At 37.2% G+C, this 144,179-nt stretch overlaps 2 pseudogenes; one reads left to right on the plus strand and one right to left on the minus strand.

The window, feature by feature from the left end:
• Nucleotides 1–25,175: 25,175 nt before the first annotated feature.
• LOC112826323 (small ribosomal subunit protein eS24 pseudogene) lies at nucleotides 25,176–117,564 on the minus strand (annotated as a pseudogene).
• An 11,926-nt stretch (nucleotides 117,565–129,490) lies between these two features.
• LOC112826324 (heme-binding protein 1 pseudogene) overlaps nucleotides 129,491–144,179 on the plus strand; it is a 25,097-nt pseudogene continuing 10,408 nt past the window's right edge.

The following is a 144,179-nucleotide window of genomic DNA, read 5'->3' on the forward strand; positions in this document are numbered from 1 at the left end:
TGTGTGTGTGTGTGTGTGTGTGTATAATGGAATATTATGCAGCCATCAAAAGGAATGAAATCTTGCCATTTGCAACGATGTGGATAGAACTGGAGGGTATTATGCTGAGTGAAATAAGTCAATCAGAGAAAGACATGTTTCATATGACCTCACTGATATGAGGAATTCTTAATCTCAGGAAACATACTGAGGGTAGCTGGAGTGGTGGGGGGTGGGAGGGATGGGGTGGCTGGGTGATAGACATTGGGGAGGGTATTTGCTATGTTGAGCGCTGTGAATTGTGTAAGGCTGATGAATTACAGACCTCTACCTCTGAAACAAATAATACATTCTATGTTAAAAAAAAAAAAAAGAAGATTGTAGGAAAGGAAAAATGAAGGGGGGGAAATCGGAGGGGGAAATGAACCAGAAGAGACTATGGACTCTGAGAAACAAACTGAGGGTTCTAGTGGGGAGGGGCTTGGGGGGATGCTTTAGCCTGGTGATGGGTATTAAAGAGGGCATGTATTGAATGGAGCACTGGGTGTTATACACAAACAATGAATCATGGAACACTACATCAAAAACTAATGATGTAATGTATGGTGATTAACATAACAAAATAAAAAAATGTTAAAAAAATGGTTGTGCTGGCTATCATTCTTACTCATTTATAGCTTCCTACATCATTTACATTATTTACTTAGTAAAAACAACAACAAACCCTGCTATGTATTTGAGTTGGTGAATTTTGACATAACCATTTATGAATCTTTTAGTCATTGGAATATTTCTAACTTAATTTTAAAAGTAACTTAATTTTACTCTGACTTATCTCTTTTTCATTGAATTTGATTTGGGATTTAAAAAAATATTTTCATATCTGGTTGACTTTACTAGGATTTGCTAGGTAATTCTCTTTTTTTCCCTTCATTTCTCTATTAGTCAACTTTTGGTGTATTTTCATTTAATTGAATCTTAACTCTCTTTTAAACAAGATTTATTACCTTGAAGGGTAGAGATCTAGATATTTTAAATTTATTATTGTCACTGTTATGTTGGAACAAGCCCTCCCATATTACTTTTTTATGGATCATGTTTCTGCATTGATTTTCCTTTCCTGATTTTTCCTGCTTTTTACATTTTATTTTTTTATTTAAGTATTATAAGATGGAAATATATATCACATCCCTATTCCTTTAGTGTCTACTTAAAAAATTTATATTTATTTTGCTATCAGTATCTAGATATAATTTCTACAATAAAAAAGACCTACATGTTTCCATTTCTCTTCCTCCCCACCCCTCTCCTCTTCAAACTGAACATATTTTGAATATTAAGAGTTATTCCTATTTTATTTCATTTGTATTTATATAGAGAGCATACATTTTTAATGATTTCTTGGTGCCTTGAATTTTTTTAAGCCCATGTCTTCGTCTTTCTTGAAATCAGTTCTGATAAAGATGGGATGTATTTTAAGTTTCTTTCATAGAGAGTTTATGGATGGGAGTCACTCTAAGTTTTTACATATTTAAAAATTTCTATAATTTTCTACCAAAAATGCTAATTTGGACGGTTATAGAATTCTATGCTCATATTCCATTCCAGAGTTTTAAAGATGTTCCTTCTCTTTCTTTAGTATTAATTGCTGCTGAATGAGAGGATCATGACTCCAAATCTGATCCTAATATATCTCTGATGTTCAAAATACTCACTATGGCATGTTTAGGTTTGGTTCATTTTCTTTATGGTTTTGGTAGTCATTCAGTGAAAAAACTCATACATCTTCTGGTCTGGATTCCACCCCTCCCCCTGCCCTTATATTTTTAATTATATCCCCCAGCACCTTCTCTTTCTATTGCTTCCACCTTTGACTTCACTTAGATAGCTGTTTTAGATTCTGGTGGTATCCTTCTTGTCTCTCATCTTTCATATACTTTTTTTAAAGATTTATTTATTTGAGAGAGAGAGAGAAAGAGAGAGAGCATGGGGGAGGGGCAGAGGGAGGGAGAGAGAGAAAGTCTTAAGCAGACTCCCATGTTGAGCAGAGAGCCCGATGCAGGGCTCCATCTCACAACCCTGAGAGCATGACCTGAACCAAAACCAAGAGTTAGACGCTTAGCTGAGTCACACAGGCACCTGCTCCTTTTTCTTTTTTACTTCACTTTATCTAGGTGCTTCATGTTTCCTTTTTATTTTATTTTGTTTTATGTTATGTTATGTTATGTTATGTTATGTTATGTTATGTTAGTCCCCATACAGTACATCATTGTTTTTGATGTAGTGTTCCATGATTCATTGTTTGCATATAACACCCAGTGCTCCATGCAATACATGCCCTCCTTAATACCCATCACTGGGCTAACCCATCCCCCCAAACCCTGCCCTCTAAAACCCTCAGTTTGTTTCTCAGCATCCATCATCTCTCATGGTTCATCTCTCCCTCCAATTTCCTTCCCTTCATTTTTCCCTTTCTTCTCCTAATGTCCTCCATGCATTCCTTATGTTCTACAAATAAATGAAACCATATGATAATTGACTTCTCTGCTTGACTTCTTTCACTTAGCATCATCTCCTCCAGTCCCATCCATGTTGATGTGAAAGTCGGGTATTCATCCTTTCTGATGGCTGAGTAATACTCCATTGTATATATGGACCACATCTTCTTTATCCATTCATCTGTTGAAGGGCATCTCAGCTCTTTCCACAGTTTGGCTGTTGCAGACATTGCTGCTATGAACATTGGGGTGCATATGGCCCTTCTTTTCACTACATCTGTGTCTTTGGGGTAAATACCCAGGAGTGCAATTGCTGGGTCATAGGGTAGCTCTATTTTTAATTTTTTTAAGGAACCTCCACATTGTATTCCAAAGTGGCTGTACCAACTTGCATTCTCACCAACAGTGTAGGAGGATTCCCCTTTCTCCACAACCTCTCCAACATTTATTGTCTCTTGCCTTGTCAATTTTTGCCATTCTAACTGGTGTAAGGTGATATCTCAATGTGGTTTTGATTTGAATTTCCCAATGGCTAATGATGATGAACATTTTTCATTGTGTCTGTTAGCCATCTGTATGTCTTCTTTTGAAAAGTGTCTGTTCATGTCTTCTGCCCATTTTTTGACTTATTGGTTTTTTGGGTGTAGAGTTTGAGAAGTTCTTTGTATATCTTGGATATCAGCCCTTTATCTGTAGTGACATTTGCAAATATCTTCTCCCATTCTGTGGGTTACCTCTTTGTCTTATTGACTGTTTCCTTTGCTGTGCAGAAGCTTTTTTATTTTGATGAAGACCCAAAAGTTCATTTTTGCTTTTGTTTCACTAGTCTTTGGAGATGTATCTTGAAAGAAGTTGACGTGGCCAATGTCAGAGAGGTTACTGCCTATGTTCTCCTCTAGGATTTTGATGGATTCCTGTTTCACATTCAGGTCTTTCATCCATTTTGCGTTTCTTTGTGTATCGTGTTAGAGAATGGTTGAGTTTCATTCTTCTGTACGTAGCTGTCCAATTTTCCCAGCACCATTTACTGAAAAGACTGTCTTTTTTCTATTGTGTTTTTCCTGCTTTGTTGAAAATTATTTGACCATAGAATTGAGGGTCCCTATCTGGGCTCTCTATTCTCTTCCATTGGTCTATATGTCTGTTTTTGTGCCAGTACCATGCTGCCTTGGTGATCATGGCTTTGTAATACAGCTTGAAATCAGGCAACATGATGCCCCCAGCTTTGTTTTTCTTTTTCAACATTTTCTTGGTGATTCGGGGTCTTTTCTGATTCCATACAAATTTTAGGATTGTTTGTTCCAGCACTTTGAAAAATGTCATTGGAATTTTGTTCTGGATGGCATTGAAGATTGCTCTGGGTAGCATAGACATTTTAACAATATTTATTCTTCCAAACCATGTTTTTCCATCTTTTTGTGTCTTCTTCAATTTCTTTCATGAGTATTCTGTAGTTCCTATATATCCTTTACCTCTTTGGTTAGGTTTACTCTGAGGTATCTTATGGTTTTTGGTGCTATTGTAAATGGAATCAATTCTCTAATTTCTCTTTTTACAGTTGCATTGTTAGTGTATAGAAAGCAACTGATTTCTGTGCATTGATTTTGTATCCTGCCACATTACTGAATTGCTGTATGAGTTCTAGTAATTTGGGGGTGGAGTCTTTTGGGTTTTCCACATGAAGGATCATGTCATCTGTGAAGAGAGAGTGTTTGACTTCTTCTTTGCCAATTTGTATACATTTTATTTCCTTTTGTTGCCTGATTGCTGTTGCTAGGACTTCTAGTACTATGTTGAACAATAGCAGTGAGAGTGGGCATCCTTGATGTGTTTCTGATCTGAAGAGAAAGGCTCTCAGCTTTTCCCCATTGAGGATGATGTTCAATGCGGGTTTTTCATAGGTGGATTTTATGAACTTGAGGAATGTTCCCTCTATCCCTATGCTCTGAAGTGTTTTAATCAGGAAAGGATGCTGTATTTTGTCAAATGCTTTTTCTGCGTCAATTGAGGGGCCCATAGGTTCTTCTCCCTTTTATTAATGTGTTCTATCACATTGATTGATTTGCAAATGTTGAACCACCCTTGAATCCCAGGAATAAATCCTACTTGGTCGTGGTGAATGATCCTTTTAATGAATTGTTGGATCCTACTAGCTAGGATTTTGTTGAGAATTTTGCAATCCATATTCATCAGGGATATCAGTCTGAAATTCTTTTTTGTTGGGGTCTTTGCCTGGTTTGGGGTGGGGATTAAGGTAATGCTGGCCTCATAGGATGAGTCTGGAAGCTTTCCTTCCGTTTCTGTTTTTTGAAACAGCTTCAGGAGAATACGTTTTATTTCTTCTTTGAATGTTTGGTAGAATTCCCCAGGGAATCCATCAGGCCCCGGACTCTTGTTTTTTGGAAGGTTTCTGATCACTGCTTCAATCTCGTTACTGGTTATTGGCCTATTCAGGTTGTCAATTTCTTCCTGTTTCAGTCTTGGCAGTTTATAGGTTTCTAGGAAGGCATCCATTTCTTACAGGCTGCTTAATTTATTGGCATAAAGTTGTTGATAATAATTTCTAATAATTGTTTCTATTTCCTTGGTGTTAGTTGTGATCTTTCCCCTTTCATTCATAATTTATTAATTTGGGTCCTTTCTCTTTTGGATAAGTCTGGCCAGAGGTTTATCGATGTTATTAATTCTTTCAAAGAACCAGCTTCTAGTTTCATTGATCTGATCTGCTGCTTTTCTGGTCTCTAATTCCTTGATCTCTGCTCGAATCTTAATTATTTCTCTTCTAATGCATGGCTTAGGCATCGTTTGTGCTTTTTCTCTAGTTCTTTAAGGTGTAAAGTTCGTTGGTAAATTCGATATTTTTCTGTTTTTTGAGTGAAGCTTGGAAGGCTATGTATTTCCCCCTTAGGACTGCCTTTGCAGTATCCCATAGGTTTTGGATTGATGTGTTTTTGTTCTTATTGGTTTCCATGAATCATTTAAGTTCTTTGATTTCCTGCTTGACCCAAACATTCTTGAGCAGAGTGGTCTTTAGCTTCCAAGTGTTTGAATTTCTGCCAATTTTTTTCTTGTGATCTAGTTCTAGTTTTAAAACATTATGGTCTGAGAATATGCAGGGAATAATCTCAGTTTTTTGGTATCGGTTGAGACCTGATTTTTGACCCAGTATGTGTCTATTCTGGAGAAAGTTCCATGTGCACTTGAGAAGAATGAGTATTCTGTTGTTTTAGGGTGGAATGCTCTCTATATATCTATGAGGTCCATCTGGTCCAGTGTATCATTCAAAGCTCTTGTTTCTTTGTTAATTTTCTACTTAGATGATCCGTCTACTCCTGAGTGTGGAGTATTGAGGTCTCCTACAATTAATGTATTGTTATCAATATGACTCTTCATTTTGGTTAACAGTTGGCTTATGTAGATGGCTGCTCCCATGTTGGGAGCATAGATATTTATAAATTGTTAGGTCTTCCTGTTGGATAGACCCTTTAAGAATGATATCGTGTCCTTCTCTGTCTCTAATTGCAGTTTAGCTTAAAATATAATTTGTTTGATGTTAGAATAGCTATTCCAGCTTTCTTTTGAGGTCCGTTGGCATGGAAGCTGGATCTCCATCCCTTCACTTTCAGTCTGGATGTATCTTTAAGTTCAGAATGAGTCTCTTGTAGACCGCATATGGATGGGTCCTGTCTTTTTATCCAATCTGCAACCCTGTGCCGTTTTATGGGAGCAGTTAGGCCGTTCACACTGAGAGTGATTTTTGAAAGATATGAATTTATTTTCATCATGTTGCCTGTGAAGTCCTTGTTTCAATAGATGGTCTCTGTAAATTTCTGTTTTATATCACTCTTGGGGTCTTTCTCCTTTTATAGAACCCCTTTAATATTTCTTGCAGGGCTGGCTTAGCGGTCACATATTCTTTCAGTTTCTGCTTGTCTTGGAAGCTCTGTATCTCTCCATCCATTCTAAATGACAGCCTTGCCAGATAAAGTATTCTTGGCTACATGTTCTTCTCGTTTAGTACCCTGAATATGTCTTGCCAGGCCTTTCTGGCTTGCCAGGTCTCTGTGGATAGGTCTGATGTTATTCTGATGTTCCTCCCTCTGTACGTAAGGAATCTTTTCCCTCTAACTGCCCTTAAGATGGTTTCCTTGTTTCTAAGATTTGCAAGTTTTACTATTACATGCTGGGGTGTTGGCCTGTTTTCCTTGATCTTGGGAGGGGTCCTCTCTGCCTCTAGGACACGAATGTTTGTTTCATTCCCCAGATTAGGGAAGTTCTCAGCTACAATTTGCTCAAATATATCTTCTAGTTCTCTGCCTCTCTCTACCCCCTCAGGGATCCCAATAATTCTGACATTGGAATGCTTCATGGTGTCAATTATTTCTCTGATTCTGTTTTCATGGATTTTGAGTTGTTTCTCCCAGCCTCCTCTTTTTCCTTCTTTTCTATCAATTGGTCTTTTAGATCACTAATTCATTCTTCTGCCTTGTTTACCCTAGCTGTTAGATTATCTAGATTAGATTGGATCTCATTGATAGCATATTTAAGTTCTGCCATTTCAGCTTTCATTTCTGCCTTTAGGGGACTCTATGTTGCCATTAATTGATTTCTCCATTCTAGCCATTGTCTTCACAATTGCTACCCTGAATTCCATTTCCAACATCTTGGTTATATCTGAATCCATTTGTAAATCTGTGGCAGAAGTCACAGTCTCTGAGTCTTTCCTATTTTGGGTGTTCCTCCTCCTAGTCATCCTGTTGAGGGGTGGTTCAGGACCACAACCCAAGCAAGATGCATCTGTTTTATAGGGACCTTAGGGTTGTTGGCCTCTTGTTCTCCCAGCCTGTCTTCGGTGGGATAGGCCTGCTGTGCTGTTACTCAGGCAACCCTGTTTGGGCAGAGTTGCCCTGCCCCCTGTGGCTGGGGAATGAGCTCAGTGAAAACCGGTTTTGGGGGGCTTTTGTTTTCTGGTGACTTTCCCTGGTGGGTTTCCCTGTCTCTTCCGAGAGTCAGAGCAGAAGAGACTGTTTCCAACCCTCTGTCTCAGAACAGAGAGATCGCAGTCTGTTCTTCATTGAGCTCTCCAGGCCACACTATCTCTGTTTCTGTCTGTCCTGCTATAAACTGCTGCGTCTTGGGTTGTGCACCCCTCAGCAGCACTCCCAGTCCTCGCCTGCAGGTCAGAGCATGTCTCTGCCCTTTGTGCTTCTAAAACCACCATCTGCCCCCAGTTCACATGTGCAGCCCTGCTGCTCCAGGTTTCAGTCGAGAAACCTGGAGCCCAAAAGCCCTTTCCCCGCTGCTACCGGTCTGCGAGTCTGTGCCCCGTCCCCAGCGCGGGAGGTTATCGCTCACAGGTGGTGTAGGATCCCCACAGACAGGCTCCCTCCTGCTGCTGTTTATCCTTCGATATCTGCCTGCGGAATCACAGCTCTCTGCTTCATACCTTAAAACCAACCACCTGCGATATTCTGTTCGTAGAGATCAAGATCTATCTTCTTACATCTCAGGCCAATTTCATGGGTGTTCAGAGTGGTCTGGTAGAGATCCAGCTCAATTCAGGGGACTGGTTAGATTAGGGTCCTGTACTCCTCTGCCATCTTTTTTCTCCTTATTGTGTTTCATGTTTCTTATTAATTATTATTTGATAAACCAATTAACCTATTTGTATTTGTAAGTTTTTAATACATAAAATTGGTGATGAGGGGAGAGGAGTGAAATATACTGTCAAAAATGGTAAGCCCATAGTTGTCTGGAAGAAGGTTCTTTCCCCTTTGATGTCCTGCTGCATGGCCCTGTGTTTTAGGTTCTAGTGCCAGTACTGGCTTGTGAGCCAGCCTGATGGCTGTACTCAGTTTAGCAGAACAGGAAGAGAAGAGAGATATTCTTTCCCAGCTTCCTTAAAGATATTTTCTCAATTAATTCTGAATGACTGGTATCCTGAAGGACTTCTCTGATTATGATGTTAGAACATACCATGGTATTCTTCTATAGCACTATGCCTGGATGAGAATTCTCTGAGTCTTGCCTATTTCTCAATTCTGTCTTGTCTGCTTTCTCTAAGAATTGCTCCATATTTTTCTTAGAAATTTCTGGCACTATATTTGCTATCCAGTATCATTATATGTTAAATTTTTTTCTGTCATTTCAACATTTCAACTGAGTTTAGGCAGAAGACAAAACAGATGCATATGCTCAGTTGTGTTTTGACCCAATCCTTTCTACTGACTGCATTTTTTTTTTTAATATAAGTATTTATTTATTTATTTATTGTCTGTAGGGTGCTAGGAACTATTCTAGGTGCTGTAGAAACTACAGGGAACAGAACAAAAACAAAATTTATGACTTGTTGGAGGTTATGTAAGGTTTTGACCATGTGTACTAGGGGACTGTGCTTTTTTTTTTTCAATTGACATGTTTAACATACAATATATTTTATTTTGTATTTTAAATATGCTTCATTTTTAATATGTTTGCTTCTTTTTGACCCTTTTAAACATTATTAGATTTGGGTTGTTCTGGCTTATGGCATAATATTGTTCTTTTGTTATTAATCTTTTCCTGTTTTTCATTTTTCTTATTGCACACTAAATTCTGATTCTGACTTTGCACTTTATTTCTTTTAACAGCCACTTTCCTTGTTTTCATTTTATCATTCCCTCTTTCAATTTTATTATATTATTTCATATCTCCTGGCAATGGATTATCTGTTAACAAATTTTCTTCAAAGTGATAACTTAACGCTTTAATTTTATGTTTACTGCATTATGGTTTCAATGTGAATAAGTAAATTTAATTTCTGTAAATTTTTTCATATCCTGGAGATTTTTTATTCTTCATTTTCTTATTTAATATTTATAAATCACACATTTAAATGGAGAAGTAAGTAACTGGACTTCATCTTTTCTTGTTGGGACCTCTTTGTACTTCAGTGCTTTTTCAGAGAGAGCCAATAGCGTGGTGCTTATTTTCATGAATTTATAGCACACATTATAAGGTTCCATTCTTGTTTGCAACAAGTTTGAAATAAACTTTGATTTATAATTCACACCAGTGCTGTGGCTTCTGAAAAGTGCACTTAATATCCCTTTGGGTCTACTCCAGTTTCCAAATTTGCTGATGGGCGTGTGTTGTCCTCCATCACTTCCTTTCTAAACGAACTGCACAAAAATACCTACATAAGGCAATGCAAAATTTTCCCTCAGAGTTCTCAAAGTTCTCAATTTGAGATGAGAGAAGGAAACAGAGATGATAGAATCTTGCTAATAAAGGTGTGAGAGAAAATGTTTCCATTTTGCAGAAACAATGTGTCTTTAGACCTCTATTCTTACTGGTATGAAACTATGAAACCAGAGTTTTTGGAAAAACAGTCTGAATGTCTATCAGGTACCATATACTGTGATCCGCATACTTCGACACACTCTTTATCTTCCATGTTGATCAGCAGCCCCCTCACTTGATCACATAACTGGATACTCAGAGAATGGGACATATTATACACTGAAAGAAGTCAATTTAAAATTTCTATGGGGAAATTAGATATTTAATGGAAAGTGAGATAAAGGAATTTTTTTGAACTTTTATGAGGTGAGTCAGATAGCTACCATAAAAGATCAGACAGAGTGTTTCCTTGCATCTCAGTTGGTTATATTTTTAGAAGAAGAGAAAAGGAAGGCCAAATTCCATATTATAAGAGAAAGAAATTTCACAAGAGATCATTAATCAGCTTTCTTACACAGGTGAAATAGTATATTATGCAAAAACCTGCAGATCCGGAATTTAAGTTATATTTCTTATTACACTTGATTTCTACTACATGTACTTTGCTCCAATGAAATGAAAAAGAGCTCTACCAATGTTAATTGCAATCATTTAGGACAATAGACTATTCTCTGTTCCTTTATCATATCCTAATATTTTTGAAATCTGCACTTTTGTTTGTACTGCTACCTTGCCAGAATTTTCATTACTTCATTGCATGAATTATGTGCAAAATCAGTGTTTTGACTCTCTCAAGTGCCTGTCTTTCTTGGAGTCTCCTTTCAATCTCTAGATATGAGAGAGAGAGAGAGACAATCAGTCCCTAACTCAGCACCTTGAATGTAAACCAGTAGATGTTGAACTATACACCACAGCTCTTTTATGTAGCTTTAAAGCCAAAACCAACTATATCTATATAGATTACTTTCTATATTAAATCAGTCTGTTTTTACTATTTCACTGATTTCATCAACATGATTTTATTATTCTAGGAAACTCCACTTCAGGAAGATAAAGATTGCAAGTAACTCCATTTTTAGGAAGACTATCATTTAGATGAACATCAGACTGCTAAACTCTTAGAACCATAACATCACAGATTGCTTATTTCCCAAACTCTGAAACCAAGCCTTGCCATGTCCACCAATACTAAACTAGGATATTATGATCCTTACCCCATTCTCATCAAGCCCACCCCCACCTCACCCTCTGCCTACTACACATCCTGAAAGACTTGCCTTAAACCAGATTCTAAAACCTTATGAACGTCCTGGCTTCACTTTTCTCTTTCTGAAAGGCTAAGATTTTCATATTATAGTGCCCACTCTTGCTGTTAATGCACTTAACTTTGTCTAACAGGTTGTTTGAGTGATATTTTAGGGGAGCCAGCACTCAACAAGCATGCATCATTTACCTGTTTTTCCCACTTTGGGGCACTAGAATGTTGAATTTATAAGGAGAACATAAAAATATTTGAGAAAGAATGACCCACACTCTAGTTCTTCCCCATTCTGTAATTCTCCCAATTTTTCTTCAATAAGAAAAATGAAACTTTTAGCTATGTGTGTCTAAGGAAAATTTTATGTTGATTAGTGTCTGTCTAAATCTTCTTTAGCAGTACTGATTTTATATCATCCATTTGTTTATATATTTCCTTCCCTTTTCTGCTCACATTCAACACCACGCATTTAAATGATGGCTTCCTTATTTTAGCTTTCATTTCTGATAGCAGTGTATTACTCAGTAAATTTGCTCCAAGTATTCCTGAAAGTACGAAGTCTTTATTAACAGTGTTTCTGAGGAGATTTGCTGTTGTCCAATACACAGTGTCTCCTTGAGGTTCTTTGCTCTGTCTGCTTTCCATATTTTCATTTTATTTCATTTCTTATCTCTGTGTAATGGTGGTGAAGTTGGTAAAGTATAGGAGGTGAGAATTTATCTTTTTTTTATTATTATGTTATGTTAATCACCATACATTACATCATTAGTTTTTGATGTAGTGTTCCATGATTCATTGTTTGTGCATAACACCCAGTGCTCCACGCAGAACGTGCCCTCTTTAATACCCATCACCAGGCTAACCCATCCCTCCACCCCCCCTTAAAGCCACTCTTTTTTTAGGAGGAGAAGACAGCTTTCAGATAAAAATCTATCCCTAGAATATAGTATCCTTGTAGGGGAAAATGCATTTTATTAAGACAGCTGTGTCTAGTATTTATGCACACTTCTCTTGGATGGGAAAGCTAAGGCTCTTTAGGCTCTATTGGTGAAGTTTTATTTTGTAGTTAGTCGCTTTTGGTAGCAATGAATCCAAGACGAGGAAAGAGGAGGTTCCTTCAACCTTCCTCACTGAAATGAAACTGTTGTTTTGCCCAGAGGGTATTACTAAGGTGCTTAAGAAATTGTGTTGCGTTAATCATTAGCGAGAATCAGATGCTAAAGACAATACATTAGCTCCACACTCTAGATACACACTTTGTACAGTTTCCCATCTGATGTTATTAGAAGTGGAACAAAATGATTACAGAGAATTAGTTAAATAAAGATAGGAAACTACATGGCAAGTTGCAGAATTGACAAAACAGCTAAACTCTATTAGTCCCATGCTGACCAAGTAACTAGTCTCAAATAGACCTCCTAATAGAAGCCTGAATTAGTTAAAAGCAATAAAAACTGTAATCAGTTACTTGGCAAGGATCTTGAGAATGCAGGCTGCCCTGAAAATGGAAAGTATAAATGACAATATTAGTGGAAAGTATTATTCTTTACGTAAAAATGGTTAATCATTTCTAAGGCATATTTGTATTTTTGGTGCATTTTTAGAAAAAAAATTCAATAAATATAGTACTAAAGAGAGTCAACAAAATTACAAATCATACATAAAACTCATGTAATTAAGTTTTTAAAATTGTTTTTCTAATTAAGCTGTATGGTAAATAATTGCTCTGAAGTCAAGGAATAAAATTGAGTAAATAATGACATCAGTGTGTTTATCTATACCTGGTTCTTAACCCATTTTTGTGGGTGTCAACCGTGTTTCCATTTTATGGTTTTTTGGAGACCAAAGAATGCCTGACGCTTGGGAGACTGGGCAGAAATGTATGTCATTGACTGGTAAGAAACATAAAGAATTTAGTTGAAGAAAAAAATAATTCAATTTTAGATTTGAGGGATGGCTCTGGTTTCCAGGTCAAGATTAGACATTAATGTAAATAAAATCCTAGAATTTAGGAATAAATTTCTTGCTGGAGATATTTTTGAGGGAGCATGATCAGCCGATGGTTATAGAGAACTGTGGAGTAGTTATAGCCTTCCTATTACAGCGTGTAGAATGGGAATAGACAGCAGTTGGAGTAAAGGAACAACAACATGATTGATCTTGATGAAGAGAAACGAGAGGACTTCATATTTCTGAGAAGGGAATGTGTTGCAAATCTCTAACAGATACCATACAAATTAATGCATGGGTATTAGTAAGTCATTCAGGTGAAAGTTAATGACGTGGAGAGTTTGGTTCTGCCAATCTAATAAGTTTTCATCTTGCTTTGACACCAGGGAGTGTATACTTTTAATTACGGAGAAGAAAAGATGCCCTCTGCCCTCTGTCCTGAATCCAACCCACCTGACCCCAAGAGTTGGTTATTCTGACGTTGAAGAGGCGAGGTTCATAAAAGAAGGGCCTTGACATTTTGAAGAGTTCAACCTGTGGATCTGATTGGATTGTCAGCCCAGTTCTCAGAACATAGGAGGGACTCAACCAACATTTGCTCTGGGTGAAATGAATCCACCCGGATTTGCATTTTCAGTCCCCTTCTCCTGCCTGGGCCTTTATCATATGCTGCTTTCCCAGGTAGATGACAGGGAAGAGGAAGAGGAGCAGGTGACTCAATATTTAGGGTTTTGTTAAAGAATGAATTGCTGCTGTCAGGATATTTCTTCAGCTCATAGCTTTCTTTTTTTTTTTTTTTTAAAGATTTTATTTATTTTTTGACAGAGAGAGACACAGCAAGAGAGGAAACACAAGCAGGGGGAGTGGGAGAGGGAGAAGCAGGCTTCCTGCCGAGCAGGGAGCCCGATGTGGGGCTCGATCCCAGGACCCTGGCATCATGACCTGAGCCGAAGGCAGAGGCTCAACGACTGAGCCACCCACGCACCCCAGCTCATAGCTTCCTGAAGGTTGTCCAGAGATCTGGGTGACTGTAAGGTTTCCCAAAGTCTTCGGAAACAGTGCTCCTCCAGGACAATGGGAACACGAAAATTCCTGCTTCAACCGACACTCAAGTCCTGATATTCTTTTTAATGTAAAAATGTAGAAGAGAGAAAAGCACTGATGTTTAATTCTCTGCCTCTGTATTTCATATCTTGTTAAGCTTACCCCCTTTTAATCAAAAATCTTCTTTACGATTTGCTCCAATCTGCTGTGCTGTGCAAAAATGACTTTTAAAGTTCATGATAGGAAACCTTTTCGGTTTTGCATTGGTTTTGTAAGTTTTGCGACTCATCATGTTACCTGTAGTTATAAATTGGAAAGAATGGATTTACAACCAAATTTTCTGTGCATTAATGAAATCCCATGAAACCTTAGACATTTTAGACTAACTTGGTTTTGAACTAATAAATATTTTATGGTTCCTCTGGGTTTATTTTTCAAGCAACACATACTAGACCTCAGCTTAAATTGTTTATTTCCTAATAGATTTTGTCTTCATTTGTAATCTCACCCAAGAATGGGTGTTCAATAAATATTTAATAAATATTTTTCAATGAAAAAAACAAACTAGCCAGTAAAGTGTTTTCAAACACCATACTTTTGTATATAATTGATGCCTACATTATGCTAATAGCAAAGTGTAATATTTCTTTGCACTTCACCCGTGGCTTCTTCACATTTATAGGTATTTCAAACCAAAAGGAACGGTACTTTGAAAGTCTTAGCAAAGAGATTGAAAATACACACACACACACACCCCCCCAAAGATTCCGTGACTTCTTTGGGACCATGTTTTGAATACCACTTGTCTAGCTTCTATAGGAACAGGTGAAAAGCCACAAATAACAATGTCAATATATGTTTAATACAAATCTACACAACACTTACTAATTTAAGCTTCCAAAGATGTACAAAAGGAGATTTGGTGACTCTGTAGAAGGAGCCCTCTTATTAACCTAAGGAGGGGTCGAGGGGGAGGCAGATGGGGTGCTGGCTACTGTGTAAGCTCTGATGCAGGAGTCCATCGACCACACTCTAACATTATGTTGTAAAACTATGGATTTCTAGGCTTTGCCCAAGAGATGCTGCATGAGTATTCAGTTAACAGATGTGGTGAGGTACCAGCCTCGGATGCAAAACTTAAGGGACACCAAAAAAACTCAAGCAGTGAGAAAAGCAATATTTTAAAAAAATATATAAATTACTGCAAAATGTAAAAAGGGATGAACTATAAAACTTTTAAATAAAGAGGCGATCGGTATTATTGATCTTTCCTTTTGCCTCAGGCTATTACATGGCTCAGGAGGGGACTGTGTCTTTAAACCAAAGGAAAATTCTGATATATTCCCAGGAATAGGCCATGCATGCCCTAGGGCAAATGTTTCCCTCAGTGGTCTCCTCCCTCCCAGGGTTTCTGGAGGTAGGGGCTGCTGCTGATTTTCTACAGCCTCTAAGGTCTGTACTCTCAGCCTAGTACCTGAGATCACCCAAGAGGCAGGAAGGGGTTGGCTGACGACTATCATCTTTAGAATTATGATTTCTGGACCTTATCTCAAGAGGGCTTACAAATGTCCCACTATTGGCATGCACCCTGTATCAAAATTCATCATTGCTTTAGAGGAGCTGCAAATCTGAGGAACTGCAGATCTGGATGCAACAGAAACAAATCATTCCATAGCAAGTATGTTTATCTCTTTCAAGAGTTTTAGCTCCTTCAGATCTGAAATTCAGCTTAAACTATGCTCAAGCGGTACAGGCCTACATGCCCCCTGTTTTAGCCCCTTTAATGTTCGTTGAAGTGAATGGTGATAAGTTAATTGAGGGTTTTCTTTGACATATATTGAGCCATAACATATTGTTGAAATGTATTTGTCAAACATTTTGATAGGAGAAAAATAATTTGCATGCTTTGGATAATTACAATATTTTCAGAAGAGTAAAACAATTTAAAAATGAAACGTGTGCTATTTCTCACATAGGTTTTATTTTTAAGATGATAAATATGTATTATTGCTTACCATCTACCTGGCATGTATATATAACGTGGGAAGAGCACAAAGACAAATTGCCATAATTTCAATATTTGTTTATGTCTAAAATAAAAGGTACTCGATCATAAAATGAACAATATACTGCAGGAATCACCTTGCAGACCAAGAGAGAGACCTTGGATATTACGAATGCCCCTCTCTGAGAAATACTAATAGAAGGTAAGCTGGAATGGAATGCCCTCCTATGTCTTCCTGTCAGCAACATGTCCACAATTTGATCAAAGGGAATGGGATAATATGTGTATTTTATTCATTTTTACTCAAATCAGAAGAATGCATGAGTTCTGTGCAGAGGAAGACAGAGAAAAATCAATTCCATTTAGCACAGAAAAGGTAGTTTGTCCTGTGTTGTCCTCTGTCACTTTTCCTACTGGTTATATTTCCCAAATTATGTGTGATACAGCATAATAATAATGCCTCATAAATGCAATCAGCCCTGAATAAGAATTTTATAAAACCATGTCTCATGACAGCTCATGACCTTGACCAAACCTCCAGGAAAAAAAGGGTCTCAACACATGAAATCAAGTTAACTGAAAGAAGTTTGGTTATCTGGGTTTTCCCTGGTTAACTGCTAACAGGCTGTTGGAAAACCACTGGGAGGGCGAGGCAGGCAAATCCAGGAAACTAAGAGCGGGAGGATGAAGCCAAGCTTGAAGATTTAACATTGAGTGTTGAGAGGGCTAAGAGAAGAGATCAAGCCAACAACTGTAATTCAGTCTATGGACATTTGCTGTGGGGAGCGAAGAGCTCCTCACTAATAGCTTCGTGGCACATCATTTAATCACAGCTTGGCACAGTAAATAATCATCAGAACAATGCTCCTTGTTCATCATAAGGACAGGGTGTACTCAATAATTCTATTAAAGGATGTAAGTATACATATTTTTAAAATCCCTTATCAAACTGTATATGTAAGTATGAGGATGTGAATGTATGTACATATATACATATTTTATGTGTTCATATATTGATGCTTAAGTAAAATAATTACTTGGAAAATTAACTTATACTATAATTTCATTGCATTGTGATAGCATATAATATTCTTTATTTTGAGCAATCCTCTTACCAAATATTAGGAATTATGAGTGTCTCCTGGAGGCAATAATAAAGTCAGATTCTTTGCCTCTGTCTGCTCAAAACAACAAAGTGGTTATAGACAAAAAAGACTAGACTTGATTTTAGAATACCTTGGTATGAGACTGAGCTCCATAATTTATTTACTCAGTGATTATGAAGAGAAGTCATTTAAACTTTTAGGCTGATGTCTATTGAGAAAAATAATCTGTCCTGACAAATTTGGGGTGTGTAGATTAGAATAGAAAATAAGCTTGTCAAAATTTGTCAGTGTATAGATTAATATATGCCACTTAGGGGCACCTGGGTGGCTCAGGTGGTTAAGCATCTGCTTTCGGCTCAGGTCATGATCCCAGGGTCCTGGGTTGGAGCCCCACATCGGGCTTCTGGCTCAGTGGGGAGCCTGCTTCTCCCTCTCCCTCTGTCTCTCCCCTGCTCATGCTCTCTCTCTCTCTGTATCTCTTTGTCGCAAATGAATAAATAAAATCTTTTAAAAAATAAAAAAAAATATATGCCACTTAAAGTATATATCACTTTAAAAAGCCTGAACATGAAAAAGAATGTGTAATTCACAATGAAAACCATCAGACTCCTACTGGGTCATTAGTGTGAATTTTCAACAATGAGCTTTACAACTTTTTTGAAGACATGATTTTTATAACTGTTTTCTCACCATAAGTGAGTTTAAACAACGAAATCTGTCCAAATACATTCAGACTTTGATATGGAAATTATAATGTCATTTTTCAGAACTATCTAAAAGAACGGTTTTTGTAAAGAAACATGTTAATATTGTAAAGATACTGTAAACCCAAGTTTAAAAGGAATTTATACTTATCTAGCATAATGCTAACTATTTTTCTCAACTGTGTATCTTGTATTACAGATTTCAGTAGTAATACACTTTTAAAAGCACATTTGAGAATCCTTTGAAATTTATCACCTATCATCCCAATAAAAACAATTTTATATGAGTATTCACACATTTTTGGATGTAATTTTAGAGGATTCATTGACATCCTGAAGTCAATCCATGAATTCCGAGTTAAACACACTGCTATACGCTTGAACTTTGAACTACATGGAGGTTAGGGAAGCTGACACCCCCGCCCCCCACCCGCACCGTACCGTTGAAAATCCCCATATAATTTTTGACTCCCACCAAATTTAACTACTAATATCCTATTGTTTACTAGAAGTCTTACTGATTACATAAACAGTCGATTAACACATATTTTATATATTATATATTTTATATACAGTATTCTTACAAGAAAGTAAGCTAGAGAAAAGAAACTGCTATTAAGAAAATCGTAAGAATTGAGTCACTGGAAACTAATTGTACAACAGAAACTAATATAACACAGTATGTTAACTGTACTGGAATATAAAAACTTAATTTAAAAAAGCAAATAATAAGGCAAATGTATTTACAGTACTGTGTTCGTTGAAAAAAAAAATCCATGTATAAGTGGACCTGTACATGTTCAAGAGTCAATGGTATTTCTCTGTAGGAAATGAAATGAGTCCAACTGAGTTAAAATAGTTTTTTTCATTCAAAATCTGAGTTTTTCCCTAAAATTTGACAAATGGCAAACAGTGAAATGCTCCTAAGAATTTAGAGGTAAGGATTATATTCTGAGATATCTTGCTTCTTCACTTTAGATGTTTTAAGATTTTCCCTAAATTAAGAAAATCAGATGTTATCTAAGGACAAAATGAAAACATTTGTAATGTGTAGCAAATAATTATGAAAACTGAAATTAAATTGAGAGTGGGCCAAATAAATCTTTTATATGATACTCATTTGATTACTTGCAATCTTTGGAAAGTTTTTTTGGGGGGTGGGGGTGACATTTATAATGGTTGATATTGTTCTAAAATACTTACTATTATTAAATTTGAACAGAAAATGGTGTAAAAGGAAACCCTTCTCAAGGGTTAAGAGCAATGTTGAATTTTTGCCCAAAACTCAATAACCAAGAAAAGAAAAGCCAACTGCTGAACAAATGAATCATAACAGAAAGAAAATAAAGAAATGTGTAGAAGCTGGGTGGATGAGAATAATGAAGCTAGGGTGAAAGAAGAAAAAAGGTAATAGTGTCAACTTAAACGGAATTAAATGATCATTATGTTTCATTGTGTCAAAAATGAAGACCCAGAGTGTCACAGTTCATTTCAAAATAATCTGTTTTGAAAAAAAAATATATTTGAGCTGGATGATTTTTAGTTCATTTGGTAACTCCAAGGAGTCTGTGAACACTCCATGTTCTCTTCCCTGGGTGTAGCTGCTGATCACAGGAGTGAAACTACGGGATTACGGCTGGATGAGTGGAGAACTCTAAGTGTGAAGTGACAGCCTGTGTTGGTATAGAGGCTATTTGTAGAAAATGGGTAGCAGAGATTTCCTGGACTCAGGAAATCCTTCACCCTTACTCCTATCCTGACGTGGGATGACTTTCTACAAATGCATATATCATTTGGGACAAGCAGGTATTCATTCTTTCCTGTTATCCACCCCCCCCACTCTAGTTCTACCGGAAGGCTGTCCATCAGACCTGTTAGGCCATGAGCTTAAGTTTCCCAGCATTTTGCTATAGTGGAGAACGGACAAGGGAGTGGAGGGGCAGTGAGCCCCATCTCAACATCATGGAGTGTGCCTTGAAATAAAGCTGAGAGACATAAACTGCTGGAGTAGAAGCTGGAATTGACTCCGTTCTTTTCTCAAAGGTGAACAAACAGCAAGAAGCCCAATCTGGGCAGTTAACACCCAGCTTTTTGCTTATGAGCATGCATGCACTGTCTTGGCATGAGAGTGGACTAGCATCCCAAGAAACAGTGAGGAAGGAAGCTCCATGGTGGAAGTCCAAGCTTTACTGGGATTCAAGATTATTCACATTGCTGAACCAGAGCTACTTTTGGGGATGGTAATTTTTTTTTTTCACAATGAGAAACCATTTGTCTAGGCAAATTTAAACAGTATTCATGAGTTGACATCTTGCATTGCATCACCTCCATCATCCTGGCTTGAGAAAACACTTTGGAATGTGAGTCAGAGTTGAAATTAAGAATATTTGTTATGTATTATCCTAAGTGTCTTCAAAGACTTTTAAGCAGGAAAGTAGTATGATCAGATTTTCACTGAAGAAAGCTCACGCCGACAGCACTGCATAACTGAACAAAACTAAAAGCAGTCAGAAGACTAAGAATTCAGAGAGGAGACCCACATGGCCTCAGCCGAGGCATTAGGAGAGGGACTGGGGAGGAGTTAATAGATTGGTGAGGACCTTAGAAAAAGGGATTGAACCAGAATTTAACAACAGATTGTGTATTGTGGATAATGGAGACAGAAGCCTAAGAATAATTGCCAAGGTTCTGAGCAGAGTGACTATTTAAATTATGGCTTTTCTAACAAAGATAGTATTTCAAGGAAAAGTAGGTTATAAAAAGTAGTTTTGAAAATTTAAGGTTTGAAGTGCATGAGAGTCTACTTGGAGACACTCAGTATGATTTGAGTTCAGCTAAGAGAACTGTTAGAGATAAATTTGAGAATCAACACCTCGTTATCTTTTGCTGAGATATTTAGAATAATGACTATCATCTAGGGTAGGTTATGGGGGGTGCATTTAGAATCATCTGGAGAGAGGAAGTTCCAAACTGCATGTACCTTTCTTTCTCCTTCGAGATTATAAGAAGTCCTAAATAGAATGCCCTTCCCTCCTACCAATTTCTCTGAGACTCTTGCTGTGGTGAGTTGCTATTTATGATAGAAGTCTGAAGCATCTATCAAGTAGCTGGATGCATGAAAGATTAACAAAGACTGAAACTAGAAACTATGAAAAATTCAACTCACCACATTGAATATGTCCTGAATGAGTTCTAAAATCTTCCAGAGTTACCCATAATGATAAAAAGTTAAATGAAACATGACTACACTATTTAGTAGTTATAGTCTCTGAGGAAAGTCAGACAGGTGGCTAAAATTTTAACATAACACAATGAGAGCAATGATAAGGATACTCATGTGGTGGTATGGGAGAAAAGAATACAGACTGTGTGTATTGTATTGCGGGAGAAGGGTAATAGCTTCACAGGAAAAGGGGACTCCAGACCTAAGTTCTGAAGGATAGGGGTAGTTACTTGGGTGAGGCAGAAGATGGAATTTCCCAAATAGTGTTGCCATCATGTATCAATTAAAATTGCTTTTGACTAAAAGTAATGGAACACCCAAGCAACAATGGTGCTAGCAATAGAGCCATTTAATTTTCTTTTATTAACATGGAGGGTGGATATGGAGTATAAATAATTAGGAACAATACATGGCAAACTTGAAAATCCCAGACATAGATTTCTATAAACATATTTTATAGAAATATGGAGACAGACAAGAAGAATTGCTAAAGAAGTGGAAAAGGACCCTAAGACATAGGCTTTAGGGGGTGAGTCGAGTGGTAATGTACAAGATGGATTTTTTTTTTTTCTGTACAAGCCTTGCAATACTGTTTTTTAAAACTAGGTATAGATATTAATATGATAAAAAATAAAGTACTGAAATAATATTTTGACTATTGCTATTGATATATTCATTATGGTCTTGACTAATGGAGTTTGAACTTTCAGTTGGATCTCTTAATGGTAATACACAATTTTGAAACTCAGGCTCTGAAGTGTGGTGTTTGAAAATGAAAAACCCTCGGAAGAACAAGAGAAGAAATGACCAGAGAGAAAAAGTGAAATTAGTAGATAAAGGAATTAAAGTGATCAACAGCCCAAATAAAGGCATACAACTTTACTATGTATTTGTAAAATGTTTAATAATTAGTGAATTTGATGAGACAAGTTGTTTATAATTTAAAGAACTTATTGGGCTGAAAAATATCATAAATGCACTTAACTAACCAAGTTCAAATAATATTTTTAAAATATATAAATCACCTTCCCTTTACCTCTCTTTCTCCCTCTTTTTTTCCTCTCTTTCTCTGAGGGTATCAAATTATATTTCACTTCCTTGAAGAGGTTTGAGATTAACAAAAAGAAATGTGAAGAGCGAGAAGAAGGTAAGTTTTTGGTGCTTTTTCAGTCCATATAAAGATAACTTAGCCATCCTCCCTTAAACCAAGCACATTTATGTATCACTAGTAAGCTTAGAAATTTGAATTTTAGTTTGCATTTAATTAGAGTTGAGAGGACTGAATATATGATATAGAGGGGTTCTCATATCCTATACCTCTAAATTTCTTAGCAAACTGAACCAAGGTCTCCTTCTGTAGTTTCAGGAGGAATCATAATGAGGTAGAGACTCCCAAGGACAGGGTATAAGCAATGTTTGTTTTGGCTTTTACTACCAAATCATGGTTGAAACCCATCCTGTTCCACTGTGTAAGGTATACTGTGGCATTGATGGAGGTTGATGTTTAAGTGGGAAAGCCAGAAATATCACCACCACTTCCCCGTGGACTTTCATTGATATGTAATCGATCTAGAAGTTCTTACACACGAGGGAGGAAAACGTAGCTGAGATGAGATATTTCTCATGAAGCTGCCATTTTGAGGGATGAGGCAACTCTGAATATGGAGTTGCAAAATAGACATCTTAACTGAAGCAACATATGGAACTCGTGTCCAAGAATCAGAGATGTGTAGTAGTTGCAAATATAGATATGGAACCAATGGAGCAGGGAAAAGAACTATAATCCCAGAAGCTATAATAATAGATGGCCAGTGTTAGCACACCACGTCTCTCACCAGCCTCAGAATTCATCACCAGGAGGCCATGCCAGGTATATGAGACAAGCAAAGACCAGAGACTAGCAATCAATGAACCGTGACCTGTTTTTCTCTTGAATCAAGATGCCATGTTAGGAAGGAGGGAAAGGTTGAGAGAAACAACCTAGATAGAGAGTTTTCAAATGGTCTGGATATTAATGCAAAATTCATACAAGAGAGATTAATTTGAATAATCATTTTAAACAATAACTTCATGTGTCTTATCTTCTTTGAAGCTTGGTGGCCTATGATGAAGTTAGTTCAAATATACTTGTTAGGAGGTTTTGTTTTTTGTTTTTTTTCTATTACTAGTTTTAGTTGTAGTTCCTGTATGTTGATTCTGCTACAATGTGTTAAATAGGAGCTCAGCAAATGGATGAAAAACAGGAGGAATGATTTGTGTTTTCATTTATATATTATCTCCCATTCTTTTTTGCACACTTCTTGCAGGATTCAATTTGCTTTTAAAATTTTAAGGTATCTTTAAGCCCAGTACTCCTATTGGGCTATCAGTTGTGGAAGTAATTTGAAATGTTATTAGTATTAACTACACAGGCCTGTGAAAAGTCAAGGAAGTGGGGCGAGGTCCCTGTATCAACTTGGGAAGGTCAAGTGGTTATGAAGGAATCAGGAGCTTTCCAGATGACTCTGCCATCATCTTGGGACCTACCACCTCCTCTGCTTCTGAATTCCTGCCTTTCTCCTGGAAGAGATGCTTTACGTCATCCATATACTCCCCTCTGCCTTATTCTAGCCCCTGGGATGAATGCTCCCTCTCTAGTCAAGAAAGATTTTAAAATGCTAAATCAGGTAACTCAAGAGCAAGTCAGTTTTCCTACTAGATGAACTCCAACCCCAAATCAGTCCACATTTTAATATAATTTTCCTCTTTGTTCATACCGAGTCTTTCTCTTCCTCTCTTTCTCCCTCTCCCTGTTATTTCCAGCATCCAAGTCTTTTTGTTGACATCTAACTGGTAGCAGAGTCTGTCTGAGCCTGGATTTCTGTTTTGCTCTTATACGTCTTCCCTTCTAAGAATGGGTTAATGCTTCCTAAACACTGGCTCCATAGCTGGGACATAACATTGCGACAGATTTATCATTTGCTCTGCTGAGTTTCAGAGTACTGCCTGTAGAGGCACCTTCATTATATTGTGTTGAATAGTCAGGAGGCCAAATGTTTACTTGCCTTACCATCTGTTGTCTGTATTTTTCCCACTGAGTTGGACTTCCGTTCATTGGGTGTAGTCAACTCTTTCTACCTACAGCCAGTTTATAGTTCCAAGTGCTTACCTCTTCCTGTCTAGCCTGCACCACATGCTTTTGGATATAATGATTATTCTTTGGGGGGGTGGATATCTGTGGATCCATTAGGATACGTTTGGCTGTATGTAATGGAAAACATGTTTCCAACTGGCACAAACAATGTAGAAATTTGTTAGTTTCTAAAACCTGAAGTGCAATAGTGAAATAGGATGACTTCAGGGTTGGGATCAACTAGTGGCTCCATATCCATACATATAATTATGGATATGTGGCTATGGTACAGTGACAAGATAAAGGGACAGTTTTAAGACATCTTTCCTTCTGGTTTTAGAGATTGGTCTCTGAGGGAAAATTGCCCTAATGAAATGTATTCTGAGGTCTGCTTTAATTTAAAAACCAGCTTTTATATGAGACTAAGTGAATTCGTCTGAAAGTTTCAACTCTTCTAATTTGGACAATTAGAGTTAAATGATAAAATTCATACTGGTGTTGATAAGGTAGGCCTATAATTTAGTTGCATTTGGGAAGTAAAATATATCAGAGTTAGGCCAAGAGTGCACATGTTTATGATATTGTGTCTCTGATCTTATATCATTTTTTATTTCAATATGCTTCCTCTTCCCAAAAATGGTGGAGGGAGAGTGAAATGTCTTATTTAGCTCATACTCTGCAGAGATTAATGTACTTTGAGAGGCAATATGCATCCAGTAATGGTATCAGAGGTTTGCCTAGGGAACAAATCAAGTCTATGATTTCTGACCTCTGTAAATCAGCTTCCCTGGAATGGGACTGGGTTAGTGTGGTTTTTTTTTCCCCACAAACTGTTGGATTTCAAGTTTTATAGCTTCAGTTTTGGAATGTTTAACTTGAACTGTGGTTAAGATAAACTTCTTAGACTATGACCATACAATGCTAAACAATCAGATGGGTCAGCACAATACTATTATGTTTCTAAAATTAGCACCTTAAGAGCTTTACCTCCTTCTTCCCTAATGTCTCACCCCCAGTAGCTATTTAGTAAATATTCAAATATTATTTATTTTTTATTTTTATTTATTTTTTTTTACATTAACATTCTTAGTTTATTGATCCTCTCATGAAAAATCTGCACAATCACCACAGATAAAGCCACTGCAGCATCCTTACTCCTTCTTCTTTTTGCCAGCACCAACATTGGCTTCTGCAGTCCCCCTGACTTTCTTCATTCTGTTCTTGCGTTCCTTTCGCTGTTTTCTTGATGTCTTTTTCTTCTCATACAGGCCATGTCTTGCAAATCTGTGTTTGGGTTCATTTTTCTTTGCATAATCCAAGGAATCATAGATCATGCTAAAGCCAGTTGTCTTGCCATGACCAAAATGGGTTCTGAATCCAAACACAAATATGATGTCTGGTGTGGTCTTGTACATTTTGGCTAGTTTTTCTCGAATTTCTGTCTTAGGTACTGTTGCCTTTACAGGGTGAAGAACATCAGTGACCATCTGTTTCTGCTGAAGTAGTCGGTTAGTCGTGAACTTCCTGGTCGGGATAGTTAACTGTGTCCTTCATGATGGCGGCCAAGCTTCAAGCAGCCAGGGAGGAAAAGAGAACCACTATTCGCCGGGCAATCATATCAATGCGCATGGCAATGTTCAAATATTTTTTAAACTGCTTACCTTCTTGGCTGTCTTCCTTCCCTCTCTCCCTCTTTTTCCATCTCCTTCCTTCATTTTTCATTTCTCAACTTTTAAAAAACAGAACTAATGGGGCGCCTGGGTGGCTCAGTTGGTTAAGCGACTGCCTTCGGCTCAGGTCATGATCCTGGAGTCCCAGGATCGAGTCCCGCATCGGGCTCCCTACTCGGCAGGGAGTCTGTTTCTCCCTCTGACCCTCTTCCCTCTCGTGCTCTCTCTCTCTCATTCTAAAAAAAAAAATAAAAAATAAATAAATAAAAAAATAAATAAATAAAAAACAGAACTAATGGTTTTGATAGCTTTAGACCTACTCACTGGAGTATTTTCTGCCCTTGCTACACTTTTGTATAAACTAGGATATGTAAAGGCTGGGCTGAAAAATTTATATCCAATTGGTAAATTATAATATTTATGCTGTGCCTAAGCCTGTGTTGATACACTATATTTTTCTTTAACACAATAACTAAACATGTATTATTCTTTTTTTCTTTAAGATTTTGTTTATTTATTTGACAGAGAGAGACACAGAGAGAGAGGAACACAACCAGGGGGAGTGGGAGAGGGAGAAGCAGACTCCCAGCTGAGCAGGGAGCCCGATGTGGGGCTCGATCCTGACTGAGCCACCCAGGCACCCCTAAACATGTATTATTCTCATAAGGAGGATTTTTATGTACATATATATGCTACAGTTGTCACAATTTGAAAAATCTTACTCTAAAAACTACTCCTGGGGCTCCTGGGTGGCTCAGTTGGTTAAGCGACTGCCTTCGGCTCAGGTCATGATCCTGGAGTCCCGGGATCGAGTCCCGCATCGGGCTCCCTGCTCAGCGGGGGGTCTGCTTCTCCCTCTGACCCTCTTCCCTCTCGTGCTCTCTATCTCTCATTCTCTCTCTCTCAAATAAATAAATAAAATCTTTAAAAAAAAAAACTACTCCTGAACTAATCTTCATATTCTTTTCTTTTTTTTAAAAGATTTTATTTATTTGACAGAGAGAGAGACAGCGAAAGAGGGAACACAAGCAGGGGGAGTGGGAAAGGGAGAAGGAGGCTTCCTGTGGAGCAGGGAGCCGGATGCGGGGCTCAATCCCAGGATCCTGGGATCATGACCTGAGCCTAAGGCAGATGCTTCATGACTGAGCCGCCCAGGCGCCCCTGCATATTCTTTTCAAGGAAATAACTTGAGATTTGGATTTAGGAGATTTGGGTTGGTTAATCACTTTTACATTCAGTTTTCTTGTATGTAAAACCCGCTTTCAGGATAATTGTATCAATATGAATGTAAACTATTAATTTTTGTCATTACTTATTATTTTTCCACAGGCTTAACTATTAAAAAGGTTGGTAAATATATATTCCCATCCAATTAAATCTCTTGAATACACTAAGACTACAGGCATTCCCTATGACCCCTACTATTTCAGTCTACTCTAACAAAACACTATATATGGGGGGGCTTCAATGATAGACATTTATTTCTCACAGCTCTGAAAGCTCTGACATGTCCCATATCTGGTGCCAACATTGACCCCATCTTCCTGACCTCATCTAAGCCTAATTAACTCCAAAGACCCACCTCCAAATACTATCACATTAGGTGTTAGGGCTTTAACAATATGAATTGGGGTGTGGGGCAAAAACATTCAGTCCCTAACACCTACCAACAGGCTCTCAATAATGTTTAACTATTGAATTGCAAGGACAAGTCTCATTTCTTTTGCACTGGAGTGCCTGCTCTATTTTGGAGATAGGTATAACAAATGAGTTGTTGAATGGAGCATATCCTATAAAACAGGCACTTGAAAGTTCCTTACATCCTGAGAATAAACAGTATAAGAATGAACTATATCAAGATTATCTGCTTTTTAGACAATATGATATGGTTCCTCCCTTTCATCAATGTACATATGAGGAGTTGGAGACAGTCATTTCTAGAATTTACACATACATGAATAAAAAGCATTTAATGATGTTTATGATGACACCATTTGTACCCAATAAGCGTCCTTCTTATATAGGTTTTAGAACATAAAGAAGCCATCATTAATACTAACATAAAGCACATTTTGTATTCATTATCTTCACACAGCTTGTGAAATGGTACTTTAAAGAGTAACTGGTAGAAAATCAAAGACTCAAGTATCTTTTCTTGAATATTTATTCAGAAAGGTCTTTGAAAAAGGAGTATTTTTGCTTCAAATTTTTATCTACAAAATTCTCTATGTAGGTATATTACTTTTGATTCAGCATTATTAGATTAATCTGTACCAACTGACCTCTTTCCGAACAGGGCTTTCTAGGGTGAGTTTATATTTGGTGTAATTTATCCTTGCCTTATTCAATTTTCTCTCTAAAAGTACTGGTCTTTGCGTTTTAAGATTTTATTTATTTATTTGAGAGAAAGAATGAGAAAGAGAGAGAGCATGAGAGGGGGAGGGTCAGAGGGAGAGGAGAAGCAGATTCCCCACTGAGCAGGGGGCCCTATGCGGGATTCGATCCCAGGACTCCAGGATCATGACTTGAGCTGAAGGCAGTCGCTTAACAAACTAAGCCACCCAGGCGCCCTAAAAGTACTGGTCTTAAAACTATATTAATACTTAAGATATCATCAACATCTGATTTCATGTTTCCTCTGATGCTGTGTATTCCTATCAATGTACCCATCCCCTATGTCCTCATAATTTTTTAGATTAAGTTTTAAGTCATTGTCGTTTTTTACCCTAGATATTTTTTAAAAATAATTGAAACAATGGAAATTTGTTTCTATTTTTTTGTTTCATCACAGAGCTATTTGTTAGGGTCTGGAGGCAAGGGCAGAGGAACTTTCTGTAAACTGAAAAATCTTGAATAGTTTTATGTGCAAAAACTATTCTCACATATGTATCATTGTTTTTGGTCTTTATAATGCTGTAGATTGTTTGGAAGTTATGATCAGTAACTCCACACAGACAACGGGATGTAGTAAAAAGTGTGTTGGACTTGAATCCTTACAACTTCTCTTACACCTCAGATCTGTTGCCTGCATTAAGACTTCATATAATTTTATCCGTGCAGAGTTTCCCCAATGTAATATCAGAATCGAAATACATGTTTTGTTCAGTTAATGAGTGCCTCAGGGGAAATAATGAGAAACCCTAGAGTCAAAGTATTCACTAACTTAAAAAAGGTTTAAACTGAAGGAGACCAGACACAAATGACCCTGCTAAATCAAGTATATCTGTTCACAGAAACGATGAAGAAAGAAGGTAGCCAGTTACAAGAGATTGCAGAGAAATCCACACTATTTTTTAATGATAGAGATTTAAGTTTCCAAGCACCCTACAAAATTTCAGAAGTGGACACACAATTGAAAATCATTTGAGTGAAGGAGAGGGTCACACGGGATCTTCTGAAAGCTCAAAGGCCTCCTTTCCCATCCAGACTTACATAAACATGGCTGAAGACAGTCTTTGCACCTACTAGGGGCTGCCTAATCTTAGGCAGGTGCACTTCATTAATCTTGGTGTAATACAATATACCCTATGAATAAAGAAGGCAGCTGAGCCCAGTGCAGTGCACTCAGGAACAACTGGTCCTCATTTATCACCTCGGCATCACCAGTACTGGCTTAAACTTAGAACTGAAGGATTGAAAAGAGAGTTCATTACCAAGATGTCTGTACTCTACAGTCACTTTGATTAGCTACAGATTCCATCTGGCAAGTTATTATGTTTACTTTCTACTTTGTGTGTATATGTTCATAATCCATCTAAATAATTTGATATTCACATTTCATTGCAAACATCATATTCTCTGTGCCAGGGAGTCAGATACCCAGATCAGACAACAGTGGTCAGAAGTAGTGAAAAAGATGAGGGACAACTAACTGTGTTTAATATCCTGTCACCTAATATATAAGAAGATGGATTCTATTGACTTTTAGTCTAATAGAATTAAAACACAGATCTTTTGGAACCTCTATAATTAGATAGCCATATTGTACAGTGTAGCTTATAGTCGATTCCTATCAACCTGAGTCAAAGGTGATTAGAAGATTGATGAAAATACAAAGGGTTGTACAGTGCAGATATGGCTGAAAGGTGAAAGTGATTAACACTAACCAGGAAACACCATCCAAATTACCTACTTTGCGTGTACAATAATGTTCTTAAAATCCCAGATGGGAACCTGAGCTACAATCAAGAGTATTATCGCAATAACCACTCCTAGTTCACTTGAGAGAGACTGAGAATTGTGCTTTTGGAAATTGTGAAAAGCGATACTTTTATTCCATCCAGATGAAGTCATTCCCCCCTGTCTCCATTCCCTATCATAACAAGGCTTAACAACATCTGTCAACACAATCTTCTCACTCATTGATTGAACTAGCAATTCTGACGTCAAATCAGCTATAACTAGGAAGCATTATTCTAGCTCCATACTTAAGAGGTGCTCAGGATCTAAACAATTTATTATTGATAGGATCAGCCTGCTGAGTACCAGTTGGGATCCAAATTTTTCCTCCAGGCCTTTCCCTTGAGTAACTATAGACTTTAATCAATCATTCTGAGCCCTACTAATCATGGTCAGACCCTTGCACAAATATACTTTTACTTGAGTTGTTTGAGACAAAAATACATATAGGGGCGCCTGGGTGGCTCAGTCATTGGGTGTCTGCCTTTGGCTCAGGTCATGATCCCAGGGTCCTGGGATTGAGCCCCGCATCGGGCTTCCTGATTAGCAGGGAGCCTGCTTCTCCCTCTCCCACTCCCCCTGCTTGTGTTCCCTCTCTCGCGTTCTCTCTCTCTGTCAAATAAATAAAATAAAATCTTTGAAAAAAAAGAAGAAAAAAATACACTTACATATTAAAATTTCATAAATTCCTACATCTTTTCCTGTTTCGTTTCAACTCAACCTAGGCAAAGTTTTAAATTTTTAAAAAATTTTTCTTTTACATAGTCTTAGTCAAAACAGAATACTGCTAAGCAAGGCATACACGTACAGAGATCTGGATGAGTCCACTAATGAGCAAGGGTTAGAAAAGGGGAGTTTTAGTGCCTCACACTCCATTTTAGCACTTTTACCAGTACATTCATAATAGTACTGACAATAATTTATAGTACCAGATACTGTACTAGATACTGTAAATGATTTTTTATATTTTTTAATTCTCATAAAACCCTGAGTTATGTGCTAAATTATTCCTGTCTTCCTTCCTCCCTTCATTTATTCTATCTCCTTCCTTCCCTCCTTATTTTTGTAATTTTGGATGAAAAAGGTTGCCAATCCAGACATAGCTTGTAGGTACATCTGAACTCTCTATACAGCTATGCTTGTTGGAGATCGAAAGGCTTAGGGATTACTAAAGGAGGGATCATGGGGGAAGGAAAGTGGACACTACTGAAAAGTTTCCAGATGTTCCTGCAGGTGGCTTTAGGGGCTAAAATAATAGATCCACTAAGGACTGAGATTGATATATGAAGGAATAATTCTGAAAAAAACATATTCATACGGCTTTGAAATTTTATTTTCAAGGAAATAACTTTTAATTAAACTAAAGTGAGATAATTATTATTTCTCCATATGGCAATTATATCTTGTAGATTATTGCATTAATTTTAACAAAATGCTCCATTTTGATTCATTATCAAGTTTATGGGTACACTAATGGGTAACAAAGCCAGAAATCGTGTTTGTTTTTTATCTTCGAATAATCAAATAAAGGGAGTTAACTAAGTTATAATCATGGAAAGGTATAATGCTGTAATGGTAATAAAAATGATGTATTTTTCAGCAGAGATAACTTACTAAAATATTATAAGAAAATGAACTTAGTAAAGAGAATAATAACTGCCTCCTGATAACTGAATCCTTTATCTTGTGGAATGCCCAAAACATTGCCACATAATTTTAATGTCCACAGTTTTGACTGTTTCAAAAATCCTAAAAAATTACTGATCAAAACACTGCAGTCAGCCATCTGAAGCCTGAGCCCTTAACAACCTCTTAAACTGGCAAGAGACCCACATTAATAAATTTGTGATTTATACTGGACTTATAATTGATTTTCATTTGAAGTCATAAATATAGAATAGTTCCCATTAAAATAGACTCACACTCTTAGCGCTGCAATAATGCACTATTCTTCTGACAATACAGAGTTGCAGTTCAAGATCATAAATGGGAGAGCTGGGTTCAAGTAGCTGACAACGTCTAGAATCAAATATATAACTGGCTCTTAAAACGAAGACCGAAGATGAATAGAGACAAATGACAGTACTCTTGCATTCTGAATAAATTTTTTTTTTAAGATTTTATTTATTTATTTGACAGAGAGAGACAGCAAGAGCAGGAACACAAGCAGGGGGAGTGGGAGAGGGAGAAGCAGGCTTCCCGCGGAGCAGGGAGCCCGATGTGGGACTCGATCCCAGGACCCTGGGATCATGACCTGAGCCGAAGGCAGACGCCCAACGACTGAGCTACCCAGGCACCCTGAATAAATCATTTTTTAAAGACTTTTTTATTTATTCATTCAAGACACAGAGATACAGAGAGAGAGAGAGCATGAGCAGGGGGAGAAGCAGAGGGAAGGGGAGAAGCAGTCTCCCCGCTGAGTGGGGAGCCCGATGTGGGGCTCGATCCCAGGACCCTGGGATCATGACCTGAGCTGAAGGCAGCTGCTTAACTGACTGAGCCACCCAGGCATCCCCTGAATAAATCATTTTAAGTACAGGTCTGAAGATGACTTTCTCAAATGATTATTTTTATAATTTAAGCACTATTTGTAATCTAATTCTTCCTTATGCTTGCCACTCCTCTTTTAACAGACATCTGGAGCTAGCATGGAGATACATCTGAAACATTTTTATCATTCTGGACTCTAGCATTTCCCCTGCACAGACACGTTTTCCATCTTAAATATCATTTGTAAGCAACCCAATGCACAGGTAACAGCTAAGCAGGTAGTGATACCAAATACGCAAACAGAATGTGATGGCATTGCCGCAGAAAGAGTTTGATATGGATGCAAATAATAGGAACTTTCACATATTATCAAAATGATGATATAAATTATCAAAATGAACCATATAAAAAAGAATGCAGACAAGGCTCATTAGTAAATTGTATAGGCAAGAATGTTTTGTTAAAGGGAGATGGTCAAATGTATGAAGGAAGCGTGCATGCATAGTTTCATTTCAAATTTCATTTCTAATCACTTTTTGACAGAATAAAAGATGTTTTGAATGCAAATATGATGATCGGGGTCCTTAGTATTCCAATAGATTCTTATTTCCTCAGAATGTTTAGCAATGGAAATATGTGAGCCATTATTTGAGCCATGTGAAATCCAGCAGATGGTTCAAGTTGATACTGGGGTGTTGAGAGCCCAGTCTCCCCACCCACTATGGATATCCTTGCTTCTGAAAGTTGAGGGCGTTGAAGATACTCCCCTCATCTACCCCCTGCAAATCCTATCCCTTCCCACTGAAGCCCACTGGAAGCACTTACAACCAGGCACTCAGCCTCCATACTCTCCAGAGTGAACCCCTGATCCTCTCCTATGTTGACAGAGTCTTCATTTCTTTTTTTTTTTTTTTTAAAGATTTTATTTATTTGAGAGAGAGAGAATGAGAGATAGAGAGCACGAGAGGGAAGAGGGTCAGAGGGAGAAGCAGACTCCCTGCTGAGCAGGGAGCCCGATGTGGGACTCGATCCCGGGACTCCAGGATCATGACCTGAGCCGAAGGCAGTCGCTTAACCAACTGAGCCACCCAGGCGCCCCAGAGTCTTCATTTCTATGCCAGTCCATACCTGACTCTCCCCCATGTCCTGAGAACCAAGTCTGAATCCAACACAAGAGGCTATCTGTTATGCCCCCTACCACTGAATGCTCTGGGAGAGTTCATCCAATGTTAAAGAGAACAAGGGGATTTTTTTCCACAGGCATATGAGTGTGTGTGCATGTGTGTGTGTGTGTGTGTGTGCGTATGCATGAGAGAGGCTCTCTTAGTAATAAGTGTTCCTGTATTCCTGAGTAAATATATGGACTAATAGATTTTCCATTGCCTGGAACCAGTTACTAACTAGGAATTAAACATTTCTGCAGAAACATGTACATTGCATGAAAATAAATAGTGTAAGAAAATAAAATAGTATAGAAAATAAATAGAAAATAAAAAGAAAATAAAAAGTATAAAATTCAAATTCTGGTGTTTTACTACATCTACATATCAGCCTATACATACCACAAATATATTACCAAATATAAAAGAATTAGAACATATTAAATATACTTAACATGTAAATGGATATTTGACAAATTTCATTGTTAATGATAATGATCTTCGGGATTATCATTAAAATTTTATTCTTTAGCATGATAAATGCAGAAAGGATAGATTTCTTCAAAATTATAGCTGCTGAAAATTGTGTATGTGTTCAAATTAATTTTACATTCTAGCTTGTTTTATTCTCATTTATCTGTTTTAAAATAGATCTGAGTCATCTGAGTCATCTGAGTCATCTGAGTAGTTCACATATTTCAATTTTGGATAAACATGCTTTGAGGTAGCTCATTAAAAGAAAACAAAACAAAAACTTATGTACCAAAAACATGCTGTTTCTTTTTTTTTAAGATTTATTTATTTATTTGAAAGAGAAAATAGGAGAGAGAGAGAAAGAGAGAGCATATGAGAGGGGGGAGGGTCAGAGGGAGAGCAGACTCCCTGCTGAGCAGGGAGCCCGATGCAGGACTCCAGGATCATGACCTGAGCCAAAGGCAGTCGCTTAACCAACTGAGCCACCCAGGCGCCCCAAAAACATACTATTTCAATTGAACATAAACCTATCTTTAAGTAAGCTCCTTGTCAGACTAGGAAAAGCAGGAAATGTTCTGTTAAAATGTGATGATGCTTCCACCAGAAAAAAAAAAAAAGAAAAGGAAAAGGAAAGAACCATATTAGGCGAGACAATAGTTTCCCTGGTATCCAAGCTGCAGAGAACATCCTCATGTGGACCGTGCAGTAAGACAAGCCCAGGCTGGTTGTCATCACTTCCGCCAATTCCTTGCAATAATGGAGCATGTGACTGTGCAGGTCCACAGGCTGGGTCTCCGCACGCAGCTGCAGTGTGACTGGTCAAGTGTGATCCCTAGTCATTGTTACCTCATTTGTGGGCCAAGAAGCAAGGGGAAACTGGAAACGACGTTAGAAATTGTACCTGATATCTAAATCTTTGATCCAGGTGATATGGCTTGCTAACGGTTGGAGTTCCGGGTCACTTGGTTGGAAGTAAGGATTTCTGACAAGCTCTTTCTTGGGAGGGGGGATGTGGTGGGCCCTCTCCCTGGACTGCCAGCGTCCTATTGCCACCAACCATGTCTACTGTGAGGAACTGGGAGTCCTGAGGAGCCCACTTTATTGAGCCTGCCAGGCTTGGCTGTGAATTCATCCCTTTAGCTCATCCCAATAAACTACAGCACCTATTTGGTTTATATGTGAGTGGACCCATATGCTCCAGGCCTCCACTTGGATCCTGTGGGAGACCAGTTCAGACCCTGTACTGGGTAGAGTAAATGGCATAACACATAATATCAGAAGCAATGATTTTATGTTAATTGGAGCAAGAGTACACATGCAAGTTCTTCTTGTAAGACTGTTAATAGGTGTTAGATGACAAAAATAAATTTATAGACAAGTCCTTTTAGGACACATTGACTTTACAAGTTTAAACGGATTTCTTTACTGAAACACACAGAACTTTGGATATGCTATTAAACGTTGTAACTTCTCAAACATTTTTAGGATCTTCCCTCACATCTACCCTCTGTCCCCCCTCAGTCAGTAAAGACTGATCTTTTTATTCCTGGTTGAAATTCCATTTACACGTGACTCAGTTTTACTAACTTAACATGAACTATATATATATAAGTAATGGGACAGCCTATTTTAGCAAGTTTGCAAAATGTTCTTCTCTGATGGTTTACACCTTAACAAATGTGTTGTGAAGATGATCACTGACTCCACCACATTTCCTCCCATGGGTTCTGAGGTGACAGAGTAAGAATGGGATCCCATCAAATGCATATATAGATTTGATATTATCCCTTGCTTGGTCAAATGTTTCCTAAGACTCACCCCCGAGTCTAGGCCGTGGGATGACCCAGATGAACATCATCAGGATCTGCAGACAGACAACTGCTGATTTAGATCATTCCACCCCGGGTGGAGAAGATCATTCACCTGGCGGGGAACGGGAACTTGTGGGTGCAGGTGGAAAGACAGGGAAACTTCTAGAGCTCTTCTCCCAGGCCCACCCACACAAAGCTTCTCAACTATGATTTAACGAGTTATACCAGAATATCTTTAGGGTAGGACCAACTGGGCCCTTTAGAAGCACTTCTGAGATGGTAGCATTTACACACAGGCAGAGGGGAGACCCTCCAAAACCAAACTCTTTCCTACCAATACCCTATAATTCTGAAATGGAGGATTTCTACTTTAAGGACAAATATGGAAATGCTAGGGAAGAAGAAACTTTTTTCTGTTAAGCAGACGAGATGATCACTCTTTTATTATATTTGGGCTTCATTCTATACTGTATTAGAGAGAAGTCCTGAATGTATTTTCAGCCAGAATTCTATGCTATTAACCAGTGTTGGCCTGTGACAAGCCCAGAGGAGTGTGTGTGTGTGTGTGTGTGTGTGTGTGTGTGTAACTATTTATTTTCAAGAAAGAACACTTTATATGCCGGAAAGGTGGCAACATGGAGTTGAAAAGATGCTGGACCTTGGATGGAGAGGCCTTTGAGTCCCAGAGCAGATTCAGACTAGTTGCATATCATAGCTGATCTCTCACATCCCTCTTGGGTCTAAACCTCCACAACTCTGGTTTGGTTCCGGACCCTCTTGGTTCTGCTTCAGTTCCGATTTCTCTTCCAGCCTCACCTTTCTCTCTCCTTTCTTGTTTATTTTAATAGGCTGGATTTCCATCTCTAAACTTTCCCTTGGTGCATTTAAACTTGACTCTTAAATGTGTCACCCATAAAGTGATCTACTCTCTTTTAGCTGTGATTTTAAAAATAATCAGTTAATATTGGGTCGTAATAGCTTGCACAGTTCCTTTCTTGACCTTTAATTCAGTTGGAATTGGAACAGTTCCTTTATCCAAATGAATGAAGAGTAAACTTTCAGTTCTCAGTGCCAGATTAGGATAGAATAACATTTTAGAAAATATGTTCTTTTCCAAACATTAATAAATATATACTCATGTGTAAAATCACCTGGGGCTTGAAATTATGGTGACCCTCGCATAACTTATCTAGTGTTAGGACTTTTTCTTTATAAATTTCTCGTTTGATGTACTGCATTTCTGCAACATAGATATCTTGCTGTGGCCTCAGATCAGGTACCCTTACTGCTACTTGTGGCTTTTATTTTTTGTGGTTAGTTAACAAACATAAATAGTTTCAAGAAGGATAAAAACATGATTTTATATATTTTACAGAAACCTACATAACATTTAATCTAGGTATAACATCCAGTGTTCAACAAGAAACACACATTTAAATCCAGGAACTGAAATTCACTGTATCTCAGAGTGCATTGGGACCTTAGAAGCCACATAATTTGAAATACAAACAAATTCTCTTCTGTGATGTGTGAGCAATTCAATTTATCCAGTCAATAAAGAATAATACAGAGATGAAGGCAGAGGTATATCTCCTCTCAATTAACTGTTTTCTGGTTATTGGTTTTAGATTGTTTTCTAACAATTTGATGTTTCTAATAAATTGTATGCTACTGTGTTCAATTGTGCCCCTTCCACTCCATACTGCTGACAGATCATTCTAAAAAGCAAATCACAACATGTTACTTGGCTAATTAGAATCTTTATGCTGGTTCTCATTGTCTAAAACATTGATTTTCAACACTGGCAACACATCAGGCCTGGAAAACTTTGGAAAAATGGTGCCCAGGCCCCTTCTAAACCTGTTAAATATGAATCTTTAAGGGTAGGGCTGGCCATAGTCGTTTTTAAAATTAGGATCATTGGATGATCCCAAATACAATCATTCTTGAGAACAATAGGCTAAATACTCAAGCCCAATTCCTGTAGCGTGGCATATATGTAGGATGCTCATAGCATGGACTACCTCTCAAGTATCCTAACTCTCTTCCCAACTGCACTTTGTTGCCCAAAATACATGGACACTCATGCAGACACACACACATACATGCTCAGCAGACATGTGTTTTTAGAGCAGTGTAAGACTTACAGCAAAATTGAGGGAAAGGTAAAGAGAGTCCCCATATATCCCCTGCACCCACACATGCATAGCCTCCCCCACTAGAGTTATCAAATTCCCCAGTAGAATGGTGCATTTGTTACAATTGATGAACCTACACTGACACATCATTATTACCCAAAGTCCATACTTTCCACTACAGTTCACTCCTGGTGTTGTATATTCTACGGTTTGGGACAGATATGTTATCATATGTATCAATCATATGGTATCGTACAGAGTATTTCCATTGTCCTAAAAAATCTTCAGCACTCTACCTATTCATTCCCCCACTCCCTGCCAACCCCTGGCAACCATTGATCTTTTAACGATCTCTATAGTTTTACCTTTTCCAGAATGTTGTATAGTTGGAATCATACACTATAAAGCCTTTTCAGATTAGCTTCTGTCACTCTCAGCTGCTTTAAAACTCCTTGAAATTTCATAAATGAATCAGATGAGAGTTAAAAGCTAGGCGAATGTGGTCAACCTAAATTCTAGATCATCCTGCCACTCAGAGGAAACTTCATAAGGACACTGGTTTGCTCAGGTACCTTGGTCCTGGGGGAGGGGCTGCACCACACCTACTCCTCCTTCCTGCTGCATAGTGAACCACAGGGATCTCATGGAACAGGCGTGCACTGACCACACCACCCACACCCACTCTAAAGACAGACTGCTAACTGGACGCATGGAGGAAATGCCTCCTCCACAGCCCAGGGAAGACTCATATTGTGTTCCCTTGCTCTCCCTGAGCACCAGGAAGGAAGCAAAGACCAGCTTTCATTTCTGGCCTCTACCCTGCCACTAGAATTCTGCTAATCCTGGTTATTTGCTGTGCTCCACAGATCAGTTGGGATGTAATCCTCCAAGATTCATACCCCACTTTGTTCTAGAGCTAGCATAGTGCTCTGTTACTAATGACCTAAAGTTAATTGATAAATAAATGATAACAGTAATCATAGCTACCATATATTGAGTGTTTCCTGTATACCAGGAACTGAATTACATGTTTTTATATGCTATCTTTGTATTTTAATTCTTACAAAAAGTACTATGGTTGAACAGTATTATCTACATTATACTGATGAGAAAGCTGATGATGAACATGATCGTCATTATCGTTGCAACTAATATTTATTGAATTTTCCTTTGGACAGTCACTATGCTAAGTGTCTTAGCTATAATAACTCATTTAATTTTTATTACTACCATGTGAATTATCGATTACAGCAAATGAGGAAATTGGGACAGAGAGACGTAAACTTGTTCAAAGTCATTCAGCTACTAACTGTCAGTATCTGGATTTTAACATAAGCACTTCAGAGCAATGGTCTTAATTATGACGCAGTACACTATTATTTAAACACTGGCCTCTGACTTCAGCTCTCTTATTATTATCCAGTAATGATATATAATGATTACATGACTTACAAAAACTATTCCTCTTCTAAAATTATAAGCCATATTCGTTAGCCTTTCTTGTAACACACAATCTAGAGTGCAGGTATTTAACAGACACATGGAAAAAGAAGCATATGTAGGATATACGAAATCGAAAAAAAATTAAATTTTACTATGACTTGAGAAATAAAAATAAATTTCATTAATTAAAAGCACTTGAAAAGAGTACATTCTAGTAGTCCCCCAGAGAACGTTTATTCATTTGCACACTGGTGCAAAGCCATTGGCCTATATTTAGAGGATATTTTAAGAAACTATCTCTATGAATCTTTGTGCTTCACTTGCATATGGCTGCTGACGAGATAGTTGTTTATGTTTCAGAATGTCTTCTTAATTGGAACCATTGGGGAAACGTCTCTCTCATCTCATTTTCATTAAAAGTTGTGCTTCCCCTGAGAAAATGATTTGCTTTAATTTTATGAACCTTGTGAATCACGTAACATATTTTGATTACCCCTTCACACCGGCTGCTAAAAATCACAGAGACAAATTTTTAACATACCTAAAGCAAATGTTTAGGGAATCAGAGTCCACATTTGGTATACTAACTTCACTAGAAAGTACATTTTGCATTCCTACACTGATTTCATATTCAATGCTAAAATAGCTTTGTTACGTCAAGACTATGGTAGTATTATCAGAGTGTCCATACCAGTAGAGAAATCTGCTCCCTTCTTGTTTGCCTTGATTCAAAAAAATAAAAAAAAAAACTGGAAAAAATATAACCTATTTTTGGAGATTCAGCTCACAGAGGACCTAAAATGGAAATAACCAAAATGTGAGGGTTCTTGAATTTGCAGTATATAGGAAAAGGAAACGCAACTTTGTCTGAAAGGACTAAATGTGGAAGTACAACACAAATAGCAAAAGCTGTGATCTTTGCTAGATGTTAGCGACTAAGTGCACAGACCCTGAAGCCAGACTTTGTGGGCTCCACCCTGCCTCTTCTTATTAGAAGAACTAAGTGAGCTAGTTAACATCACCATGTCTCAGATTCCTAACCTTTATAATGGAGAGCATAGTTCTCACTGTGTAGGAATTATTGCAATGATTGAATGAATTTATTTACATAAACTTCTTAACTGTGCTTGTCATACTGTAAGCACTGTAAGTGTTAGATATTATTGTTTGCTGGATTTTCCACAAGTGCTGATATTATCAAGAATGATATTAAGAGTAGGGATAGAAAGAAGTGAGCAGGGGCGCCTGGGTGGCTCAGTCAGTTAAGTGTCCGACTCTTGGACTCTTGACTTTGGCTCAGGTCATGATCTCAAGGTCATGAGAAGGAGCCTCACAACAGGCTATTCACTCAGCGGGGAGTCTGCTTCCCTCCCTCTGCCCCTCCCTCCACTGGCATGAGGGCTCTCTCTAAAATAAATAAATAAATATTAAAAGAAAAAGAAGGAAGGGAGGGAAGGAGGGAGGGAGGGAGGAGCAAAAGTTAACATCTTCAGTGAACAAAGAAAAATAACTGGGAGGTCAGTTTATAATCACCCAGGGAAGAGTAGTAGGAAAAGTCCTTCAAAATGAAGTGAGCTTTGAAAGACCCAGGAGAAAAAAACAAACACAAACACAAAAACAAAAACCAAACCAAACCAGAATGGAAGCTTCAACAGGATCAAGCAGGACAATACTCCCACCTCTAGATCCTGGGGTAACAGGTGTGATAAAAGCCAGGTCTCTACCTGAGAGGGCTGCAGGGGAACAGGAACTGTTCCAGAAGCAGGTGATGGGAAAAGCTAAATAAATTTGAGGATTCTAGGTATTTGCTATTGCCTCTCTATCAAGAGTTATAGTTTCAAACTAGTTTTCTTGTACTCCTATCCATTCTTTGTGCTAACGGTTGTTACAGGTATTTTTTAACTATTTCAATTCTTCCTAAATAAGATCTTTTCCATTTTCATATCATTACAAGCTTCTTCTGAATAATGACTAGATGCCCTCTTGCCACATCTGTGTTAGATGCTTCATGTACATGTTTCCTTTTTATACCTGAAGTGGAAACTACTGCTTATTGTGTATAGTGTCAATGTGAAGGAAGTAATTTCTTCCGTAGTCAATACTGGAATGCCAAAAAGGTAACCATTGATATCCGTTAAATTTCATCCATCTGAAGAGAACAGCGTCATGCTGAAAATGCATCATCCAGAATGTGAGACATTATCAATAATACTACTTACTTTAGAAATAATTGTAGAGTAGAAGATAGACTAAGATATTTTATTACTGATTGGTAGGCATTGAACACCTATGTCCTTTTTCGCCTTCATATAATAGGAAGCTAAGAAGAAAACATGCATTTACAAGAATGGTATTTGGGGCTGAAAAACAATCAGAGATGTTGGAAAAAGCCAAGATATCCAGAGGCAGTCATTACTAAATATTTTCCATTTCATTGAAATGATTATTAAATGTGCCCTGGAAATTGTAATAAGGAGGTTACAGAACTCGATTTTGGGTATGAGCACAAAGCTCCACCTGAGAATACCTCAGGGATACGTCATTCTCATGGAAGTCAGGTGTGAGTTAAGGTAACGAAGGTCATAGAAAAGCCAAATGAATTTGAGGATTATAGAGTTTGTTGGTCATTCCACAGTAATTTCGGAGCGTACAATGGAAAGGTTTTGTAGATCTCAGTTTAGGGAAAACACAGAAGAGTAAGGTAGTAAAGTAGGTGCTCTGGGAGTTTTGGGTTTCTAGAAGTTAGATAAGAAGAGCCACAAGGCATGATGGGATTGGTCTTGAAAATCGTTTAAAGAAAGTTTGTCTATTGATTTAAGCTAAAATTAGTGATTGCCTGGCTGCATGCAATGGGGCTTCTGAACAGCTACCCCCTTCAAGGACCCTGAATGATTGATGGACAAGGAAGGATGATCTAACAGAGAAAGTAAAGACACCTCTGATACTACTTTCCCAGGCAGCCATAGAAGGCAGGGCGATGCCGGAGAAAGATGCTAAGTGATAATTCTTCAGAAGACTGTTTTCACTCCTGTTAATGTTGCTTAAATGAGAGAGGGTATATATTAAGTGGATTTATCCAGTACTGGGCCAGAGGAGTATGGAATAAGTGGATATATTGCTGAAAAGTGGATATATTGCCCAATGATGGAACACATGCCTTGCTCTTCGTGAGTTTGCTGTCAGTTGGAAAGAAATCAAGAGGTCATGAACAGACAGAGTAAGTCAAGTAACAAAGGGTAATATTATAAGAATAGCACAGGCATGGGTCTGAGGTGGGATGGAGTTTGCCCAGTAGAGAGGTTGAGAGGGCAAAGTGGCTAGAGCACAAAATCGTGAAGAGGCAGGCAGAGGAGATGATGACGTAAGCAGACCATTTTAGGAGTGGACTTGAGCCACGGAAGCTGGGGGTTAAACTAATGTTTGCTTTAGTTTATAACTTTGAACTGTTATAAGGCTGCAGCAGTAGTACTGACCAGAGGAAATTGCAATAATTGCAGACTTCAGTCGCCACCTGAGATTCTCTTGACCACAGAATCCAAATTTCTGTAGGAAGTCTATGCAGTCCTTGTAATTTGATTTAATTCTTCAGGGCTTACGTTCTGATGATTCTTTTTTAACTTGATTTTCTACTGCTGTTGGATGCTTGGTCTGTCACTGTTCACTTGCAGTTGCCGACCCTCTCTCTGCCTCAAGTCTGCACTAGCCATAGACTGCAGCACATTTTCCATGCTTTCTTCGGTACAACACTCACACATGACATTTCTGACTTGGTAACTTCTACAGAGGCTTTTTTTTTGGTGTGGGGAAGAGCAGCCTAGCACATAGTAAAAGGAAACGAAAATTGAAATTAGACATCATTGTGCCTAAAAGAATTTGACCACTCGCCCTAATAGCCAAAAATTCCTCTTGAGTGGCATTTCCCTGTCTGCTGCAGATCGCACACGTTCTCGACCCTTCAGTATCTCATATATCTCCCAGCTCCTTAGACTGCTTCCACACCCCCGAATTTAGATGACTTCACATGCAGAACACTTTAGCTGTCACTCTGTCACTGTTATACTATCTCATGGAAGTATTTTACTTTAAACAAAAAGCAACTTGCACCCGAGGAAAAATTATGACAATATTTTGTGCAGAAGGGAATGAAGTCATTTGTGGTTTGAAACAACATGTTTTTATGCCTTAAAAAACACAGACAGCTACTGCCACTCACTGAGAAAAGAAAACACCAGAGGAAATTTCTAATAGGGATCAGGAGTTGTATTCAAATGGAATCAATCAAATTGAGTTTATCCCTACCTGCTAACATCTGGGCAATCTGCCAACGCAAGAAAAATTCAATAAACTTATAAATTATTACCAGAGCATGCAGGCCTCTGTTTCTAAAAATGTGCATAAAGATTGCTTATGGTATTAAGCATGTGAAAAATTAATTAATAACTATAACTGTTATTTTTGTGACAATTTACTGTTACTGATTTTTATTCTTTGGTCTAAATATAGTGCTATGGGAGAAATGGAGAAAGGGAAAAATAAAACAAAACTTAAAAAAGTTTTTAAGGTCTGCAGCTGAGATGATAGAGGAGCTTAGCCTAAAGGAAGTGCATTTGTTTCTCTACCACTGTCCATAAATCTAGTTGGACTTTTCTGTTACCTCATTCTGAACTTTCGCCGAGATACCAGACTACATTTTTATGTATCTTAAGGCAGCTTTCCAGGTGGACGTATTAGCAGGTACATTTTTAAATAACAGGTACCCGCTGTTAAACAAATGGGATTCACCCATAAATTCACCTGCCTTCGTTTAAGTTCACTATCTTGTAGAGAAACATGTTTGATTTCCAACACCAACCTTGCTTTTGAGTTCTTGAATGAGCCACTGATTCTGGAATAAATCTTTGGGGGTAGCTCTGTTGGAGAAACCATTTAGGGATAGGATAGTCTGTTTTTGCCAAGTCCAGGATTCATTCAAACAGTGTTGGCTTCAGGAATTACTTTGAATCATACTGAGTAGGTACATGGAAATGTATATGACAAAATAACTTGTAATCAATTTCTGATGGGATCTGCCTGAAAATAAATTATTTCTGTTCAGTCCACTATTGAATTTATCTCATAAATACTGATGAAATCGTTGAGTTAACTGGTTATTCCTTGTACATGGCATTAGAGTTGGTCCACAAGGGGGCCCCCTTGCTTTAATTTTTAGATTTCTTGTAAAATGGATTACGGTACTTTGGAAGATTATTGTTGTTGTTGTTTTTACCTTTGCAGAAGAATTTAATAACCAAGTTTAAATGCACCAGAAATTCTGAAATGTATTAATGGGTCACATTAACCTGAAAGAAAGAAGTGCAGCCTCCGCACTCTCTGGGGCATCTGATTTTTCTTAGTAAAAACTTTTTTTTTTTTTTTTTTTAACAAATGTCATGTTGTTAGTCAGCTATGACAAAACTGTACTTCTTTAAGTCGTGCAAAGCCTACTGTATCAACGCTACACAAATTCTATGAGACAGATAACATAATTGCAATGGTTAGTTCTGTGAGACCCCTATGATTTCCATAGGACAAAATGCTATGTCAAATGGACATGTCATTTTTGTAATGTGAGTCTTAAAAAAAAAAAAAGTATTTGTTTCTTCCATAACATAGGATTTGGCGATCTTTGAAAACATCTATTTGACTATGCATTTGGTAGGTTCTTTTTCGCGAATCCCACTGTTTATTCAAGAGATTGCTTGAGTGTGGACTTCGTCACAAACGTTGTTTTAAAAACTAGATGGATTTTATAAATGAAGAACTGATACGTCCAAGCAACTTACAGTTTCCCAGTAGGAGTGAAATAGTATGTATGCAATTGTATGGCAATTCGATGGAGATGCTGGATATGGGGAGCTTTGTCTCTTGAGGGGGTAAAAAGGAAGACTATGGATTTATGTTAGATTTACAAACACACGAAATACTGCATAATTCAACATTAAGGAAATATGTGTTGCTTATTTGTCTTATACCAGTCACTGCGGAATATATTTTTTTGTGCATCCTTTTATGTTATCTTCATGCTAAACCATGCCGTGGCCTACATTTCCATCTGTTGAGCTCTATTTCCCTACAGGCAACAGTGGAGGACTACACAATCCAGGGATCCCAGTTTGGCCTCTAGGTGGCAAACAAGTCTTTTTTGTTACCAAATAGATGTCACCATCCTGTTCTAGCCCTTCTTTTCTAAGAAAGAGTAAAATTCCTTAGGAGATATTATAGGCTTTCAAGTTTCATAAAATTGTGAGTAGCAATACAACTTACATATTAATTCAAAAGAGGAATAAAATACGTGACTGGAAGTTTTATGTTACCAAGAACAACTCTAATATAACTGAAATATTTTTATATAGAGGGGAAGGGGCTAGGAGGAGATTACATGGAATTCGAATGTTGAAATGAATCTGAGCTGATTCTGGAAGGTAAGCTATAAAAGGTCGAGGATCTTAATGTCTTTGTTTGCCCACTTTCTATATTCCTTGCACCTAATATATAGTAAATGTTGAGAAGTTATTTGGTTGATAATCTGCCTCCCCCAATTTTTCTTTTAAGACTCCAAGAGTAAATATTTTTTAGTTTGTTGGCCATACTGGGTTTGTCACAACTATTCAACTCTGTTGTCATAATATGAAAGCAGCCATTTCCAATTTAAAAAAAAAAAAGAATGAACATCTGTGTTTCAGTTAAATTTACAAAAAAAAAAAAAAAAAGAAAAAGAAAGCCTGGTGCTCAGCCCATGGTCTAGGTTCTTTGGCCCCTCCTATACATCTTCTTTCTTGTTCCTTGGATGCTCAAGAGTTTAGAACGTTATATTTCATGGTTCATGACAAACCAGATACTCTGTGAGTTTAGAACCATGCCTTAAAATTTACAATGGGATCTTTTTGCTTATATATTAACAGAGGTGGTATATTTATTACCAGGGCCTAATTTTGTGTCTTCTGAAGGCAGTGGTCCTTTGTGAACACCTCTAACTGTCCTGGACCAACCTCTACAATGCCCCACATCATCAGGCTGATAACAACTTTGGAAATGAATAATAGTTACCTATCACACAGCAGATTAAAGCAAAGGTCTTAACTATCTGATGGTTTTCAGTTTAAGTGTTTGTTTGCCCTCTAATACGTCCTTTACAATAATCACTTGAAAAAATATACAATAAAAAAATCTGCCTCTAAACTCTTCTCAATTTATATAGCACAGCAAGAAATAATATAAGCCAGGGAGAACACAAATTTTTGAAGAACTAAGTTTAGTAGCCAGGATTGTGCAAACCCTGTTTCTTTCATTCTCTACTCCTCCATCCCTCCATCCTCCCCATCAGATCTTTACTATGGTAAATGTCAATGAAGAAAAGACCCATGGGCGCCTGGGTGGCTCAGTTGGTTGGACGACTGCCTTCGGCTCAGGTCATGATCCTGGAGTCCCGGGATCGATCCCCACATCGGGCTCCGTGCTCGGCGGGGAGTCTGCTTCTCCTTCTGACGCTGCTCTCCCTCATTCTCTCTCACAAATAAATAAAAAATCTTAAAAAAAAAAAAAGACCCAACACCCAACCTAAAAAACAGAGATATCCTTGAAAAGAGAACAAGGATGCACTTAACACGTGTATTTCTAATTAAGCTTTGGCATATGGTGATGGTAAATTTAATGTGGCAACTTGACCGGGTCATGGGCTATCCAAACATTTGCTCAAACATAATTCTGGGTGCATCTGTGAGGGTGTTTTGGGATAAGATCAACATTTTAATCAGCAGACTGAGTAAAAAAGATCACTCCCCCCAATGTGGGTGGACCTCATCCAATCAGTTAAAAGCCTAATGAAACAAAAAGGCAGACCCTCAGCTGAGTAAGAGAGACTTCTTCATGCCTAATGTTCTTTGAACTTGGAGATGGTCTTTCTTGTTGCCTTGGTCTTTCTTGTTGAAATTTAGGTTCTTCCTGGATCTGAAGCTTACTGAAACTTTACATTGGAACTACACCGTTCTCTCTCTCAGTTCTTAAGCCTTCGAACTCAAACTGGAATTAAACCACTGGCTCTCTTGGGTCTCCAGCTTAGTGACCGAACCTGAAGATCTTGGGACTTGCTAGCTTCCGTAATCATTTGAGCAAATTACTTACAATAAATTCTACATAGGGATGCCTGGGTGGCTCAGCAGTTAAGCATCTGCCTTTGGCTCAGGTCATAATCCCAGGGTCCTGGGATCGAGTCCCTCATCGGGCTCCCTGCTCATGCTTTCTCTCTCTCTTTCTCTCTCTGACAAATAAATAAACAAAATCTTAAAAATAATAAATCTCTACATAAATATTTAATATATATACTATATAATATACACATACACATACCCCATTTGTTCTCTGAACCCTAATATGTACACACATATGTATGGTTTCATCGGTACCCAGTTCCCTGCTTTCACAGTCTAGATACTCTCTAATACTCTCTGTGCTTCATCTGTGAACGCTGACTACAGACAGAGCCTTTCTCTGCTTTGACTGGGAATTCAATGAACCCGTCACTTTTTTTCTTGGCTGACTGCTGCAGCTGGAATCTTGATATTCTTATTTCTACAGTGAATGTTTCTACTATTAAAGTTGAGCATAGGAAGGGAGCCTACTTCTTCCACAGCTGGGTATACACCAGGGGAGGATGATGTGCTTAACCTCCCAGACTGGAACATCATTGTGTTTTCCCAGTATACTCTGGTGAAGCTGAATTACAAATACATCTTTTTTTAATTTTTTAGGTTTTCATAGAAAATAAACTTATGAAAAGATTTTTTTAAATATAAAGACATTCAATCTTCCACATAATTCTCAAATAACTCTTGAAACATGGTATTGATGCAATTTAGGAACCAAGAAATGCCATCGTTCTTTTTGGTTTGTTGCCTAATTTCTTAAGGTTTGGATTGATTTTTTTTATAAGTCTGTGGACTGTGGATAAATGCTGATTTGTTTAATTTATGTAATGGATAAAAAAGCAGACATTAAAATGCACTGACATTAGTGATGAGGTTGAAGAAACCAAGGCATTTGGTTCACATAAAGTTCTACTGAAATGTCTGGAACCAAAGCAGCAGTCTGTATTTCAAGGCTATTTAGAAAACAAGACATAAATCTTTACTTGATAAGAGGAACAAATCAATAGAAAACAAAACACATTTATATGTTCCTGATAGCACTACAAATGGGGAATAGAACTCTTAGGTTAACCTATTGTTCAAGAAGAGCTATTCAACTCTGTTGTGCACAGTGAATATAATTCAGGAATTTTGATACTTTTTGAAGTAAGGGCTTCTATTTTTTAAGTACCTCTAACCCTTCTTGTATGAGTTGAAAATTTGCTGTTTTCTTATTTTTAACACTGTTAGATTTCCCTGCAAAGTACAGAAACAAACAGAAAAAGAACACAGTGTCTCTTAAAACTGCAGAAAATCTACCTTGACATTCACAGTTGCTAGACAAAGTCATTATTTTTTGTTTTGTTTTGTGAAGAGCTAGAAAATATGGAATAGTAATGAAGAAAGAAAATAATTGTGAGCTCATATATATTGAATATTAAATCAAATTAACAGGCAAAGATAGATTTATGGCCCCAGAGATTATACAAGGAAGCAAATTTCTGTCAGATCTGGAACTTGATTTATATCTGTTAGTAATGAAAATAATGAAGAATTATCTTTGTGTTATAATCTTTTAACCCTGTCTAATGAAAAGGGATTTTTTTCTTTTTTTAATGGTTCTACTGAGAAATCCTAGTGATTCACTACTTGAAACAGAATCTAGCATCGTGAAAAATGAATTCCTTGTTGTAACCTTTTTGTTCTATGTTCTCAGTAGACCTAAGTCTGTGCTTCAGATAGTGATCGTGCATAAATGCAGAGAGGCATGGATCTTGGATTCCTCTTCTAAGACTGAGTAGAGCTCAGCCTTGCAAAGCCATGCTTCATCACCCCATTTTAAAATGGATTTTGGACATCCCATTTAGAGATGGATTTCGGACACCTCATGTGTTCTTTCACACATTATAATAAAAAATACATTTATTTCTGGTCACACAGCACAAGCTTGTTGCTTCTGCTCTGACACTGGTAGATAGCGCACTAAAGCGTATTTAGAAGTATTAAAAAATGCTGAACGGTGTGATCGCTGGTCACACAGATGTTGAGAAGTTTCCCCTGTGCAGTCTGGAGCAGTGAGTGTGATTAAACTATAAAATAAGATTTCCAATCTAGTGCCAAAAGAAAGGAAGGAATGAAGAATGAACAAATGGACAAAGAAAGAAAAAAGAAGAAATCTTTTAATTCAAATTCTGCTAAATTTAAAACATTTTGATTTCTACCTTGGTCTGGCACCCCTTCACTTTCCTCTGTTTACACTAATATTAAACTGGTTCCAATCAAATGAGTTTATTGGTGTGCAAATTCTAATTTTTTGAGCAAGTATAAATAAACATTCCTCTATAATAAGGTGTAGATATATGAAGAGATGAATTCATGAGGAAATCACTTCTTGTAAGACAAAACTTAAAAGAGATAATCAAAATAGTAGGTCCACAAGCCCCTGGCCTTGACCCAAGTCTTAAAATGTCCTCTCCAGAAATGTGAAAGGTGACTGAGAGATTGTCTACATGACCAGACTGAATGCACTTAGAGGGATATCTGAATTATCTCCAACATACCAACTTTGTAGTATTATTCTAAGAACATTACTTATGTAATGGCTTTTTTCCCAAGAGGGTGAAAAATGTTTTTATTCCATTTTTAACCTATCTTTATAGTTGCTTATAATAGTTGATTTAATTAATAAAATGATGATTCCCTATTTAATAGGTTAAATATAGAAGAGTAGGAGAACATATAAGCCCAAGATCCACCACTTGGTGGTAAGAAATATGCATTCATGAGTCCTCTGATATATATTAACCGCCACATTATACTAGCGTATATAGATTCACACCCAGGGTTCATAAATACTATATGAGAATGCAGGTTTCCTTGTCCCCAGTAATGTTCTTTCCCACAGCATACTCTACGTATCTCCATAATTATTCACATAGAGTCAATGAAGAGTTAGTTGACAGTCATTTAATAACCTTAAAACAAAAACAAAGTTGATGAATAGATAATGCATCACAGAAGATCTGGGGCATCTTCCCGAGTATCTAATGTTAGAAAAGTGCCCATTTTGCAATAGTTTTTAAGCGATCTTTGATGATGAGGCTTATTATTTTTTTTTTCCCTCCCGCCACTGGCATGGGCCTTCCTTTCTTTCTTGAGATGTGCTCCTTCTCCGTTTTTTTAGTTCTATCAATCCTTCAGGATTAACACGTGCCTTTCTGACCATTATAGGATTCTGGATGCTCTCACAGTCTGACAAAGGTCATGTTTTTGCCGTTAAATTTACCGTGTAGTATTATAATTAACCTTGTATTGAATTTATCTACCAAATTGGCCATGTACTTTTTAAGGGAAATTACCACATCTTAGATACTTGTGGAATTCCTTTGAATCACATAGCGGTTCAGTAGAAGATCAAAGAATGTGTGAATGAATTTATAGTTATTCAAAAACCTAAACCTGTTACCTGTACCAATTCCATTTGCTTACTCTATTTCTCAGAGCAAGCATAAATGATGAGGAGTTGTTTTAAATTTAGATTTATTTCCTGGATTCTATTCTATAATGTTGGCATCAATGGATGCCAGAACATTCAAGAAAATAATTTTTGGGGGCACCTGGGTGGCTTAGTCGTTAAGTGTCTGCCTTCGGCTCGGGTCATGGTCCCAGGGTCCTGGGATCGAGCCCCACATCGGGCTCCCTGCTCTGCGGGAAGCCTGCTTCTCCCTCTCCCACTCCCCCTGCTTGTGTTCCCTCTCTCCCTGTCTCTCTCTGTCAAATAAATTTAAAAAAAAAATAATTTTTTGCCCATTCTGATGCCCATTAAACCTCCAATTAATGATTTTAATAAAATTGAAATAAGCAACTGGTAAATAATTAATTGATTGAGAGATTCCTAACTTCACATTTTTTGATAATTTAAATTATTGATCTTATTTGCTATGGTGCTGGCATCTGACCAAGTATCCTGCCAAGTTAGTAATTAAAATACAAATTGGTTTTATGAATCAGAGTGCTTCCTTTCTAGATAAATAAATCCTCTGAGACACTGGCAACTGATATCATACACACTTGTAATGTCAAACAAGGAAAGGTTAGTTGCAATTGTAGACAGAAAACAATTAGTGGGGTTCTGGTTTGTATTGACAGAATCACTCTAAACAGAGATTTCCCAGTCTAAACAGTATCATCCATTGTAATAAAATTTGCCAGCAAATCTGCTCTATGAAGCATTTAGTTGATAATAATCCCCTTTAAAATGCAGATACCCAGTCTCATAGGTGTCTGTGTTTATTTGTGAATCTGTAATTTCAAACTCAGGCAAATAAACATCTCCCATGATGATTATTATCCCTTTCTATCCTTGACAGCCTTATTTCAAGCATAGACCATTCCTGGGGAATGAATTACATTATAAGCATTCAAAGTCCTGAGCATCACGTTTAGGGTGATATGGCCCCAAAAGTTTAACTTCACAAACTCCGTACACATGTTCCACTTAGAATTGGAGGTTTTCTTCCTCCCCGCCCCCCCCCAACCTGTTCGTGGGAAGAGGCATGAGTGCCCTAGAGCGAGAAACCAGGTCCTAGATGGGGGAGTACTAGGGAATTACACTTTTCAAAGGGGCTTGGAGTAGGTATTCTTAGTGAGAGTCTGGGAATGTGAGGAAAAGGAACAAGCTGTAAACATAAGAACTGATGTGGCACACCACCTTATGGGTGTTATTGCTTTCTTTATTTCCCCTTAAATTTCTCTTCGTCCTAACTGAGAACAGAATGAGGAGAAGGGGATGTAACAGTAGTAGAGGGGGGCTTTCCCTCATTTTCAAGCATATCCTTACTGAGGTTGATTTGATTCTGAGTCTTGTGAGATTCGCTCTACTTCTTGTGGTCTAGATATTTTCCCTCGACATATCATTTAGATCTTCCTTTTTCCCTGTGGGTCTTCTGAAAACCAAAGAAACATTCCAGCTACCTTTCTATTTAAATAATAAGAGATTCAGACCCTTCTTCTAGCCATATTCTTCTCTGTATTCCAGCATAAAAAGGAAGTGAGGAAGCCGGAGCCCTAAGTGCGAGACGGTGTGCAGAGCTGGGGTCCCCCAGCCAGTGGTTCTCCATTTCTCTCCTGTTATTTAATCCTTTATCATGTAGGTGGGACTAGGGGGCTCTGATAAAAGGAACCACTGCACACAGTTGATTTAGTTCATGCACATTTTAAAAATACTTCTAAAATTGTTCAATATAAGAGAAAGTGATGGGGTTCAATATTCAGCTGACTTCAGAAAACAAGAAAGGGGGATCTTGGGTGGGCTGTCGTCATGACCCCATTACTTAGCATCCCAAGTGTACATAGGTGGTAAGACATCAAGAGTAAAGTATTAATCCAAGAACGTTAATTAAAATAACCCATTTCTGTTAGGTATCGTATGTTCGTACCTTGGTCCAAGATCCCTTTGGATGGACAATCACCCACCTTTTCCCAGGTTAAACAAATTAAAGCACTAGGATAAAAAGCTCCGTGGCTAAGCCACTCCAAGCATTTCAAATGGCATATACCATTGTTCGCATGTAGGGGTGTGTGTGTGCACAGGCACATGCACACGTGCACAAATAATATTTTAAGTAGGTTTTGTGCTATGAAAGGAAGAGAGAGAAAAAAAGAGGGGGAAAGAAGGCAATGAGGGGAAACAAGGAGCAGCAGACCACATTACAAGGTGATCACAGCAGGGTGCTGAAGGAATCCAAATAGGACCAGGAGGGAGACAGATGCTTGCAGGATGAGCACTATCTGAATCAGAAAGAGTTTTCAACAGGGCAAAACAATCTTATTTTTTCTAATTTTATAAGCTGTATTTGCCATTAAAATTCTTTTTTTATAGTAACAAAAATGTATGGTCCTCAGGAATCCTGTCAAAGGCATGATTATATTTTCTCAAAAGAAATTTTTGTTTTTTCAAGTCACATCAGGTCATATTGAAACCACCAGGGTCTCAAGCCAATAGAACCATCACATGTGAGGAAGGGGCAAACTTCAGTGGTTCTTCCAGAAAGGAGGTTTGGGAGGAGAGAGGGACGCAGGAGGTGGAAGGGTCAAAATTCTTGCCCAGTATGTGATGATGACATCCTCACCTCTTTCAAAACTTTAGTAAAATTTATATTCACAAAATGCTATAGGCAAGTCATTTTGTTGTGGGGAGAAGGATATGAAAGAGTTGGTCTTCATGCAGGAGACATCGTGTCAGCAAATCTGGAACAGGGATCCGCAGAAAAGCAAACAGAGAAGAGATCGTATAGAATTTGAAAAATTCCAGAAGCTATGTGGAGGGGGTAATCTGGACTAGTATATGATGTGACGTTGGGAGTTAAATCCCAAATTTAATCCATCTGCAGGGGGCTTTTAGCTAACAGGTAATTTATAGAACATTTGGAGTCACTTTTTTTTGAGGGGGGGTCCAAATAATATGTGTGTATAGATATACAGTTATATGCAGTTGAGATCTTACTATATATAGATGTCTTTTCATTTTCTGAGGCTATAATTTGTTCTAAAAAAACTAAAATGTGTAAGTGAACATAATTTTTATGGTATTTCATAAAAGGATTTCCACATTTTATTTTAAATTTTCCTGTTTAGATTTTTTTTCAACTTACTGTGGAATTACATTTAACACTATAATAAACAACTACATACTTAAATAGTTTTAAATACAATTGTCTCCTTTGGAGAAATTCCTGAAAGTTTTACGATATATAGCACTTTTAAAGCTGTTGATACTTACTGACAAATTGCTTTCCAGAAACTTACCACTTTCTACTCTCCCCAGAAATTAGAAAATCTCCTTTTTATCACCTTTCATTGGAATGGCACACTATCAAATTATGATAGTTGCCAATTTGAAAGCTGAAAGGGTTCTATTTTTATTTTATTTTTTTTTTTAGGATTGTATTTATTTGAGAGAGAGAGTGAGAGAGGGGTGAGGGACAGGGGGAGAAGCAGACTCCCCGCTGAGCAGGGAGCCTGATGTGGGGCTTGATTCCAGGACTCCGGGATCATGACCTGAACCAAAGGCAGACGCTTAAAAGGTTCTATTTTTAAATTTAAATCTGAGTACTAATAAACTAACAGTATGAGTTTGTTAATTTTTTTGGAGGGTCTTGGTTTTCTAACACAGTTGTTCTTATCTTTGTATAAGAATATGAATGACTATTAAAGGTTTCAGACATATTACCTGGAGATATATTAATATAGGAATTTTTGAAAAGGTTTCTTTAAGATCTGAATGAATTAACTTTACACCCCTTGGAAGAGTTCCTTGGGTTTAGAAAGTGCTGCATATATTAGCTTTTTACTATTATTAGTACTTCTCTTGCAAACTCATCAATTATAAAAGATCATTTATAAATTCTTACAGGTGACAATATCTTAGCAACTATAGAGAAAAATAGACATTTTTACTATTGGATAACTTACTCTAATTATAAAACATGTTTTAAAGAAGTATACTTACACAAGTATAAACACTGGCTCAAGTGGGTGGGGGGCGTGAAGTGCCACCAACTCAGCTGTTCCTTTCCAGAGTGCTCCATCTTCAAGACACCTCTTAAGAACTTCCAGTGTCACTGAACATCAAATATTGTTTCATCAAATCCCTTATTTAAAAATAAGATTCAATCATCCCTGAGAAACAAATTAACAGTCCTTGATCATACAAGTTAAAAGAGGCACATCTCTTATATTTTTTCTTTGCAGTTGATACAGAATAAAAGAAAAATCAATCTAGTATATTCTCCAAGAGTACGAAGTAAAAAAGCCCTGATTTCAAAACGTTTTGAAAAACAGGAAATCAGAATTATTTGCCTGGTTATTGTTTTGTGATACCAGTGGTGACACATTATGTCAACTTTCTAGAAACAGCTATATTTCAGCCATTCGAAAATTTTGACTAGAATCACACATGTAATTCTAATTGCATAAATATAAGTAAAATACTAACTCAGCAGTGATTCATGTTTGAAACACAAATTTTTCACAGAAGCATAAATTATACGAACTTACATGGCATGCATACAAAAAAAGACATTTAAATCAGAAGAAATCTCAAAGACATATCAATGAGACTATTTTCCTTTTCCTAAGGGACTAATGAACAAGTATGTTATACTTTATTATTTTTTTGCCTAACTTCATTATTTTCATTACCTACTTAGTTGAGAAGAGTTAGTTGAGAAATTATAGTACTTTTACTTATTCTTCTCTTACCAAACCCAGTGTGTCAATAACATTTATTTCCTCATTTTCTACTCAAAAAGGATGTTTAGGTGATAAGCATTTGTTTTAGGGTTGCATGCAATATACAAGAAACTAAATGCTGATGCTCACAAGTTTAATATGCTTTCTTTTTGCTTCTCTTCAGGTTGCTTTGTGAGATTATTATATAGGTTATACTTTTTGAGCTTTTGGAAACCCAAGAAGTACTTTATTCTTTCCTTTGGATTTGGGAGTTTACTACATGCACGTAACAAAGTGCAGTCCATCTTTATGCAAACAGCTTAAAAGGCATTGTGCCTGAAGGGCTGTTTTATGGCATTATTTGGTTTTACATCTTTGCAATCAACACCATACAGCTAACAGGGCCATGTAAATTCATGAGAGATTTTTCTACTGAAGCCCAAACAAGGTCACCTGCTTTTGAAGATCAGAGAGAGATAAAAGTGACACCGTTTCTGTAACAGTACTAAAACAAAGTGTACAGACTCTTTTTTAAAAACTATTGATTCCATCTTTGAAAGTATATCTGATTTTTCCCCCCAAATCTGGATTTCTAATGCTAATTCTAATGGAGTAATTTTGGACAAGCTCTGGTACCAGCTATTCATGTTTATTTCCTTTTATAGAATGCTCTCTAAAACATTAAAAAAAATGTTTCAAAACTTGTTTTGCTTTCCAAGGCTATAGTGAGCTTTTTCAGGGATGTTTATGCATGTAGGTAAATGGGCATTTTATATGTTCTTATGTGTCCTTAAGATGCATTCTATGATATATACTAGAGAATAGGCAGTACTATTTTAAAATATCAACTGGAAAATATATTTAGTGAGATTCCTTTTTTTGAGGAGGGAGTGTGACTGCCTTTAACACCTTTTACCCTTTTTTTAAAAAAAGATTTTATTTATTTATTTATTTATTTGATAGGGAGAGAATGAGAGATAGCACGAGAGGGAAGAGGGTCAGAGGGAGAAGCAGATTCCCCACTGAGCAGGGAGCCTGATGCGGGACTCGATCCCGGGACTCCAGGATCATGACCTGAGCCGAAGGCAGTCGCTTAACCAACTGAGCCACCCAGGTGCCCACAACTTTTACCCTTTATACATAGTTTCATTTTTATTAAAAATAAAAGTATTCAAAATGAAGTTCACAGTCACTCAAACAAGTTTTTTTTCTTTTTGTTTTGCAGTAAAGTGTTTGTGCTAAAGTGTGTCTTTTTAAATCCTCTTTTTAAAAAATACCATAGAGCTTATTTATATTTTTAATGAGAAAGGGAAAAAAAATAGGATCTTGATACCTAGGCTATATAAACGAGACAAAACCAAAACCAGGTCCCTAGCCATACAGTTCATGGTTTAAGAAAACCCAAACCAAAGTTTCCAACACAACTTTCCTTGAATAACCTACAAAATGGAGAACCAAGGTCATTATTTTTACATGTCCTGAAATACAGACTCATAACTTTCATTAAGTATTTGTCACACTGTCCACACATCTTCTATAATTTTATCTACTCCTAAGAACAAAATGTTAATTCAAATGGCATTTTTTTAGTACAGTCAGCACACAATGTTACATTAATTTTAGGTGTACAAGTTACTGATTTGACAAGTTTATACATTATGCTATTTTCACTACAAGTGTAGCTACCATCTCTCTGGTTACATAGCTATTACAATATCATTGACTGTTACTTTTTATACCAAAATTTGTATAAAACCACAGAATACTCTGACTAGCCAAAGCAATCCTGAGAAAGAAGAACAAAGCTGGAGGTATCATAAGACTGGATTTCAAGATATAGTACAAAGCTGCAGTCATCAAAACAGTATGGCACTGGCACAAAAACAGACACATAGATCAATGGACCAGAATAGAGACCTCAGAAATAAATCCACAATTATATAGTCAATTAGTCTATGACAAAAGAGGCAAGAATTTACAATGAGGAAAAGATGGTCTTTTCACTAAGCAGTGCTGGGAAAACTAGACAGCTACACGCAAAAGAATGAAACAGGACTACTTTCTAACACCATATACAGAAACTCAAAATGGATTAAACAAGGGGGAAAAAAAGCAAAAATAAACTATTGGGTCTATATCAACATAAAGAAACTTTTGCACAGTCAAGGAAGCCATCAACAAAATAAAAAGACAACCCACTGAATGGGAGGAGATATTTGCAAATGCTATATCAAATAAGGAGCTAATATTCAAAATATATAAAGAACTTCTAGAACTCAACACCAGAGAAACAATCTGATTTAAAAATGGGCAGAGATCTGAATAAAAATTTTTCTAAAAAGGACATACAGACAGTGAACAGACCCATGAAAAGATGTTCAACATCACTCATCAGCAGGGAAATGTAAATCAAAACTAGAATGAGGTATCACCTTACACCCATCAGAGTGGCTAAAATCAAAAACACAAGAAAATTAAATATGGGTGAGGATGTGGAGAAAAAGGAACCCCCGTGCCCTGTTGGTGGGAATGCAAACTGGTGTAGCCACTGTGTAAAATACTAAGGATGTTCCTCAAAAAATTAAAAATAGAAACACCATCTAATCTGATAATTCTGCTATTGGGTATTTACCCAGAGAAAACAAAAACACTAATTTGCATCCTTATGCTTGCTGCAGCATTATTTACAATACCCAAGACATGAAATCAACCTAAGTTGAATAGATGAATAGATAAGGAAAATGTGGTGTATACACACACACACACACGGATATGTATGGAATATGGAATATTACACAGCCATAAAAAGGAATAAGATTGTGCTATTTGAGACAACATGGATGGACTTAGAGGGCATTCTAGTAAGTGAAGTAAGCCAGACTGAGAGAGACAAATGGTACCATATGATTCCACTCATGAATGGAATCCAAAAAAGTAAATAAACAAAAAGCAGAACCTGACCTATAAATACAGAGGAGTGATGGTTGCCAGAGGGGTCAGGAGTGGGGTTTGGGCAAAACACGTGAAGCGGAGAGGGAGACACAGACCTCCAGTTATGGAGTAAGTCACAGGAATGAAGGCTCCAACCTCTTTTTGAAAGAGATTCCCTGTGTGGATAGCTATTTAACAGAGAACATGAACTTACTCAAGAGATTAATCCCAAGATTTCCTCCTTACCAACCTGGACTTTTTACACACTGGAGTTCTTTTCTATTACCCCACTTTGTAATACTTCTAATAGGATCTATTCTTAGCATTTTATGGATTATTCCGTTTACTCTTAAACTACCTTATGCCTTAGTACTAGGATTTCCCCCATGTTACTGATGGAAACTGAAGCAGAAAGCAGGTAAGTTTATAGTTGCCAAAGCCCACAAAGCTAGAACGTGGCGGAGCTGAAATTCAAAGCCATGCAGGAGTTTCATCTACTGCATCATCTGCTGGCACCTAAATTTGAGAGCACCGGTCCCTCAGGTTTCTTAACAAAACAAAATATGGAGCAGGGAGAATAGATGAGGCACGCTGAAATTTCTTAGTGGTTTTTTGTTTTTTTTTTTTGTTTTTTTTTTTTTGCCAGTTGTGGATAAGTTCAGAAATTCTTGTAACGCTGACAGAGGCACTGTGGGAGAGCTAGAGAGGTGCCGGCATGAGTCTCTGAAATGCTGGGATGGAATCTCTCTGCTTTACCTCTTAATAATTGTGAGAAAAAGCTGGGGTGCGGTACTTCATGTCTGAGCCTCGGTGGATGGAATGAGGATAAAGACACCCACTTTAACCCAACTACATCACAGGGATGTTATAAGGCAATAAATACATGGATGGAGGGCACGGTATTCAAATAAGGGATTACAGGTGAAAAAATTTCTCTTAAAATTTTTTTGAAGTTTAAACAATTATAGAAATGTACAGAGATTGAAAGACACGTGCACTTGTTGCCAATAATTAAATATGTTTATATTTTGTCATTTTTAGAAAAGTGGAAAACCAAAAGAGCAGGGATCCCCCACCTCTGCTTTTTTTTTTTTTTTTCCTGTCTCCAAGTTCATTTCCTACCTTCCCTCTCAGAGGCACAACCACCATGATAAATTTGGTGTGTTTTCCATCAGACCATGTTTGCAGACCCTAACTGAAAATTTGTGTACCCTTCTTTCATTGCTTTATGTTTTCACAAGTTTACATAAATGCTGTCAGTTTATATGAAACAATTTTTACACTACGATATTTTCGAACTCTTCCCTGTACATTTCTATATCTGATGCAAGTGTATGAACATATTGCAAATATTTATCCATTCTCCTACTGGTGGATACTTTGTACTCAAATTTGGCTATGCTTTAATAAGCAGCCTTGCCCACATCTCCTATTATGCCCATGAAAAAATTTCTCTCTACATATATCCTAGATCAGGGGCATGTCAAGATTTAAGGCACAGTGCCCTAATGTGATAAGTACACCTCATTTTTAAAAGTGTCTCATGTTTACTCTCTTGTTTCCTGCACTGAATCATTTGCAAGCATCATATCTCTAAAGTGCACAATGAAACAAGTGTTTTGGATTATAGTTCCTTGGTTGAATGCTGTCTTGAAACATCTTCTCTAGATATTAAAAAAGAAAGTATTTAAAAACTTCTGTCATCTGGCCACTGGAATTCATTTTCAAAACTGCAAGTGTGACCATCAAATGCTTTAGTTTAATGCTTCTCAATTCAATTGATAACAAATGACTACCAAATGCAAACAGAATTCTTACCAAGCTCTAAAGGACCCTCGATGATCTCATACCTAATTTCCCCCTTTAATTTCTTGATTTGTGCCCTTGACCTAGCTTTGTCTATACCGAATCTCTTACAGTTCCCCATCTGCACCTTCTAGTTTAATACCTTCACCCTTTGCTAATGTTCCTTCCCCTGTCATCCCCAAGAAGGCAATCCTTTCACACTTGACGACACATGGTCAATACTTGTTTGCTGAAACTCCTTGTGACTACTTGCTCTTTTACTGTGCATTCTATCTCATCCCTAGTTTAATACCATTTGGTTTCACGATCAGAACAGAAAAAAAAAAAAAAAGATCAAAAAAGCTTACTATGTTCCCATCAGTGATTTGCCTTATATGTGAAGGACTCAAAGCAGGCATTATAAGCACACACAGACAGAGAGCCGTTGCATGAGAAAGTCTTGCACTATTTCTCCCAGCTCGTAGGCCACTCCATGCATGGGCCATGCTCGTCGCAAGAGACAAAGACGAAGTGGGAAGGGACTGCAAGGAAGCTATGCCTCCTTGTCTTAACCACCACATGCATTACACTTGCCAGGAAGCCTCACCAGGTGGTTGTGCCAAGCCACATTCCTCCTGGGGCAGATGCAACTTCGGGGGTTCGCAATAAATAATCCTACGAAAAAGGCACTATGAATTTAGTGTATCATAATTTACTATGTTTCAGAGAGCAGTGTTGCAAGAAGATAAAACCAGTGTTTTAATCCCCAGTTGACAGAAATGTTTGGGTTGAATTGGGTCTTCCCCAAACTCCTATACGGTAGCCCTAACACATAGCACCTCAGAAAATGGCTGTATTTGGAAATAAGACCCTTAAAGAGGTGACTGAGTTAAAATGAGGCCATTAGGGTGGGGTCCAATGCAATTTGATTGATATCCTTATAAGAGGAAATTGGATCCACAAGAGACGTACTACATACCAGGCTGTAGGAGCACAAAGAGGAGATCATGTGAGGACACAGGGTGAAGGTGGCCGCCTGCACGCTGAAAAGAGAGGCCTCAGAGGACCCCGAGCCTGCACATAGAAAACGCATTTCTGTTGGTGAAGTGGCCCAGTTGTGGTATTTGGTTATGGCCGCCCTAGCAAACTAACCCAAGTGAGTTGGAATGTCATCCTGCAACTCGGACAATATAGTGCACATTAGGAAGTCTGTTTTCATCAATGGTGAACCTCAGTGATGCATCCTTGATCGGTCAATATGAAGTTTACCCCAGTGTTTCCTGTCACTTACCACCCTTTTGCAATCTAAGTTTTTCATGTATTTGTTCATTATCTGGGACCCCGACTAACCCCCACTTTCCCCACATACAATCACTTCCCTAGAACATAAGCCACCAGAGGGCAGAAAAATGTTTCTGTTTTACACACAAATGATCAGTATCTAGAATAGTGCCTGGCCTAGAGTGTCTGTTAAAGAACTCTTTGTTGTCTGAGAGAAAGACCCATTTTAAGATTAGGTCACATTCATATTTCTCTAGAGAGAAAAAGCAAAGTGGGACATAAATACATACTTGGTAGACAGTTTTTATTGAGTAAATGCAAGATTTCACAGGTCTTCTCCACAAAGCCTAGTCACTGCAGAATTTCCATTCTTTTCAAATTCAGTGTTTCCTTTTTGTTAAAATGTAATTTTGTGTTTTCTTTTAAATGTAACAAACCATTGTGCAATGCTCTAGGCATGGTTCTCAAAGTTTTATAAATACTGAGACATTTAGCTCTCATAAGAATCCTTTGTGGATTTTTTTTTTTAAAGATTTTATGTATTTGTCAGAGAAAGATAGCTTGAGAGAGAGAGAGCACAAGCAGGGGAAACGGTAGGCAGAGGGAGAAGCAGCCTCCTTGCAGAGCAAGGAGCCCGATGCGGGACTCATTCCCAGGACCCCGTGGTCATGACCTGAGCCAAAGGTGGATGCTTAACTGACTGAGCCACCCAGGTATCCCATGAATCCTTTGTGGATTTTTAAAAGCAAATTGTAATGTCCTAAAAAGTGGGAGAAGGTGGGAGAGAGGGGCTTGCTTTAAGCTTCAGCCTGCTCAGCAAAAATTCCAGCATGGATTTGGAAATCAATAGAGCCATTAAAACGCAGATTAGCAGCAAACCACAGAAGAGGTAGGAGCCATCATTGCTGACCTGAGACCTGATTTAGTACCTGGGAAATGTATAACCCAGACATAGTATATATATTTTTAAAAATCATTCCGTCAGTGACGTCTTTAATGGTAATTTACACTGGGTTCAATAATATCATCACTTTATTTCTATTTTGTATTTATTTTTATTTATCATTTTTTGGGGTCATTTTTTAAAACACATTGGCTTATGGTATCATTGTGTCAAAAACTGTGAAGGGTCTGAACATTTACTCAGCTTATAAGCTAACAAATTAGTCTGTACCATTTTACATATGCTGGCAGAAGAAAGGAGAATCCTATGTCAGAGAAAACAGACTTTATTACTCATGGCCCTGCAAGAAGCATGAGCATCATGTTTGCATCCGTTCCCTTTCCCCAACAAGTCCATGGGGGCAATGAAGGAACCCAGGCAGATGCTGCACACACATATGGGTTTGTGCCACAGCTGAGGAACTCTGAGGTTACTCAATCCCTGGTCTCTGAGAAGGAGACTCTAGCAAACCTGTCCAGCTTTTGGTTTGGAGGGAGACATCTTTATTATCTTGGACAGCAAACAAATCTGCCTTTTGTCCTAAAAGAAGATATTTCCTCTATCTTCCAAGGGTGTTCTTATATATACTTGAAAAGATAGTCCAGAAAGAAAAGCTGCCATGAGAAGTGCAGAAATATATACAACCCGTAAAGCATTGTCTCCTAACTTCTTGATGTTTTTCATTATTCTCTTTGTACATTCATGAGACACTGAGAGGCTGCTGTCCTGCACCTGGAATCCTCATTCCCCTTTTTAAAAAATGTTCTCTGTGCTTTTTTAAAAAATCATTTTATTTGTACAGTTTCTCCTGAACCTCCCTGTGAATTCCAGTTTGATTTGCTATGCTACATGATTCATTCAACAAATATTTACCGAGCACTTTCTCTGTGCCAGGCACACTGTACTAGCAACTAGAGATGCAACAGTGAATGAGACAGACAAAATGCCTCCTCTCCTGTAAGTTCAAATAATTAAATAGAGATTGTTAAATACTATTAAGAAATACAGAGAGCTATGCGATAGCTAATGATTTGGCAATTGGTGACATCAGATGAGCGGTATTGGCAAAATGCCCCCTGAGGAGGTGATTTGGAAGCAGACACATGACAGATGAAAAGAGGCTGGCAGGGCGCCTGGGTGGCTCAGTTGGTTAAGCGACTGCCTTCGGCTCAGGTCATGATCCTGGAGTCCCTGGATGGCGTCCCGCATCGGGCTCCCTGCTCGGCGGGGAGTCTGCTTCTCCCTCTGACACTTCCCCACTCATGTGCTCTTTCTCTCAAATAAATAAACAAAATCTTAAAAAAAAAAAAAAAAGAAAGAAAAGAGGCTGGCAGAGCTTAGGGATGAAGAACGTTCCAAGAAGAGAGAAGCGCTAGTACAAAGAACTTGGAATGGAAGAGGTGGGCTGCTTAGTGAACAGAAAGAAGGCATTTATGGAAATATTGTAGGGAAGGTAAAAGTGATAGGAAATGAGATCAGAGGTAGACAGAGCCCCAGACACATAGGATTTCCTTGTAAGTCATAGTGAATATTTTGGTTTTTACTCTAAGTGTCATGGGTACAATTTGTCTAAGTAAAATCTAAAGGTGTCAAGGTGGGCTGGTTTGGTCTAGGGTGGTAGCTGTGAAAATGGAGAAAAGTAGGTTACCTTCAAAGTTTCAAAACTAGAGCCAGTGAAATGATTTTATGTATCTGCTGGTTTAGATGCTCAGGTTTAATTTTGTATTCAAGATTATTCTACGTTAAATTTTAACTCTGATGCCTGTTAATGCCAAAATCTCTACAAACATAAATCAGATTTTTAGTTATTTTATGCAATGCAATTGGTTATAGCATCTCAAACACATCAGGAAATAAATCAGGGGTATTGGAAGAGTCTTGCTAGGAAAAGAATATTGTTTGATAGAATAAAATAATTATCAAATAGTAAACAGCCTAACATTAGTAATAGGATTGACCACAACTTAGCATTGCTTCTTAGTAGCACTTTTTTGGTTTTGCAACAAAATGGCTACTATATACATTTATGACTGAGCCAAAAGTCTTATTTAGGCCACCAAAGCCATTAAATTTTAAATATTTCTTAAATCTTCCTGGACAGTCAGGCTCTCAACCGAGGAAACAAATTTTGTTTTGTAAAATTGCTGTGATATGCCCAGGCTAAAATGTGAGAAAAAGATTAACAAATGAGGAAACAAAGAAACTATCTAAAAATATACTCATCCCAAACATGGAACTGACAAGGAAACCTTGGATTCTTACTAAATATGACCTTAAAGTATTTAATTTAGTCTCTAACAATTTGCTATATTTTCCCTCATCTTGAATTAAAAACACAGACATATGGTTCAGGGAAAATGAAAGCTAAAACACTTGAACTGAAAACATTTTGTTTCATTATCTAATTTGGTTCAGTCTCTAAAAGTGTGACTTTTACCCGAAGAAAGGTGACTGCATGAACTTTAAGGACTAATCATTCTAATGAATCAATATGGTCCTAAGTGGCCGAAACTTGCAAGAGAAGGTTTTGAAGTCATCATTTGATATGCCATCCAACAGACTTTATCTTGACACTTATAAATTGTTTAAGATTTAATTATAATTTAAAAAATGTAGTCATAATTTAGACTTATACTTTCCCAATTTTTTAAATTTAGTATATTCTTCTAATATGTAGTATGTGGGTCTAGTTGTAGAATAAGCAGACATTTATAAATGCTGATTTTGAAAAGCTTTCAGTTGCTTAATAGAGATACTTAGAAAGGCAAGAGTTGATTTGGTCAATTGAGGCCAGCAGCTACTGTCAAAGAAAAATATACTGTTAATGTTTAAAAAAAGAAGAAAGCTTTTCATCAGTAGCTTGGGACTTTCCTGAGCAGAACAGAGGATAAAATGGTGGTAAAATTTATTAAGAAGTATTTCAATTGTGTCTAATATAATTATCCATATAAACTCATAAAAGAAATCTATTTCTACACTTCACACTTTACTGATATTGCAGGGTTAAACAAGATCTTGTACTCTTGGAGCATTAGAGAAAAGATGCTATGTGCATTTTGGTTTGCTTTGCTAGTTTAAGAAAGTAAATCTTTCATGGTAAGAACTTCTCAATCTAAATATAATTTACTAATTGATTGCAAAGAGAGGTACAGTGGTGCCATTTTTAAATATGTTAAAGTGGCTGGGAAACCTGATAAACCAACTGTCCATGCCACACTGTAGAGGTGCAATTCTTTTATTCTTGATGCATGGGGTTACTTTCCATTTGGTTCGTTGTCTTATGGGCTTTTGCTTAACAGTATCTTCTGTACCACTTGTGTGTTTGTTGGGTAGCTATTCTGTCTCTCAAGGCTTTTCTCTTTTATATTATTTTAAGGTGTTTGTTACATCTTCAAGGTTTTCTTTAGCCTTCACCTTGCAGAACATTCATTATCCAAAGTGGTGTATGACATACAACTACTGTTAGTCTCCATGTAAGCTTTGTTCCACAGAGTCACATTGGATTAATCATATTTTGCTTGCAAATGGCAGATTTTAGTAGCTTGTTTTCTATTGTTCCGTCTCCCTACTTAGCATTAAGTATGACTCATGAGTGACATTACTGAACCTGCTTATAAAGACTTTATTACAATGTGTTCTGAGGAACACACTATGAATACTACAGAAACTGCCCTGTTTCTATCTTTAACCTTGTCCTTTTTATTGCCCTTCCTTCCCTGTTCTATTTTGTATCATAACCTTTCACCACCTACATGGCTTTTCTTGCCAAAGACCACTTCTCTCACATTTTTCCACCACTGAACCATTGTTGTTTGTTTTGACATCCAATGGCTTCTAACAAATTCCATCCTATCCCTTCTTTTACCTAAAATGAACCTTATTTTGCATTTTCTTGGCTTAGTCTATAGAATTCCAACTGGCTAATTGTCTTATATATCTTTCTAAAAAACAATTTTGGGGAACAGGTGGCTACAACTGCCCAGGATCTGCAGCCAAAACCACTAGTCAACTACCAAAAATCTTTGGCACCTACAGTAATTTCTTGTTATTAGATCCCTGGGAAGAGGTTGATAGAGTTAAGATTCCTCTCTTTTGGTCTTGACTGTGTTTTCTAAAATAAAACATAGCCACACTGTCCATAGTAACGGTTACAATTTTAATGCCATTATGACCATTTCCACTGGGAGAGCTGTCAACATGAATCTTTGATAAGAACATGGAGATTTTTACCATTATTTTCCTAATCATAGATAATTACTGTAGCAAATAACTGTTCACGGGGAATGTAACCTAGGTTACATCAGACTTTCTTTGGTTTCCTGTGATATGCTTCCAGCAGAATAAATTCTTTTCCACAGTAGTTGTGATGTACAAAATCTCTACCGATGTACCCCCTTTCTATTACTGTTATCAGATTCTATTTTTCAATTGCTCTGTCTATATTGAGAGACAAACGAAATAAATTCCTCTTATTAACAAACATTTACTGAGTGCCTGTCTTAAGAAATGTAATGGCACGGGCACCTGGGTGGCTCATTCGTTGGGCGTCTGCCTTCGGCTCGGGTTATGATCCCAGGGTGCTGGGATCAAGCCCCATGTCAGGCTCCCTGCTGGGCGGGAAGCCTGCTTCTCCCTCTCCCACTCCCCCTGCTTGTGTTCCCTCTCTCGCTGTCTCTCTCTCCTGTCAGATAAATAAATAAAATCTTAAAAATAAATGTAGTGGCACATTATCTACTATCATTAAAAAATAAAATTGCCCACTGTTCTGCTAAAACATTTCTTTGAGGATTAGTTCCTTTATACTGCTGCAAAATCTGTTATCTTGCATCCTTCTTCATGTGGTATATTTAAACCCTAGCTGGGATATTTTTGAGATTCAGTGTTTTTCAGTTTGGGACATGTTATCCATGTGGATTTTCTTCTAGAGTGAAAATGTGATTGTGAGAAAATTTACCAGATACATTCAAACAATGTGGAGCTGCACATTTTTTTGAGAGAGAGAGAGAGAGAGAGAGAGAGAGAGCACGTGCATGAGTTAGGTGGGAGGGGCAGAAGGGAAAGGAAGGGAGAGAATGTTAAGTAGACTCCATGCCCAGTGTGGAGCCTGAGGTGGGGCTTATTTCTCATGCCCCTGAGATCATGATCTGAGCCCAAATCAGGAGTTGGACGCTTAACATACTGAGCCACCCAGGCACCCCCATGGAGCAGCATATTTATACTACATCTCACCAGAATGAAGCACACAATTAGCAAGTGATCAAATTCTGAAGTCTCCATGAGTTTTCTTAAGTATTTCATTGCCTTGCCCTAACACCACTAACATTTTAGTTGCTCACTGGCTTCTCCTTGGCATAACCTCCATCACCATATGCTCTCAGAAATTACTATATTTTAATCCTAAATCACTATCTCTTGAGCAATAACCATTTTGGCTCAGCTTGAAGAAATTATGTGCCTTATATGAAGGGGGGTGAGAACAAACAGGTTCTTCCTTCCTTCATCATGAAGTTGGCATTATTCTCTCCATCACAGGTGGTTCTCTGTTCTAGGAAGTAGATGTAAATAGGCTTTTTTTTTTTTGCCTAAATAGAATCCCTTTTTGTTAAAACACCCATGCTGCATAGTTCATGGTTCTGGAAGAACTGCAAATAAGAGAACTCAGCACCATGGTCAGATCTGGACAATCAGTTTATCCCATTCTCCAAAAAAGAATGATTAATCCAAGCAGTGTACATGTGAATTCTTCTCTGGTGTTGACATGTGGAAACTGAGAGGATAAAAACAAATTTTCCACCTTTGGTCACAATAAAGTATGTTTGCCTAAGATATATTCTCTGACATTTGAAGATTTAACCACGATAAAAACAAAGGCAATACATAAAACTGGCTTTGTGAAAAATAAGCATATGAAAGATGATGCATACTGTATCACAGTGGCATTGAACTCAGTAGTAAAGTCAAGGCCCTTTGATCCGTGATCTCCCTATCTTTCCTAGTTTCAGGAATATCCCCCTTTTTAATTTTTCATTAAGTTATTTTGAGTTACTGGTCTATAAAATTGCATGCAGAAATTACTAATATAGTAAATAAAGTGATCCTATTTTAAGGTAAATAATAACGATTATAATAGCTAATACATATTCCAAATTTACTGTATATCTGAGATTCAAGTGTTTCATACATATTAGCAGCTTTAACTCTCTCAACAACTCTGTAAAATATCTAAGGCACAGAGAAGTTGAATAAATTGCCCAAGGCTTTGAGGGCAGAGTCACAATCTATTTCCAAGTGGTCTGACTCCAAAACTGACTTTAAACATGGTTATATACTGAAAAGGAGAGGTGAGATCTGTAGCAGCTCCAAAGGTATCATTTTTGGCATTATAAGACCTACAAGTTGTGTACCTGCTTACTTGCTTACAAGTTGGGATTTTAGTACTTCACCCGCATTGTTGAAGAATGACAAAAAATGTATATATTTAAGGTGTGCAACTTTCACCATAACCCTGTGGTGTAGAGATGATTAGCAAATGAGGAAACTAACTCTTGAATATTATGTAACTTATTCAATTCACAACTTGTGAGAAAAGGGGATGGGATCTAAATAACCACCTGAATCTGAGATTTGAGATTTGTGCTCTTTGTTCTGCTTGACTGAACAGAGACATGTGTTAGGACCTGAGATTAACTTTAGGTCAGGGGTCTTTTTCAATAAATAACCCACTTGAGGAGAGAAAAGTAAACTCTCTGTCCAGAATGGTACTTATAGCAGATCAGATATAACTCTAAATTCCATTTGATCTTACAAGGTAGAAATAAATATAAGCTGCTGGACAAATAAGTAGAGGAAGAAATGTTTGGGATAGGTAATAGAAAAGAGAGGACAACAGATGGGGACACAGGAATCAGAAAGCAGATATTTAGGACAGATTAGAACAGCTTGAGGGAGGCAGAGCAAAAAAGAGCAAGAAAGGGAGTTGCTGATTGTGGATGGAGGGACCGTGAAAACATCTGAAAATTTGCCTGGGGCTAGGCTGTTAGGCGCTGTTGGCTTAGATAAATCAAATGTCGTTGGCAGTGGAGAGTTATCATAGGCTTTTGTAGAAAGGTGTGGTTGCTTCATTTTCCAATTTGAACATCCAAAATGTTGTTCAGTGCTTGAGCAACAAAATATTGCTCAAGCACTGTAGGAATCAGTGGAATAAAGGCGTATCCCAATGTAATCATGAAGGTAGACAATAGTCACGCAAACACACTAGACATGGTGAAATGGGTCCTATACAGATGTATAAGAAAAGTTGCAGAGCACTACGCAGAGTGCTCTTGAAAACCCCCAAATACATTCAGATATCAACGTAATTGTGGAGAGGGGCTTCAGATGGATTTTAAAGGAAATAAAAAAGTATGAGAGTAGAAATGCATTAGATATAATCAGCTATAAGCTATCTCCTTTTGGCTTTTAACATTCTTTTCATGATTATCTCCACGTTTGAGTATATGTCATTGAATCATCCTAATGAATACCTGCTGACAACTATGTGGAGTGTATAAAGAATAGGTAGAAATTTGGAAGAATCACATATATTACCAGTTATCATTCTGACTTTAAAAAATGAAATCAAAATAACATTCATTGAGTATTGTCTTGTCCACATGTCTGTATATTTTACTGTCCAATTTTCATTGGAACCATGTAACACACATAATAAGCACATGGTAACTTCTCAATAAATATTTGTGGAGTGAATGGACTTGGTACCTATTTTTTCTCTAAACAGCAATGTGTTTGGAATCCTTAATGCACATGCCAACGTAAATGTTTATTATATTTAAATTTATTTCCCTTTATCTCATGCTGTACCCAGAGTTGATTGCTTTTCAGCTTATAAATGAAAGGTCACCACGTATAAGTAGAGGAAAATGAAATTGGTGACTTATATAAACACATTTATTTAAATGGAATCAGGGAAGCAAAATCTCATTCCATATATAGTATTGTGAATTATTCATGTTTTTCATAGAAGTGGGCCACAAGCATTTGATGACATTTTGTAAATTCTAACATTTTTATTATGCTGAGTCCTATTGTGCTGAAGATTTGCATCTTTACAGGTGTCCCAAAAAACAAATACTAAGATATTACCCCCTCAGTACAGATTGTTTTAATTACAATTGTATTTACAAATAGCCTAATTAGTTGATACATCTTTGAATTACTCAGAAAACCAAACAGCTGAATTATTTTTGGTTTTTGGCTTAGTAGGAACAAATAGTGATTGTAAAGACTAAAATGCTAAAAGAAAATGGAGCAGAGCTGACTTGTGATTGCTGATTTATATGCAGACTGAGCCAGAATTGTTAGCATTACTAAAAAACAGTATCAAGGTTCTATGATCCTCAGAGGTTCTTAGTTACATAATTCACCTTTTCCCCTAATATACAGAGGTGCTAATTCCCATATATACCTATTAATTTTAAATGGAAAGCAGAATGTGACCAAAGAAAAACAGAGTCATTGTAACTTAACTATTCAAAGGAAACCTCTGTTTGCCTTGATCTAATTTAAATTTTCATCCCTGTGATTCTGGGGCAATACCTTTTTCCGGCGACCTTTACCTTCCTTCCTCCATTAGTGGTAATACTCGGACAAAGGGAGATATAAGAGTGGAGTGAGATGCTCCCTAAAGGTAAAGGAGAAGTATCTGAACTTAAAATGTGCACACGTCAAAATATCCATGCAACAATAATGACCAAAATATCATATATCAGTTATGTTAGTTTAAAAACTGGAGCAATTTAATTTTAGCTAAGAAACTTGAAATTCAAGTTCTTCTCTTTCAGTAAGGCTTTTGCTATGTGTATAGGTTGAACCAGTGATCAATCAGTATATTTTCTGTTTCCTAATAATGATAACTGCGCATAATCATTCAATATGTGAGCATTCTTTTGTTCTTTTGTGTATAAAAATAGAGGCATTTTTATAAGAGTATAGTTTAGAAAAAGAACATGGAACTGGAGATTTTGATTCAATCAAGTCAGGTTTCTCTATCACAGACCTAACTTCTCTCAACCTCAAATTTTTAATCCATAAAAAGAGCATAATTGCCCTACTCACAGGGTGGCTGTGAATTAATAGATGTGAAACCACTTTTAAAAACATTTTTATAAGATATGCAAATCCAAGGTGTTAAGAGATTTTTGTATAAAAATGAAAGATTGGCCTACAATCCACAGAAATGATAAATTTTAATGTGAGCTTTATGTAAATGATCTTTAGATGCTTAGCAAGCAGAGGTATAATCTTTCTGACCCATTAATGCCTTTCTTCATGCCAGCCTAAAATAAATTTAATAAGACTTATATAATTAAAAAGTGTAACCCTGACTTGTGCTACCTTTCTTTCTTGAACTTTAAGGTTATCGTGCTACATGCCTTTATAGGATAGAGCCGACTGCTGTTATTTTGAAATAACCAGGTTATCAGACACATTTTCTAACAAATGGAAGTATTGGCAGCTCTCATTTCAATAGTTTAATCTACTTGTTAAAGGAGAAAATAATAGCCTTATGAGTCTTGGGCTAATAGGAAAGGAAGCCATCCAAATTCACTAGAAATTCACTAGACTTCAGAAAGTCTAGTGAATAAAGCTTTATCTTATTAAAAAAAAAACAAAAGGAAGAGAATGAGGATTGACAATAGTATTCATTAAGAATTTTTTAAAATAATTGTAGCGGGGCGCCTGGGTGGCTCAGTCATTAAGCGTCTGCCTTCAGCTCAGGTCATGATCCCGGGGTCCTGGGATCAAGTCCCGCATCGGGCTCCCTGCTCCGCGGGAGGCCTGCTTCTCCCTCTCCCACTTCCCCCTGCTTGTGTTCCCTCTCTCGCTGTCAAATAAAATAAATAAAATCTTTAAAAAATAATAATAAAATAATTGTGGCTATAAAGAAAAGGAGTATTTTCACAGTATCACAATCCCTTTTTCAATGAATACTCAAACTGGTGAAGTGATCCAAAAGCAATTGAATATGCTCACAGAATTCAAGTTGCTAATGAGTTTTCTTGCAGCTTTAGTTAATCTCAAAATGTCAATATTTAGAAATAAATTTACAAAGGTGTAAAATGTCTCTATGAAGTCCAAATTCTATTGGTGTTTCAAATGGCATTCTAACTAGATGATTTTGTAACATTTTCTTTTATAGCACTAATCTAAAGAACTCTGAACCCTGGGTCAATTTGCACATGACTTGTCATTTTATGGACACATCAACATGTTCCTTTAAGTAAGTGAATCTCTTACCAAGGATCCCCCCTCAAGGTTTACAGAAAGTTTATGTACTTTTTCAGATCACATGTATGTTGAAAAGTTGGTAAACATTTTAGCCCCACTCCACAATAAACACCCATATGTACATCATTCTGTTTGCCATTTCAGTGTTCACAAACCCATAAAATGACTTTATGGGTGCTTTAAAGATGTGGTGGGCAAATCTTTCTGTAAAAGGCTAGATAATATCCTTGGCTTTGTGGGCCATATGGTATTAGCTGCTCTATTCAACTCTGTTACTATAGCACAAAAGCAGCCATGGACAATAAGCAAACACAGAAGCATGACTCTGTTTCAATAAAACTTTATTTACAAAAGTAGGCAGTGTGCCATATTTGGCCACAGGCCATAGTTTCCTAACCCCTGTGGTGGGGAACCACTGACACTAGATGAACAACTCTTAGAATACGACACAGATGTAACAGTTAGGACTTCAACCATCTGGTATTTGGAAGCCAGTGCTTCCAGAATTAGTATAGCTCACTTTTTTCAGCTTCTAACAGTATAGAATGTCCCTCAGTATTTCATTCTCTGTATAATTATTTTTACCTAAAACTGTGGTCATCAGGGACTACAATCCTGCTATGGCTGAATGTGTCTCCCGAAATTCATGTTTAAGCTCTAACCCCCAATGTGATGACATTTGGAGATGGGGCTTTTGGAAGGTAATTGGGTTTTGCATCCTATACATCTCCCATCCTTCTAGAATTTACTTCTATATAGTCTACACTTCCTTACAATCAGTACAATTGCAGGTACAGTCTAAGCAAGGGCTGGGAAAGACCGAATAGAATTATCCTGAATACTCACAAGAATCCTCTTTAACTAAAAATCATTAACTTTAAACATGTACTCTTAAAAGCCCATTCCTCATTTATCATGGTGGGTTTATGGAAGAGGTCAGCCTTTGGTTGGTAAGGGGTAGCCAGGAGCCAAAACCCTAAACCACAGCTCAACCTTCCATTGTCATTTCCTAAAAACACACAGACCATCAGATACCAAGAATTCTTACAGGCAATTTCAGGTTTCATTCTTACCATCGTCCCCACTCACTCTCATATAAATCACATCAATGTGACAAACCCTTAGGAGTATGCCAAATGAGCTAGGGTAGGCTCAAAGGGTTGATGTGGGCTTAGGACGAACATTGGATCCAACTGAGGTTATTTCCCCTTAGTTTTACTACTTAACCAGGAAATAAGAAATAAAATACACACCTGGTCAAGGCAACCCCGCCCTATACTTTTCAGGCTCCTGCCCATGGCGCACCTCAGGTTCAGAGGTCTCGGTACTCTCAGCGGAGAGTGAGGAGTCACCCTGAGGAAAAAAGCCCAGAGACTTGCACTTGGGTTATTTTTCCCCTAGGGTCCAACTTTAATCCATGGTCCATCGTCTTTCAACAGTAACAATTTCTTGCTATGCTACACACATATACATATTTCATTTCTCCTCCATCAGAAGATACAAGATACTTTGGCAAGTCTGGCCATGGTGTATCCCAGAGATTACATGAAATTACATAAAAAATTATGGGTATATCATTACATCTCTATTTTTCAGAAGAGAAATGCCGTTCCTTTCATCTAAGTGGTCTGTAACCCAAAATTTAAGAAAACAAAACCAGGATGCCTGGGTGGCTCTGTCGGTTGAGTGCTGACTTCAGCTCAGATCTTGATCTCGGAGTTACACTCAGTGGGGAGTTCACTTGCCCCTCTTCCCCTGTTCCACCCCCCTGCTCAGGCTCTCTCTAACAAAATCTTTAAAAACAACAAAACAGCAACAACAAAAATCCCACTGTTATAGAAGATGCCATTCAAACAAAGGAACAAGTGATACTGTAACTACAATATAAGACAAAACAAAATACCAAATGGTTTATCTTAGGAAAATATTCTAATATAATTCTAATTTATGAGGACATAGATTCACCCATGTTAGTGAATTTCTAACCAGAAAATTAGATATTAGTTACATAACTAAGTCAAATTCCAACAAATGTTTCTGAGAAACGTCCTGTTGGACACTATAATCAGGTGCAAGATGCAAAAAGTGAATCAGGGGCTATTTTTTCCCTCATAAATGTGATTTTAATTGTACCTATCATAACCCCTGCTATAGTTTTAGAATCATCACTAATTGTGATGAAACTCACAAAATGAGTTTCCAAATTTACTGAACACATAGTAATTATTCATTAAGTATTTATTGCGTATTTACCGAAAGCTAGATATACTCCCCCCCCCACCAAGGAAATTCAGTGGTAAGCAAGACAAGCCTCTCTTTCTATGGGAGGCAGGTTCTTCTTCTTTTTTTTTTAAGATTTTATTTATTTATTTGAGAGAGAGAGCACGTGCATGAGCAGGAGGAGGGGCAGAGGGAAAAGCAGACTCCCTACTGAGCACCCCCTCTGAGGCATCCCCTTCCCCTGACTTGGGCCTTGATCCCAGGACCATGGGATCATGACCTGAGCTGAAGGCAGAAGCTTAACCAACTGGGCCACCCAGGTGTACCGGGAGGCAGGCTCTTAAGGTAAAAGATTAGAGACAGAAAATGTTCAAAGATAAACAAATAAATGACGGAGGTTATTTTGGGCTATTAAGAAAGTATAGCAGAGTAATGTGAACTAAAGGAGTAAAATGGGGAAGTTTCTCCTGCTGGTGAGGTAATCAGAAAAAGCCACGCTAGGTCAATATATATATAAAAAATAGCTGCTGGCATGGAGTTAAAAAATATTTTCTCTGTCCTCAAGAAACAAACAATATGGAAAAAATACATGAAAATAAAATAGTATAATAAAATTTCATAAATGGCATGATTGGAAATATGGACAAAGAAACAATAAATTCTATCAGTGCAAGAGGCCCAGTTGTCTGTCTGTATTATCTTTTGGAAATGAGTTTTGGAAATAAACAGATAAAATGTGCAATATAATCTTTTAGAATGCTGTTGTAATATAATTAAGCTTATTATTTGTCATTATTTCAACTTGTTTATAATTAATACATCCTACAAACTGTCTCTTATGAATGTACTTAGCTAAATTTAGTTGCAGATAGATTTATTCATTTCAGAAAGATTAAAGGTCATGAAGAAAATGATAATTATTCAGAAACAGGAAGCAAGATCAGTCTAATGGTATTATATAATTAGGTATAGTTTGGGTTTGGAGAACATGATAAATGTTGAAAAAACCAAGAGGTGGGTACTTGGTTTGGGACAGTTATGGATGGACTAGAACATGAGAAGCACACAGGTCAAATTCAAATCATAGAGTTGGTTCAATTCTACCTAAAAATATTTCTTGAACACACAGAGATGAGGAATTATTTAAAACTTAGAGGTAATCATGATACTACATTTTTACTCTAAAACATTCAGCATATTGTTTAGTAACATAGCCTCTGGGATCAGGTTCCCCAGGTGGAATCCAAGTTCTACGACTTACAAATGTTCTGTACCTCAGTTTCTTCATCCTTAAAATATTTTGGGGGGTAAATTTTAAAGGCGACAGGAGATAAAAATGAAGAAAGAACAATTATGAAAACTAATAAACAATTATTAGCTAGCTTTGATGTAAAGAGGCATAATACTAGCTCTTGGGAGAGAGGCAGGGTTCTGCGAAATTCAGAAAATGGGGAGATGGCTCCTGATAAAATGGATCAGAAAAAGGTTTAATGAGTTGGGATTGAGCTGTGCCTGTAAATAAGTAGCATCTTAACACGTTGAAATGGCGGGGAAAAGGCAAGATCGAAAAGAGAGAGATGGAAAAGGAAGGCTCTTTTAGGAGCAGGCAGGTAAACTCATTTTTCTGGAGTGACAGTACATGGCTTGAAGAAGTATGAGTTTAATTTATTCACTCTTGAACTGATTGATTATGAAATGTAAGAATACATTTTATTAGGGACAAATATTCTAACAACATGGTGGCCTACATTATCTGAATTGACCCATTTATCAGTTTTTTTTCTTTTCCCAACTCTATGTGAGCTATGAGGATGTAGAAAGAGAAACAAAAATAATGCAGGTTGGAAAGATGTTTTGGATACAGATTGTAGGTTGTCTACAGTACCTGAGATTCAGTATTGTTCATTCTCTAGATGGAAGGGGACTCTAATCCACATGACACTGAAGATGAGAATATTAAGCAGTAACATAATGAGAAAAAGTTGTCTAAGATGTTTAATTCCACAAAAAGTGCCATCCCAGGAGGACATGAAGAGCCAAAGAGAAATCAAACACATTCTCACCCTCACAGTGTATGTAACATATTAGAATGGTTAAAGGAAAAGATGATTAAACCCTTAAGGAAATTTAGTATAAAACCTACTATCACCAACCAATATGAGCGTTTGTTATGCATTTCTAAAAAGGATTTATAAGAGATGAAACATTACCTGATAAGAATAAATGTAAAAGTGAGCTTACTGCAGGCAGATTCACTGAAGCTTGCAAAGAAATGATCTCCACGAAGGCAGGTTAGCTAAGCATGCACATCCTCAGAAAGACTATACTTACAACATTATATTCAGATAACTAGAATGTCAATGATACATTATTACATAATATGATCTATGTATTCAAGAAGTATTTCCTACAAATATAAGACACATTGGAGGAGACAAGGGCTAACGTATCTTTTTTACATAAATCAATGTCATCTTTATTCCAACAGCAACTACAGCTATGTTCAAATGTCCAAGAGTATAAAAGAATAACTATTTGCATGTTATCTTAGAAGGATTTGATTTGGAATACTGTATTAAAAAAAAGCTTAACTGCAAAGAAATAAAAATCCAGCTTGTATACGAACTGAAATAAAATGGCTGGAAGATTTTAAAGAACTTGAATGTTTAAACATGATTGTTCCTAACTAGAACATCTTCTAGAGATTTCTTTTAAGCATCAGCATTATTTTAAGAAACACTTGTATGGCCTCCAATTCATCCCCAGAAAGCTGATGTGCTAAACGAACAACTGAGGCCAATTTAGTTCTACAGGGACATAAAAAGTACTTCTCTGAGAAAGCTGGTTATTTCTAATAAAATATAAAAGATCTGCTAAGGGGAAAGATTAGTGAGACAATAAAAATAAGAGAAGACAAGTTATAAATACAAAATGGCAAAAGAGGAAATAAATGTCAACATATAAAAAATACTCTCCCTCAAGCAACAATGTATTTTCAAATGTATTCAAGGAAACAGCACATATACTCATTTTTCCCTTTATAAATGATAGTGAAACAGGAAGAATGGTTTAGGAACTCATAGATTTGACAAGTATTTGGCAGCTATGTATAAAAATGCAGTGTTTGGTTTCTGAGAGGGATCCTTGTTTTAAGTTTTGATTCACAGTTTATGGGAATATGGAACATTTTAGCTTGGTTCACTAGTTAGAAAAAGAAAATAATCTTTTGTCCTACATTCAGCTCTTGCAAGAATACAGATCGGGGTGCCTGGGTGGTTCAGTCGGTTAAGCATCTGCCTTGGGCTCAGGTCCTGAGGGTCCTGGGATCGAGCCCCGCGTCGGGCTCCCTGCTCGTGGGAAGCCTGCTTCTCCCTCTCCCACTCCCCCTGCTTGTGTTCCCTCTCTCGCTGTGTCTCTCTCTGTCAAATAAATAAAATCTTAAAAAGAATACAGATCTTACCAGGAAAAAAATAAACAAATATATATGTAAAAACAGGAAATAATTGGCCAAACACAGATATTTAAATTATTTAAACAGCATCTGCATTTCTTTTTTTTTTTTAAGATTTTATTTATTTATTTGAGAAAGAGAGAATGAGAGACAGAGAGCATGAGAGGGAAGAGGGTCAGAGGGAGAAGCAGACTCCCCGCTGAGCAGGGAGCCTGATGTGGGACTCGATCCCGGGACTCCAGGGTCATGACCTGAGCCGAAGGCAGTCGCTTAACCAACTGAGCCACCCAGGCGCCCCGCATCTGCATTTCTTATTCACTATTACCTTACAAAATTTACCTTAGAGCAAACTTATTCAGAACAGAATAAAACTACTAAAATACTAAAATTACCAGAGACTCAATTTATAAAATAAAAAGTAGACATAAATTTTGCTATCAAGATGCTATGCAATGAATCGTTTGAAGTAATGATTACTGCTATCTTGCCCATGAGACTTCAGGTACTAAGAGAACCATCCATCAATTTACATAATATGGTGAGTGCTGAGAAAGGGATGTTTGTGCCCCATGCCACATTATTTTTTTAAAAAGGAGTACATTCATCAGTAGACATATTTTAAGTTGTTAAGGCAAAACACTATTCTACTGTACAATTTTAGACATGATATTGACCAAGTCTCTGTGCAGAATACCTCATATCTCCTCTTTATCTTTTTTTTAGTAAGGGGCATTTAATATCTTGCCTCGAATATGGGACCACATTCCTTTCACCACTCCATTCGGATCTTTCTTTAAGACTAACGTAACATAAATGGTAGGCATATATATGTATTACATTTCAATTCCATAAAAACACATTACGGTGAACTAGTTTTTTAATTTATCTTATTCACTAAATAAGATGAAATCAAAGGCAACTTATGGGAAAGGCAATCCTAAACCAATTGGTGGCTCTAGCCCCGAGTTCAGAGGCCTCTGAAATTAAATGATGCCTCTGTATGTTCTCTTATCACCAAATTGGGAATGTTCTTCAACCTGTTAACCAAAACGTATAAAACTTTACACTCAGTATAACAAGAAAAAGGGACTCATGTGCCCATCCATCTTTCTCTTGCTCTTATCCTCATTCTTGTATAATCTCTTTACTGTATATTTATCAACACAAGCATGTATGTCAAGCATGTTTATAACATCACATGTGACTTAAGGTCCCTTCTACATGGGACTACACAGTTCTATGATAGAGCCTATAAATAAGACCCAAATTGAATAAATAGTTTTGAATTCACATTTTCTGAGTCTATCTTTGCATTTTAGGTTAAATATACTACTTGTTCCAAGCAAATGGTACCTGCATATTTTTTTCCCCAGTGTGCTCCAAACTTGCCTCCACTTAGGAAAATATAGGTGATGACGGTACTCAGGAAACATATGATTTCCTTTTTAAAAATAGGAATCTAAGCTATTTTATAAAGATAAGGATAATGATGTTGTTTATGAGTAAGCTATTATTTATAAAGAGTTGACCTAATGCAGCATAGTCTATAGCTCTTTCTCTTGTTTCAAAATTAAGCACTGCCCTTTAGACAATGTTCAGCCAACTTCACGTTTCTCAAAAAACTTTATGATAGTAACTAAGCAGTTGAGGGTTATTGTTTGATACTCAGTTGATGACTTAAAGCACAAGTAATCTGAATTGTTGGTTGTGGTTGGATCTATTTGCTTTAGAAAACAGATAAGCATAAATCTTGTCTGGATGGAGGCTTTCCACATCCCCAAGGAGAGGACCTTGGTAGGCATGGGTGGACACTGCATAAAAATCTGCATATTTATCAATAATGTATTCTAGGTCTACTGAAGTTTTATTTCTATCTTTTCTCCCAGAAAAGCAAAAACAGTCTGGGAAACTTGAACTGGTATGTTGATGTAAAAGGTGAAAGATTTATATGATCTGAAGAGAAATCAGAGTATTAAGGTCTTGACCTTTGGGGCAGATAAGACATGGCAAGTATGTAGAGGAAGATACTTTAATCACAAGCTGGAAGGTATAGTCTGTAAAAAAGAAAAAAAAAACTTCTTAAAGCAGAGCATACAGAATTGTTAACTGTAGCTTGGGAAAACAACATACTTTATTATGTGACAAGATTTAATCATCTATTATTTAGAAAATACTATTTAAAACTTATTACAAATAATTGAGGAAAAAGAATTACAAAAGCTAGAATTAAACAATGAATAAGGCCAAACTATTCCACATATATATTGAGTTTATAGCATTTGAATTACATTTGTAAAAAGATCTTATTTGAGAGAGAGAGAGAGAGAGAGAGTACATATGTGAGTGGGGGGAGGGGCAGAGGAAAAGGGAGAGAATCCCAAGGACACTCCCTGCTGATCGTGGGCACCCCACGCAGGGTGCAATCTCATGCCCACGAGATCATGACCTGAACTGAGGCCACGTAACCAACTGAGCCACCCAGGTGCCCCTACACATTTTTTCAAGCATGCATGTATTACCATGTATAAATAGTAATATTTCTTCATAGCAGAGATATGGTAAACCATACATAACATCAGTTTAAAAACAAATGGATAATGATTTAAAGAAAAAATAAATTCTTGAAAATTGAAAGGTAATTTCCTATATAACCACTGGGCCAAAAAAAACAATGCTTTTTAATAAGAGATAGCTATTATTAGCTCATAAATTTATGTCAAAATGGTACTAAGAAATTTTAAAAATATTATTCCTTCCTTTATGTGTTTATTATTTCATTCACCACAAAATGTTTTTTCAATTCTTGCCATCAGAATCAGACGTTAGTATATAAGAGGTATTCTTCCAATATTGTTTATTTTGAAATTATTTTTTTAAAGATTTATTTTAGAGAGAAAGAGCATGAGCTAGCATGGAGTGGAGGGGGTATAGGGAGAGAATCTCAAGCAGACTCCCACTGAGTGTGGAACCGGATGCGGGGCTCGATCTTCTGACTCTCAGGTTAGGACCTGAGCCAAAATCAAGAGTCAGCTGCTCAACTGACTGAGCCACCCAGGCACCCCTGAAATAATTATTAAATCAGGAAAACTTGGAAGAAAAAACCCTATCCTAATAATTATAAGTCTTTCGTGACTAACTGCCCAATTTCCTGTTCCTTTTGTGAGGGTAAACTTATTTTTCAGTTCTGAATGTCTTTCCAGATGTTTTTCTGTGTTTTTATCTACATCTTTTGGGATTATATGTATTTTCTCATTTATTTTCTGTCATTCCTAGGACATTGATTTACAAATATTAATCAACTTCACTTTCCCGTATTGTTTTTAATACTGATTTAATGTGCTTTATATTTAAAGTGCTTCTTTTTTAGATAGCATAGAGTTTTGCTTTTTCATACTGTATTTATTTGTGAGAGCTGTCAAAATGAAATACCACAGATTGAATGACTTAACAGAAATTTATTTTCTCATGATTCTGGAGGCTAGAATTTCAAGATCAAGATATTGTTTGGTTTGGTTTCTTTTGAGTGCTTCCTCTTTGGCCTGAGATGCCTGCCTTCTCACTATATCCTCACATGACCTACCCACACTGTGTGCACCTGTGTCCAAATTTCCTCTTATAAATACATTAGTCATAATGTATTAGGACCCACCATTGAGACCTCATTTTAACTATGTCTTTAAGAATTTTATCTCCAAAGAAGGTTACATTCTCATGTACTGATGGTTAACACTTCAATATATGAATTCTGGGAGGACACAGTTCAGTTTAGAACACTCCCTAATGATCTCTGCCTTTTTATTGGAATGTTTAGTCTACATTTAATATAATTTTTAATATATTTGAATTTAGGTCTGCTATTTTTGCCGTAGTCTATTTGTCCCACCTGTTTTTTTTTTAACTTTTGTATTAAGTGTATGTTATTTACTACCTCCTTTTAATTCCTTTATTGGCATTTTAGCCATACCTCTTTGCATTTCTGCATGTGCGGTGGCTCAAGGGATTGCTACATATATCTTCCACTTGTCCACTAAGAGTTACCATTGTGCCACTTCATAGAAAATAACTGCAATAGTTAAGTACCATTTCTCTCATTGTTTTCCTATGATTTTATACTTATTATTTTTGCTTGTTCCAAGTTTTTATTTAAATTCTGTTAACTAAATATAGTTTAACATTTATTTCAGGAGTAGATAACATCTAGGACTCATCACAAGTACCCTAAAACTATACCTACATGTTATAAGCGCCACAATATTATAACTTTATATTTAAATAGTTTATATCTTTGGAATTTATTAATAAAGGAAAATTGTGTATTTCTTCTGTCACTTCATTCCTGCTTTCTGATATCATTTTCCTTCAGCCCAAAATGCTTATTAGAATTTCTTATAGCTCAGGGATTTATCTTGCTATGGATTTCTTAATTTCTAAATTTGGGAAATTTCCAGCTAGTATTTTTCTGACACATCACACTCCAATCTCTATTTTTAAGATTCAAATTATACACATGATAAAATAACTGATATTACCTCATGTTTACATTTCTAACTTTTCTCCTGCTTAGATCTATTGATTTTATCCTTTGTTTGATCTTCAAATTTAATTTCTCTGGTCTTTAGCTTACTGATATTTTTCTCTGCAATCTCCCATTGGCTGTTAAGGCTATCCATTTCTTAAATTTAGATATTTTATTATTTATAAGTATAGAAGATTATACTTTAAGTTTTTATAGTTACTTTCCATTATTGTATTTCGTTAAAATATATTTCCATTATGTATCATGAACTAAATAATCTTGACATTTGATATTGAGTGTAAAGCCATTACTTAAATAAATTCACAGATTTACTTAATGGTGAAGATTTCAGGTGATTTTCTTTTCGATGAAAAGGGACAGAGTTAAATTAGTATTAAACAATGAGAAGCAAAAATATTTAATCGTATAAGTCAATTAATAAAAGCTGATGGAAAAGTATGTCTGATTCTAATACTCCCTAATAGGCAAGATTCAGCATAATTTAACCTTAAATTTTCTTTTTAACATACATTAACAAAGTATGAAATTTGGTAAAAACAATCAGTTTTCAATGTTAATTTCTCATGAATGGGCAGCTTTTCTCCATCTATTTTTTTGACAAATCAGCTAAACACTGAGTGTGTGCTCATGCTCAATATTCTTCTTCTATCACAAATAACTCAATGACTAAATGCTAACAATGATGTTGTTGTAAACAAGCAGTTAGTCTGCCCTCCCATCATTTACCATTTAGGTTTATTGCAAGTGATATATATCACCACAAATATTTGAAAAGCAGGTGGAAAATAGGGTATATTTAAATAAAAATGATTTTAAGAGCAATTTATTATTCTCATTTTTAAAAATGAGAATTTAAGGGGCGCCTGGGTGGCTCAGTTGGTTAAGCGACTGCCTTCGGCTCAGGTCATGATCCTGGAGTCCTGGGATCGAGTCCCACATCGGGCTCCCTGCTCAGCAGGGAGTCTGCTTCTCCCTCTGACCCTCTTCCCTCTCGTGCTGTCTCTCATTCTCTCTCTCTCAAATAAATAAATAAAAAAAATCTTAAAAAATGAGAATTTAATAATACATATTAGTATATAGAGAATTCTTTAATGTTTCATACTTTCAATAAACTGAAATGCAGTAAAAATGATTCTACTTAAGGTCGGCCGTACACAGTGCAAATACACTAAATTAGTAGCTATAGGGCTAAGAAGATTAGCATTAATTAAAATTCAGATTATTCTTACATATGAAAGAATATTATTTTCTCATTGCCTTCTTTCTTACCTAATAGTATGTTTCACTTAAAATGACAGTATTTTACAATGGAAAGAAAACTTAACAATTAATGCTCTAAGCCACTCCTTTTTAGAAATGAGATAACTGCTATGGGTGGATGTTCCCTGCAAATTTATATGCTGAAAACCTAATGTCCAAGGTGATGGTATTGAGGGGTTAGGTCTTTAGGAGGTGATTTAGGTCATGAGGACTAAATCCTATGAATGGGACCAGTGCCCTTATAAGGGACCCCAGAGAGCTAGCTTGTCCCTTCTTCCACAATAAGAGGACACCGTGAAAAACTGACAATCTGCAGTTGGAAAAGGGTCTTCCACAGAACTTGACCATGCTGGAACCCTGATTTAGGAATTCCAGCCTGCAGAATGGTGAGAAATTTCTGTTGTTTCTAAACCATCCAGTCTGTGGTATTGTATTATAGCAGCCTGAGTGCTGCTAACCTAAGACCCTAACCTAATGATGCAACGTAATTTGCCTGTGGTCATAGATGGGAAGTGGTAGATAGGACACTGGAATTAGGTCTATGTAGAGCTAGTTCCAGTACCTCACCTTTCTAATTTATATTGAACTTTTATTTTTTTATTTTTTTTAAAGATTTTATTTATTTGTTTGACAGAGAGAGACACAGTGAGAGAGGGAACACAAGCAGGGGGCAGTGGGAGAGGGAGAAGCAGGCGTCCCGCCAAGCAGGGAGCCCGATGTGGGGCTTGATCCCAGGACCCTGGGATCATGATCTGAACCGAAGGCAGACGCTTAATGACTGAGCCACCCAGGCACCCCTATATCGAACTTTTAAAAGAAACTCATTGCATTTTCCTAGTCAGGCATATTAAACTTTTCCATCCCAATTAACAACACTGTTATACATAGAGAAGCAATGGACAGTATTCAAATAGAATATGGCAAATGGGTGGTAAAAACAAACAAATTTCGGGTGCCTGGATGGCTCAGTCGGTCAAGTGTCTGCCTTCGGCTCAGGTCCTGATCCCAGGGTCCTGGGATCGAGTCCCGCATCAGGCTCCCTTCTCAGAGGGAAGTCTGCTTCTCCCTCTCCCCTACTTGTGTCCCCTCTCTCACTGTGTCTTTGTCAAATAAATAAATAAAATCTTCAAAAAAAAAAACCCAAAAAACAAATTTCCCTTTAAAACCTAGGATAAAACCTGCATGTGTATGTGAAAATGTATTGTTTTCTTGAAACAGTCAATACTCATATATGTTAAGAAATATAACATTTATTTTCTACAGAACATTAAGGTGATAGTTCTTAAAGACTGTTTTTAAGTTTTATGCCATGTACTCCTAAATATAAGATTATATTCATAATATTGCATTTTTAGGAAGACTTCATTTCAACGCCTGTTATTAGATAGAATAAGGTTTGCTTCCTCCTAAACTAGAAGTAGTAAATGTGAAAGGCAAAAAACAAAAATGCACAGGTATTGTAAGCAATCTCGAAGATGGCTCCCAATGATCCTGGCCTTCTGGTATTCTTACCCTTGTGCAATTGCCTCCGGTTGAGTGTGGACTGCACTTATTGACTAACTTCTAATAAGGAGAATGCAGAAGTGATGGGATATCTTCTTCCAAGATTAGGTCCCCAAAAGACTTGTTCTTCCTGTCTCTCATCTACAGCAGCCATGTTTTGAGGCCACTCAGGCAGTCTAGAGAGAGGCTTATGCAGTAAGAAGCCAAGACTTCCCATGTATGTGAGCTTAGAGGAGTATTATTCTGCCACAAATTAGTCTCCAGTTGCTTGATGTCCAGGCCAACAGCTTGCCTGAAACTCTATGAGATACTCAGCCCCAGCACCCAGCTAAGCTGTGCCCATATTCCTCATACACAGAAACAATGACATAATAAGAGTTTGTTGTTTTAAACCTTGAGATCGGGGGTAAATTTTACATAGTTGTACATAGCTACCATAATACAACTGAACAGAAGCAAAAACTAAAACTCAAGAGTATCATCATTATTTTCTTTCCCATTCCCAAAATATTGCTTTTGACAAATAGTTTTTAGCTAAAGGTCAAAATCAATCTTGGCTTTCCTTTGAAAGACTGTCTTGGTGCTTGCTTCCCAGAAGAGTATTTATATTTCTGTAAACTTTAAGGCCACCCTAGTCTCATGTACGTTTTAAGTAACAAAATCACTCTGCAAATTACATTGCTTTTTACTTCTTCTAATCACCTGGGATAATGGAAGAGAAATTGTTTGCCAGTTGAGTTCCCTCGAAGTAACCAACCACAGCTAATCAGCGTTCTCACTCTGTAGTTATAGCGAGACTGTTAGCGAGTGGTTCTGCTTTATGATGCCATGGGGCCACCATTATTCACCCCTGGTTTAACACCAAGTAGAGGTGGCAATAAGAAATCTAATGAAGAAACCATCGAGCCTGGAGTAGTAATTTCAAGAGGAATCATGCATGGTTGTTTGAATAGGGTTGAGTAAGAGTTGACATTTTACATTATTGACTGTTGTATAGGTGCCTTACCCTCTCATCCTTTGTACGTTTATGCCACTGTGATTCCTTCTGTTTTACTAAGCAATAGAACATATTATCACCAGAGCCCTATCTTTGTGCCAGACTTCTCTGCAGCTGTTCCAGTAATAATTTTCTTACTAAGCAGCAATCTCTAAAAAAGGCTCTGAGAAGCTGTGGTACTCTTAGTTTGGCTTTGTTTTAAATTTTTTATTGTTTTCCTCCAAATTCAGATTGCCTAGCTTAGAAGAGTTGGGAATTGTTTTTTCTTCTAAAGTTGCCCGTTTTCTCACTAATTGAAGTAGAACATTTTACATATTTTATTAGGGTTGTGATATATGCATAAAGTCAAATGCTCCTCTTTTATGAAAGGTAAACTCAGGCTTGTCAATAAAATTGAAGCAATGCTATTAAAAGCACATAAAATCTGCACTGGGCAATTTATAACATCTTGTCCTATTAAAAAAATCTATATACTTGAACTTCAAAGGTAATCTAAGTTCACTTTCTTTAAACAAACTTTAAATATTGAAAGTTCTAGCCTAGCTTTTTTAAAACTTTTTGAAGTTCATAGAAAAAAAGACTCTACCACTTTGATTGATTTATTACACCTTTGCTATCTGATGCAAATAGCAATATTTCTATTACTTTCATGTATCTTTTACCAAATACTTATAGAAGATAGGAATGCATGCTGTTTTATCAAGCTAAAGAGGATATTTCTATTTCAGGGATTTTAAAACAGTGAGTCACTGGCATAAATGTTGAAGAGATGTGCTTAATCACCAACTGAAATTTAACTTTACCATTTTTAAAACTGTGATTCATCATTCTTGGTTGAAAATCTATAGCTAAGGTAACTATTGTTTATTTCCCTGGTACTCCAGTTCAATGCTAAGATAGATTTTTTTTTTAATGAGCAATTTTTTGAAGCAAATTTAACCACAAATCACAAAACAAATTAAAACAAATCAGATTTCTCAAATATCTAAAAGTAAAATTATTCTAATTCTTTAGGATATTATGTACATCTGAAGCATAACTTCTGTAATTGTGTTTAAACTTTAGACTCCATTGCCCTATGGCAAGGACACTAGGGCAGTTCATTTAGCTGATAGGTCTCTGAGAGACCAATTGAAGCTACTCAGTTCAAATGGTAGAAAAGAATTCAATCCAGCTGCCTTATTGAGTGATTTATTAGCTTAATCAAGAGGGCTGCAAATGAGACTGGTGATATTTCATCTGAAATATAATTGTTGAAGAAATAGACTCATGGGTGGAGATGAAAGATGCCCTAATGGAATACTCGAATTTCCTTATTCTCCCATTTAAATATGTCTTTCTCATTGTGGCCTATCTCTAGCAATAATACTGTAACTTGTACACATTCCCGGATTACTCTCAACAGTGATGTTAAATGGAGTATATTGTGTAATGAATCTGTGCCCAAATTTCAGTAGCCTTCTGACTTACAGAAATACACAATTTCCAACAGTCTCAGAGTTCCTACCTTTTAAATGATATAAAGTCCAAAGTCTGCTTTTCTACTAGGTTTCCCTTCCTAAAAAATGTCAACATGTTATTGAACAATGCTTGAATGCTCCACAAAACTGCCCAGGTGATTTCTGACCTCCTTTAGAATTGTTCCTGAAGAAACCTACAGGCCCCTGAAATCAACTGCATGCTCCCTCTGTAGATGTACATTCCCTCCAAGCCATAGGCCATTTCCTCCCTCAACTCACCAGATCACGTGAAGTCCAGCCTGGGCTGTACATGTGATCATGAAACACATGGTATGTGTGGCAATAAGAGAGACGTGATGAGAGTACAGTACACCCTAGTTGTCAGTGGTTACTTCTTCCACGCTGTTCCTTGATTTGCAACCTAGCCTTGAATCCAACACATCCCAGATATGGCCAGTAAGTCTTCCTTTACTCACTACATTGTTTTAGTAGTTCAGGAGGGAGCTCAAACACATGTGTGTTTCTGTTTTTCTATAATGGAGAACTAGAAAGATTTGGGATGTGTTTTTAAGTGAATACCGGATTTACTGATGGATTGGATGCTGAGGTGGTGGCACATGAGGTTAGCACACAACTCTCTGATGGAATGGATATGGGAAATCAAGAAAAACTCTTTTCCCGGTTTTGAAAATCTGGAAACCCTCTCTCTCCCCCAGTTAGTGCACAGCTATTCCAGCTTTTCTCTAAAACTCTACAGGCTCATTAAGGCCTGGAAGGAAATGTACCATTCATTACCCACATCTTCACGGTTATTCTATTCCCTTAAAAGCCCAAATGGTTAAACCATAATAATTCTTGTTTAAATGCACAGGTTGTGTCATATAATCTGCAGAGTGAGAGTTTGACTTCTTCTTTGCCAATTTGGATGCCTTTTATTTCCTTTTGTTGTCTGATTGCTGTGGCTAGGGCTTCTAATACTATGTTGAATAGCAGTGGTGATAGTGGACATCCCTGCCATGTTCCTGACCTTAGGGGAAAAGCTCTCAGTTTTTCCCCATTGAGAATGATATTCACTGTAGGTTTTTCATAAATGGCTTTTAAGATATTGAGGTATGTACCCTCTATCCCTACACTCTGAAGAGTTTTGATCAAGAGAGAATGCTGTGCTTTGTAAAATGCTTTTTCTGCATCTATTGAGAAGATCATATGGTTCTTGTTCTTTCTTTTATTAATGTATTATATCACATTGATTGATTTGCAGTTGTTGAACCAACCTTGCAGCCCAGGGATAAATCCCACTTGGTCATGGTGAATAATCCTTTTAATGGACTATTGGATCCTATTGGCTAGTATTTTGGTGAGAATTTTTGTATCCGTGTTCATCAAGGATATTGGTCTGTAATTCTCCTTTTTGATGGGTCTTTGTCTGGTTTGGGGACCAAGGTAATGGTGGCCTCATAAAATGAGTTTGGAAGTTTTCCTTCCATTTCTATTTTTTGGAACAGTTTCAGAAGAATATTCTTCTTTAAATATTTGGTAGAATTCTCCTGGGAAGCCATCTGGCCCTGGGCTTTTGTTTTTTGGGAGATTTTTGATGACTGCCTCAATTTCCTTAGTGTTTATAGGTTTGTTCAGGTTTTCTATTTCTTCCTAGTTCAGTTTTGGTAGTTGATACTTCTCTAGGAATGCATCCATTTCTTCCAGATTATCTAATTTGCTGACATATAGTTGCTCATAATATGTTCTTATAACTGTTTGTATTTCTTTGGTGTTGGCTGTGATCTCTCCTCTTTCATTCATGATTTTGTTGATTTGGGTCATTTCTCTTTTCTTTTTGATAAGTCTGGCGAGGGGTTTATCAATCTTGTTCATTCTTTCAAAGAACCAGTTCCTTGTTTCGTTGATCTGTTCTACTGTTCTTTTGGTTTCTATTTCATTGATTTCTGCTCTGATCTTTATTATTTCTCTTCTCCTGCTGGGTTTAGGCTTTATTTGCTGTCCTTTCTCCAGCTCCTTTAGGTGTAGGGTTAGGTTGTGTATTTGAGACCTTTCCTGTTTCTTGAGAAAGGCTTGTATTGCTATATACTTTCCACTTAGGACTGCCTTTATTGGGTCCCAAAGATTTTCAACATTTGTGTTTTCATTTTCATTTGTTTCCATGAATTTTTTTAAATTTGTCTTTAATATCCTGGTTGACCCATTCATTCTTTAGTAGGATGCTCTTTAGCCTCCATGTATTTGAGTTCTTTCCAACTTTCCTCTTGTGATTGAGTTCGAGTTTCAAAGCATTGTGGTCTGAAAATATGCAGGGAATGATCCCAATCTTTGGTACCAGTTGAGACCTGATTTGTGACCTAAGATGTGATCTATTCTGGAGAATGTTCCATGGGCACTAGAGAAGAATGTGTATTCTGTTGCTTTGTGATGGAATGTTCTGAATATATCTGTGAAGTCCATTTGGTCCAGTGTGTCATTTAAAGTCTTTATTTCCTTGTTGATCTTTTGCTTAGATGATCTGTCCATTTCAGTGACGGGGCTGTTAAAGTACCCTACTATGATTGTATTGTTGTTGATGTATTTCTTTGCTTTTGTTTTTAATTGGCTTATATAATTGGCTGCTCCCATGTTAGGGGCATACATATTTACAACTGTTAGATCTTCTTGTTGGATAGATCCTTTAAGTAGGATATAGTGTCCTTCCTCATCTCTTTATGTGGAAAACCCAAAAGACTCCACCCCAAAACTGCTAAAACTCATACAGGAATTCAGTAAAGTGGCAGGATATAAAATCAATGCAGAGAAATCAGTGGCATTCCTATACACCAACAACAAGACAGAGGAAAGAGAAATTAAGGAGTTGGTCCTATTTACAACTGCACCCAAAACCATAAGATACCTAGGAATAAATCTAAGCAGAGAGGCAAAAAATCTATACTCAGAAAACTGTAAAATACTCATGAAAGAAACTGAGGAAGACACAAAAAATGGAAAAACGTTCCATGCTCATGGGTTGGAAGAACAAATATTGTGACGATGTCAATGCTACCTAGAGCAATCTACACATTCAATGCAATCCCTGTCAAAATACCATCCACTTTTTTCAAAGAAATGGAACAAATAATCCTAAAATTTGTATGGAACCAGAAAAGACCCCGAATAGCCAGACGGATGTTGAAAAAGAAAAGCGAAGCTGGCAGCATCACAATTCTGGACTTCAAGCTCTATTCCAAAGCTGTCATCATCAAGACAGTATGGTACTGGCACAAAAACAGACACATAGATCAATGGAACAGAATCGAGAGCCCAGAAATGGACCCTCAACTCTATGGTCAATTAATTTTGACAAAGCAGGAAAGAATGTCCAATGGAAAAAAGACAGTCTCTTCAACAAACGATGTTGGGAAAATTGGACAGCCACATGCAGAAGAATGAAACTGGACCATTTCCTTACACCACACACAAAAAGAGACTCAAAACGGTTGAAAGACCTAAATGTGAGACAGGAGTCCATCAACATCCTAAAGGAGAACACAGGCCGCAACCTCTTCGACCTCAACTGCAGCAACTTCCTCCTAGAAATATTGCCAAAGGCAAGGGGAAGCAAGGGCAAAAATGAACTATTGGGACCTCGTCAAGATAAAAAGGTTTTGCACAGCAAAAGAAACCGTCCACAAAACCAAAAGACAACCGACAGAATGGGAGAAGATATTTGCAAATGACATATCAGATAAAGGGCTATTATCCAAAATCTATAAAGAACTTATCAAACTCAACACCCAACGAACAAATGACCCAATCAAGGAATGGGCAGAACAGACATTTTTCCAAAGAAGACATCCAAATGGCCAACAGACACATGAAAAAGTGCTCAGTATCGCTTGGCATCAGGGAAATCCAAATCAAAACCTCAATGAGCTATCACCTCACACCAGTCAGAATGGCTAAAATTAACAAGTCAGGAAATGACAGATGTTGGCGGGGATGTGGAGAAAGGGTAACCCTCCTACACTGCTGGTGGGAATGCAAACCGGGGCAGCCACTCTGGAAGTCAGTATGGAGGATCCTCAAAAAGTGGAAAATAGAGCTACCATAGCATCCAGCAATTGCACCACTGGGTATCTACCCCAAAGATACAAATGTAGGGATCTGAAGGGGTACATGCACCCCGATGTTTATAACAGCAATGTCCACAATAGCCAAACTGTGGAAAGAGCCAAGATGTCCATCAACAGATGAATGGATAAAGAAGATGTGGTGTATATATATACAATGGAATATTACACAGCCATCAGAAGAATGAAATCTTGCCATATGCAATGACATGGGTGGAACTGGAGAGTATTATGCTGAGCGAAATAAGTCAATCAGAGAAAGACATGTATCATATGACCTCACTAATATGAGGGAAATTCTTAATCTCAGGAAACAAACTGAGGGTTGCTGGAGTGGTGGGGGTGGGAGGGATGGGGTGGCTGGGTGATAGACATTGGGGAGGGTATGTGCTATGGTGAGCACTGTGAATTGTGTAAGACTGTTGAATCACAGACCTGTACCTCTGAAACAAATAATACATTATATGTTAAAATAAAAAAAGAAGATAGCAGGAGGGGAAGAATGAAGGGGGAGAATCAGCGGGGAGCCAAACCATGAGAGACTATGGACTCTGAAAAACAAACTGAGGGTTCTAGAGGAGAGGGGTTTGGGGGGATGGGTTAGCCTGGTGATGGGTATTAAAGAGGGTATGTACTGAATGGAGCATTGGGTGTTATACGCAAACAATGAATCATGGAACACTACATCAAAAACTAATGATGTAATGTATGGTGATTAACATGACATAAAAATAAATAAATAAATAAATGGACAGGTTGTAATTTGCTTCCTTAGATGAATAGAGGTGCGTAAGTAGAGAGATTTTAACATATAAAAGTTCAATAGCTGAATGCTTGTTTAAATGGACATATAAAAAGCACAATATAGAAAGCACAGTGAATCAGCCATGAAAACCCATCAATATTTAGTCTGTTACTACATTTTGTAAAATGGCTGGACAGATTTTCATTGAACTTATTTATTTATGTTTTTATTTTTCTTTGAATTTAGAGAGCAGGTACATCAAAATATCTTTTGGTGCCCTTAGGATTCCCCCAAAGAGAGAGGCAGACATTATTCATCAAAGCTAACACTATGGGACAGGAGAGACCATGATGATACACCTTGCTAAGTAAGATGTCTCTCCCTCAACGAGGATTGCCTCAGTGGTCTTCCTGACCATGATTTGTAAACCACCACCCCTCACTCTAGTGTCCCAACCTCCTTTATATTCTTCACAGCTCTTACCACTATCTGGCCAAGTCGTGTATTGACTTTACTTTTTTATTGCCTGCCCCTCTTTCCCCAGATCCAGAACGGAGGGCAGATTTTGTTATGTGTTTTGTTTACCACTGTATCTCCAGCAGAGACTAGCAACTTATACAGGAAGCAAGCACCTCAGATCTCTTGTGAAAGGTGTACATGGATGAATACATACTCCCTGTTTGATTCTGGCTGTGGTTGCTAGCAAAATCTGTCATTTAGCTTCTATTCCAGCCTTAGCCTTTCAAAGACAAAACAGGGAAATGTCAACCTCATTGTCATTTCTGACATCCCTGACCTAGTAGGTGATCAATGATTATGTTAGCACACAGGCTACCATCATATCTCATCAGTAACACAACATCAGGAATAGAGACGTGGAATGAATAACAAAATATTTACTTTTTAAAAAAGGTAAGAATTAGAGATGCAACTTTCAGTAAAAAAAAAAAAAGTCACCTTATGTGTTTCATGTTTTAAAATTCTGCCAGTTAAAAAGCATATTCTGAGGAAAATAGTACAATATTCAATGACTGATGTGATGGTCATTAACTGTAATAAAGCAATTAAAAACTTTCAAGTATTTTAATAATTAGCAAAGTAGATTAGCAGTTGATAATATTGTAATAACTTTGTATGGTGACAGAGGGTAACTAGACTTATTGTAGGGATCATCTTGTAATGTATAAAAATATCAAATCTCTATGATGTACACCTGGAATAGAATACTGATTGTCAATTATACTTCAATAAAAAAGAGACTAAATTGCCAAAGCAATTTGTTATGGATAATTTCAGTAATTTCACTTAGCCCTTTTATGCAAACTTGTGTTTATAAAAAGTTCAGAGATTATACTGGATACAAAATTAAAAATAACAATTTAACTATATAATTATTTACTTCCACGTAGACCATACTTGTTTCAAGAGAAGTCCTACTGAAAATTCTTCATATATTTGAGAATGAAATAAAGTTAAAACAGTAACTTTGCCACCTCAAATTTCCCAGGGGAGGAAAATCTCCAAAATCACTTATGACATCTATAATAAATCATCTCTCACCTGGTCTGTAAAAGAACATAAAAGTACAAAAAAATGAAGTGTTCAAGTAAATGAGGTACCAACAACATGTTTTGTTTCCACAGACTTCATAATAACAGGCTTTCAAAAATGCATTAAGTGTAAAATATGCTTAACAACAACAGAAGTGAACTTGTTGTAAAACAAGGCAATTCCTTAGAGTGCTGAGTTTATGGAGGCTAAAGCTTTAATCAAATTTGCTGAAATAATTGTGTTGGAACACCAAATATTTTGACTAATTAAAAACAAGTTGTTTTTGAGAACTACTCAAGGTACAAGTGAGAGAAACAACTTGTTTTCTTAAAAAAAAAATCTTGTGGACAAACATTTTTCTTCTAAACAATTTCTTCTGTAAATTATGGTTAGTGATACCTAGTGAGCCAGGTGCAAATAAGCATGCATTGGGATGCCCAACTGTGAAAAGAATAGACAGCAAGAGTGAGCTAGTGACTGGCAGTGTTAAGCACTTAATTCCTGCATTATGTATCCTCAAACTTTTAAGATTTTACTAAAATCTCAAGTAGTAAAACTGGACTTAAAATGTGCTGATAGTTTTAAATTCTTTCTCACACATGTTCTTTCTTTAATGTGTATGTCAAGAAATATATTGATTGATTTTAAGAGGCAAACATTCATCTTTTAGCAAAATGTCTATTGGGTAAACCACTGTTATGTGATATAAAACACAAAGAGGACTTTCATGCTTGAGCTCTCAGTTCTTAACACAATGCAGATGCTCTGAATTTTATACTGAACTTTGATAATGTGGCCTCCCACCAGGACAACTCTGAAGGGATTCATGGTGAGGAGTAGCACATGGAATTTATTTATTTAACAATGCTTTATGATTCTTTATTGCAGTAAAAGTCATGCCAGCTCGACTACAACCCTGACTGTACTTTTCAAAGCATTAGCTTGACCCATGTTATTGTCACAATAAGAAAATCTTAGATACTGGGTTGTTTTATATAAATGTACTATGAAATGGCCTTTGAAAATGGCACAGCTTCTTTGATAAGAGCACAGGTTTCAAAAAGTGCAATCTTGACTCATTTTCATACATACTAGGGGATGCATGGTGAGCATAAACATTTTAAGGGTAGGAAATTTGCATGAGAGAACGTTGAAATTAGCACTTTATCAAGTAAATAAATTTTGCTTAACTTTCTCTTGGTCATGCTTCTCTTTTCTTTTTCCTTCTTCCAAGTTTTTATTTAAATTCCAGTTAGTTAACATATAGTGTACTATTAGTTTCAGGAATAGAATTTAGTGATTCATCACTTACATGTAACACCCAGTGCTCATCACAACAAGTGACCTCCTTAACACTCCTCACCCATTTAGTCCATCCCCCACACACCTCCCCCTCTAGCAACGCTCAATTTGTTCTTTATAGTTAAGAGTTTCTTATGGTTTGCCTCCCTCCGTTTTCATTTTTCCTTCCTTTCCCCTATGTTCATCTCTTTTTTTTCTTAAACTCCACATGAGTGAAATCATATGGTATTTGTCTTTCCCTGACTGACTTATTTCACTTAGAATACACTCCAGCTCCATACAGATCATTGCAAATGGCAAGATTTCATTCTTTTTGATGACTAATATTTCATTGTGTACACACACACACACACACACACACACACACACACACACACCACCTCTTCTTTATCCATTCATCTGTTGATGGACATCTGGGTTCTTTCCATAATTTGGCTATTGTTGATTTTATTGTTGATAGTGCTGCTATAAACATTGGGGTTCATTTGCCCCTTTGAATCACCATTTTTGTATTTTTTTGGATAAATACCCAGTAGTGCAATTGCTGGGCTGTAGGTAGCTCTATTTTTAACTTTTTGAGGAACCTCCATACTGTTTTCCAGAGTGGTTGCACCAGCTTGCATTCCCACCAACAGTGGAGAGTTTCTCTTTCTCCCTGCATCCTCACCAACATCTGTTGTTTCCTGTGTTGTTAATTTTAGCCTTCTGACAGGTGTGAGGTGGTATCTCATTGTGATTTTGTTTTGTATTTCCCTGATGATGAGTGATGTTGAGTATTTTTTCATGTGTCTGTTAGCCATTTGTGTTTCTTCTTTGGAGAAATGTCTGTTCATGTCTTCTACCCATTTCTTAACTAAATTATTTGATTTTTGGATATTGAATTTGGTAAGTTCTTTATAGATTTTGGATACTAGCCCTTTATCACATGTCATTTGCAAATATCTTCTCCCATTCCATAGACTACCATTTAGTTTTTTTTATTGTTCCCTCCAGGATGCAGAAATTTTTATCTTGATGAAGTCCCAATAGTTCATTTTTGTTTCTCTTGCCTCTGGTGACGTGTCTAGGAAGAAGTTCCTGTAGCCGTAGTCAAACGGGTTGCTGCCTGTGTTCTCCTCTATGATTTTGTTTGTTTCCTGTCTCACATTAAGTCTTTCGTCCATTTTGAGGTGATTTTTGTGTATGGTGTAAGAGAGTGGTCCAGTTTCATTCTTCTGCAAGTGGTTATCCAATTTTCCCAACACTGTTTGTTTAAGAGACTTTTTTCCATTAGATATCCTTTCCTGCTTTGTCCAAGATTAGTTGACTACAGAGTTGAGGGTCCATTTCTGGGCTCTCTATTCTGTTCCACTGATCTATGTGTCTGTTTTAGTGCCAGTACCATACTGTCTTGATGACTCAGCTTTCTAATACAATGTGAAGTCCAGAACTGTAATGCCCCTAGCTTTTTTTTTTTTTTTGTAACATTACTTTAGCTATTTGGGGTCCTTTCTGGTTCCATACAAATTTTAGAATTGCTTGTTCTAACTCTGTGAAAAATGCTGGTGGTATTTTCATAGGGATTGCACTGAATGTGTAGATTGCTGTGGGTAGTATATAGACATTTTAACAATATTTGTTTTTCCAACCCATGAGCATCGAATGTTTTTCCATTTCTTTGTGTCCTCTTCAATTTCTTTCATAAGTGTTCTGTAGTTTTCAGAGTACAGATCTTTTACCTCTTTGGTTAGGTCTATTCCTAAGTATCTATGGTTTTTGCTGCAATTATAAATGACGCTGATTTCTTGATTTCTCTATTGCGTCATTATTGGTGTATAGAAATACAACAAATTTCTGTACATTGACTTTATATCCTGAGACTTTGCTGAATTAATGTATCAGTTCTAGCAATTTTTTTGGTGGAATCTTTGGATTTTCTACATAGAGTATCACGTCATCTGTGAGGAGTAAAAGTTTGACTTCTTCCTTGCTGATTTGGATGGCTTTTCTTTCTTTTTGTTGTCTGATTGCTGAGGCTAGACTTCTAGTACCATGCTGAACAACAGTGGTGAGAGTGGACATCCCTGTCATGTTCCTGACCTTAGGGGAAAAGCTCTTACTTTTTCCCCATCCTGGATGATATTGCTGTGGGTCTTTCATATATGACCTTTATAAATGTTGAGGTATCTTCCTTCTATCCTTACTGTCTTGAGGGTTTTTATTAAGAAAAGATGCTGTATTTTCAAGCGCTTTTTCTGCATCTGTTGAAAGGATCATATGATTCTTATCCCTTCTTTTATTAATGTGGTATATCACATTAATTGATTTGTGGGTATTGAACCACCCCTGCAGCCCAGAAGTAAATCCCACTTGATTGTGGTGAATAACTCTTTTAATGTACTGTTGGATTTGATCTCCTAGTATCTTGTTGAGAACTTTTGCATCCAAGTTCATCAGGGATATTGCCCTGTAATTCTCCGTTTTTAGTGGGGTGTTGGCCTTGGAATCAAGGTAACACTAGCCTCATAGAAGGAGTTTGGAAATTTTCCTTTTGTTTCTATATTTTGGAACAATTTCAGGAGAATAAATATTAACTTTTTTTTTTAAAGATTTTATTTATTTATTTGACAGAGAGAGACACAGCGAGAGAGGGAACACAAGCAAGGGGAGTGGGAGAGGGAGAAGCAGGCCTCCTGCTGAGCAGGGAGCCCGATGCGGGGCTTGATCCCAGGACCCTGGGAACATGACCTGAGCCAAAGGCATCCGCTTAATGACTAAGCCACCCAGGCGCCCCAATAAGTATTAACTCTTAATTTTAAGTGTTTGGTAGAATACACCCAGGAAGCCATCCAGCCCTGGACTCTTATTTGTTGTGACATTTTTAATTACTGATTCAATTTCTTTGCTGGTTATAGGTCTATTCAAATTGTCTATTTCTTCCTGTTTCAGTTTTGGTAATTTGTATATTCCTAGGAATTTATCCACTTCTTCTAGATAAACCAATTTGTTGGCATATAATTGCTCATAATATTCTCTTACAATTATTTGTATTTCTGTGGTGTTGACTGTGATCTCTCCTCTTTCATTCATGGATTTTATTTATTTGGGTTCTTTCTCTTCTTTTTGATAGGTCTGACTAGGGGTTTAGCAATTTCGTTAATTCTTTCAAAGAACCAGCTCCTAGTTTTGTTGATCTTTTCTACTCTTTTTTTTTTTTTTTATTCCTCTATCATTTATTTCTGCTCTAGTCTTTATTATTTACCTTCTCCTGCTGGTTTTAGGCTTTATTTGCTGTTCTTTTTCCAGCTCCATTAAGCACTGGGTTAGGTTGTGTATATAAGACTTTTCTTGTTTGTTGAGGAAGGCCTGTATTGCTATGTACTTCCCCCTTAGGACTGCCTTTGCTGCATCCCAAAGGTTTTGAACTGTCGTGTTTTCATTTTCATTTGCTTCCATGTATTGTTTTTTTAATTTCTTCTTTAATTTCCTGGTTAACCCATTCATTCTTTAGTGGGATGTTCTTTAACCACCATGTATTTGTGGTCTTTCCAAATTTTTTCTTGTGGTTGACTTCAAGTTTCATAGTGTTGTGGTCTGAAAATAGGCATGGTATGATCTCTATCTTTTTATGCCAGTTGAGGCCTGATTTGTGACCCAGTATGTGATCTATTCTGGAGAATGTTCCATGTGTACTCAAAAAAATGCATATTCTGCTGGTTTAGGATGAAATGCTCTGAATATATCTGTGAAGTCCATCTGGTCCAGTGTGTCATTCAAAGCCATTGTTTCCTTGTTGATCTTCTGCTTGGATGATCTGTCCATTGTTGTGAGTGGGTGTTAAAGTCCCCTACTGTTATTGTATTATTATCAATGAGTTTAAGTTTGTTATTGATTTATATATTTGGCTGCTTCCAAGTTGGGGGCATAAATATTTACAGTTGTTAGATCTTGTTGGATAGACCCCTTTATTATGATATAGTACCACCTTTCTTCATCTCTTATTACAGACTTTGGTTTAAAATCTAGTTTGTCAATCTTTAAAAAAAAAAAATCTATTTTGTCTGGTACTAGTATGGCTACTCCAGCTATCTTTTAATGTCCATTAGCATGATAGGTGGTTCTCCACCCCCTCACTTTCAATCTGGAGGTGTCTTTGGGTCTAAATGAGTCTCCTGTAAGTAGCGTATTGATGGGTCTTTTTTTTTTTTAATCCATTCTGATACCCTATGTCTTTTGATTGGAGCATTTTGTTCACTTACATTCAGAGTAATTTTTGATAGATATGAATTTAGTGCCATTGGATTACCTGTAAAGTCACTATTCCTGTAGACTGTCTTTGTTCCTTTCTACTCTGTTGCTTCTAGTCTCTCTTTCCTGCTCAAAGGGTCCCCTTTAATATTTCTTTCAGAGCTGGTTTAGTGTTCACAAACTCCTTTAGATTTTGCTTGTCTTGGAAACTATTTCTCTCTCCTTCTATTCTAAATGACTGCATAAAATATTCTTGATGCATATTTTTCCCATTCAGCACATTGAATATATCATGTCAGTCTTTTCTGGCCTGCTAAGTTTCTGTGGACAGATCTACTGCTAACCTTATGTATTTGCCCTTAACCCTAGGTTAAGGACCTTCTGTCACTAGCTGCTTTTAGCAGTTCTCTGTGTCTCTTGGAATTGAATGCCTGGTTCCTTCCCCAGATTAAGGAAGTTCTCACCTATAATTTGTTCAAATAAACCTTCTGCCCCTTTTCTCCACTCTTCTTCTTCTGGGCTCTTATGATATGGATATTATTCTGCTGAGTTCCCTAAGTCTATATTCGTGATCTAATAGCTTTCTTACCCTCTTCTTTTCCATAATTTTATCTCCTATATCACTTATTTATTCCTCTCCTTCTTCCATCCTCATTGTGATTACATCCAGTTTTGCATCCTCAGTTATAGCATTTATTTTGGTCTGATGAGTTTTTAGGTCTTTTATCTCTGCAGCCAGGGTTTCTTGGTTTCTTCTATACTTTTCTCAAACCCAACTAGTATTCTTATGACTGTTCTAAATTCTTGTTCAGATATATTCCTTATATCTGCTCTGAGTAAATCCCTGGCAGTGGTTTCTTCTTGATCTTTCATTTGGGGAGAATTCATCCATCTTGTCATTTTGTCTAGGTTTCTCTCTTTTGTGTATTACGAAAGTTTGCTATGGTTCCTGCTCATAGTCCTCTTCAGAGTTCTTCCGTGCTTGCAGTAAAAAGTGTTTGGACCTTTAACTAGGTGTGCTTTGACTTGTTAAAATAAGCCAGGGCGGGGGGAGTCTGATCTGAGAAAAGGAAAAGGAACAAAAAATACCCAAACAGACAAACAAAAAAACTATAAGCTTGATTCCAAAGAAAAAGGAAAAAAAAATTTAAACACTTCTCCTATTTCCACCAGAACTGAAGCTGATGCTTTGGAGCACTCTATGATCAGTAGACTTGGTGCATGCAGGGGCCCTGTGCGGGTCTTCTGGGGGAGAGGCCTGCTCCACTGGCTCACAGACCTGCCGTAATAAAGATGCCCCTGTGGGGAGTGGGGGTCTAAGCAGCTCCAGCTTCCCCTGGGGACACAGTGTTGGTCACTGAAGTCTGACCATGCTGGTGAGTGGGAGGGAAATGGCATCACTCTGCTCTCTTGTCCCCCAAGAGGGGAGCACGCACCTCTGCTATTCAGGAAGTCGTCACAGAAAAGTGAACAATTTCCCCCCTTGTGTCCCAGGCTTCTGTCAAATCCCACCCTCACCCTGTCTGTGCCTGGGGCTATTGGCATGCTTGGTGCCACAGTTCTGTGTTTTATCTCTGGCACATGGCTGGGATTCAGAACTCCAAATCTTACAGGACCCAGCATAGTGTGGACTTGCTCCCCTCCTCCAGAAAGACTTGCCACACTATGTCTGATGTCACCCCATCCCAGAAAAGTAGTCACACGGCCACGAACTGCTTGGAATGTATGGCAAAGCACAGCAAAAAAGCAACAGCCAGGTTATCTGCCCTCTGCACACACCTCTGTCCCCTGATGATGAACAGCTGGTCAATGGTGACTCCTGGGTCTTTTGTCTTTGGAGAGGCAAAAAGGGGATTGTACTGGATTGTACTCACCCAGTACAACCCAGGGGATTCCTACACCACACTATCCACTCCCAGGCCTCTGCCATCCTCCTCCCAAAGACCATCACCACTCCCACATGGCTCATCTTAGGCCAATAGAGTGGACTTCCAAAACCTCAGAATTTAAGCTCCACTGCTTACAAAAACTTGCAATAGTTCTTGACTCCTCAGTCAACAGTTTGAGGGAAGTGCTTTTCTTGCATGAACTTGATACGCTGCTCTCTCCCCCTCTCTCTTTTTCTCTCCTATCTCCACTGAAAGGGATTCTTTCTCTCCATGGTGCCATGGCTTTTCTCTCCAATTCATGTCTCCATACCTCATACCTTCCACGTTCTCTAACTGTTCAGATTGTTCTCTGAACAATAGATCCTCAGATCTATTCCTAGGTGTTCAGAATGGTTTGATGTTAATCCAGCTGCGTTCCAGGGACAAGGCAAGCCCAGGGTACCCTACTACTCTGCCATCTTAACTCCCTCCATGCTGCTCTTCAACCTGACTGATTAAATGATCTTAGTCACCAATGTAATGATTTCTTCATGTACCATTGACTTCCAGCAAAATGAAGAGAGGTGATATTGTTTAAAATTAGAATTCTTGTTTGAAAGCATTTAATGAGATAATAATGTTTTTGCTGGCTTTGGTTTAATGGAAGATATTGACACATTCAATAGTATTTATATGTTTTGTACAGAACTATATTAAAAAATAACTAGAAATTATGTAAATGTAAGTATCTTTCTGTATTTTCTATGGAAATATATTAATGATATATTATATGTTGGCTAATTGAATTAAAAAATTATTTTTAAAAAAGGAAATATATTAGAAAGCATCTATATGTTACATTTAAAAAAACCCATAATATTGTTTTTATAGAATAACATTATATTGAAATCTAAAAAAAAAAATCTCAATCCACTGTGTGAAATTAAAAAAATCTTACAGTACTGGCTATATCTATTAACATATTTGTGCCCCCTCAATTTTAGATGTTTATGAAAAACATCTAAATAAGAGAGTCTTAAGTTTTGCCCCTTATTACAAATCAAAATCATGTTAAACATACTTTTGAAAATTACTTATGTTTTTGGCTGAGCATGCCTCAGCCATCATTTTCACCTAAAAATATGAAAGAAGTTTTCTCTACTATAAAAAAAAAATGTTTAAAATTTTCTCAGAAAGTTGTATCAGATTGGGTTTGGTTAAGGAAACAAAACCACTACAATTATTATGGGATAAGGAGTTTCATGTAGGAGTCAGCGTTTCCACTCATGTAGAAGGAGCTGAATGGAATTCTGAAGATTAGGAAGGGGGCAGCCAGCAATCAGATATTACAACCACTAACTTGCTTCAACAGCATGAGGTGCTGGAACAGAGGAAGTCAGGCAGGCCCACAGCTCAGGGAAGCCTGCAAACTGCACGGGCAGAAGCTCTTCTGGCAACATGCCCCAGCAGTGAGGGGTGTGACACGTGGGAAATCCTGGCTTCTGCTTCACTTCCACATTGCAAATCTCTCATTGCTTCCTCTCCCCAGCAAATAGCCCTGAGCAGCACAGGAAAGGAATTCTGAGAAATGGAGTTGGCAGTTATTGAAGAAGTTCTTGATGGTGCTAAGGTAATAACCACAAATGCAGGGTTAAAAATACACTTAACGGTGCATTTTTAGTGTATTAAGTAGCAGTATATCAAAACTGAAGTAAAAATGTTAAATTCCCCAAACTATCTAGACTTTGTACAGAAGAGTAAGGGCCTAGAAAGGGGGTGGCTAGAGCACAGAGTCCTGTGGAAAGGGACAAGTCTTGTGCCAGGTGCTTATGAAAACTTTAATTCCAAGTGGATACACATGGAAGGATTCCAGAGAAACTGGAAAAATATCCCAAGTTCCTTCAAATGCTGACCTGTTAGACAAATACTGCACCTTAATCCCTTCAATTTAAATGTTTTTATTATTCCTTTAAAATAAAAGGTGTCCTACAGTGGATAGTCTTGAAGTAGGAGTTGACTCTATCATTAGAATCAATCCAGAATCTGAGAGGAGGTTCCCACTTAGGAAAAGAGAAATCATGTAAAAGCAGAGGATCACTGATGTAAGAGCAAAGAACAGGGATGGACATCCATGTATATCTATTTCTTCTACTTGGCAATCACATTTGCAACAAGTCCTAGGGGTTTTTCAAATGTTCTGACTTTCAGAAGCCTTTCCTGTTCATTATTTTGGTATAAACTATTTCCAGACTAACCATATGGTAGCATTAGTGCTCTGCCTTGTTGTAGGTAATGTATACGTATAAAAAAAAAGGCATCATGATTAAAAAAAGTGATGGTGCAAACAATATCTGCCAGCAAGGAAAAACACACTTGTGTTTTTAAAGAACATAATGGGTTGTGGTCTTCCAGAAGGAGATCACGTTTTAAACTTCCTCCAGTGCAAACTTAAGCCTAATAACCTACTTATGAGGCCATAATAGTGTAGTGTCTTCAAATTAGGTGGAAGGTTTGTGGAAACTTTTAGCAATGTATCTCACAGATACTAAAATTGTATTACCCATTACAAAATAATCATACTTGGAGGAGCGATAGAGGACACAGTTAATTGAACTGTATTTCTAAGTGGTGCACATTTATGGAACATTTACTTTCTCAGAACCCTGGAAAATGCATGTATCTAAAAACAATTCTCCTAGTCATAAGGAGAAGTAGAAAAAAACATAAAATAGGATCTGTTCCATATATAATTAATGCATTTACATAATTGAGTCATCCAGTTCCAAAATTTCATTTCTCCTTGAAACTCAGTCCAGAAAAATAAAGGGTGGGGGGAGGTAGATATAAATAGGTCTTCCACCTGGGTCTACTTCATTTTACTGAAAAGAAAGTATTTGTTTCTGTAATTGCTTTACTGGTCCCAGATGTTGTTACATCATTGGTGAATAATTTGAGTTCGGTGAAAAGTTAAGGATTTTTTTTAATGTTAATTACATTTGGGTCTTTATAGTTACTGTCCTTAGGCGGAAAAAAATCTATCAAGTGTCCATTTTGACTTGTGGCTCTCCTTAGTCTCCACAAGAATTATCATATTGTCTCTTCAAACAATTCAGGGACAGAAAACTCCAGCACAAAATTTGAAACTGTGAGGCTGATCTTACTTACCATGCTATATGGTAGAAAGCTCCCAGAATCAAAGTTAGAAAGCAGGTGTTCTCTCATGCTAACTTCATGTATGATTATGAGCATTTAACTACTCTGAGCCTTCTCCTATTTGGTCATTTTTAGATCGACAAGAGATCCTTTTTAGGGCAACATTTTATTATTCTGTCACTTTGTGTTATTTGCAGAACCAACACCATTTGTGTGAGAAGGACTTTCAGAAGACTGTTCTCCTAAGTAGAGAAGAAGGTAAATCAGATGCCACCATTCCTGATGGGGTCCTGAAGAATAAAAGAGAAATTTCCTAGAGGCATTTAGGGAAGAAATTCCTAAGGATTTACAAAAAGGAATCAGACTATCTCCCTCTGGGAACAGAAGAAGCCATATAACAGAAACACAGATTTTTACTAATCAGTAAGCTTTTGGTGATGTTCCTCCCTACACTTGGAGACTACTAAGAAAAATCTAGTAGTGGTTAAGAACTCTGGAAGCCTGACCTTCCAGCTTTGCAATCCCACCAAAACACCCACTAACTGACCAAGCACAGACCAATTAGTCAACGTGTTTCCTCATCTATATGCTATGGGACCATGCTCCATGATGCTTCCACATGTCTTGTGACAGATCTTGTCCTGACCTTAACTTTTCACAGATGCTTGGGTACCAAACAGTCTTGAAAGATAAAGATAGGGTCTCCCTGTGGGTCACATGGCAAGTTTCTTTTCTGATTTGGATCATACAGAGAAGATATACATAGATCTCTCCAAGTCAGAAGTTGGGCAAGATTACTAGCAGACTCCTTTATAGGCTGGGGTTTTTACTTAGTTATTGTTTCTTACTTGTGACACAAACACTGGGTACACAGCATCCACCTGGCCTGCCTGGGCACAGTGGGAGCACTATGGGAATTGGAGAGACCAGGGGAACTGATATGAAGTTCATGGTGCGCTGCACCATTAGAAATGAAGTCCTTTGTCTCTAAGGTTGTTTTCTTTTTTCTTTTTTAAGATTTTATTTATTCGACACAGAGAGAGAGAGAGAGAGAGAGAGAGAGAGAGAGAGAGAGATAGCGGGAGAGAGGGAGGGAGAGCGAGAAAGAGCACAAGGAGGGGAAGCAGCAGGCAGAGGGAGAAGCAGGCTTCCCGCATGAGCAGGGAGCCCAATGTGGAGCTCGATCCCAGGACACTGGAATCATGACCTGAGCTGAAGGCAGAGGCTTAACCAACTGTGCCACCCAGACGCCCCTCTAAGGTTGTTTTCTGTCAACATCTATCAAACTGTATCAGGTCAACCAATTAGCTAGAAATAGGTATCATCTCCAACCCTTCACAGTTCCTGATACTATAAAAACATGCCACTCATCTCAGCTCATCAGTTAGGAAGTTTATGTCACTAACATTTTTAAGAACCTCCAAAAGGCAACTTGTACAGAGTCCACAAACAAAAAACCTTAATCAAAGGATGTAATTTCATTTCTCACAAATATCTTCTCTCACACGACTCCTAGGACTCACATGTACATATCTTTATATTCAAAGGGGCCTCAAAAATACATAGGAGTTTAAAATGTAGCTGGCACATCTATATTTTCATTATTCCCATATGAAAGACTCTATTTTGAAACTGATTGACATGTATTGGAAATCCTTCACCATTTACCAGTTTTGCGGGCTTAAGGAATTTATTTAACCTCCAAAAGGGCCCAACAGTAAGTTTAATTTTCTATAGCTGAACTTAATTTCTCTTACAAGGTCCATTCCATGGGATGTTAAAAAACAAAACAAAACAACAAAACCCAACCTTCCATGAATTCAAGTTCTTTGCCACATTTGTTCTTGAGTTGCATCTAAGCACTGGAGTGCACTGCAGTGTCTTGCTAAGGGTCCCGTACAGAGATGGTCTTTAGCTATAAGCTGGGCACACAAACAGACTGAGCTCTATGTTACCCGACAGTGGATCCAGGTTTTGTATGTACTGAAATGTGTGCATTTGGTGGTGGGCAGGGGAGGCTTTAATGAAACCACAAAATTACAGACACTGAAATAGGTACAAAGCAAGCATTTACTTAGAATGAAAAAACACATAGCAATTTACAATTGTAACAATGCTCATCACCATTATACCTATCAAACTCCAGAGAAATAACAACTCACACTTTTATAATCCTTTTTCCTACATTTTGACTACATTTTATGTCCCTCTTCCAATGATAAGGATTTTTTAATTATGAGAGAGGAAATAAATAATTCATTGCCTTCTTGATCAAGTTTTATTTTTGATAACTGGGTTCATAAAATATGATTTCACATGAAGACAAACTCATTGTTTATAGTTCTACTAGAGGGATATGACCTGCAAATAAAGGGGCTTTGGTAAATTCTATATGGTGTGATTCTTACGTTATCTTTATGTATGACAATAATAATTATACATTCCTGGCAGTTAACGGCTTTCTGACAAAGAGGACCAGACAACTTTCACAGATTATCTTCTGGTTTTCAAGATGGGGATGGAGTAAATCAAAGGGACACAGGAGCCAATTGAAAGAGTTCCCAATTGTCAAATGTAGAATAATCTGAGCAAAAATATAGTAATATCAGATTAAACTCAAAGTGTGTGTGTATAAATCACAAGTCCATACCTAAATAAATAAATAAATAAATAAATAAATAAATAAATAAGGGAGATAATCCAAATCTTCCAAGTGGAACTCCAAACAATTTATGTAGATACTCTACCCTTAAGGACGTGGAACACAGCCCTTCATTCCTAGAGTAGGCGGTGCGGAGTGACTTCCTTACAAAGAGTACAGTTTAGAAAGGTGGAGAATGATTTCCCAGAGGAGAAACCTGATAAAGCTTACCTCAGAACCCTGACAAACATTAGTAATGAGAAGTCATCTTGATAGCCATTACCCAGACATGAAATGATGACAATGGCTACACAGAGGCAACTCTGTGGGCCTCCTGGGTCATCAAACCCATAACCCCAACCTAATAAAGAAACCATCAGACAAAATCCAGTTGAGGGGCATTCTAAAAATGCCCAACTAGCACTCCTCAAAACTGTTGAGATCATCAAAACACAAGGCAAATACAAATAGTCACAGCCATGTGGAGTCTAAGAGACATAACTAAATGTAGTCTGGTATCCTAGATGGGATTTTGGAATAGAAAAAGTACATTAGACAAAAGCTAAGGAAATATCAGTAAAGTATGGGCTTTGATTAATCACAATATATCAGTATTGAGTCATTAAGTATAAGAAATGTTCGCATACTAATATATAAAGCCGATCAGGTAAGCTAAGTGTGGAACATAAGGAAACCCTCCATACTATCTTCACAATTTTCCTACAAATCTAAAGCTGTTTTAAAAATAAAGTATATTAAAGGTGAAAAAAATCTTCTGGCTTTGAACATGTCACATCTTGTTCTCACCCACTCCCCATATATTTCTTGTGTTAGGTTACCTCTGGCATTACATACTTAAGTTTTTATAGCAGCTGAGAAAGTGCAATGGGCAATAGGAATATTTCTGGAAGCCATCCACTTACAGAAAGCTAGCAATAATCTATTTGAGAATCACCTAATATCCCAATAAATTCAAACTGTATGTACTGCCAACTGTTTTCCTTTAACAGATCCCTAAAATGCCTGCAACTACTCTAATGTCACCCTGAATGAGTGAAGTGCGCTCGAGTGCAAGTCACTATAGAAAGAGGCAGTGCTCTTAACAGAATGCAGTTAAAAATACATTATTTCCATGAATTTTTAAAAGGAGAGGATAGGTCCAGCTTCTGCAAATACTAGACTATCATCTAGGATATTAAAACATCTTTCAAAGACAATTTTGCTTTCTGACTAGACAATTTTTTTTTTTTTAAGTTAACTGTCAAGATGCTGGAGAGTGAACAAAACTAATCAGAAACCAGAGGTTATGTATTCCTTGAAAGAAGAGAAAGAGACTAGGTAAAAACTAGATCTGTTCAGCTTTCTTTCCGCTAAACCATGCCCATGAAATAGATTCTCATACAGTGAAGTCTCAATAGACTGAGAAGTCAGAGGCCATGGCTGAAGGTCAAAAGAAGCTGAAAAGTGAGGGAAAAAAATGCTATTTAACATGAGTCATAAATGGAAGCTCCCAAAACCTGCATTCAAGCTTCCCCAGACCCTTGGCTATTTCTTGAACTATGCACACACTGAGTGAGACCCCAAGCTGCTCAGAAAAAGCAGTAGTTGGGAAGCTGAGAGAACAGAGTATCAACAGGGACCGAGTAACAAGGAAACAGAATTTAGAGTTTAATTCCTGCCCAGTTAAGTCTTTTTGAAGACTTATAAGGGGATTCTAAAATTTATGTGAAAACGTATACACTGAGGATAGCCAAAACAACCTAAGGAAAAAAAAAAAAAAACTACATAGGAAGAGCATTTGCCTCTAAGTGTGGGATAGAATACTTGGGGGCACAAGAGCACTTTCTGGTGTGATCAGAATGTTATGTATCTTGATATGACTGATGGTTACATGATGGTACACATTTTTCTAAATTCATTGAACACATTTTATTTACTTTTTATTTTTTAAAAGATTTTTTATTTATTTATTTGAGAGACAGAGAATGAGAGAGAGAGCACATGAGAGGGGGGATGGTCAGAGGGAGAAGCAGACTCTCTGCCAAGCAGGGAACCGGATGTGGGACTCGATCCAGGGACTCCAGGATCATGACCTGAGCCAAAGGCAGTTGCTTAACCAACTGAGCCACCCAGGTGCCCAAATGAACACATTCTAAATCTGTACATTTTTGTAATTTAATCTTCAATTAGAGTATTTGAAAATAATAAGGTAATTTCAATACATTCCATGTCTTTAGAGGAACTCCTACAATTCAGGAGCCCTGAGACTTAATCTTCATGAAAAACCTGTCTTGGTAGTTATTCCACTTTGTCTACCAGTTTCTGTCCATGCAGTCACTGGTGCAGACATTTCAGGTCTGGGCAGCTTTCTCGGTTAGTTCTGCAACTTTTCACTTCTTTTCCTCCCCTCCCCCCCCCAAGAAGATTTGGCTGGTCTTGTGCTCTTCTGGAGCTCTAAGAAATTTAACAGGGTTGCAACACACTCCATCTCTGTTTTCTACAGATCAGGAAAAATTGTAATACTTCACTTGCAATGCTGAAGACATATGAATATGGTATGAGGTCAACAAGTGACGTTTGGCCATCTATCTAGACATACCAAGCTAACATTTCTTCTACTCTGGTTTGATGGTGAGCTTAGAGGAACTCTCGGCTCTTGCAATTTCTCCAGTGTCTAACTGCATTACAAAGGTGCACTAGATCTTTGGACCTCCAACTTGTACTTTCTTAAATCATCTCCTCTTTAGTTGGGTTCGTCTAAAAATCAGAAAATTACAGGGCATTAGAACTTCTCCAGTCTCTCAGGCCTTTCCTTGGGGTTAAAGCTTAGATTTTTGAAACCTCATTCTACTTCTTAATTTCTATGTAACCTGGAAAAGATACCTTATTTCAGGTTTGTGTAAGGTTTTTAGAAAAGCAGATAACAGCTTTATAAAAATGTGTATGATAATAGCATGTATCTCCTAAATGAAATAATTTAAGTTTTTTTTTTAAAAAGATTTATTTTAGATAGAGAGCGAGCATGAGCAGGGGGGTGGGGGAGGACAAAGGGACAGGAGAATCTCCCGCAGACTCTTTGCTGAATGCAGAGCCCAGCGCAGCTAGATCCCAGAACCCTGAGATCCTGACCCGAGACTAAATCAAGAGTCAGATGCTTAACCAACTGAGCCACCCAAGAGCCTCTAATGTAAGATATTTTAAAAACTTGATATTATAGAGTAAGAAATCAAAATTAACTATTATTAGCTACTCAAACTATGATTTTGAAAGAAATGAAATTTTTTATTAGCATTATAAAATTCTGTGGTGACTGAGGCATTGTTCATAAAATATCCTAACGATGGATGAATGAGGAACAAAAAAATATATGGGGAAAAACAATAGTTTCATATATAAAAATATTACCCTGATTTACTAGTTCAGGCCACTGTTTCTTCTGTAGAGAAAAGGACATCCTTATAAAATTATTGGAAGGATTACATAGGAAAATAACGCATTCAAATTTCCTAGCACAATGCCTGATGTACAGCAAGCACTCAATAACATTAAGTGAACTGACCTGTATGATCATTTTTTCTCATGAACCCAGAGAGGAAGTACACATATTGGAAAACATTTATCCAGAATAAAATGGTAATAAGGGCCCATAGTTATTTCCAAAAGTACCTACCTGAGTAAATTAACCATTTAATAAGAATACTGAGCCCCTACCTTTCTAACTTAATATTGAGCCCCTACCTTTCTAATTTAATAAGAATACTGAGCCCCTACCTTCCTACCTAACATAATATAATCTTTTTCAAAAAGTCCTATTATACTAATTATCTGAAATAGTCCTCTAAACCTGTGAGACAGGTATTATTTCTTTAATGAGAGGTTACAAGTCCTGTGGAAGTGACATACAGCTAAGTGTCAGAGCTGGAATGAAAAGCCATGAATCTTGATTCAAAGTCTCTGGGCTCTTCTACCAAGGCAGAAGTTCTCACATGCAAAAACAGAGCAAACTATTTTTGACCCTGCCCAACTAGTCCCAATTAGGACTCCCCTGAGATCTCTCTCTCTCTCTCTCTCTCTTATCCAAGTTTTTCTGGCCTGTTCTTCCATGAAAGTTTTTGCCCCTTATCTTCCTAATTAGTTTTGAAACAGAATGATCTTGTGCATTGTTTCCACTGGGTCTGAGCTACCGCAGAGACTAAAAGAAAGGCGACAATATGTTGTGGGATGGGAGGTATGAGAACTTAAGAAAGAGAAATAAATGGAATTTAAATGGGTACGTCAGTTCAGAAATGGGCAGGAAAGAACCAAGAAAATAGTTTTCATTTATCTTCCTTTTAATCAAAGCCTGCATTTGAGAAGATGAGGTCCATCCTTCAAGACAGAAGGCTAAGGGCTCTGTAGTCACTAGATATTAATCTATGGTAGAACAGACTCTACTGTCCACATCTTTCCTAAAATGGAGAAAATTCATCTTTTAAAGATATATCTTTAGTTTACCTTCTGGGTAGATGAAATTCTATATCTAGTAACTCCAATATTTATCAGATCTCATATTTTGCCAGTGTTCATTTGTTCCTTTGTATACAAATACTGTAAACTAACCAAGATATAGACCAATAATGAAAATCCATGAAAACAGAGAAACTGTGAACCAGGATGAAAATAGAGTACTTAGTAATGTAAGAAATATTTTCTCTATCAGTGTTGATATAGAAGAAGTTAAAATGGATTTTCTACCATTGTTACACTGAATTTTAAGGTCTGATCAATTCATGATATTGCAACTTGGGGTGAATTTTAATAAGTTCAAGTACTCAGTAGGATACACTATAATTATTTATATGGAAGCACGCTGGTTCCGTATATCCTATTGAGTCATGAACTTGTGAAGTCAAATACAGAAGTGGGTTATTGTTCTTTACCAGCATCATAAACATTCGTGATTAAAGAGTCATGTAGCATCATACACTAAAGTCCTGGCATTTAAATACAAAGTTAAGTATTTCTAACACCTTTGTCAGAGGAGGTAATGTGATGTGTCTGAATCCTGGTCTTGCTGTGACAGGAAAAGTTGCATCCCGAATCAGGTTTTAATAATTCCATGCCTCAGTCAATAGTGACATAAAATAACAGGGTGAGGAGGTTTAAATTCTATTATAAAACAATTTATTCCTTGATACTATTGTTAAAAAAAACCAAAACAAAACAAGGAAACCTATGTACCAGAGCCTTAAATAAAAAGAACTCACTAGGTGAAGATATAATCCATAATAGTCCTAACTGTAATGAATTCAACTGTAATCAAGAATAAGACCAAAACCAGTGGTGGGAGTGGCCTAAGACACAAAATGTGAAATGTGTTACCTGCTCTCTGGGAATAAAATTAAATCTTCAGTCATGAGTGTCAATTTTAAGAGGCTTCCGACTGGCATAGGACTTCACAATCAGGGTTTAGTATTTCTTTATCAAAGTGGGAAAGAACTCTTCAGATAGATCTGGTACCTTTGGGTCCTTGGTTTGGCTTTGGTCCTGACTGATGACAACTAAAGCATGATGGGGTCTCACTGGCCTTTTGGAGTGAAGAGTTGGTACCTGTTATGGAATCCAAGTCCCAGCCATCTGCCTATTTTGCTGGCTTCCAGACTTTGCCTGCTAGCAACTCTGCATCACCTCACAGAAAACAGGGAGAGGCTGAGGCCTACCTGAGGACCACATGATGTGACCATCATCATTCTGGAGCCCCTCCTGTCTCCTGCTGCCTCATGTCCTAGATCAGGGACAGAGGAGAGGTCTTCTCTGGCGGGAAAATCTCCATAGTTTGTTTTCCCTGAAACCTGTCTTTTGATAGGTCCTTAGGAATTCAGAAAAATATGTTTTTCTTCACAAAGCCTGGCAATTTAAGAACTTTCCCGATACACACCAAAAAACCCCATTTTGGACGCCAGAGGTTAGAGAATAAATGCTTTGCTCCAACAATCCTTATGCCCTGTCCTTCAACCTGTTCCTTCACCTCTTCTTTCCTTCTCTCCACAGATCAATGTCTCAGGAAACTGTGGAGAACTGTATATAAAACTACATAGAGAAGGAATATACTAATATTTTTTATATTACCTTTTTTACACATCTGTAGATAATTCCTTATTAAATGTCTTTGCTATTAATATTGGTTTGAATTTTACTACTTTCATACTTATTTTTAAGAAAAACTTTGTCCATATTGTAGTGACCTTTGTAATATTAAAAAAAGTTATACTGAATTACAGAAAGTTTGTGTGAGCCACAATGAACTTCTTACCAACCTTATCTTGGCCAACTAACAGAGAAAGAGGTATTGAGAGAGGTGCCTTTTGTTGTATTTACATAAGAATGAGTTGAACATTGGCCTTCTCCCCAGGTTCATTATTCACATTTTTGTCTATTCCTGACTCTGACAAGTTTTAAGACTGGTGTTTTCGTGCTTTTGTTATCAGCTTTTATGACCTCTTTATACATTAAAAAATCTTTGTCCTATTTATTATAACTCATTATTTTCCTTTAGTTTTAGGTTTTACTTGATTGTGTTGCTTATTGTAATGTCCATAATCCTTTTAGACTAAGTTCTGCAAGCCTATGAACCGTGGTTGTTTTATTCTTTAGTTTATCTCAAGTGCTTTAAAATGATGGCTATATTTGTTGCTCAATAAATGATATTGTTGAATCAGTAAATTTTGAACACTTTCAAGTCCCGAAGCTTTGATTGCATTAATCTAATTCCTATAGCAACCTATGGAAAGCTAAAAGAAGTAAAACACACAAAAAATAAAGATTCAATTTTTGCTATGTAGAGTGATTTAGCTTAATTTTCCTTTTCAAATGTAAGAAGAATTTATACTTTTCATGTAAGTTACTGGAAATTTAAAAGGAACTGAAAAAAGCTGAATCGTTTCAAAATCCAAACATAATTATTGATTTTTAAAAATCTCTCCTTTTCTCTGTGGATGTAATTTGCATTATGTTTACATTTTTATGTAGCTGTGAACATACTGAATGTGTAAACTATTTTCCTTTTTAAAACTAAGTATATCACTTATTTGGGAACTGAAGTGAGTAACCTTCATAATATATGCCAAGAAGGATTATTTCATCTGACTGTATTTTGTTTACAAATTTGTTTAGACAACTGTTTCCCCAAGCTTTGTAACCTTTCAATTCTTTTTTTTTTTTTTTTAAGATTTATTCATTTGAGAGAGAGAGAACATGCATATATAGGCTGGGAGGAGGGCAGAGGGAGAAGTAGAGAATCTCCAGCAGACTCCCCGCGGAGTGTAGAGCCCAATTTGGGCACCCTGGCTCAATCTCATGACTCTGAGATCATGACCTGAGCAGAAATCAAGAGTTGGATGCCGAACCAACTGAGCCACCCAGGTGCACCATGTAATCTCTCAGTTCTTAACTTCTGGATTAGGTTTAGACAGTGGTGTTGAAAAACTGAGACATATAAAAAATTTTAATAACTTATTTGAGCAAAATGCCATTCAAATCAGGCAGCTCCAAACCGGAAGTGGTTAAGAGAACTCCATGACAGGAACCTGGGTGAGAGGCTTTTACACAGAATAGGCAGAAGCAAAGTAAGGAAATTATTGATTGGCTATACCTTTTTTTTTTTTTTGATTGGCTATAGCTTAAAGCATCACTGGCAGTTTGTGATTTGTTGTCCTTAGGTTTCAATTTTGTAAACTGAAGGCACTTAGGAACTTAGAGTTTGGTTTATGTAGGCCACCATGGCATCAGGGCCACCTCAGTACAATTAAATTTTTCTAAAAATAATATGTAGGTCTTCAACTGATGGCAGTTGTAATTTTAGTACCCACAGATTAATTGGTAATGGCAAGCTGCAAATGAATTTTAGTATATATATTGGCAAAGCAATATAAATATCAGCCTACACTTGAACAATGTGCTCTTCAGTCTGTCATCATACATGTGGATTCCTAGACCCTCTTCAACGTCCTGAAGCCTCAGTGTCCTCTCCCCACTGGAGCCCCCTGTGGTTCTCACACATTAGGAACCTGTTTGAAGGGGATAAATGCATCTGTCAGTCACCCCCAAAATGTATAATCCCATTAAATAAACAAATGCCACTTAAAAAACTGTTTATTTGTCTACTGTTTTTCCTCAAAGCATAATTTCCTCATCCCCAAGGCAGACATTTTGAAAGTTACTTCCTAAATAGGTCTATCTTTTAAGATAAAAAAAAAATGGCATTCCTTTACAGCAAAACCCAATGATAATTTGAAGAATTACAAGCTGGCTTCTTCAACCCAGATCTAGGTAGGATACTCTGGCATATGTTACTTTGGAGAGGAAAGTTGGCATTTTTAAGAAACAAAAGAGCATTTTGCTTTTTCATCAGAGAGACACTTTAGTATCTTAAGTGTTCATTTGCAACCTCATAAAATGTTTCCTTTCCCTTTAAATATCAAGGCGATGTTTCAGGATTAATATAAAATCATTCTTTACATTTAAGTCATATTAGCAGGAGGGACACAAACAATTACAAGTAGGTTTTCCTAAAGCTAAAGCTACAACACCTTTACCTTTAGAACTTAAATTCTTATGTTAGTGGTAATAATTTAAAAAGCATTTTCCATTCTAAATATTTTAAGATGTACAATGAACACCAATGTACAAAGAAGGCAAAAACATTCATACAGTAACAAGTTTAATTGCATATCCAGCAGAGAAGCAGCTATATTTAAGTGTAACTATTGTTACTCAAATAATCAAATGTATTTTAACTGCTAAAATTACACTAGCAATAATAGAGCTTATATTTTATCATTCACATTTCCAAATTACAGTATTACCAGAGTTATTTTGCTCGCAAGAACCCTAGGAAGTGTGTAGATTAACTATTATTGTCTTCATGAAAATTTGCGGGCAGAGAGAATGACAGGGCCCAGCCAAAAATCACATGCTTAAGAATTAAGATAAATCGATAATCAAGAGAAAGATAAATCGATAATCAAAATAATTTCATTCTCTGCCAAGTGTTTATATTGGTAATGATATAAAGCACTTGGTAATATTTAATATTTATTTAGTCTTACTTCTGTAGCTCTATGTAAAGGTGAAAAAATAGATTGTGAACACTGTTGCCAGGAAAATATCTTATCAATATTGCTATAAATGATAATATTCTGCTGGGAAGAGGATGCACCCCGTAAGGCTCTGGGAACTCTGCTCTTATGGCTTCAGTGTCAGGCTGACCTGAGGTGGTGGCCCTAATGATATCTGCATCAAGTTCAGGGCCATTCTCCCCTTTTCTTGAAGAACAGCACAAGTTCACAACCAAGTAAACTTTACCATTTTGGCCTATAGAACTGAAGAAGTCCAGCAGCCTTGCTACTTCCATCCCATCTAGCTGTGTTCTCTTTAGTCCCAGCTGGCAGGATTCTTGCTGGTTTAATCCCATCTCTATTCCTAGCTTCTATTAGATGGCTGATTGGGTCCATGGTTTATACATAATTTCCTTATTAACATAGCCAGTCAGTTACACTCCGAGTATTCTCTTTGGGACATGCTTTCTCTCTCTCTTTTTTTTTTTTTTTTTGGCAAATAGGCTAAAAATTTTCAGATCTCTAAATTCTCGTTCCTTCTTGCTCATTGCTTAACAAATCCTTCAATTTATTTTTCTCTTCTTGCATTTTATTGCAAGCAGTCAGGAGGAAATAAGCTACTCCTTCAACACTTGGCTTAGAAATCTCCTTGGGTGGGCGCCTGGGTGGCTCAGTCAGTTAAGTGTCTGCCTTTGGCTCAGGTCACGATCCCAGGGTCCTGGGATCGAGTCCCACATCGGGCTCCCTGCTCCGCAGGGAGTCTGCTTCTCCCTCTGCTCCTCCTCTCATTCGTTCTCTCAATCTCTCTCTCAAATAAATAAATAAAATCTTAAAAAAAAAAAAGAAATCTCCTCGGGTAGGGGTGGCTGGGTGGCTCAGTCAGTTCAGTGTCCGACTCCTGATTTCAGCTCAAGTCATGATCTCATGGTCCCCATGATCAAGCCGCATATGTGGCTCCCTGCCCTGTGGGAGTCTGCTTGTCTCCCTCTCCCCCTCCACCTGCTCATGGGCTCTCTCTCTTAATCAATCAATCAATCTTTTAAAAAAAGAAAAGAAAGCTCCTTCGCTAGGGTTCTGGTTCAAGATGGTAACATCCTCCTTGGAACATACCAAATTATACCTGAATGGAAAAATTCCTCCTGAAGAGTAACTGAGAGCTGACTGAAGAGCTACTGAATCACCAAAGACAGAGAGAAGGGCAAGAGAGATGGAGACATGGTAACAAAGGGAACTCCCACCCTCAATGCCAGGAAGGGCAGAGGGGAGGGATGGTACTGAGGGACCAGGAATAGATACCTCTGCCCTTGGCAACAGAAGAAAATAAAGCCACAGTTTAAAAGAGCAACTAGCATATAAAAGAGAATGCTAGAACCCCACTGAGGGGCTGCAGGGAAAGCTCTTCGGTCAGAGGGGCTAGAGATTGAAACAATTTACATTCCCACTCCACTGAAAAACCAGGGTGTGTACACCAAAACAGGGAGGTCTCATAATCTCAGTGAGTTTGCAACCTCCATGAGCCCATGGTCCTTAGGGCTACACTACCCATGGTCTTGCTAGGGCACAGATAAGAAGCCAGGGTTGAAAAGGGGCTGAGGAGCTATGAGGATACTCTTTCCCCTCCACCTTAAAAGCCCAGACTGAAGGAGGATCTGGCTCACAATGAGCTTGCAATCTCAGGGAGCCCAGGGTTTGCAAACCCACACCAGCCACCCTGTGATGCTGGGGCATAGAGACCAAGTCTGGTGTGTTATTTCTTTTAAATTTTATTTTTTTACTTTTTAAAATTTGTTTTTTTTTTCTGTTCTATGTTATTTTTTCCTTTTACTTTTTAAAAATGTTTTCCTTTCTTCCATTATTTTCATTTAATTTTTTTTCCTTTTTTATTTTATGAGTACTTTTTTCTTTATTCTTTCTGTAAAAAGCCATGGTTTAAAAGAGTAACTAGCATATACAGCCACAGCTCCTCCTGCCAGCCAGCAAGGGTCAACAGGCACACACAGTCTGCATAGGGGACAACACACACAACACCACTTCTTCAACTTTAGGAGCAGTAGCCATTTTGCCTAATCCAGAGAAACAAACACAAAGTCAAGCAAAATGGGCAGAGGAATATGCTCTGTGACTTCATTGTTAGTATATAGAAACACTACCAATATCTGGGTATTAATTCTGTATCCTGCCGCTTTACTGAATCTGATTCAGTAGTTTTTTGGTAGAGTCTTTAGGATTTTCTATGTATAGTATCATGTTCTCTGCAAACAGTGACAGCGTTACTTTTCTTTATCAGTATAGATGCTTCTTGTTTCTTGTCTGATTGCTGAGGCTAGGACTTCCAGTGCTATGTTGAATAAAAGTGGTGAGAGTGGACATCCTTGTCTTGTTCTGACCTTAGAAGAAAGCTTTCTCTCTCTTTTTTTTTTATTTATTTGAGAGAGACAGTGCAAGTGCACACAAGCAGAGGGAGGGGCAGAGGGTGAGGGAGAGGGAGAATCTCAAGTGGACTCTGTGCTGAGCATGGAACCTGAAATTGGGCTCAATACCACAACTCTGAGATCATGACCTGAGTTGAAACCAAGAGTTGGACACATAACTGACTGAGCCACCAGGCACCCCGGAAGCTCTCTTTATCTCTGAGTATGATATTTGCTGTGTGATTTTCATTTATAATCTTACTTCATTTTGTTGAGAGTTTTTATTATAAATGGATGTTGAATCTTGTCAAATGCTTCTTCTGCATCTAGTGAAGTGACCACATGATTTTTATCCTTCCTTTTCTTGATAGGGTGTGTGGCATTGATTTTGTGACTATTAAACCATCTTGCATCTGGGTAATCACATCTCATTACGGTGAATGATCTTTTTAATCTAGTATTATAATGCAGTTTGCTAATATTTTGTTGAAGATTTTTGCATCTATGTTCATCAGGGATATTGGCCTGTAGTTTTCTCTTTGTGGTTTCTCTTTCTGGTTTTGGTATCAGGATAATGCTAGCCTTCTAAAATGTATTTGGAAGCTCTCCTTCCTCTTCTATTTTTTTGGAATAGTTTGAGTAGAATAAGCATTAACTCTCTTTAAATGTCTGGTAGAATTCACCTGTGGATCCACTTCATTCTGGACTTTTATTTTTTGGTAGTTTTTTCTTTTTTTTTTTTAAAGTACCAATTCAGTTTCGTAACTTGTAATCAGTTTGATCAGATTTTCTATTTCTTCCTGGTTCAGTTTGGAAGACTGTTGTTTCTAGGAATTTATCCATTTCTTCTAGGTTGTCCAGTTTGTTGTCATATAATTTTTTATAGTATTCTCTTAAAGTCCTTTGTATTTCTGTGGTGTCAGTTGTTACTTTTCCTTTTGTTTCTGATTTTATTTATCGGGGTCATTTCTTTTTCTTTTCTGTTCTTTTTTTTAGTGAATTTGGCTAAGGATTTGTTTGTTTTGGTTTTCCAAAGAACTAGCTCTTGGTTTCATTGATTTTTTTTCTTTTGTGTCTGTACCTCATTTATTTCTGCTCTCTTAATTATTTCCATTCTTCTATTTACCTAGGGCTTTTTTTTCCTAGTTCCTTTGGATTAGAGTTAGATTGAGTTTTTCTCTTGTTTATTGAAGTAAGACTGTATTGCTATATACTTCCCTCTTAGAACTGCTTTTTCTATGTCCCAGAGATTTTGGGCTGTTTTGTTTTCATTTTCATTTGTCTCCATGTAATTTTTGATTTCTTCTTTGATTGCTTCATTGACCCATTGGTTGTTTACTATCATGTTGTTTAGGCTCCACATGTTTGTGATTGTTTCCAGATTTTTTCCTTGGATTTATTTCTAGTTTTATGCCACAGTGAAAGGAAAAGGAGATGGTATGATTTCAGTCTTCTTAAATTTATGGAGGCTTGTTTTATGACCTAATATGTGATCTTTTCTGGAGAATGTTCCATGGGCACTTAAAAAGTGCATATTCTGTTGTTCTGGGATGGAATGTTCTGTATGTATCTGTTATGTCCATCTGGTCCAATGTGTCATTCAAAGATACTTCTTCCTTTTTGATTTTCTGTCTGGATGATCTATCCATTGATGTAAGTGGAGTGTTAAAGTCCCCTATTATTGTAGTACCATTAATTTCTCTCTTTATGTCCATTAATATTTGCTTTATTTATTTAGGTGCTCCAGTATTGGCTGCATAGGTCTTTACAAATCTGTTATATCTTCTTGTTGGATTGATCCCTTTATCATTATATAATGCCCATCTTTGTCTCTTGTTACAGTCTCTTTAAAGGCTATTTTGTCTTATAGACTCTTGGTTTCAGTCCAGGTCCTGATCTCAGGATTGTGAGATCGAGCCCTGTGTTAAGCTCTGTGCTCAGCACAGAGTCTACTTAAGATTCTCTCTCTCCCTCTAGGCTTCCTGCTGCCCTCCCTCTCTCAAATAAATATATCTTTAAAAAAAAAAAAGCCACTTATGTGTATTTTGTGAAGTATACGCTCTTGGAGATTGTTTCATTACACATCTGAAACAGAATCCTGCAAGCCATTCAATGGTGGATAACCACCTTTATTAGAAGCAGGTTACTAATTTTTTTTAACCATGGGTATTCATTTATTCAACAAATATTTATTGAAAGAACAAAATAGGTCAAGAATTTTAACAGCACTGGGGATTTTTAAAGTTAGTAATTTTTATTTTTTAAAGTAATTTTTAAAATTTAAAGGTTTAGGTAGCCTATTTTAATTTTCTAAATTAATATTACATTCCCCAATATTTTACTTTTATAAAGTGGACTTAGAACTTAATAACTATATTTTAATATGATGTTATTACAATGAAGTATTAAGATATTATTTGTAATCCACCAACTCATTTGTCCTCTGTTGGAGATTTTCAAAGGGAATAAAAAAAGAATTTAGAGAGAAGCCAGATATTAATATTGCACAATGCATACATTTCATGAGTGAATTACAACAACATACAGAATGAATTAATAAAAAGGTGCCTTGATTGGAACAATTTATTTTGCTTTCCTCATCAACTACCTCTAACTTTTCCATATATGCTCACATTCAAAGATACAACATTTTGAATGCCATTTTATAATTCATTTAAAACACTGTTTCCTACCTTTAAAGTTATTTGAGCTTGAGAATTCCTTTTGAGAGAGTATTAGTAAAAAAGGCATTGAGGGGAAATGAAAAGAGGAAAAATGATAATTTTAGGTATATCAAAAATGTTTAGGACACTAGAGTGTCATTTAGGAAAAATACATGCAGCATAGTAATCAGAGCAATAAAGGTAAGCAAAACAATATGTTTAAGGTTCAGACCTGACATACTGAAGGCATATGCAATGTGAGTTAGATAAAAGCAGTTATGACCTGTCTTCATGAAGAAGTAGCTTATAAAATTTAAAAAATAAGTGGGTTGAAATTCATGAGTTAAATGCATATTTTATTTCAAAACTGAATATTTCAAGAAATAAAGGAGCAACTTTATGAGAACAAAATGCAAACTGAGATTAGTATTAAAGTGATCTGCAATTAAAGGATATGATGAAAGAAAGAACTGGTACGTTTCATTGACAATGGCTGCCGTAGAAAACTCAATCACATCTGCTTATGGTTATATATTTCTTTTTTTTTTTTAAAGATTTTATTTATTTATGTGACAGAGAGAGAACACAGCAAGAGAGGGAACACAAGCAGGGGGAGTGGGAGAGGGAGAAGCTGGCTTCCCCCTGAGCAGGGAGCCTGATGAGGGGCTCGATCCCAGGACCCTGGGATCATGACCTGAGCAGAAGGCAGACACTTAACGACTGAGCCACCCAAGTGCCCCATGGTTATATATTTCTTACAGTGTCATTAGTGACATCTAAAAATGTTTTTATTTAGGGTTTGTATCTGATGTGGTCTGGAGCAAAAATTAACTTAGCATCCATGTTATGAAGTGTTGAAAACACTTCAGTAAAGTTATTATTTCATAATAATGGAAGTGGAGTTATTGAAATGATCATATCTCAAACTTTTATGTACAAAATATGAATTTCCACTGTTTTTTAGAAAAACACAGAGCTCTATTATACTAGAAGCTGTGCATTTATTCTGTTTTTCCCCACTGTTGCCATTTATTTCATCCCAATAAAAGTATTTGCAATTTATTTAATGGACAGTAAATTAATAAGTCCATTTCTTATGTTAAATTTATTCAGATGACTATCCCTAAAAGAGTGCTAAACTATCTTATGCACAATTCTCTTGGTGGCCATGTTAACCACCATACATTGCCCTTTATCACTTTAGTTACAGCTGACTAATCCAGAGCAAATACTTTACCTAGGGTCAATGATTCTGCAGCCTAGTCAGGGGTTGTTGAAATAAAAGATCCAACAAATAACTCAAAGAAATAGGAACTAATTAAATCGGAGAAAGTTCATTATATGAGAATGTCAGATGAATGGTCACAGGGAGGGGTTGGATTAAAAAAACACACAATGAAAAATGCTCAATTCGAAATTACGGAGAAAAGGACTTAACTCTCAGCAGATACACATTGTTGGTAGAGAGAGGTATGTCGTAAGGCTCAGCTATGCCGTGGGGGAGAACACTGATGCCACACCAGAGCACAGTCCTACTGGTTTTGGATGACTTCCACATCTTTTCTATATGTGTCTTCACAATAATATTCTTTGAGCTTGTTTCCCTTAAAAAATAATAGTGCTCTGCAAGATTGAAAGAACTCAGAGCAACTTGAAAACCATATGGTGAGCCCTGTGAATTGTGCAAGACTGTTGAATCACAGATCTGTACCTCTGAAACAAATAATGCAATATATGTTAAGAAAAAAAAAAGATAGCAGGAGGGGAAGAATGAAGGGGGGGCAATCGGAGGGGGAGACGAACCATGAGAGACAATGGACTCTGAAAAACAAACTGAGGGTTCTAGAGGGGAGGGGGTGGGGGTATGGGTTAGCCTGGTGATGGGTATTAAAGAAGGCATGTTCTGCGTGGAGCACTGGGTGTTATGCACAAACAATAAATCATGGAACACTACATCAAAAACTAATGATATAATGTATGGTGATTAACAATAAAAAATTTAATAAAAAAACATATGGAGAGGGGTGGAGGGAGGAGTCTTCCAACAAAACATTTCTCTAGAGAATTATTCAAAGAATTCCTTTTATATACAGGTCAGCACACTGGGCTCCAAAAGTTATTTAATATAAATATACATGTAGACTCATTGATTGCCAATTTCTTAGATGAAGAATCCTTACAGTTAGTGGAATTATCCTCATCATTTCCAGCAAGAGAACCCATTTTTGCATGGCTAAAGCCTGGAAAGAACATAGTAGTTGGCTTTAATACATAAAAAAAACAGGTATTAATCTACATTTGTGTATTAAATAAGAATATCTTAATGAGACAAATTATAAAGGTAACTGGCGGACACAAAAGGACAAACTTGAATATTGATTGTCCTCATCATTGGAACAGTGCCCACTTTAAACTGTTTTCAAAGGCCCTTCCTCCACTGCCCCCCACACCAGCCTCAGGTTTTGAATATTAGATGTAGGAACTAAAAAATCTTGTTGTCACATTTATGCCTTATTAAATGATATCACTTAATTCATTTTCACAAGCTTAATTGTTAAAAATGTTCATTATGCAGAAATCTTAGCCCCACTGACTCTTTACTGAGTAAAGCTATTATGCTCATTCCAATATAGTTAGTAATCTGGTGCATTTTAATTTTTCCTTTGAGATAGTCAATATTGAAAAAAATTGAAATTCCTTATTATCTACAATTCAAAAAAAACTTTTTTAAAGTAAAAGGGCATCTGTCATGATTGGATCCACTTAAAAGGGAGTGTCTATCTAACCCAGATCCCCAGAATAACCAAAGTTGAAAATGAGTTATTATTTCATTTTTAAATTATCTTCTTCTGTTTAGATTTTAAATTTCTGAGTGACTTATGCTAGTCTATATTCACCACTATTTTATTGGAATAAAAAGGCAACGGTTAGGTTTAAACATCACTTGGGAGGGTGTCTGAGTGGCTCAGTCGGTTAAGCAACTGCCTTCAGGCTCAGGTCATGATCCCAGGGTCCTGGGATCGAGCCCCGCATCAGGCTCCCTGCTCGGCAGGAAGCCTGCTTCTCCCTCTCCCTCTCCCCTTGCTTGTGTTCCCCCCCCCCCGTCAATTAAATAAATAAATAAATAAATCTTTAAAAAAAAATCACTTGGGAAATAAAAAAAGGTCACAAAGAAAAATTTTTTGCACAAAGGAGAACAATATTAATTGTAAGAACTGCTTTTTTAGACCTCATCTTTGTTGCTAGAAGAATTTTAAGTGTAAAGAAAGATCAATTATACCTTTTTGCTATTCTCTTGAGTCCTGAGAGAGGATTAGCTAGGGGTAATCTTGGGGCCAAGTTGAATATGAGGTTCCCAAGGGAGAAAAGCTGGTCAGATTCAACCTGCCAAGTTTTTCTTCCACATTAGCTCCCTGAACGGCTGTCAGATTGTTCTGGGTCTTTTGAGGGTTAAAGCCCTGGCAATTTTTCCTCTGAATATGACCGCTCTATGTCTGACACTTACTTTTTGGACTACAGAATTATCAAATACATTGTGATAATAGGTAATGATTTTGTATTTGCCATTTTTCTCCAGCGAAGAATCAGAAAGATCTGCGGGTGGCATTTTCAAAGAAATTTAACAAAACATTACTGCCATAGTACTTAGTGCTGATTCCGTTGCTTACAAGGTTGCTAGTATACCTGCTCTCAATTATTCAAGTCACTGGGTAACTATCAACGAGTAAAGGTACTTTTATTTTAACGAATTGTTTCAATTTTCTCTTTCAACACTAAAATGTCAGTAGCACTCCCTGGAAATGTATTTGAACTATTTTCCTTTTATTTACCTTTTATGCCTCCTGGTATACCTTCCACTTTAAAATTGCTCCTATGTAAATCAGCAAGTTTTCATGTTATGAAAGCAAATGGATTTTTTTTTTTGATGTTCTACTGCTTTACCTCTTTCCAGTCATTCATTTAAGGAATTACTGAATATCTCCTATTATAAGGTACTAGAGAAACAGGTCCCTAAGACAGAGACAGACCACATCCTCATGGTACTCACGATTTAGTTTGAGGGACAGACACTGAACAAGTAATTACAGAGCTGTGAAAAGTTAGAAAAAAGGGAACACATAACTGAGTGACCTATCCTAGTTTTGAAGTTAGAGAAAGTTGCCAAGTGGAAGCAATTTTTAGCTGAGTTCTAAGTGTTAAGTAAAGAGTTGATCTGTGAAGTCAGGATAAGGAAAGTTTTGTTTTATAGGAGCAAAGCAAGTTCCACTTTCCCACCTTTCAGTTAACTCCTATCAATCTAGCAAGATAGCACAAAATCTAGATGAGAAATAATGAGGATCTAAATTTGGGGGCAGAAAAGTTAAGAATTCAGTTGTATTAAGATTTGATAAATTGGGTGATGGTATGCATGTGAAGGTACGAAGTTCAGGAACAGGGTAAAGTTGAAACCCCTGCATTCAGGCTGGGCTAACAGGTAGGTGACGGTACCCTTTACGAAGACAGAGAACACTGGCATAGAAGTGGGTTTGGAGAGAGCTCATGAATCCAGTTTTACATGTGTTTATTTTAAGGGGTTCTAGAGATAAACTGGTGAGGGTGGTAAGCAGGCAATTAAATACACACTGTCCCAGAAAAGAGGCTAGAGATACATCTAAGTTTCTTAAATTTCAAATATCCTCAAGTGAATTCATCATTGCAACAAAATATTGATGTGGGAAAGAAAGCAAAAGAAAAATTAAATTTCTTTACTACTTACAGCCCATTGACAAGTCCTTGACACAGTGCCCTTCTACTGGGAGCTCAGAAGCCTCAATGTTAACACTTCGCTAAGGGCAAAAGGCAATCTTAGCCCAACCCCTAGGATCCTGTAAGTCTCCTTTAACACATAAAAATTCCTTTGGAAACTTCCTTTATCTCAACCCCCCAAGATATATGTTGGCCATCATCCCCCAAGCCTATGGCTCACTGATATACATCTGAAGTGTTTCATGACTGAGTTTTGACTAAGCAATACTAAATGACCATTTCCTAACAATAGCTAGCCCCCCTAAAGGTCCTGGAAACCTTGTTTTTCAAAATCCCTTGGAGGCTTGTGCTGTCCCGAACCTCCTCCCAACTTGAAAGTATACAGAGGCCACTCCTCACGACAGTGGTGCAGCACTGTCCCTGTGCTTTAATAAAACCATCTTTTGCGCCAAAAACATCTCAAGAATTCTTTCTTGGCTCCCGCAACCCCAACATCTTTCCTACATCAATAAGATCTAGATTCCCCTACATCCTTATGATCACAGGTCTAACATTCATCTTATCAAAGCCAGAAGTGTGAGAGTCACATTTACTCCTCATATTTTTTTCATTGTTCATGACTCTTTGATCACCGTGTCGGTCCAATTATACTTTTTCAGTTTCCACAGTCTCACCTTGTTCCATGCCTCATTTCCCCAAGTGCTCTCTTCCCTAGAGAACTGCAATAGCCTAATTCAAATGCTTTCCTCAGTGGCAGCATTAAAATGAACATTTATGGGGGCACCTGGGTGGCTTAGTCAGTTAAGCATCTGCCTTTGGCTCAGGTCATGATCCCAGGGTCCTGGGATCGAGACCCTATGCTCTCTTGCTCTGTCAAATAAATAAAATCATTTTTAAAAAATGAACATTTATATTGTTGCCAGGGTGAGTTATTTAAAATAGAAAACATTTTTATGTTTCTCCTTTCTCCTCTTTCTAGTGTCAGAATTTCTCACAGTTGGTCTTAATGCTTCTTGGTTTTACTGTGGAGTGCTTTCTCATTTTTCCATATCTTTTTTTTTCCCCAAATATATGGGTATAAACTCCTTTTAATTCTTTCCTCATTTGCCACACGTTTTGCTTAAAGTCTAGCCAATATAAGATTATAAACCATTACTTCCATTATGGAAGTAACAGAGAAGAGAAAGAGAACAGCATGGCCTCTAGAAAGACTGTCCGCATTCAGGTTTCAGCCCCAATATGTACTAGCTTCGTGACTTCGGATGATTAACCAAAGCTGTCTGTGCTTGTCTTCATATATAGAATAGGGAGCCCAATAATGACTATTTCATAGTGTTGCTCTGAGAATTGAACTAGTCAATGTAAATGACACACGAAAAGACACTGTTAACTATAAAAAATGACTTCTGATCACTCATAGAAGGGGAAACACATAGGCTATTAACTAAATTAACTCAGTTATTAATCAGGTTTATTCAGTACCTGGTGTGTGACAGGTACTATCCCAGTATTGGCTATATAGGAACAAATACAGATCTGTTTCTTTCATCATGAAACTTAGCACCCAGAGGAAAAAATATACATTATATGTCTATGAGGAGACGTGTGTGTACCAACAGCTGATCACCACATGGGCATAGCTTATTTAATATTCTTGACATAAGATTTATCTTTTCCCCTTAAACTTGTTTCTTGTTTTCAATAATGGAAATATCTACTTATTTGCTCCATTCAGAACTGGGGATTGCCCAGTCCTTGCCTTCACTTTTCGTCATGTTTTTAACAAGTATTTATTTATTGGGTACATTCTTTAGTGATATATCATTGAACACGATAGAGACAATCACCACCCCATCAGAACTATGTTTTTATATTTTATATTTCCCGGTTGATTTCCTCCAGGAGGTAATGGTCCTGGTGAGTCGTAATCAGAAACATCTGAAGTATTCAGTTGCACTAAATAGTTAAGTCATTCGAGGAAATAATTTAAGAACCACTATAAGGCCGCCAGTGACTCTAATGAGAAGGGAAGAGAAATTCAGACTTAGAAGTGGCCATCTCAGTCAGGAATGATCACTTAAGCTTTTTATACTACGAGTGGGGTGTGGGAGGTGGTGAGCCCTATACACGTAAGGAGGAAATAGGGCATTCCAGAGAAATGGAGGCGAATTTATTATTTACTCACTGAAGCTGATTATTTTCATTTCTGAACAAATGCCTGACTGTTGAGACTCCATCTCAACCTCACAGTGGAGGTCTGGGTACTGAAAGGAGCAAATGGCAATAAAGAAGACTTGAAAGTCACTAAATTATTAGCAACTACCTAGCCAGCCCACAGGGGATCCAAAAACCTACCCTACCCCAGACCCAGCTTTTATGATATGCCTATGATTGTCCATATTATTGCCTCGTGAACTGGGGAGACCCCAGGCCCCAAGGCCCCCACCAAGCCTGTCCCAAAGATGTCAACCAAAGTCTCTCGGTCTCATCCCAAGAAAGAATTCAAGGGCAGAGACAATCCAGTGGACGAGGGACACAAGTGGGAAAGTGTAGTAAAGCAAAAGCACACTCTTGAAATGTGAGAATGGGCAAGGTCAAGAGAGCAAGCTGCACTCTGTGGGGCTCGGGCTTCTATCTTTGATTGACAGTCTTTAATAAGTGGGTGGAATATTCATTACTTGGGGCAGGGATTTCTTTGAAGCGGAGTTTTGTACCTTTGCTTCCTTATTTGGTCAGGGGTTTCCCATCATCACACCTGCCATTTTGGGCCTGTCTGGTTTCATCTGGCTTCTTGTGCTTTTTGGAGCACTGCCAGGACAGGCCTCTGCCTGTCCCTGCAGTTGACCATGCCTTCCTCTTTGCTGGCCTCCAGGTATCCTGTTAGAATCTAATGAACTGCCTCTAACAACAGTATCTACATTTGGTTCCGTACCATTATTAAAGATTTTTTTTTTTAAGTGGCAAAATGGATCCAAGGCCACTTTCAGAGTACTAGGGGAAAGGAAGCTTAAGAGAGTGTATCTTGGAAGCAAAACTGGCAGGGGAACATCAGAGACCCTAAAGAAAAATGGGTTTAGAGTCACACCTCTAGAGGCTACCTTTTCATGAAACCCAGGTTGGCCTTATCTATTTACTCCAGGTTGATCTCCACCGATTCATTCCATTCCTCATCTATAGGTTTGTCTATTCCCCCTGCCCAACTGACAAACACCTTAGCACAGGCTCTGCTGATAAACTTGTCTTGTGAGATCTGTCATTGTCTAAATTCTGCCTGCTCTACGACGCTGGCTTTCCAGACAAATTTTGGATTCCCCATTAACATAATTCCCTGATCTGACACACAGTCATTTAATGAAAGGAACATATCTTAATTAAAACATATGATTAGCTTTGTCAATTTAAATGAAAATGACTCTCATTTAGACATAGGCATAGAATTTTAAAGTTAGAAGGGGACTTAGAGATCACCTAGTAAATGAATGGTTTGGGTAACTGTCCTCCCCTGCTGTGTGCATTAGCGTCTGCATTGCATTCAGTGCTGTCAAATACATATTTTTAAAGAGACAATATGACCTTAGGAATATGGCAAGTTTCTAATCATTGTACTTCCTAACAATCTTGCCCAAGTCCTCTGACCTTAGAGTTCATGACATAATTATTTATTAGGCTAGGGATAGAATTATTTCTGGCTTAGAGTAGATAATAAAAAGGATTACTACCCAGGCAGTTTCTTCCTTAAACTCACAGCTTCCCTAATCTTTTTCCCTATAGCAACAGAGCAATTATTTTCCAGCATGTGGATTCCTTTGTACTTTAAATATAGATAAATGTAATCATGCTAAAAACTTGAGAGTTAGCTAGTGCTCCTGAAGTAAAATCCCCAAATGCAGAAAAGCATTGATTCGCAGCTTCGTTTTCTACAAAACCTGGTTACAACTGTACATAAAGGACCAAATGGCCCTCAACTAAATCCTTAAGTAGCATCCTTGCAATAAAGTCTAATATGCCTGAATCCTGATTAAAAGATCTTTTGCAGAAAAGGGACGGAATTTTCTGGGTTTTTTCTTCTTAGAAATTTTAGATAAAGGTTTGTATACAGAAAAAGTTTATAAAGAAAAGGATGTTGGCTCAAGATGAGGGAGTCAATAAAAGAGTGAAGCAGAATCTCAAATCATGTAGAGGACTCAAATGCATCATATGTAAAAACCAAATTATACCAGAAAGAGTGTGTATTAAAATATTAAGATTAGTATTATAGAAGTTACCAAATAACTTCAGAGAATTTAAATCTGTATCTATTAAAAAAGAGACAGCAAGCCCAAAATAAAGTCACTTGAGATAAGCCCCACTTCAGCAAACCAAAACGTAATACCTATATGAATTTCACAGTCTCTCCCAGGAGTCAATCTGGAATTACCTGACCAGCATAGTGAGGAAATCCGCCTCAAATACCCTTTCTGGGGGTGCCTAGTGGCGCAGTTGGTTAAGCGGCCAACTCTTGGTCTCGTCTCAGGTCATGATCTCAGGGTCCTGAGATGGAGCCCCACACTGGGTTCTGCCCTCAGGCACTGAGTCTGCTTGAGATTCGGTCCCCCTCTCCCTCTGTCCCTCCTGCTCATGCTCTTGTGCTCTCTCCCTAAAATAAATAAATACATCTTAAAAAAAGACCCCTTCTTTCTCCCAGAGTAGAGTGTCCTTGCCTGAAACATTCCACTCTTTGGTAAAAACTACCTTTTCCTAGCCTTTTCTGCCTGTGAAAGTCTTCTTGTATAGCTCTTCAGAGCTTTTTTCTATCTGCTAGATGGGATGCTACCAGATTCATGAATCACTGACTAATGCCAATAAGATCTTTAAATTTTACACAGTTGTCATTTTTTTAAGTGTTTCTTGTGAAATGAATCTCAATTATTAGAACACCTGAATTAAGAAAAATTTCCACAAGCCTTGGTGTGAACTTGTCCTAAATGACAGTCAATTCTACCAAAAATGGAAAGTCCATTTAAAACACTATGAGAACCCACGTATTTCATATGAATTACTCTATTTTTTTCAGTTCCCAAATAGCTTTCAAAACACTGACTATATTGTAACTAGGATAACTTATGTAAAAAAAATAAAAGAGGCAGTTTAGATTCAGTGCCATTATTTATGAAAATAAACCCTGGGTTTGTTACCTCTTGGGTTAGAAAGATTGAAGAGCAAATAGCTAAAGTATCTGAAGATTTTCTTCCTTTTCAAGAACAGTATTAAAACATCATTAGAAACTATAATAATTTTTAATTGTATTACTGGAATGATAAAATGCAGGTCAAAGTTGTATAATGGCGTATCTTCTGAGGATTAAAAGGGATAAAGTAACACAACGTCTTCCCCAAAATGCAGCTTTATAGTCATGTTCAATGATGGTCAATGTGACATTTTGAGATAATCCGATTTCTGCTTAGTTCTGAAATTAAAAACCAGTAACTGATGGCATAGGGTGGTTGACTTGATAACATACGTAAGATATTGCCTAAATCTGTAAATGTTGTTTCTTATATTCAACTAATGCTGTTTTTCAAGACAATAGTGAAAAGTACTTTGAATTGAATTTTCATTTATTAATTGAACGTCTTGAGACCTTTTACATAATTGATGTGGGTATTAATTTGGGTTGTATTGTGCAGAAAAGGTAGAAACAAGACTTAAAAAAGCAGAGTTTGGAGAGATCTTGAAAAGTTCTAAGTGTGTTGATAAGGTCATATTTTAATCATTTAGTCAATGCTAATCCAGAGGTAATATTTTTAAGCAAAAGGGCAATATAATTAGATTCATCACTGAAAGCAGATCCGAACAGCAAGGAAGGACTAATTGGGGCAAGATGGGAAAAGGAAAGGAACTTAGTTCTAATCCGCATGAAAAACGTTCGAGGGCCAGATCAAAATTAGCATTAGGATGGAGAGGAAAATAAAGATTAAAAAAAAATGACTAGGAACTAGAATTGTATAGACCTTACTACTGATTTGATGGGTGGTGAGAAAGAATGAAGAATCTAGAGTTACAGTCACATTTTTGGCTTGGGTTACTAGTGGGTGATTGTTTCATTTTCTCAGGGAGTAGGAAAAAAACACATTTGAGAAGGGAAGATTTGGAGTTCTGAATATGTGAAGCTTGAAATGAGTGGGTGAAAATGACTAGCAGGTGGAGTTGAGAATTCTTGTTACTTACATGGTGAAATAATGAGTTACTTACATGGTGAAATAATGTTGTGGTCACCCAGGGGACAGACAGGAAGACAACTGAAGATGAGAGTCTTGGAAAAGTTGCCTTTAGGTGGCGAACCAAAGTTCAGGAGAATGAGAAGAGAGAAAATACAGAGCACAAGGGGGAAATCAACAAAGACTTATCCAAGCAGCCAAGTTTTAGTAGTGTTTTATAGAGTGAAACAGTGAATAGTGTTAATACTAAATGCCAAGTGGAAAAAGCAATGAAAAGATGCCATTTCATTCATGAATACCACTCAGTATCCTTAGTCCATAAATGTTATTAGGTAAGAGATGAAATGTGCCTAGAAATACTGTAAAATTGAAACCTAATCTCCAGAACTAGGATTTTATAGATAAGAGGGCTTCAAACTTTGAAGATTCTTATTTAACAAAAATAGATCCTGCTGCTCATATAAGTAAAACCATTAATAATTTATACACATTCACTATTCTAATATAGGCATATTTCAAATAATGTGATGACAATTTTTTAAATGATTTAATAAAGTGGAAATAACTAAAATATTTAAATTAATTTTATTTCAGCTGATGAAATGTTATGAACATGTTGGTGCTCAGTAAAAATATGTGGAGGGAGTAAAAAATAGTTTTGAACAATCCTCTGTGACTGTGTGAATATGTTAAATTGGTTAGAAGAACCTTGCCAAAGTCAACCAGAAAGTTTTGTTTCCTTCAAAGACTAGCTCAACGTTCATGAGCATCTTCTATAACATAAACTTTTAGTCTAATAAAAGAAAGTTTATTTTTAAAGGGAGGAGGCTTCATGTTGTGTATTATTCATATTATTGTGATCAAAACATCTGTTGTTTATCACTAATGGGGAAAGAGATTATTCTAAAGTGAATTCATATCCTAGGAAGGGAAAAATCCCATTATAATTATCTCCTACTCTCCCGCATCTCCTCATGTCCTAAGGACAAAGAAAAATCATTTCAAAAGCTTTGAGGCAAGCTGATCATGCTGATGATACAGTAAGACAGGAGTACTGTAAATTCTCTGAACACCAACCACTTCCAGATAGCGTTTTAATAATTTCATTTAAGCAATTTACCCTTAGGATTACTTTATTTAGATTAAAAAAAAAATCTTTTCAGGAAATATGTATTCTTTTTCTTTTTAAGATTTTATTTATTCATTTGAGATACAGAGAGAGAGAGAGAGAGCATGAGCAGGGGGGAGAGGCAGAGGGAGAGGGAGAAGCAGGCTCCCCGCTGAGCCAGGAGCCCAATAATGGGGCTCGACCCAGGACCCTGGGATTATGACCTGAGCTGAAGGCAGACACTTAACCATCTGAGCCACCCAGGCGCCCCGGAAATATGTATTCTTAAAGGCCAGATTTTCATTTGCAATGTGTACAGTCCACCTGCGAAGCATACCATGTCATTAAAAAGTAGTTCTCACTTGAAAAGGTTATTGTTACTTTTATTCGTTACTATTAATAGTAATCCTTGCTAGTTAATAGTAGGGCTAAGCCATCACATTTTTCTCCTACCAGGTTAATACATAGGTATGGAGAAAAGTATTGCTTTTTCCTATATTGTGTGTTTTATTTTCTCAACATATTTATCAGGTATTTATTTCATTGTTAGGTTCTCAATTGGATAACAAATCTGTCTGGTAATTTTAGGTCAGAAAATGATATGAATTTTAAAAATCAGATTAAATCGAGTATTGGGGTCTTGATTCAAAGATGTAAACATATCATTTACTAAGAGGGAAACTATAGGAATAAAACTGAGCAGTAAAATTTGCCTAATGTTAATCCAAAATGATGTTAATTCAAAATGATTGTATCATGGCCTTGACTCATTGGTTCTGTTCATCAGCCTCATCTTGAAAAGTGAAATAAACTTAGCTCTATCTCATAGGGACTTCAGGATTCAATGTTAATTACTGATTACAACATATTCTGAAGAAACAAACACTCATTAAGTATCAAGCTGTGGGCAAGGTTCTATCTTTCCCCTCACTCGGGAGCTCAGTGTGAGCTTGACCAAATCATATAAAGGCTTGGGGCACTTCAGTTTGGTCATCTTGACAGGACAAATTCTAAATTGCCTTGGATGGCATTATAGGTCCTCGTGTGCTTTCCTTGACTAATTCAGACTTCCTTTGCACCCCCTCTCCTCAGCCCTCCCCCCATTATTCATGTTATGCTTCAAGAATACTCATAGTTCCCCCAAAATGTTCTATTTCTCATGCCTCCATATGCACTGCTCTGTCTGTGCAGAATGCTTTCATCCCAGGAGTTGGCCTGAACTAGTTCCCTTCACTTTCAGCCTACTGTGCAATGCTCCTTCAAGAAGCTGAGGTGATCTCTGAGGACTGGGGTCTCTGGCAATGTCCACACCAAACTTATTCATTCTCTTAAATGAGTCATGCACATCTGCCTGGTTTACCATTAAATAGTACGCTCTTCAAGAAGCTTGAAGCTTATCAAGGATATGAACTTAGTTAACATCTTTTTTTGAATATACTTACATAATGGATATGCTGACCGTATTTAAAAAAAAAGTTATAAAATCCATTTACCCTTATATACAAAATATTTGATATCAAAGAATATTCTAAAAATGTTTACTGAGCAATAACCATGTACTAAGACAATTGGTAAGTACTGAAAATACACAGCTAAATTATACAAAGCCCTTGTCCTAGGGGCGCTTGGTACCAGAGAAGCAGGCAGGACTACAAATAGACAAATAGAACAATCTGGTGATTTCTACTGAGAGACAGTTTTGTGTATTGAGGTCAGACAGTGGTGAGACTAACCCTGCCTAGAAGAGAAAGATCAAGCAGGTGAAATTTGAACTGGTCTGCTAAAATACTGGTAAGAGAACGGAAGAAAGATCATTTCAGAAGGAGTGAATGGGATGTGCAAAGATAATGAAACTGTATTTTTAAAGAACAATGAGAAGAACAGTGTGGTGGGATAGGAAATGTACATATCGGGCAACTGGAATGGTAGAAGTCTAAAGTTGTAAATGTATTTTAAGCATGGGTAGGGTCAAGAATTATTCTTTTATGGAAAAGAGTGATGTGGTCTAACTTGCATTACTGGAGGAGGACACATCTCAGAAGCTAGGGCAAAACACAGATGGGACTGGGGAGACAACAGAGGCAGGGAAGGGAGATAAGAACAAGTGACCAAGAAGGCCTTAACATTCCCCTGAGCATGACTAAATGTTAGACAGGTTTCTTCCTAACTCTATGCCCCTCACTTCCCTTTTCTTAGAGCATTTTCTGTAGAAAATTTGCAATTATAATTTCTCTGTCCATTTGAGATGTGAATCTTCTCCCACCCTCTTTCCAGTTTTATAACTCATGAATATCTTTCTCAAAGACCTGAGAGCCACCCTTTCCAAACACAATCATCAACAAAGGGAGGATTCTTACCTCCCAGTCTTAATGGGAGGTGGGAGCCCAACCTCAGTAATCACCAATTACCAAACACAAAGGGCCTGATCACAATGACCAACCCTCTTCACTATTGTCCTCCCATACTTCCCCACCAGCTCATCCTCACCCCCCCCACTTAAAACTCTCCCACGTTTTTGTTTCAGTAGAGATCAATCTTTCTCCTCTATTGCAATAGGCTTGATCCCTAATGCAATAGTCTTGAATAAAGTCTTTCTTGAAGTTTTAAACAAGTATGTGGTACAACTTTTCTTTTACACCTGAAAGAAAGCACTAGCTCTGAAAAGAAGTGCATGGATGAAGTCACATTTCTGAAATGCGATCCTTAGGGGGAAAGTTGAGGATAATCCTGAAGTATGTAGTTAAGTAGACAATCATACCAAGTGCCTGAACTAGAAGAGAAGACTGGAGTAGACTTTTTTTTTCTTTAGAAGTTCATTTAAAGGCTTGCTACATATCTGATTTCTAGAGTATGTACTAATGGTTGCCATTGGAACAATGGTCTGCAACAAGAGAAAAAATATGTCTGGTTATATCAAAACTAATGGTTACAAATTCACTACACACTTTTGAAGTAGATGTCGAGTGAATACAGTTATAACCAAAATTTTAATGGAAAGAACACTGAATTTGGATTTTACAAATATATATTTGAATTCGGGTTCTCAAGTTTAATTACTAGGTGATCTTGAACAAGCCTTTTAAATTTCCTAAGCATCTGTTTTTGTCTCTATCTGTAAGACAATGCTAAAAATAAAACCTACCAGCAGTGGTGGTTATCAGAGTTATTCAACCTTTATTTCTGGTTCTCCTACCTTCTAGGAACAAAGATAGGTTATACTTCTTGATATCCCTATGGTTGAATCAGTTCTAGCCAATGAGTTGTGAGAAATGATGAATGTCACATATAAAGCTTGGTTTGTTTTTTTCTAGTTTTGAGATATAATTAACATATAAGATTTGTATTTGTTTGGGGTATACAACATAATGATTTCATATATGTATATATTGTGAAATGATTATAAGGAGTTTAGTTAATATTCACCACCTCACATAGTTACTCTCTTTTCTTGTCATGATAACTTTTAAGATCTACTCTCTTAACAACTTTCAAATATTTAATATTTGAAGTATTTAATAGTGGGTGTAAGACTCCCTTTCCCACTTCTCTTTTCACTTCAACAGATCAATATTTGAGATGTTCACTTCTCCCTCAGACTGGGCCCTGAGACACTACAACCAGAACTCCCTCCTCCTCCAGGGTATTCAAGCCTGAGCAAGAAATAAGCCTTTGTTCCTCTGAGTCTGGAAGGTTTTTTGTGATGTTGGGTGTCTCAGAATAACCTTGTCTATCCTAAATGGTATAGTATTCAATTGTGAAACATAACTGAAAAAAATATGACAGTATTTACCACAAATCACTATATAAATATGTTTATACTTTTCATTATTGTCAAGTGTTAAAACATTTCCATTTAAAGTTTAATAGAAGAATGCCAGAAATATCTTCCAATCTGAAATATAGGTGGTCAAAAAAAATTGGTAAGATAGTTCAAAAATTTTTAGTATATGTAATAAAAATTTGTCTTAGAGATAATTATTCTTATAGTTTTAATTATACCATTTGTAGTATTACCCTTAAGTTCTGAATCTTACTCAATTTCATAACAAAGTTATAACTTTCCATTATACACGCATTCTTTTTTTTTTGAGTGGGAGAGAGAGCAGAGAGAGAAGGAGAGAGAGAATCTCAAGCAGGCTCCATGCCCAGTGCAGAGACCGATCCCACAACCCTGAGCTCATGACCTGAGCTGAAATTAAGAGTTGGACACTTAATTGACTGAGCCACCCAGGTTCCCCCTTATACATGCACTCTTAACCCTATTATTTTTATTAATAGAGAAAAAGGTCCCACAGTCTCTTGTTAACAAAATCCATCAAAAGTAATTTCTGGGCATATCTACAATTTTAATGGTAGATAATTGTCATAAAATTGATTTTTATTGATGTCTAACTTACAGTTCATTGTGAGCTTTTAAAGACTAAAATGTTTATAGCAGCAATGTCTGCAATAGCCAAACTATGGAAAGAGCCGAGATGCCCATTGACAGATGAATGGATAAAGAAGATGTGGTGTATATATATACATACAATGGAATATTATTCAGCCATCAGAAAGGATGAATACTTACTATTTACACTGACGTGGAGGGAACTGGAGGGTATTATGCTGAGTGAAATAAGTCAATCAGAGAAAGACAATTATCACATGATTTTCCTCATACATGGAATATAAGAAACGGAACAGAGGATCATAGGGGAAGGGAGGGAAAACTGCATGGAAAGTCATCGGAGAGGGAGACAAACCATAAGAGACTCTCTGAATTATAGGAAACAAACTGAGAGTCGCTGGAAGGGAGTTGGACAGTGGGATAGGGTAATTTGGTGTTGGGCATTAAGGAGGGCACATGATGCGATGAGCCCTGGGTGTTGTATGCAACTGATGAATTATTCAATTGTGCATCTAAAACTAATGATGTACTATCTGTTGGCTAATTTGATTTTAAATTAAAAAAAAATTAAAGACTAAGATATAGTAAGGTGTTCAATAGATTCCAATAAATGTTTTTTCCTCTGTTAAATTATGATTGACATAAAATGATCTATTTAAGATGAGCTAAAACCAACTTCTGATGACTAAAGCATAAACAAGCAGCTTAGTGCTGGGTCATAGTTTGCTAAGAAGAGATTAGCTTCAGTTCTGGGCCAAATAAAGAATGGATTTCCAGAATATCAGGGCCTAAGAAATTGTTCTATGTGCAGATCAACTAGTTTCCAAATTGGAAGAACTTTCAAGACCATTGGAAGAGACTTGCATGTAATGAGTCTTCAGGACAGAGAAACTAATGATGGAGTGAACACCTCACAATTCTGGGGCCTTGTCTGTAAGTATTTGAATTTCATCCCTCAAAGAGCCAAACAAAGGATGAGTAGTCATTGCCACTGCCTTATGATTTTTATAATGTGTAGATCTCTTTATTTTCATTAACTTTCAGGGTCATCATGTTTTGAAATTAGGATAGAGCAAAAGGACTCACTCCTCCTGCCAAGTAACAAATTAGCATCTTACATTGTTTATTAACAGCATCCAATAGCAAATGTCACCAAACAGCTATTAAACAGCGAGTCTTATGCACAAAACTCAATGGTGCGTGACACCTCTGATTAGCTGTAGTTTTTTCTGAAAGGGTGATTATTCTTAGAAGGAATATTTCATTACCCTTAATCTGAGTCCAGTTTATGCAACCATAACCTGAAGCCTTATAAGGTATGTAACCAAACCTCAGTATAAATCTATCAATGCTGTGGGTTATCTTAATGAACCATCTGTATGATGGAAATGCACTATTCTAACTATTCTAAGTTATATGTCAGAGCTTATTAAAACTCTCATCAATTGCATTGTTGAAATTTTAAAAAGGTTCTACTATTTTAATGCATGATTTGTATTACCCTTCACTTGAAACAAAACAGTGTTCTCTGCAGTTTCCAAGCAACACATCTTTTTCAATTACTATTTAGCATTGAATTCTGTCCCTAGATTCCTAATGCACTTCCCTTCCTCACTGTGTGTATATTCAGAGTCTTGCAGAAGAATGAAACTATTCCATTACTTTGACCAAATCTGCTGTATGTCCTGTGTAAACCTTTTGTAAACAAGATAAATGCATTAGGACATTCAAAACTGAATTACATCAGTTGAACTTACTTTCAGCAGAGAAAGAATTCAGTTTAGTTAAAACTCTATTCAAAAACAATTTTTACTGATTGGAATTTTCATCTTATTTAGTATTAGAGGAAAAATTCTGAACTCAGCCATATTCACTCTTACCTTGTAAGATAAGACTACAATTACAGAGCAGAAATAAAGTTTGACTAAAACAGGTTCATAAATGTGACAATGAAACACATGTGTTTATCAAGTGCTTGGCCTTGATTTAAGCCTTTGACACATATTAGCTTTATAATGCTCAAATTAATGCTTAGATAGATAAGTTAGCTACTAGCATTTGTCTCATTTTATAGATGAGGAAACCAAAACAAGGGGGGTTTATAATCCCGAAGGTCAAAAAATTAACAAATGGCAAAGGCAGTATTTGAACCAAGATGGCCTGACTTGGAATAATCAGTTGATGTTCCAAAATTGTCATAATTGATAGTCTTAAAGTTAAATCCAGTGATCTAACAAAAGAAATTATTGGAGAGTTTCAACCCATCCAAAATTAGTTCTGAGTTTTATATGTGTTGTACAGCAGTCGTTTCGTTCAAAAAGCAATTATAATTTCACAGTAAATCCTACTGAGGGAAGTATTAGTAGAGGTAAAATGAGACACATTTCATTTGCTGTGCATGGAGTTCATTCCACACCCAATGTTCCAAGGGCCATTCTTAAACTATTTCTCCAGAATGTCCGCTGCTGTTTCATGTTGCCAGGTTAAGCTCGCCTGAAAAAATAGTCAGGATATGGAAAAGACTTTACAAAGTGGCTATTGTTGCAGACAAGAGATTTTCCATCGACCCACTGTTGGGGATAGAGCCTCTTTCTGAGTGTTTCTCTGTAAATGTATATGTTATTGGTATTTTCCAGGCCAGTGAGAAAATCAAGTTTAATAAAAATTGCTCTACTTACTTGCTTTAATAGATATGGTTTGGTTTTCCCATATACAGACAGTGATTTAAAAACTTCTTAGCTTTCTAGCAAGTGTCGGTAACACATTTTGATCAAGTGGCACTACCCAGAAGACAAAAACTGGCTTCTGAAAAAGATGTTTTAACGCTTGGGAGGTTTTCTTGGGCAGTGGGCAGAATTTATACATAATGAGAATATGCAAGGGACTTAACAGTTTTGATATAATTATCCAGCACAATAATGTAAACTGCTTAGCCACATTCCTTTAGCAGCCAAAAAAGAAAACAAAAAGTTTGCCACAGATATGTAAAAATAGTCCTGGGTGGTTAGATATTTTATGTGCACTGCTGTTGGGGTATGTATTCTGTGCTCTACTGTTTCAAAGTCCAAGATAAACGGTACAATTCTCAGTCTTTACCTTTGGTGCCTTAAAGACAAGTGTGTGGAGGAGCTCAAGTCCTCCACTAACTGTACATGGACAAAATATGCCACTCCATTTGTTCTTTTGCTAGGTAGTTGGGGATTATCTACTAAATGCTTGTTATCTCATTATACTGAACAGAATTAAAAAAATGTAAGTGATTAGGAACACCTTGCCATGCATTTTGAAACAATGACCATGTCTACTTCTTAGAGGAACAGTTATTTAAATCATCCTTTCATTTTGGTTCACCACTTTATGCCAACCTCAGTTCCTGGTACAGAGCCAGCAGAACACCCGACAGTGTATTATTAAGAATTCCTACAGTGCACTGGTCTAGCCAACCCCACACGAGCACACATGGCAGCATAAAGAGAGGAGGATCAGAACCACTACTGTTAACATCACTACCACTCAGATATGAGACAGTACTAGTCAATCCTTGAATGATTCTTTCTGGCCAATGAGAAGGAAAGACAAGTGACTGTATGTGTGTGGGATGTAGAGGGAGGGGAGAGTAAGAATAGGAGCTCCAGCGACAATCTTTATGAAAATTATTCTGTTTGCTTGACTTCCAGATTTGCCACCTTAAATCCACTCTCTGTCATTGCCAGAGGAATGTTTCTGAAACATAAATTTCATCAGTATTCTATTCCCCACATAAATTCCTTTAATTTTCTTCCATACCCCAACATTTTAAGCATTATCTCTCATTACCAACCCATGTTGTTTATGGTCCAGACACACTAAAGATGATCATGTCTTTGCAAGAAGAACCAAAGCAAAAACATTAGAAAACTCAGAAGCATTAAATATATAAAACTGCCACCATTAATAGCTTTTCATCTCCACTTTTCCTCCTATTCACCTGCAGGAAGTATCTTTTCTGTACGAGGTGCTCATTCAAAATGCATTCCTCTATTCATCCATACTACTTTCATCCCTTCTTTGCTCCCTCCTCAGGAACTGTATATGCCAAATGTGCTCGGCCCCTCCTCATATCTTTAAACTCTTTTTGTGTGCATCCTTCCAATTATCATTTAAACCATAATTTAGTACCTTCCATAAAAATTTCTTCCAAAGCCTGTGTTCCTCTTTGTAGCTACGATTCTCTTCCCTATACTCCACAACTCAACTTCCACAACTCAACTTATTCATAGGCCAATAAAATCAGTGTGACTTCTCCTGCCCAAGTCACCAATGACATCAAACATGCGAAACCAGGAATTGGACTCTGTTGACTACTCCCTCCACTGTGAGACAGTTTAGCTTCTGAGCTACTCCACTTTTCATGGTTTATTTATAACCCCAATTCTTCCTTCTTTATACCCTTCCTGGTTTCTCCATTTCTGCTAAAACTTTAAATACAGGAGTTCCTTGGGGCTTTGTTCTATCCTCTCTTGTCTTTTAAAACTATACTATCCTTGTAAGGAATCACATCTCCTCCCATGGAATAAAAAGCAATCTATATATCGAAGGGTTGCAGAATGTACTACCCCAAATAGGACACTTTGGCATATTGACTATTTTGAGATGCAGTTACCTAAAAACAGCAAATGATGGTAGAGGTTTTCTCTGAACCCCCCTTCCTCAAAATGAATTCTCCAAATGGAACTCAATTGTCATAGGCCCACTTCCTGAGAATGAGTTTTATTAACGAATGGAGGTTGACTCATCAGAATAGACTAGAAGGTAACACTACACCCAGATAAGATTTGTCACAAATTATCACAAACTACCACACCTCCCATCTATTCTAAGGACCTGTTCATCCTAAACTCATGGACTCTCCCCTAAAAGGCCTTCAACACTCCCCTCTTTTCCCTGTTAAGATGACTGAATCTTAAACACCCTTTTGAGTTACTTATTTCCCCCCGGGTATCTTCCCACCTATACATGATACAAACATGTTAATAAACTCCTGTTTTTCTCTTGCTAATTTGTGTCTTATTACTGGGGTCTCAGCCAAGAACTCAGAAGACAAAAATTTTTCTTCCCCTACAATGCCAACGAACTCCAAATTTAACTCCAAATTTAAATAGGTGAGACCTCATTATTAAGTCCTATGCACACATATCTGACTGCCCATTCAGCGTTTCCACTTGGATAACTCTCAGGCATTTTACAATCTGTCCAAATTGAATATTTAATCGTCTCCCTTCCCCTCCCCATCCATCCTCCCTCCAATGTTTCCCTTCTCCACTGATAGCCTCATTACTTGCTGTTATCCTCAATATCCTTCATTACTGATTCCCTCCTCTAGCCAATCAGTGAGTCCCACTTTTTATCTGATTTACCTCAAATCTGTTTACTTCTCTCCCTTTGCAGTATAATTCATTATAATCAGGCCAAGCTAA

Source organism: Callorhinus ursinus, unplaced genomic scaffold (genome assembly GCF_003265705.2).
Source record: "Callorhinus ursinus isolate GAN/ISIS: 27379988/994484 unplaced genomic scaffold, GSC_fseal_2.0 scaffold7, whole genome shotgun sequence".
Taxonomy (NCBI): Eukaryota; Metazoa; Chordata; class Mammalia; order Carnivora; family Otariidae; genus Callorhinus; species Callorhinus ursinus.